The 120,497-nt window shown below is 40.3% G+C and overlaps 3 protein-coding genes across 5 annotated transcripts; 1 reads left to right on the top strand and 2 right to left on the bottom strand.

Annotated features, from left to right (window-relative positions):
- Positions 1-8,041: 8,041 nt before the first annotated feature.
- Positions 8,042-88,612, bottom strand: LOC139323262 (G protein-coupled receptor kinase 5-like). The gene is made up of 16 exons (XM_070952550.1): positions 87,834-88,612; positions 43,878-43,973; positions 40,889-41,001; positions 32,677-32,754; positions 31,610-31,710; positions 30,176-30,268; positions 29,974-30,037; positions 24,008-24,148; positions 23,166-23,356; positions 19,780-19,817; positions 19,413-19,502; positions 17,758-17,966; positions 16,780-16,917; positions 15,473-15,610; positions 15,058-15,189; positions 8,042-14,217 (listed from the first exon to the last, which is right to left on the bottom strand). Exons 1-16 carry the CDS (start codon positions 87,883-87,885, stop codon positions 14,128-14,130), a joined length of 1,764 nt encoding a protein of 587 aa, XP_070808651.1. The 5' UTR covers positions 87,886-88,612; the 3' UTR covers positions 8,042-14,127.
- Positions 88,613-92,746: 4,134 nt separating this feature from the next.
- On the bottom strand, positions 92,747-100,475 carry LSM1 (LSM1 homolog, mRNA degradation associated). Its single transcript, XM_070952419.1, has 4 exons — positions 100,274-100,475; positions 98,364-98,432; positions 94,028-94,143; positions 92,747-93,290 (listed from the first exon to the last, which is right to left on the bottom strand). Exons 1-4 carry the CDS (start codon positions 100,473-100,475, stop codon positions 93,120-93,122), a joined length of 558 nt encoding a protein of 185 aa, XP_070808520.1. The 3' UTR covers positions 92,747-93,119.
- Positions 100,476-102,495: 2,020 nt separating this feature from the next.
- On the top strand, positions 102,496-115,312 carry BAG4 (BAG cochaperone 4). Of its 3 annotated transcripts, none has more exons than XM_070952560.1 (5): positions 102,496-102,645; positions 108,833-108,934; positions 109,794-110,048; positions 110,686-110,928; positions 112,340-115,312. In XM_070952560.1, exons 1-5 carry the CDS (start codon positions 102,496-102,498, stop codon positions 112,826-112,828), a joined length of 1,239 nt encoding a protein of 412 aa, XP_070808661.1. In that variant the 3' UTR covers positions 112,829-115,312. The 3 variants fall into 3 exon arrangements, with proteins under 3 accessions (XP_070808661.1, XP_070808662.1, XP_070808663.1); XM_070952561.1 differs by having other exon boundaries at positions 102,515-102,645; positions 109,794-110,012; XM_070952562.1 differs by lacking the exon at positions 102,496-102,645 and adding an exon at positions 102,806-102,975.
- The last annotated feature ends 5,185 nt before the right edge of the window (positions 115,313-120,497 follow it).

Raw genomic sequence — 120,497 nt, 5'->3', positions numbered from 1 at the left:
TAATATCTGTATGTACTAAAACAAAATGATAACAAAGGAAAATGGAGTATTCTGTTGTGTGCAACAAGGAACTTTAAAGCCATAGCTATACATTTTGATTAGATTCACACATCGCATGAAAATATGGTTATTTAATCATGGTTTATTGAAACCATGGCAGGGTTCCCACTTGTTGCTAAGCCATTATGGGATTTGGAGGAGGTTCATTCAATATATTTCATGAATCTAATTTTAGAGCCCAAGAAGCAACAGAATGTTTAACTCACTCATTTTTACCAAGTGTGGTTCTAAACGAGTTCCAAAATAAAGCAACAATAATTACCAAAAACTAAAATGATGGAAGATGGCAACACATACTTAGTAAGCAATTTTAAAATTCAGAGGGAAATAGAATAAATACTAACTTGGACCAGAACATTCATAATCCTAATGGCAGAAATAGTTCTAAAGTTGCCTTCTTCCATCTTAGAGTCCTTGAGATGTTTTGGATTTCAACTCTCATAATTCCCAGATAGCATGCTTACAACAGACTATGGGCTTTGAAGCCCAAAATGTCTGGATAGCACCAGAACGAACAAGATTAATTTACTCTTTGTTATTTCATAATAACATATAAAGGAAGAACCTCCCTTGTTGAATGGAAGACGGACCATGGAAAGGATGAAGTATTGGAGAAGAGTCTTCCTCCATGCATTAAACACTGAACATTCCAAAATTTCCTTTCTTGCTTTTCCTTGGCTGAAAAGATGTTGCTTTATGTGTGCTATAATTCTTATAGAACTTCCTCTCTGGTTCCCCAGGAGCCCTCTAGGTTTATGCCACTAGGCAAGAAGCCATAAAACTGTGGTCTTTTGAAACTAAACATCGTATCTGAAAGATGAGAAATTTTGATTTGGCCTACAGGAAGCTGATCAGACTTCCAAGAAAGCAGCATTTGATGGCTTCCCTCTCTTGTTTTATAGTGTCTGTGGATTTCTCTTGAACAGTTGGAGAAAGGAGGGAAGGACAGAACTTGAGGAGTCTTCTGTTTGTTCAAGAATATGGGGCTGCTTGGAGAGTAGAAGAGAAAGAAGGGAACAGAACGGATCAGATTGGGATAACATAAATTGTTGAAATGAGTTTAGAAGAATTACAGCTTGTAATTGTAAGGCAAGTTGACAGGACAAGCTCTTTTCCTTCCCAACAATCTGCTGGAATCCAGCTCAAATTGATGGCAGCTAAATAACTCTTGGCAAATGAGTTGAGGCCAACTACTGTATATCCCATTTAAAATCTTATTTTTTTTTCTGATTTCACCTAGATCAAGAGAAAGTAGTACTTTATTAGAATCATTGATCAGTGAAAGAAAACTATGAGACAGCAAATAAAAATTAAAACCCCAAAATTATAAAACTGGTTTGGTGAAAATACGATGTATTTTCCAAAAAGTAAAACCAAACATAGCTACTTTAAGAAGTAGAGAATTGAATTGCTCTGGTTGGATAGTAAATAAGTAAATTTTACTGTAAATAAAATGGATCTGGGTGACCAGGAAATCTGACTAGATGAGAAATGAATAAGTGCAGCTGGGCATCTTTATGAAAAGAGCAACATAACAAATGTGGGTTATTGTCTCAAGAACTCTTTCTCCCCCATTGTTTCTACCTGTCCTGCCTGGTCCAACAGGAGTGTCAACTGGTGAAGCCCAAGAGGAAAACTTTTTCTGCCCTGGTATCAGCCCTGGGGAACAACATTCCACCTTAGATTAAGTTAGCTCCAACATTGCTAGCCTTGCACAATTGCACTGGTTTTCTGCCCAGTGCGATATAACCTATCTCTTGGCTTTGTTGAGTTGGACAGCTATATGAAGGAAATAAATCAATATAAAATCCTTCATGGAAACAAAGTAGGCACCCTCAAAAACAGCTTTTGGGAGGGCAGTTAATCTTGCCAAGGTTAGGCTTCTTCTAAATTTGGGAATTGTTGTTTGGCTTGGCTATCTAGTTATCTTGAAGAAATGTGAGTGATTGGACATGTATTTGTATACCTAGGCCCAGGTGAATATTAAGGTGCCTCTTAATATCATCCTTTCTCCTCTCCCACGAAGAACAGAATTCCAGAGGGTTCCCTTTTCCAGTTTTCTAATGAGGAAGATTTGAAGGAGGAAGGAAGGAAGAGGGAGGGTGTCAGTGGTGACTAAGGATTATGGAAGCTGTGGCTCCTCACTTAGAGAACAGGAGGTTGACAAAAGCTATGCAAGGGCCTCAGCATATTGCTCTTGCTGTACCAATGACCTTCAAAACCATCATAGCAGCACTGAAGGAAAATTTAGCATGTCCCAATGGGCCAGGCAGAGTCATTCACCTTGAATGAGCAGTCCAAGGCTGTGTTACTTTAATAAACCAACAAACAAATAAAACTGTGACCGAGCAACAACAGCCCCTTCTGCTTCACAGCCACACCTACCGTATATCCATAAAGCTTCCTTGTTTACAAAGAAGTAAACTGTATAAGAGTTGAATGGGAAGCAACACAATTCTGGATGTACTTGCTTGGGAAATAGACACATTTCTTCTCTTTTATGATCATAACTCATTAATGATCTATATAGTTTCATATATATCGTTTCAATAAGTAGAGCTAAAGCATAGCTTTATTTTTGTATATCTTATTGCAATGTTTCTATCTGTGGCTAAATTGTCCCTGTAGAAGGAAATATACCCCAATGGAACTAGCATCTGCCATAGAGGATGTTGCATCCTATTAAAGATTTAATCAGTTCAGAATTACTCATAGTTGTTTTCTACCTAGGGTTTGCTAGGTGAGTTGATGAGTTGGCTGTATCTCATAAAAGTGCGGTCTCCAAACTTGGCAACTTTAAGACTTGTGGAATTCACAGAATTCCTCAGCCAGCATAGCATAGGAATTCTGGGAGCTGAAGTTCTCAAGTCTCAAAGTTGCCAAATTTGGACATTCTGTGACATAAAAAAAATGTACAAATATTCTCTGAAATCTGAGTATTTGATGACTGTAATGGATTTTGATGAGTGTTACTGCAACTACCTTTGGGATAGATAGGAAATTGTAGAACTTCTCCATATTAGAAGCTCCATATTAGAAATTCTGCAGAGTAAAATCCAAATTGTCCAAGAAGGTTAGAAAACAAGGACAGTGGGTTTTGTCCCCCTTTATCTCCAATTTACTTCTGACAGAAGAAAATGGAGTTGATTACAAAACTAATCTCTGGCCTGTGACATTTGGCTGAACATAAAGCATTTTCTATTTGAGTGCAAGGGCAATAATGGAACTGACATTAGACCAGTGGTGGGTTGCTCCTGGTTCACAAGAACCGGTAGTAAAAATTTGTAGTAGTTCAGAGAACCAGTAATAACATTGGTTGGCCACGCCCCCGAACCGGTCCCCAGCCTGGTTGCCGTTCGCTTACCCCACCCACCTCATCATTTTTTTTTTACTTTTAAAAGCATTTTTTCTACAACCTCTTCGGCCGAAAAAAATGCTTTTAAAAGTAAAAAAAAAGCCTCTGACAATCAGGCAACTCAGCTGGGATCACCAGAGGCTTTTAAAAGCATTTTTTTTCTGCAACCTCTTAAGGTTGTAGAAAAAATGTTTTTAAAAGTAAAAAAAAAAAAAAGTTGACTACGCCCACCCAGTCACATTACCCCCCACCAAGCCATGCCCACAAAATAAGCCACACCCACAGAACTAGTAGTAAAAATTTTTAGAACCCACCCCTGCATTAGACAGATGGAAATGAATGAGGGAGAAATAAAATCTAGTGCATTGATTGAAAAATTGTCACAAAAATGTAAATGAAGCTCTCCTAACAAAGTTATGAAGATGTTTGTCCTCCAGTAAGATCTACATGTAAGGAATGTAAAAAGTCCAGTTGTCTTTTGGAAAAAACCTTTGGATAAGAATTTTTCATTTCACTTTTTCCATCATATATACCAACACCCTCATTTCTTTGTATGTGTATGTTTTATATTAAAAGTTTTTGTTTTATTGGATCCTATTTTAATAAATCTTCCATTATTTTAAAAGTCTTTTGCAGATGAGGATGATTCAGAAGTCCATGTTTTTTTCATTTGAGCATTGGACAACAGAAACTAATAAATCTTGGCCTACTAGACAATTTGGCCTTGGTGAAGATCAACCTACTATTAAGAAGAAATGCTTGATCAAAACATTGGGAAATCCAAAAGCAAGATAATTCACTTTTAGGTCCTTGAGCAGACAGGGTTGGGTTATGGAAGGCTGGTTTATCAATAAAATCTGAACCTCTCATTCCAAAATATGTTGACTAGCACATCCATGCAAATACAAGCATACATACACACTTATCTATTAATGAAATAAAAAGATAAAATTCAAACAGTCCAGTGAAAATTTTAAAAAGGCCTCCATCTGGCACCAATGAGAATGTTAAGGGGGCATCAGGAAAATCTTCTGAGAATAATATTCTACCAATTGGCTCTGCTGCTCTGTGGGTTCTTTGGTCATTCCTCTCACCTCATGCTATGAATGTAGGGAGAGAATTCAGATAAAGGTCTTTGGATATGTAAAGATATCCAGTCTGGTCCTGGAACCCAAAACATGCAGAGTGTTTCAGTTTTGTGGCAAAGGGAATCCAAGGATAGGATTTCCTCTTCATCCAGGAGAAGACACTGTGGCACACAGGAATCCCTGCTGCAAATAAAATGGGATTGCTGCTGCAGATAAAATGTCCTGAAGAATGAAAAGACACATTGCTTTCAAGACTGCAGAAATGTAGGTTTATTTATTTATTTATTATTTATTTATTATTCAAATTTCTATACCGCCCTTCTCCTTTCGGACTCAGGGCGGTGAACAGCCAAAATAAAAGCATTTATACATAAAGTACGATTAAAAATAGATTTAAAATAATTAAATTTGGCCCATAGTTTAAAATTTATCAATTTAAAATCCATATCAAAATTTAAAACCAACCATAAAATCATAAAATCAAGAGAGACTGGCTAACTGAAAGAGATGAGTTTTTAGGGCCCGACGAAAAGTCCGGAGGTCGGAGATCACTCGTATCTCTGGGGGTAGATTGTTCCAAAGGGTAGGTGCCACCACAGAGAAGGCTCTCCTCCTGGGGGTCGCCAGCCGGCATTGTCTAGCCGATGGCACCCTGAGGAGACCCTCTCTGTGGGAGCGAACTGGCCGGTGGGAGGCTATTGGTGGCAGAAGGCGGTCCCGTTGCATCAGCCACGGTCTTAAAGTTGGTATTTCCAGACTTCCTTTAAACATTTCATGGTTATTTCAGTCTATCTTTACTTAGCTCATTATACTGCGCAGGTCTATGACTGTAGTGAATCTACACATATCTATTCGTGTCTCATTGTGTATTATCTTTCACTTTTGAGTCTCTGAAACTCTAAAGAAATCAACTTCATTAAAAGAGACCATCACCTTTAGACGAGTTTGACTGTCAATGACTTCACATAGACAAATCAACAAATTCTTAATGTGGTTTGCCATGGCCTTCTTCTTGCTGCTGTTGTTCCCAGTACAGTCTACACTACTGATATTCCTTGGAGGTGTCTCATCCCATTATTCATTATTCCTGACCCTGTTTGACTCCAAGCTCAGATAAACTCAGCCAAATGCTGCCATCTGCTGTTCCAGCCTTCATACAGGTCCAGTCAAAGAAGGCATTGAAATAATTAACTATGATAATTTTTATTTTCATTATCTGTTCAACAACCAGATAAAAAACATAAATTTATTTTTCTAAAGTAGCAAAATTTTGCTATGTTATGCAAAAGCTTGGCCCACCAATGGTTGCCAATAGTTATTGTTGTTAGGAGTTAATTTTGCTTTCTCTATTCTGTTGAGTGTACTAATATTGGTCAATGACTATAAAGTTCCTTTTTATCTAAAAAATAAGGTTTTCTTCAGTGTATTAATCTTGGGCTAAAACATCTTCCCTGTCCAATGGGATCAAAATAAAGAGAATGAGTTCCTTCAAAAGGCATTTCCATATTAAGCCATAATAGCTTTCCCATGTGTATCTACACATCATCTTAAAAGGCTGCTCCATGACATCTCTGCTTGAACTGAATCTTATTAAATTCAATGCCATTCATCCCATACATAGAATAATAAACTAGTCACACATGTTTTATGCCTCCTTTCTTTTCTTCTGATCAGTCAATCTCTGGAAACATTTGTTCCCATAGAATTTTTACATAAATGCACTTATGGGTACTCATTCAAATGTCCAACTAACTTCAGTAAACCTATTCCTTAGTTTATTAATCCCAAGTATCTTAAACAGAATTGAACACAGGCAGAAGGAGACTGGGAAGGTAGCTGTGGCAACTTTGCCATAGTTTCTGAAAAAGAACCTTCATTTTTTCTGATCCCTTATTCTAATTTCCTGACCTTACTTTCTAAGTTGTAAGCAACATGAAGCCAAAAACAAAACAAAACAAAACAAAAAAACACCAAAACCCTTTTCATACTTCATGTTGCACATTTTAGAAACTTTATCAAGGATAAGTTCATTCATCTATCTCGACTCTGCTCCTAGCCTTAAAGTAAATAATAAATTCTTGAGGTCGTTTAGGAATGCTCTAAATTGCAGATAATTAGCTAAGATTTATTATTTATCATTTTCACTACTATCAGGCTGACCTTGTCCTTAAATCACAGTGGCAATGGTAATTTTAGGCTGTAGTCTTAAATGTTCTATGGCAAACTCCTTGCGGCTTAATGGTCTTGCACAGATACCCCTTTACTTGTTTCCCTATTTTAAAATGTAGTAGATCCATCATGCTGGGTTTGGAGTTTCTCCTTCTTGATTTGACTACTGGGTTCCTGCCTGAAAGCCCTTCATTGATGGCACCACTATCTCAAGCTATTTCCTCACCCTTCCCTTCTGCAGCTAAACTGAAGAGCACAAGCAGTTAATGTTTACTGCTACAAACAGGACTCTGGTCTGGTCAACCACATTGTGTTATCAAGGCCTGCAGATCCTTGGATGCCCAAGTATTGTTTTACAGGGCAAGGAGATACCATGCATGTTGATTGTCTCTTGAGATCTTGAATCAGGTCACAAAGGAGAAGTCACTACTTGAACTAATAGAATTGGGGAGCATGGAAGATCCTTCTGTTTGGTGTAGAGTCTGCCATAATTCTGAATGTACAGTATTTTTAGAATGGTACATTCAATCCACCTTCCGTTGCTTAAGCTCCCAGACCAGAGGAATATTCAGATGCTAGTGTGGTTCATGTCCTTATGTACATTTTTTTGCACAATGTATATCCTGTGTAGTGCTTTTACTCATATGGACTTTCAGGAGCCATATAGGGATGTTTTTCTCCTGTTTGAGTCTCATCAAACATATAACTTCATACATAAGGACATAATTTAGCAACTATACATCTCTATGGTTTGAAAGCTTAGGAGAGGAAGATGGTCTTATACACCATTCTAAAGACAGATTGTGTATATCCTTTCCTGAAACATTGCTGGGGATAATACTATATCATCCTCTCAGGTTCAGTAGCCTATGAATTCAATCCCTACTAGAAGAATTCAAGTTCATTAAAAGATCTGAGACTATGTACATTTAATAAGTTTTAAGTAGGTTGAAACTAATGATGTACTGCCTCCTAGTGTTCCATATAGGTAAAAACGTGATGCTTCTCTGTAACCAGATACAGAGCTTTCACTGGCTGCTGCATATATCAATGTTTTAAAAAAACAAAACAATGTTTAACCCTTAAAACATTAGTTTAAATATCCTAAGTAATGAATATGGATATCACTCCATTACCATCCCCTTTGTATGTGTGTAAGTCTTTTTTGATTCCTGGTAACTGCTTGGACAATTCAGTTTTCTTGGCAAGATTTGCCATTACCTTCCTGACCCAAAGTTACCTAGCTGGTTTTCAGGTCTAGAGCAGGATTAGAACTCACAGTCTCCTAGTTTTTAGCCTAGTGCCTTAACGAGTAGATCAAATTGGCTTTCTCAGGTAATTCAGAGAACGCAGCTCTTTTTGGTGGAGATTTGGTGTATATGTTTATTCAGTGCAGATTACACACAGCCCTGGGAATAAGTAACAAGAAAAAACAGCAACCGTAGTACATATATACCATATGAAATTTTAAAATCGGGAGGAACGGAAATCCCAGTTGACTCACTGAGATAATTTTCCCCCTCTCCACTCTGGCTTCATTTGACTGGAACAGGGACTTTATAATATAAGAAGTTTAGATTCATTTCTCTCCTCCCACCTCCCTCCATATTCCCAGTTAAAAAAAAAAAACCCAATGCATTAGGGGCATCTTTCCAAACATGGCTTGGCTTGCAGCTTTTTCAAGTTTAAAAATGTACATCCAAACATTCAACATACAAATATTTACAAATGTACAAAATAAAAACCCGAGAAGTCAGCCCAAATGCTCCAGAATCAGAAACGAGTGGTGTAAAAAAAGAGAAAGAAATAAAAAGCCAACAATAGACCAACCCCAACAACACGGATGTACAAAGAAAAGGGAAATACAAAAAAAGTGTAAGGGTCTGAGGTCAAGGGGATCACTAGAGCCACAGAATACTTCCTCCTTTTGTTCTTCTCAGACTGAGAAGGCAACGATTCCTTCATATTCTGCTCATAGTCTGTTCACGTTTCTTCCTATTTGGTTCATTTGGAGGTTCTCACCTAGATGAGGTTCACCCATCACACCAGACCATTGTACAACCACAACTTTTCCAATAAGCTACATCTGCCTGTAAACACACATTACACTAAACTCTAAGCCAGCAAACCATGTTATGGCTTAGCGTGAGGTGCGATCACAATTTCACAATTTTCCTCTCTCCCTCTCCTCCTGATTTTGGCTGAAAGTTGTATTTTTTTTCCACCCATAGCTCTGTAGGTATGTGTACATGAGAAAGAGGTCTGCAATAAAGTATGTGATGGGGATTGAGCCAAGAGAGGTTTAGCAGAGGGCTCACAATATGTGACCATTGGCCAATTACAGCCCAACAACAGCTCACCTATTTTGGACCAAGCCCCACTCAACCTGTAATTGATTTTATAGACTGAATTAACATGAAATGATATAAACACTGTTCATTGGATGACCCATCTATAGAATCAATTCCCTTTCTATCAGTTAAATTTTGGGACGACTACTAGGAATCAATATGTCAAGAGAGGCTACTATTTCAATTAACAGGATCTCCAAAATCTTGCACAATGGGTCAGGTTGGCATTAATGAGGTTGCCACAAAAAAAGAGGGGGTCAAGCTGTTCTCCAAAGCACCTGAAGGCAGGACAAGAAGCAATGAATGGAAACTAATGAAGGAGAGAACCAACCTAGAACTAAAGAAAAATTTCCTGGCAGTGAGAATGATGAATCAGTGGAACAACTTGCCTCCAGAAGTTGTGGATGATCCAACACTGGAGATTTTAAGAAGAAATTGGACAACCATTTGTCTGAAATAGTATAGAGTTTCCTACCTGAGCAGGGGGTTGGACTAAAAGACCTCCAAGGTCCCTTCCAATTCTGTTACTCCTGAGATAGCCTTTCCTTCTAGTGGAAATCCTATAGGTAGTCCTCTACTTATATCCATTTAGCAACTGTTCAAAGTTACAACAGTGCTGAAAAAAGTAACTTACAACTGGCTCTCATACTTAGAATAGTGGCAACATCCCATGGTCACCTGATCAAAATTCAGGCGCTTGGCAACCAGCCTATATTTATGACAGTTGTAGCATCTTTGGGTCACATGATCGCTACTTGGGACCTTCCCAGCCAGCTTCGAATGACTAAATTCAATAGGGGAAGCCAGGTTTGCTTAAGAACTGGGGCACAGAAGGCTATACAATTGGGCAATGACTCATTCAAAAACCACCTTGCTTAGCAAGTTGTGGTTATAAGTTGAGGACTGCTTGTACAAAACCATTTGTGCAATGGAATCTTTTGCGTCTTTAAGAAGGGGAGCAGGCATGGCTAGGTCATCACGTCTGCTCAAAGATGCTGGATTTGAACTGGTCTTCGTTCATGTGGAAATATGGATATCAATTCATACCCAATTTGGCATGAAATCTGCCCATAGCTCTTTATAGCAACATGAATCATTTTCTGCCTGATCTGTTAATATTAGAGCAGGAGGTCCTTTCTAGAACCTCTGTTCTTGAAAGTCAAAGCAATCCAAATCCATTTATTCTTAGAAAAGTAGGGTCAACCTCTTCAGCTTGGAACTTCTTTGGATTGGTTCACACAATCCTCCTAAGAAGCCAATCCAATCTCTTTCAGGAGGCAACTAAGGATCCATCAGCCCACAGCCCACATGAAAAATTGGTCAGGGGAGGAAGGAATCACTTAATTTCTGGAGTTGAATTATATATTAAGAAAAAGAAATCCTGGGATCCCCACTCTACATTTGTGTTCTAATGCTAATGCAGGCAGCTTTGTGGAATAATCCACAGATGGAGAGTCAGCTTTCGCACAGAAATGGAAGGTGGGAAGGAAGCTTGGCTGCCTGTTTGCTGCCATGTGTTTTCCCTATGCAAAGCCACACAGCCAGCTGTGTGGTTTCTTCTCTTTGCAAACATCTCGTTTGAACTTATAGTGAAGTGGCATTACACAGGCTCCTGGAAAAAAAACAGGCAACTTTCAGGGGACACTTATGTTTTTGGAAGGGTCCTAGTGGGCAGAGCAAAGATGCAAAGTGGGTATGTGGACCCTGTACCAGGATTTCATGCCTATTTACTTTTCCCACTAACTTGGATTGTTTTTGTTTTAAAACAAATCTCCATGCTACAGATTTAGGGAGGGGCAACTGAAGTTAGAGAAGGAACTGAGATTCCAAAAAAGCAAAAGTAACGGAGTGGAAAAATGCCAACAGCTCAGGAAGTTCAGTTGTTTACCTTGGGCATTAAGAGAAGTCTCCCTTTCCTTGACCATGATCCAGTTTTTAAACAATCACACCCACAGAGAAAGACTGCAATTTCTTTCTGGTTCTACTAGTGGACCCTTTGCCTACCATACAGTTATTAAAAGTCAGGCATCCATCCAAAATATCAGCATGGTGTCATTTGCACAAGAGGAAGGCCCCAACTTCTCCCCTCTCTCTCTGGCCTCAAAGACAGCCTCTGGTCTTTAGTCATCCTTAAGGAGTTGAGCCTTAAGGAAATCAAATTCTCTAGACGGGGCTTGCTAAAACTTGGGATTTAATGAACAGACGAGCTTCACTGCTTGGGTCAGGCTGCTCATTGGGGTTCAGCTGGTCAAGGGTAAGCCCAAATTTTCACACCTGCCGCTGGAGGATCAGAGGGCATTTCCCATACTGAAGTCTGACTGCTGAGAAACCAGCTTACAGCATTTCTCCGATATTTCACCCAGAAAGTCCTTCCTACACCAAGGATGTCTCTGCCTATTTAAAAAATAAAGCACCAAGCTGAGAGCAAGCCTTTCCCTCAGCAGGTCACACAACAGCCAAGAGATAAGATAGAGAAGGAATTCTGAGTAAAAATAGATCTATCTTCTCCTGACCTTTGCAACGTGTGATGGCATTGGAGGGGAAACCTCAGAATTTGGGAAGCTCCTTATAGTTATCTTAGAACGGATGCATTGTTCCAGTCTCAGCCTGAGCCACAGAAATCAGTGGAAGAGCATCACACACTGGCAGCCTGAAGGGAAAGCAGCAGCTTTGTCCATAGATCTATTATCCTATCCTTTAGAGCAGGGATCTCCAGCCTTGGCAATTTAAGATGGCTGAGGAATCCTGGGAGTTGAAGTCCACAAGTCTTAAAGTTGCCAAGGTTGGAGACCCCTGCTTTAGAGCTTCCTATGATCATAAAAACAAATGGAAGAGAAGTGAAGGTGGGAAACAGAGTCAAACTGGAGCACTAAAGTAGGTATATTAGAAGCTAGAGAAAACCTAGCCCTGTTTAGAAGTAGAAAATCTATAGCCGTCCAGAACTTGTTAAATGACCATTTCCACCAGGGCCACCTAGGAAGGGCTAAGGTAAGAGATGCTGAGAGTTGGGCTCCACCAGCCTCTGGAGAGCTATAAGCATCATAACTTCCACACTGTTCCTCAACACAACTCCAGAGCCCTGTTTCCTGTTTGGGTTTGGAGAAATTTGGGAACAAAGTTTCCTAGGGTGAGTCTTCCCTGCCCTCTCCACACTTGTCTTTTCCCCCTTCTCTTACTTCTTCTCTAAGCCTAGGGAGAAATGCTCTCCCTGTGCATTTCTCTCTGCATCATCATTGCTATCATTTTCAAAGAAAAGAAGCAACAGGGATTTCCACTTATTTAGCAATAGCAGCAACAAAATGATCCTTTTTTCCTGAAATGAAGCACATTAGGGCAGGGGTCCCTCAACCCCCGGTCCATGGACCAACACTGGGCCGTGGTATGCCAGAAACCAGGCCATGCAAACAAGCGAAGCCCCATCCACAGGATGCAGGCAGCACACGAAACCACACTCCCTCTGGTCCACAGAAAAACCTCTCTCCACGGAACCAGTTCCTGGTGCCCAAAAGGTTGAGGGCCACTGCATTAGGGTAATCAAAAGTCAAGACAATACTGTGACCTCAAATTCCATTCTTTTTCTAAAATCACCCTGTTCTTTATTTTGCTAAGCCTTTGGCTCCAATTGGTTGGCTTCATTTACTTTTGTATTAGTCCTGCCCAAGCCTAGGGCAAAAATTAAAATAGACCCAATGCACTTGAGCCTTGTGCTTGGGGTAGGGTGGGTGAGAAGACTCTCTTTGAAAGTAGAAATCCAGAATATTATGGGTTAAAACTTTAACCCAGTCTTATTCTGCTTTTCTACTTACAGAGAGGTTTTTATTTTCCAATGTAGAGAAGGGTTTTAAAAGACAATTGTCCACCTGCAGTCGGTCTTTTCATTATCATCCCATTTGGATGTTGGAGTTTTTGGAATCAATGGGATCAAATTGCCTGGTTCCATCGTACTTGAGCATACGATAACAATCAGGGTAGACCCTGCATCTGCTTTAACACAACAGGAACCAACTAGGCTGGGTGGCATAAAGAGAAAAAGGAAAGGTCAAGTGAGAATGGGGGAAATACAGAGAAAGAAAGGAAAGGAAATAAAATAAATGAATAGCAGGCCTATGGAAACAATTGTAATAAAAATTAAAATATGTACGATTTAAAAAATATATCTTCAACACTGCAGGTTGAGGTTAAAATCAGGGTTTGGGAACACTGAAGCCTTTATGCAGGCTGAGATGTCATCCATCTCACCTCTCTGTCTTTTCCTGTTGAGAGCCTCTAAAGCAGCATTCTGCATCTGGGGATTTCCACATGTCCTGGATTCCAGTTGACCCCGCCCAACAATCTGGTCTAAAGGCTGTATTGCTAAGGGATGAGAGTTGCTGGACAGTCCAGCACAGCTAGAGGATGACCAGCCAAGAAATGATGTCCTAAAAGAAAGACAACCAATTGCTCTTCAACTTTCTTTGTCTTCCACATTCTGGCTTTGCCCCAGGCTGTAGAATTGATAGTGTGGGTGGGAGAGATCCCTGGAAAAACCCTGAATGAACTCCAAGGAGCTAACCGTTCAATACACATCCACGCACAAACCAACACACACTTATCCACCAGTCTCTGGAAATGCCAGTGCAAGAGTGGGGAGTCTTTCTCATCCCCATTGCAATTTTGTCCAAGCTTTTTCTCTCCAGTTTAAGACTCCAGCCCTCATCTCTGCCATCTCCAGGTGTCATTGGTAGTTCTTTCTGTTTTTAAATTCTTCCTTCTCAGGTACATCTCCCCACTTGATCTCCCATGAAAGTTGGGTCAGGAGGTGATGAGACAAAGGAAATGGGGGAGAGCCATGGATGCTCCCTATGCAGTCAAAGTACAGAAAGTTGAAGGAAGACCCTGTCAATAAGCAGCAGCCAAGGTTCTGGACAAGAAGAGTCTTCATGCCCCCAATCCACATCAGCACCAGGAGGTGGCAAAGGTCTTCTGGACCATTGCTGCCCTGCCGATTGGAAGGCTGTGTTCCTTCAGCTCCCAGCAGTAACAGAGCCTGGCCCAAGACAGGGACTTCCGTATATCAGCCTAAGGCAACCCTGAGAAGGCAAAGGATGAGTGCTAGTTCCAGAGGTCAGGAGGGAGCCTGTGCCATGGGCCAAGCTGGTGAAGGGGCTGCTGACAGGTTGGAATGTACGTTGGTGCTGATGGTGAAGTCACTTGGCTATAGGGAAAAATGAAGAGAGGGAAAAAGGTGAGTGCAGGAGGGAAAAAAAATCTGCTCTAGCATGACTAACAGGCAAGATCTGTCATTGTTCTGTTCTTGGAGATGCCAGCAATAAACCCAAGAACTTATTTGGGTCATGCAGTTGCTCAACCACTGAACTGCTGTTCTTTAAACAGAAGAATCCAAAGACTTAGGAACCTAAGAAACTGCCTTATTCAGATTTGGACCACTGTTCCAGAATTCCCCCACCACAGCAACTTCTGGAATGTATGGACTTCAACTCCAGGAATTCCCCATTCGGCATGCACTTGCTGAAGACTGATGGAGTTACTGCATACATCTGGAAGTGATCTAGACTAATATTGCCCATTCTGACTAGCGGAAGCCTTCCAAAGTTTCAGGAAGGATGTAACAGGTGCCCAGAGGTTTATCTTGGGAACTCCTGCAGTGCTTTATCATTGAGCCACATAACATTCCTCCAATTTGCAATCTCTGGCAGAGATCCTATAAACCAGGCTTCTCCAACCTGGGTGACTTCCAGATGTGGGACTTCATTTCCCAGAATTCTTCAGCCAGCATAGCCATTGCTGAAAGTTCCAGGAACTGAGATCCCCACATGTGCTGTTTAGCCAGTTTGGAGAAGACCCATATGCATGTTTACCTGGAAGTATGTTCAAAAATATACTTCTTATATACAAAGTACCTAAAGTATACCTTGAAGCTGAAGGCACAATTACTGCTAATTGCTTAATCAGGCTAAGTAGTATTGAAGATTGTAAGTGTGGGATTGGCAGCTGTAAAGATACATAGCAAGAAAGGAACAAGATTGGATCTTACGTTACGCCGGAAGAGCCTCTGCAAGAGGCTACGCTTGGGTGGGTCAGGGAGCTGCTTCCAGTCCAGATCCGGGGATCGGGTGCCATTTGGTCCAAAGATGTTGAGATCCTTAAAGCATTCTGTCTCGATCATCTAGATAGAAGGAAGAAGAAGATGCAATTGGTAAGAATGGTGGGTAAACAGGGTGCTATTAATAAAATCCTTAAAACAGCTGGACAGAATGAACATTTGGGAGAACCTTCTCTATGGGCCTCCTTAGATCAAGAGGCTTTGCCAATGATCTTCTCTTAGCTTAGAGGTAGCATACAACTACAATACACCAGTCTCTTCCCTGATTTGCAGAGAGTCCCTCTGTGAGGGAGATGGGCAGTTTCTAAATTTGATAAATAAATATTGGTAAATGTCCCTTCCTTACCTCGTTCTGCCAGGGGATTGAGACACAGCCTGTGGCAAATTTGGCATAGAAGTCATTGTCGGTTTGGTCTAAGTTGACACCCTTCACAGTGGAGAATTGTTCAATGTCCAGTACGTCCTTACAGTACACAGCCCGAGGCTAAGGGAAAGAGAAGGATTCCAGTAAGTTTGTCATCTCCAGGACTTACATATCCAGATGTGCAAGTCATGTGCAAGAAGAGATGGATTTGTTCCGTTCGAAAGCCAAAGTAAGGACTGGACTAAGAAGTTGAAATTAAAAGACAGAAGTTTCAGAATGAACATCAGGGAGAGTTTCCTAAAGATAACAATAATTAAGCAGTGCCACCATCTAGCCAGAATAGTGGAGGAGAACTTCTCCTTTGAAGGGAGAGAGGGAGGCTGGATGGTTGGGGATGGTTTTGTAAATTCATGTGAGTTGAACTAGATTGAAGTTCAACTCACAGTTGAACTTCACAGTTCAACTTCATAGTTGAACTTCCTAGTTCAACTGTGAGTTGAACTAGGAAGATCTGTATGGTCCTTTCTAGCTCAGTTTATGATATTAAATCCAACTAAAAAGGCAAAAAGTGGATACTGGGGAACCCCATAAGATAATTTCTAGTTCTTTTATTTAGCTTCTTTGGGACAGATTTGGAATTGGAGGGAGGGAAAAAACTGGTGAGGATGATGGATAGAATGTGAGGATGATGGATAGAATATGTGCCTACACCATTTCTGATAAATGGCAGTCCAATCCTTTCTTGAAAGTCTCAAGTGATGAAGCTCCCACAACTTCTGAAGGCAACTTCTGTTCCACTGGTTGATTGTTCCCACTGTCAGAAAGTTCCTCCTCATTTCCAGGTTGAATCTTTCCTTGTTCAATTTCCATCCATTATTCCTTGTCTGGCCTTCAGGTGCCTTGGAAAACAGCTTGACCCCCTCCTCTCTGTGGCAGCCCCTCAAATATTGGAAGACTGCTATCATGTCTCCCCTGGTCCTTCTCTTCACTAGACTAGCCATGCCCAGTTCCTGTAACCATTCTTCATATGTTTTAGCCTCCAGTCCCCTAATCATCCTGGTTGCTCTTCTCTGCAGTTTTTCTAATCTCAACATGTTTTTTATAGTGTGGTGACAAAGAATATCCCAATACAAAATGATGATGATGATGAAGCCAACAACAACTGGAGAAAGAGGGGAAGTTTGGCACTGGCTTAACACTGGCTCACCCCTCCAGATAAAACATTGGCCCATCTATTTGTCTTCTTATTGCTGTTCTTGAGTTCCTCACTCTTACTTGTAAGAACTTACATCTGGCACAAATGAGGGCTTCATAATCCCAGCTTCCAGTCGCTTGAAATTGATTGTCCTGAAGAATGGATGCTGCTTCACCTGGACGGCCCCCTCACTTTTGTTTCCGAGCCGCTGCTTAGGGTCTTTAGTTAGGAGCTGAGGGGAAAAAAGAGAACAACTTGTAAGTAAAGCCTTCAAGACAACATTGAACTCAGAACTTTTTTAAAGTAGACTTTGTAAACCAAAGTCAAGTTGGCTTTTTCTACCATGGAACTAAACCAAGTTGGTTCTCAAACCCACCTGAGTCCAGAATAGTTCACCAATGTTTGTCCTGTAAATACAGCTTCTTATAATGGGAAAGAAAGTGTCCATGCATAAGAGAAAGGACTCGTCCCCCTCATCAGAGGCGTTTTTAAAAAAAACATATGATTGATATCAACCAATTTTAAAAATTAAACCAATGGAAATGAAATAATGGGGAGTCCATTAAGGGATCAACATGCATTACAACAGTAGCATGACATGGCTATGATCAGAAACACCCCTTTCTGCTTCTCTTAATGTAAAAGAAATATTTATATTATTGCTTTTGAAAGCTCCTGCAAAGTGGAAATCTTGTAAGCTTTATACCATGTGGGGCTGCTTGACTAAATACACTCTATCCAAACCAGCCCACACATATAAAGGTGTATACACACACATGGGCACAATTTATCTATGCCCGGCTAAGCAGATTGACCTGGCTGATCTTGGCTGATCACAAAACTCTTAGTTGATCCTTACTTGACAAACCAAAGGGAAGTTCAGTTGAGAAGCTGAAACAAAATCCCAACAGAAGACAATGGTGAACTACTTCTTGATAGTGGCAAAAGGTTCATGTAGTTGACCCCAAGTTGACCTCAACTCAGGGGATGTAGGAGTTGTCATCTGATACTACAGACTTATGGCAAAGATTCCTCCTTATCTTCTGGCTTTCTTCTCTTTCCCATCACTCACCAACTTGCAGATGGCTTGGGCATCTTCAGAGAACTTGTCTGAATACTGTTCATGGTCCTCCTGAACCCGCTTTTCTACCTCTTCCCTCTTCACCCGTTCCTTGCGGGCCCGGAATGGTGATTGGCCTTCGATCATCTCATAGATGAGGCAGCCAAGCCCCCACCAGTCTGGGCTGAAGGAGTAGCGTTCATTATTAATTACTTCAGGAGCTGGGAAGAGGAGAAGAAAGGTGGAGAGAGCACAGTTAGAGACAACAGTTTCATGTAAAGCACTCGATTGGGTGGCAAATTATGAGAAAGAATCTTCTCTTGTTTTGCATCCTGGAGAGCCATTACCCATCACAGGTGATAATGCAAAATCCAATGGGCAAGGACTTCTCCCCCTTATAAAGGGAAGGAATTAAATGTGTTGCTTTTTAACAAGTAGCAGCACTTCACTGAGTGACTGGTTGAAAAAGTCATAAAGGGTTGGACCTGATTAGTTCCTGGATGAGAGAATGTCTAGGTTTGTATTCTACTTTGGAAAACTAAAAAAATAGAAGGCAGTAACAAACCATTTCTGGATTGATAATTTTTTTGTTGGACTCTTTATTTTACTTATAAATTACTTACTTATAAAGAGCCTTGGTACTACAGTGGTTTAAAGCACCCTGTTATTAACACAGCTGCCTGCAATTTACTGCTGGTTCGAATCTCTCCAAGGCTCAAGGTGGACTCAGCCTTCCATCCTTTCTAAGGTAGGTGAAATGAGGACCCAGTTTGTGGGGGCAATAAGCTGACTTTGTATAAATATACAAAAGTATGAAGGCTATTGCTTAACGCACTGTAAGCCGCCCTGAGTCTCCGGAGAAGGGCGGCATATAAATCAAATTTAAAAAAAAAAAAAAATGGGCTATACATACATAACAACAGAACCAGCAATGACAATACAGGCAGTCCTTGACTTACAACTATTCATTTAGCAACCACTCAAATAGCAGTAGCACTTAGACTTATATACTGCTTCACAGTGCTTTCCAGCCCCTCTCTGAGCTGTTTACAGAATCAGCATATTGCCTCCAACAATCTGGGTCCTCATTTTACTGACCTTGGAAGGCTGAGTCAACCTTGAGCCGGTGAAAATCGAACTGCTGGCAGTCAGCAGAATTAGCCTGCAATACTGCATTCTAACCATTGCACCATCACGGCTGAAAGTTAGAACAGCACTGAAAAAACAACTGGTCCTCACATTTATAATTGTTGTAGCATCCCCACAGTCACATGATCAAAATTTGGTAACCTTTCCAGCCAGCTTCCAACAAGCAAAGTTAATCGGGGAAGCTGGATTTGCTTAACAACCACAAGATTCACTTAACAGCTGCAGAGATTCGCTTAACAACCATGGCAAAAAAGTTTACAAAATGGGGCATGACTACCTTAATAACTGCCTTATTTAGCAACAGAAATTCTGGTCCCACTTGTGGCTGCATGTCAAGGACTAACTGTAATGGTAGAAATTTGATTTTCAGTCTAAAATAGCTTCTCTGCCCTGTTTAAAGTACCATGCCCTCTCAGCCTGTGTGGTCAGATGGATCCAAAAAGAAGGTCCATGGATGGAGCCAGCTTTCTCTTGAGTCAGCAATCTAACAAGACCTGGAGCAGTTCTCCAACACATACCCATATAGCCCACAGTTCCTACACGGCCACGGATGGTGTCACCTTCGGGGATCTTAATGGCCAGCCCCAGATCTGAGATCCGTATATGCCCTAGACAGAAGAAGGGAGACGGTGATTATAGAGGATATGAAATTACAATGGGGATCCCGTGATCTTTCATGATGATGAACATAACTCTTGAGTTAAGACAGAAGTGGCCGAAGTTCTAATCTGCACAAAAATGTGCTTGTGTTGTTGAGCGGTGGAAGATGATTTGAATGAAGGAAGGAAGAGCTGGCTGTGATCTCTGACATTTGTAGGTAAAAAAAGTGATTCTGAAAGTCTATAACAGGAAGAACAATTCAAGCATGTGGCACGTGGCACTCACCATCATCATCCAGGAGAATGTTCTCCGGCTTTAAGTCCCTGCAGGGGAGATAGAGACACAACCCAGAATAAGAACCAGGTAACCAGTATGAGAGTCAGTTTGGTCTAGCAGTTAAGGCACCAGCTAGAAACGGTGAGACTGTCAGTTCAAGTCCGGCCTTAGTCATGAAAACAAGCTGGGTAACTTTGGGCCAATCACTAGACGAGGAGATCATGAGTTTTAGTCCCACCTGAGGCAGGAAAGCCAGCTGGATGACTTTGGACCAGTCACCCTCTCTCAGCACAACTCACATCAAAGAGTTGTTATGGGAAAAATAGGAGGAAGAAGAATCATTAAATATGTTCACTGCCTTGAGCTGTTTATAAAATAATAAAGGCGGGATACAAATAAAGAGATAAACCAAGGGGGCTTCCAGAACCCTTGAAACTTAACATACGTAACAAATGATTTGATTTTTGTCTAGGCACAGTAAAATTACTTCCGAATATCCCTCTCTCTCATCTTAAACCCAGAGGACCACCTTTTAATTGGGGCCATCTTTTCCTTTTTCAGTTGTTTTAATAGCCTTCCATGCCAGATTTTCTGGTGGTTTGCTCACTTTGTTGTTACGCTTATCTTGAACAGAGCTTTCCCCAGACTAGTGTTCTTGAGAGGTGTTTGATTACAGCTCCTTCAACTCTCCTGCAAACACGTTCATGTTGATTCAGACTTCACCTAAGCCACAGCGCGGTTAGTTTGATGACGTATTGTTGAATAAACATGGTTAAGAAACCATGGTTAAGAAGCCAAATCTATATATATTTTTAAATGTGTTTTAATATTTGTATCTGATGTTTTTATCTGGCTGTTCACCGCCCTGAGTCGTCAGGGAGAAGGGCGGTATACAAATTCAAAAATAAAATAAATAAATAAAATATGGCATAATACAATGGCTAAATCCATGAAGGAATACTTGCACATGTGCAGACAAGTAGCTGAAGACTCACCCACACACACCCTTTTCCCTTCTCTCTCTTTTACATGAGTAGGAAAAAACCCAGAATTTACAACTTCACTTGTCTAGTTGACAACTATGTGCAAATCTGAAATAATTCTTTAAAACAGATTCCTGTCAATTATTAGATAGGTCAATCACGTATACTGACTGATTTTGCTGGTTTGTTTAACAAGACAGAATGTATTTTAAGTTAGAATGACCTTGTCTAATAATACTCAGGAATTCCCCTAACTCTTTGCCAGGCATTACATGTAATTGAGGCTCCTTAGTTTCCAGTTTGCATTAATTTATATTTAGTTTTGCATTTGTACTATAATGCAACATACATTACTGTATGCATTGCACTGTAATACTTTTCTAATTTTATTGTTTTATTGCAGGATTTTTAAGGAAATGAATCTGTTTTAATAAGGGAATATAAATAATGCTATGCAATTTTTCCCATTTGCTAAATACTTTTTGGTTATTTTCATCCCACTTGGGACCAGCTGTGTTATGTACATTATTGAAGATAATTTTTAGGCAAAAATAGCATTACTTTATTATAGTGCTATTTGCCTTCTCTAAAATAAAGCAATTTATGATGTTAAAAATGGGGGAGGGTGTTCTAACGCACTACGTTTTTTATTGAATGTACATATTATGTTGCCAATGACAATCACTATGTGGGTGCTTCATGATTGGAGGTCTTTAAGAAGAGACTGGACAGCCACCTGTCTGAAATGGTATAGGGTCTCAGGCTTGAGCAGGAGGTTGGACTAGAAGACTGCCAAGGTCCCTTCCAGCTCTATTCTGATTGATTGACTAGGAGACTGCGAGTTCTAGTCCCACCTTAGAGGGACTCACAAGAGAGGCTCTTGCTGTAGATCAAATGTAGAGCAATACATAATAATACAGCATTTCTAGATAGTATGTTTGTACTTCCACTTTACAAGGAAGATGAAAAGTGGTCTTCCGGATGCGCTTCAAGGTGTTGGTTATCACCTTTAAAGCGCTCCATGGCATAGGGCCTAGCTATCTGCGAGACTGCCTGCTGCTACCGACGGCCTCCCATCGACCTGTGCGCTCCCACAGAGAGGGCCTCCTCGGGGTGCCATCAGTCAAACAATGTAGGCTGGTGACCCCCAGGGGGAGGGCCTTCTCTGTGGGGGCACCTACCCTCTGGAACCAGCTGCCCCCAGAGATAAGAAGAATCCAAGACCTCGATGCCTTCCGCCGTGCCCTTAAAACTTTCTTTTTTCAGCAAGCCAGGCTGGCCTAACACTTTTTAAAAATGTTTTTAATTGTTTTGTCATTGCTTTTACTTATGGGGCCAAATATACATATATCTTTTTAATTGTATTTTAATGTTTGTAGTTTATGTTTTTACTTTGGCTGTACACCGCCCTGAGTCCTCAGGGAGAAGGGCGGTATATAAATTTGATAATAAAATAAAATAAAATAAAATAAAATAAAATAAAATAAAATAAAATAAAATAAAATAAAATAAAATAAAATAAATAAAGGCTAGGGAATACTCCCAGTGCAGATTTTAACTGTGCAGGCATGGCTCCTGTGACTTGGCACCGTTGACACACAAGAGGGAGCTAGTAGTAAACTTGGGAGAATCCCAATCTATGTAGAAATAGAAAATATACTTAGAGAGAAAGGTTAATAGAGTGTGTTTCTCCCAAACAGACCAATTAGAATGCAGAACACTCATGGGTGTGGAATGCTGGCTGCTTGCGAAGGGGGGGGGGTGTTATGAAGAAGAGAAAAGGGGAGTAGAAATAGAATGATTTTGGGGGGAAGAGGATTTCGCTCTACTAAGCTCGGTAATCAGGACTACCACACTCTATAGCAGTCTGTTGCAGTTTTCACTGATGAATGTTATTCAGCACTAAGTCTGAGTGCTACAAAGCGATTTGGAAAAGCTTTGAATCTCAGAGAGAGATGACCAACACTAGAAAGGTGTTTTCAAAGGTCTACAGTTGATTTCAAGCTTAGGTTTATGATGATTCATTTGGTCAATGACATCGAATGACAGGCGGGTGACTGTTATTCAGTGAGTGCTACTTTAAATCTCAGAGGGATAAAGGACCATGCTGGGGTTTGACATTCAAAAGGGCTGTTCAGACAACTGGATCCTTTTGTCTAATCCATTGTGGTTTAGTACATCTCTCCCTCTGAAATCGTTGGTCACAACTCCTAAAGAATCCACATGAAGTGTGCCAGGTAGAGCGATGTTGGCTTAGCAGTTGATTCCCTCTGCCATTCAGATAACTCAACACTTAATCAGATGAAGGGTGATGATCACTTCTCCATCGTGCCAACTATGTAACAAGGGAGACTTTGCCTTAGCCCTTTCTCTACCTTCTTGGAGCCAGGAAACAACTCCATCCCCTCTCACCTGTAAACAATGCCCTCCCGGTGCAAATGTTCAAGGCCACAGCAAATCTCTGCAGCGTAGAAGGTGACCCGCTCATTGTCAAAACCCGGGTTGCCCATGTTGTAGATGTGAAACTTCAGGTCACCTCCATTCATGATTGTGAGGACCAGGCACAGAGCATCCTTGGTTTCATACGCATAAGCCAAACTGACCTGTTGGCACAGATGAAAAGAAGGAGGAGTTGACTCCAAGTATATTCCAGAATTCTGCTTCTACAGTGTCCAAGTATCCAGAAACACGTAAATAACAATCATCTTCCTTCTGTTTATCCCCTTTCACAAACATGTGACATTCAATAGTGCAGGAATACAGGGAGCTGCCTCATTTTCTTATTTGATAGAGCTGTGCACACTTTGAAAATGAATCTGTGGAAGTCTTCCAGAATGCAAGTCTAGCTACTCTGCTATTAATTAAAACAGCCACATTTTTTTTCAGATGAGTGAAACCTGAAAAATGACAGGGCTACTTTAAAAGTCACATGGGTCAAGTAATTTCTGGGAATTGGAAGCGTATTTTGGTACAACATTATTTGTCCAGTTATATCTGGAGAAGACAGATGTTAAAACAGGGCTGTGCTGCCCCCAAAAGACACTTGACCATCACTTTTGAATGTAAGAAGCTTCATTTAATTATCAAGGGCAGTAACTACAGCTAAATCAACCAGGCTGAATCTGATACTGTGAAATTCCCCTCAGAATGCAGAGCCAAATAGCATTAGCAAATGGAAGTCTTTGGATATGTCAGTCTTCTAAAGGCCAATCCCAAATGCAGTCATCAACAGCACAGTCAGGACTGTTGCTCACCACAAATCGGCTATTGACCTTCTCCAAGATCTGTTTCTCGTTCAGAGCCATCGCTTCCCCTTTCCGCTTCTTGATGCGCTTCTTCTCCAGCTTTTTGCAAGCGTACATCTTCCCTGTAGCACGTACTTGGCATGCACAAACCTAAAGGCAAGACAAGGTGGGACTGTCAGGGGCACATTTAATGATTGCTAGTGACGTTGCAGTAGTGTTACTGACGGAAGCCCTATTAAAGCAAAGATCCAGCATTTAAGGTAGCCCCATTTTATTCTTGCATTTTGACACTTCTTCTTTACCCAAAGTTATGGAATATAGAATAAAGCTATTCCTCATTGCTAAGTGAAAATTCCAAGTCTTCCTTAGAGGCATAACAATGACTTCTGACTTCTGAACCTCGTATACTCCAGAGGTTCTCTAAGCATCAGATCAGAATCACCAGAGATCTCACTTTCCCCTATTAAAAGTCCCGTTGAGCCAAACTACTTATTACACATAAACATGTTGGTTATTTGCCTTATGTAAAAACCCAAGAAACATGTATCTTTATGAAAACAGGTCTGGCAAAGCAAAAAGGCAGAACATGAAAAGTCATCTCTCTTTGATGTAGATAACTCCTCAAGTGATTTTGAAGGCATCTTTTGACAAGTGGGCAACATCTGAGGGGTGAAGACTGCAACTTAGCTTCCCAAACCTCTGAATAGCAGCCACATAACACTGTATTTATTTCAGGGATATCACTGGAAGGGGTAGGGGAATAAAATTGTTCATCTTGGTTTTTTTTCTCTTTTACTGGAAGGATATGCAGAAGACAGGTAAGAATGGGAGAGCTCCTAAAGCCAAACAGTGCTTTTTCCCACTCTAAACCCTAAATGGTCTAAGATTGTCCTGCTAAATTATTTAAATACCCAACTTCAGCAGTGCAAATACAGGAAGTTGTGGGTTGCTGGGTATAAATTGCTTAACAGTTGCATCACTTAGCGAGCAAAGTTCTGGTTCAAATTGTAGTTGTAAGTCAAGGACTACCACTACCTATTTTTTTAAAACAGCCAGAATTATATTGCCATCAAATTACACTGATTTGTAGTCATTTTGTCCCCAAACTTCAGCAGTGCAGTTTGGAGGAGACTGGAGGGAGGGAGGCTCTTTCTAAAGAAGGACATGAGAATGTTTTCTTTCCAGTGATTTTTCTTCCTGGGTGTCCATTCTTGAATCCTCCAACCCCAAACCAAAAATTGGACAAACTGAATTGTCCCAGCCTCAGCATATGCAGTCATCACCTTTATTTTTCAGTCTGACTGTTGGCTATGAAATGAAGCCTCAGCTCCCTCACGCTCAACTAATAACAAGGATTTAGGTGGAATAACCAGGAAATGAGTCATGTCTATTTTTTAATATAATCTAAATGCAGCTTCTGTGTCGAGATACTAACTTGGGGCTGCATACTTTCAGAACAAACCTCTTCTGGCTCTCAGCAAACAGCTTCATGGAGCCAGATTATAGTAAACTCTTCTCCCTTCCCCTGCTTGACCTGTGTTGACAAAAACTGTAGAAACTGTGTGTAAACATTTTTAATGGAATATGTTGCAATTCTCCATGGAACTGGAACTGAGCTTGTTGGGCGCAGGGTTTCAGCCCTCATGGGAAGTTGTGGTCAAATTCAGATGAACACAATGACAACCTTCCTGCAGACCTTCTGTTGTGGTCCGCTGGTGGCCTTCGGAGCTGGCAGCACAGGTGGACAGTGAAGAGGTTAGAGAGAAACATGGGCTAGTCCTGGAGTCTGGTGAAGGCTCGGATGAGGGCTCTGCATTGGAGACAGAGAGGGGGCCAGGGCCATCTGGGAGTTATGTGCTGCCTCCGGAGCCTCCAGAGTCAGACATCAGCAAGGCAAAAGAACAAGAGGAGCCTGTTCCCAGTGCACGCATGCGTAGAGCTGCCAAGAAGGCAAGAACAGTTAAGACAAAAGGAGCGACTCAGGAGTAGGGCTTGGAGATGATTGGCCCCTCCCATAAGACATAAAAGAAGAGCAAAGGCACATGAGCCTTTGCAGGAAGCAACTTGGTTCATTCTGGTCAGTTTAAACTCTGAAGCTCTGTTTTGACTCTGTGCTCCGTGTGGCCTTGCAAAGCTAATTGCCAAGTAGGTCTTTGGTAGCATGTCAAGGGAGATAAAGGTGGGTGCTTATCAGCCTTATCCCAAAGGACTGTGGCAGACTTCTGTTGGACTCTTTACAAACTATTTGTGACTCATTACGGGCTGTGAATGAACATAATTCACAGCCGTTGAAATAAAGAGAAGGTTTTTGAGACCAATGTATGCTTTTTACTGTCTCAGGAAGCCTAAGTCAGAACACCTTCCCCATCAAAACAGTAATGTCAGAGAAGAAGAAAGTAATGCTGGAACATTAGTACCCATCCTTCTTCATACCTCCTTTCTTAGAGGGTTCTAGATTTATTTCAATTTCATTTCAGGGCTTCCAATAGCCCAGAAGAGGACAGGATGAGTGGACCTTTCCTGATTTCTTGGATATTTTGGTTGCCTCTGATGCTTCTTGGATAGGAATGCTTTGTAAGCACTATCCACTCCTGCTAAAAATTCTGTTTTGAAGAAATGTCATTGGGAAACTTTTCTCCCACATATCCCAAAGGTGCTTTTTCAAGAGGCAACTGGACTTTTTAGTTTTTCTTTGAAGACATTTTGCTTCTCATCCAAGAAGCTTCTTCAGTCCTTTCAGAGATGAAGAAGCTTCTTGGATGAGAAGCGAAATGTCTTCAAAGAAAAACAAGAAAATTGAAAAAGCACCTTTGGGACAACCATGACCTGCATGACTGAGAATCTCCATAGATATCTTTCTTCCACATGATTCACAACTACCTTTTTGGGGTGGAGGACTTGGGGGTGAGATGCTGTGTTTCTCCATTATGTTGCATTAGGTAAAGTAGCTTAACTGCTGCATTAATCCTGGATTCTCCTACACTTTAATATTGTGTGTTAGCTCTTAAGTGGGTTGCAAACTACAAGCCAGAGAGATAGGTATGAATTCAATCAATTGTGGGTTCTAGCTTGGTCGTCTAGACTAGGGGTCTCCCACCATGGCAACTTTAAGACTTGTGGACTTCAATGCTCAGAATTACCCGGCCAGCATGGCTGGCTGAGGAATTCTGGGAGTTGAAATTCACAAGTCTTAAAGTTGGCAAGGGTTTTTTTTTTAATAAAGTTTTTATTTTTATTTTTTCATAAACACATTTACATGTACAGTCATTTCCATCATTTTTCATTCATCTTTTCTTTTAACTTTCATTTTTCATTTTTACTTTTTCGGGGCTGCTCTTTTACCCTTTATCTTTACTCCAACCTTTCTTCTTCTCTTCCCCTTCTCTTCCTTCCAGTTTCTCCTCCTACTTCCTTTGTTCTTCCTCTCCTTCTCTTTCCTACTTCCCCTTCTCTTCCCCCACTCCTCTCTTCTTCCCCCCTTCTAACCTTCTCCTCTACTCCTCTTTCCCCTCCCTCTTCTTCCTCTCCTTTTCCCTTTCTTCTTTCTCCTCTTCTCTTCTCTTCTCTTCTCTCCTCTTTTCCTTTCCTCTCTCTCTACTCCTTCCCCTCTCTCCTGTTGTTTCCCTTTTCAGTTCAATCTAAAGTGGCATTCGAGCACCCCCGATTTCCTAATTATCTTTATTCTCATTTCAATTTCTTATTCAATTATTATTTATTTTTATTTCATCATTTGCGTACATTTTTATAATATCTCACTTTTTTCCCTTTTAACCCCCCTCCCCTTTCTCCTTTTACTTGACATCATCTGGATATCTATTTTTCTAATTGTTTTCTCCCATCTATTCTCTACTTATTTTATCTCTATGTCCTTATTCATGTTTCTTTTCTAACCAATCATAAAATTTATCCCATGTCTTGAAATACATTGACTCCTCTTTATCTTTTATTCTCAATGTTAATCTATCCATTTCTGCACATTCTAAAATTTTCTTTATAATTTCTCCTTCCAATGGAATTTTATCTGCTTTCCAGTTTTGTGCAAATACAATTCTAAGCTGCTGTTATTATTTGAATAATCAAATATGTATCTTCTTTGCTATAATTCTCTGGTAAAATTCCCAATAAGAATATCTCTGGTTTTAATTCTATATGTTGCTGCAACATTCCCTCTAACCATGTTTGTATTTTCACCCAATATTGTTTTGCTTCTTTACACAACCACCACATATGATAGTATGATCCTGGCAACTGATGACATTTCCAACACTTAGATGATTTATCTTTAAACATCTTAGCTAATCTTTCTGGTGGCATATGCCATCTATAAAACATCTTATACAGGTTTTCTTTATAGGCTGTTGCCATTGTTAATTTATAATTTCTTTCCCAAAGTTGTTGCCACTTATCCAATTCTATGGTGTATCCAAAATTCTTTGCCAATGCTATCATTGTTTCTTTTACTTCTTCATCTTCTAGTCTAATACGCAATAAATAATTATATAATTTCTTAATTATTTTCTCATCTGTTCCTGTCAATATTTCATCCAGTTCTGATTTCCCCAAGTTAAAGCCATATTGTCTACGATCTGTTTCACATCTTGATTGTATTTGCAGTCTTGTATACCAATCTATCTCAATCCCTTGACTCTCTAGTTCTTGTTTTTGTTTCTGTTCTCCCCGATCTGTCAAAATGTCTTTATATCTAACAATATTCCCCATATTCACAATATTTGGGTATGTCACTGCTTCTGTTGTAGAAAGCCACACTGGAATATTCAAATAATGTTTTTCTTTCACTCTCTCCCTCGCTGATAACAACCATTTCTTACATAATGTCTTTGGAAGTATCCATGTATCCTTTGTTTCCCATACCATAAAAAAGCATGCCAACCCAGTTGTAAATCATGACCCTCCAATGTCAATAGTCTTAATAAAATCCATTCTTTAATCCATGTTAACACTGCTGCTTGATAATACAATTCCCAGTTCGGAAGGCCAAACCCACCTCTAATTCTTGCATCTTGTAGCATTTTTATGTTAACCCTTCCTCTCTTTCCTTGCCATACATATTTCCACGTTATTTTCTTCAACTGTTCAAAATATTTTTTCTCCAGTTTTATTGGTATAGTTTGAAATAAAAATAATATTTTTGGTAATACATTGTAATACAATGCCAAGGTTGATGACTTCTGATCTAGACCATGACTGACTAGACTAGATTAGATTTGGTCATACCATCTAACATCTAGAGTCTGGAATGACCACTGAAGTTCTGAAGATACAGCTATTTTACTAGGATACTCTTTTGCTCACCCAGCTCTGGATGGAATAATATTACCTCTCTAAAGCTTAGGATCGCAATTTGGAAGTGCTTATGGATTGCACCAGAGAGGCTAAACCAATTTCATTGTATATATGATGTACAATGACAGTAAAGGCTATACTATATTATGTCCATAGGTTGGTCAATTACATCTATTCTGGTCTGAAACATCTTCTGCATGCAACAGTGAGCCTCTCACTCTCACTGCCCAGGAATTGCTATGACGATTCACCATTTGACAGGCAATAATAGAAGTGTTAAAAGTATGCACAGCAACAAAATTAATTTGATTCATTTAGATGAAAACTTTGCACTTCATAAACCCAAACTGAACCCATTTAAAATGACATTTCTACTTTTCAGAATGTCTTGATCTGTTCATAATTCAAACAATGCAAAATTCAAAAAAATCAGACATATTTGGAAAAGTGCTAATTATGTTTGAGGAAGTTTGTGGACAGATGCAGAAGAAAGCTAAACTGGGGTTGGTTGGTTTTTTTGAAAACTGAGCAAATCTGACTTTGGCAAATTCACCCATCCCTAGTTAGAACTGAGGCCAAAGAGACAGTTATGATGAATGTGAGATTACAGGAATCCAAAACTACTCCTGATCTTTAATGGGGAACAAGTTCAAGCTGTCACCATTTCTTACCTCTCCGAAGCCTCCCTTGCCTAGGATCCGGTATTGCCTGAAGGTGTCTTTGGTCACGGATTGCCTGAAGATATTAAGAAGATCAAACTGCATCATTGAACACCCATTCTTTCTTTCTTTCTTTTAAATAATTCTTATCAGCATCAGCTCAGTAAATGAGTGGGGCTTCTTGCATTCCAGCCACTCAGGATTATTGTCTTACCTCTCCAGGTATTTCCACTGGAGGAATCTGTCAAAATACATGCTGTCCTGGTAATTTGTGAAAGGGGCACCACTCAGGTATTCATGCAGCCGCCTAGGAGATAAGAGGAATTGAAAGAGGAATAGGAGTTTTTTTCCTATAAATTAGGAAGGCAGGTTCTTTGTGGCTCCCAAAGTGGTTAATATTGGATACTCTCCACAGCAGTGCTTCTCAAGCTTGGCAACTTTAATATGTGTGGACTTCAACTCCCAGAATTCTCCAGCCAGCATGTCAGCTGAGAAATTCTGGGCGTTGAAGTCCACCCATTTTAAAGTTATCAAGTTTGAGAAGCACTGCTATATAGTGATATAAACCCAGTGCTTTTTCTTGGCTTTAAAGCTACTTCTGCCCATGATGGTCCACTTTGGAATTCATAGGCAAGAAATACAGTTCAGCTTTGATTGGTCGTGATTTTCTTATAAAATGCAAGGTGCATCACTTAGTTGGGTTCATTCAACCCTAAGCAAAAATAAGGTTTATTTGAGACTGATAGCAGTATTATGGACTCAACTGTCATGGTTTATAAATCATGATTTATTCCTTAATGTGACATGGATTCAATAAGCTATGGTTTATGCATGGCTAAATAGACTTTAATTTAATGTAATATGTAATGAAATGCCATTTAGAAAATTATTGGATTAATTAGCTACAAATTGGTTAACACACAAAAAAATCAGCTTTCTTCAGTCTCATGCCTTCATGTCTCTGAAGAATAGGTAATTAGCAAAAAGTACACTAAGTAATTTTCATTGAGTTCATTGTAAAAGGAATGAATTCAGCCACCCATTCAGCTCATGCACAGCTTTCTTGCACTGGGGGCACATAAAAAAAAGACTTTAGGAGTTATTGGCTGTTTTATATGACACACTAAGCCCCAAATCATTTCAATATAGCATTTGTGCAAACTCAGCATTTGTGTGGTTATGAATTATTGTAGTGTATGAACCCAGAAAACTGGACAGAGTTCAGTATGGTTAACTATGAGTAAGTGTGTCGCATGAGTGTATTAGCCACATCTAGCCACATTATTCGAACCCAACAAATTGTGGTTATTTTAATTACCCTTTGAGTTTAAAACAAGCCAACGTCAACCATGATTTATGCAGCTATCTTCTTTATAGCAAATTATGGATAAGGTACCCATGTTTTATCCCAATGTTCTACAACAGGGCACCCTCCACCCATACATTTAAACTCCCATAATTCTTAGCAATGGTCACTTGGGTTGAGGAACTCTGTGGTTGGTCTACACATCTGGAAGGGTTCCTAGATTGGAAAAGGTAGGTTTATTATACCAAAAATATAATGCATATACACAAGCTTGTCCTGACAAGAAACCAAATCCACCCCCTTACCCTTCTGGCTTCCAGATCTATAGGATGTAGTACTCACTGTACACAGCTGCCAAAGAGGTCCTTGCAAGGGCTTCTCTGTAGGTCTTCTATGCACTGGTTCATAAGTAGTTCACAAATTTCTGCCATATAGCCCAGGGACTAAACTCATACACATAAAAAGAAGGAAACCAGCCATAAACAAATGCTTAATAATTCTTAAAGCCAGTGAACCATCTTGCACACTAGATTTCAATTCTGTGGGGTCCTTGGTGGTGCACTGATGATGTTACCTAATTTAGTAATTAGTACTTGTGTCAGAAGCACTGAGGCACTTCCGGGAAAGGATTAGCCAGTGACATCACCATTTGCCCAAGGGACGCACAGTTGGTGGCTTCTTTCATGTCCTCAGCAGGAGCTGGAGTGAAGGATGAGAGCTCACCCCCCCCCCACCCCATGGCAGCACTCAGGTCTTCAATGCAGGCTTGCTAACCTAGAAACCATGTGAGCCATCGTGCTCCTTACTTTAGTAATGAAATGTCTGCAAGAAAACCACCAAGCTCAGAGAGCAGGAAGGACTCTACAGTTGAGTTACAAATATTCTCCTCTATTGGTAGACTTCAATTCTTGTTCTTCTCGGCCTTCACTCCCTACTTTGACTCCTCACTGTAAAATAAAAATGTCCTATATGCTTCTGTAGTCTCTGCCCTCTGTTCATACAGCAGCCTTCCCTAGTTAGTGATCTTCTGCTTGCTAGAATAAGGTTCTCATAACCAATCATTCATGCTGTCCAGGAGAAGGGCAGCTAGAGTCTAGCTTCTCTGGAAAGCCAAAGAATTGGGGAAGGTTCTTCCCCAATTATTTGGGGAAGTGTTTGGACTCTAAAATCAGGAATATTCTAAAAGCCAGCATCCAAGATCACATCCTTTGAAATGATCCTGGCACTTTTACCCAAACTAAAACATCTCACACAATGGCTGGAAGAAGAAAAATGGGGCAATCCCAGAGAAAGGAAACATAAGTGATTCTAACGATTCTTAATTATACTTTTGGACTTCTGTATTGAACCATCTTTTTACAAGGATCCTATCAATCTCCACCTTTATCTTCTAAAGGTGCAATACTGACCTCCTTGTTGAAAAACTGCTGAATGACTTCTTCTCCCATTTCCTTGCGTTTCTCATCTGGAGAAAGCTCAAATTCTGCCTGGGGAAAAAGAAAAGAGGGTCATCAGAACAGAAGCTCTACCTGAAAAGGACATTATCCTGGAGGCCAAAGAGGACATCTATCCCACACGTATAGAGGGACATTTCTTGATTCATTAAGAGTTTTTTCCCCATGACTTTATATTTCTCCTCATTCTCTTCTGACTCACAAACTTTTTGGAAATGGCAGGGAAAAATAGCTAACATATAAAGAACAGTTGCTGGAACTGGGTATGTCTAGTCTGATGAAAAGAAGGACTAGGGCAGTGTTCCAATATCTCAGAGGCTGCTACAAAGAAGAGGGAGTCAAGCTATTCTCCAAAGCACCTGAGGTTAGGACAAGAAACAATGGGTGGAAACTAATCAAGGAGAGAAGAAACCTAGAACTAAGGAGAAATTTCCTGACAGTTAGAACAAATAATCTGTGGAACGACTTGCCTCTAGAAGTTGTGAATGCTCTAACACTGGAAGTTTTTAAGAAGAGATTGGATAACCATTTGTCTGAACTGGTGTAGGGTTTCCTGCCTAAGCAGGGGGTTGGACTAGAAGACCTCCAAGGTCCCTTCCAACTCTGTTATTCTATTCTAGCTCAAAACTAGATCATCCTATTTGTTGCCCAAACCCCAGATTCGGTCCTTGAGATCTTTCAGTTTTTTCCTTTCATTCTTAAAAGCTCAAGTGCTCTTCATGAAGAAGAACCTGGAGTGACCTCTGTCCTGATATAAAGTTGTGAGTTACGGATGTAACATTGATGGCTGCTCTGCCTTTCCTTTTTGCTTGTTTCTAGAATTGCCACTTTTCCTGAATTGCAATAGTGATATTTCAGGTGCAGTTCTGGAGAAATGTTATTTCTGCTTTGTATTTAATAACCAGCTTGTTGGCCAGTAGCAGTCATAAAAAAATTCCACACCCACAGATGTATATTATTGCATCAGCTACGTGAAAGGGTTCTCTGTTTCTTCCCCTTGTCCTCTTGTTGCAATGCTCTTGCAGACAAAGGAAATGGACTGCTTCTTGGTTAACTGGAGAAGAAGCCAGAATCTCTCTTTTTCTCTGAGATCAAAAAGAAGTCATCAAGTACTAACTGCTTAGAGAACTAGTAAAGAACAAAACGTGACTCAAGTTACTGTTGTGAATTTAAGGCTGCTTTATACTGACTGTGTTCACACTGTGCCATTTGAGACATTGCTTATTCAAGGTTAACTGAAGTGCTTAGCATGTTGTGAGAATCAACATTTCTCAGACCTCTGGTGGTCCATCGTCTACCATACCCTTAACAGTGATTTTTAGAGCCAGATGGACAATTTACCAATATTCTCATTTTACCAAATGCAAGAATGGATTAGTATATTTATATATGGAACAAGAAAGAAATGCATGCATAATTTTCTGCATCTTTACAAACATTGTTTTGTATACTGTCTGGAATGTGTCAAACTGTAAACATTTTTTTTTCTAGGTATCAGCCAAAAATAGTTCTAGGTATCAGCCAAAAAAGCTAATACAATCCTTGGTTGTATAAACTGAGGCATAGAATCAAAATCATGTGAAGTATTAGTACTGCTTTATAAATCCTTAGAAAGACACATCTGGAATACTGCATCCAGTTTTGGTCACCACATTACAAAAAAAGATGTTGAGACTTTGGAAAAAGTGCAAAGAAGAGCAACTAAGGTGATCAAAGGCCTGGAGACTAAAACACATGAAGAATGGTTACAGGAACTGGGAATGGCCAGCCTAGAGAAAAGAAGGACTAAGGGTGACATGATAGCAGTGTCCCAGTATTTTTTTTTTTAATTTGATTTATATGCCGCCCTTCTCCGAAGACTCAGGGCGGCTTACAATGCATTACGCAATAGCCTTCATACTTTTGTATATTTATACAAAGTCAGCTTATTGCCAAACTGGGTCCTCATTTAACCTACCTTAGAAAGGATGGAAGGCTGAGTCAACCTTGAGCCTGGTGAGATTCGAACTTACAGTAATTGCAGGCAGCTGGTGTTAATCACAATGCTTTTAGTTTGCTGAGCCACCAGGCCCCTTGAGAGGCTTCCACAAAGAAGAGGGGCTCAACTTATTTTCCAAAGCACCAGAAGGCAGGACAAGAAACAAAAGATGGAAAATAATCAAGGAGAGAAGCAACCTGGAAACTTCCTACCAGTGAGGACAATTAATCAGTGGAACAGTTTGCCTTCAGAAGTTGTAGGTGCTTCATCACTGGACATTTTTTAAAGAAAATACTGGACCTATCTGAAATAGTATAGGGTCTCCTGCTTAAGAAGGGTGTTGGACTGGAAAACCTCCAAGGTCCCTTCCAACTCTATTCTGATTAGTTGAGATTTGTTTCTCTCTAGTATCGCATTGTTTCAGTATCTTTTTCCTTAATACATTCATCTAAGTGCATATACATGGGGATAATACCAAAAGCCCTACTAAGCAGGTATATACAAAAGTATGAAGGCTATTGCTTAACGCATTGTAAGCCGCCCTGAGTCTCCGGAAAAGGAGACTCAGGGAACCAATAAATAAATAAATAAATAATACAATGGACTGAAAACAGCTCTCTTTTGGCATGTGTGTGCTTCAGGTCATCCTATATCAAGGATATAAGTAAACTTGTGGATGTTACGCACCAGATGTCAGATGAGATTTTCACAGCTCCGCTTGAGTTCAGGGTATGAGCAAATAACAGATGGGAAAACATAAATACTAGAGATTTTTCCTGGGGGAAAGGGGATGTTTATAGCTCACTAAGCAGCATGATGCCTGGGACTATGGATGAAACACATTTTGTCAACTGGTTCACAATGACAACTGTGATGAAACACATGCGGATGTTGCTAAATTGGTTTACTTGTATAAATACAAGTAAATATAAATTGGTGACTTGAATGTCACCAATTTTCCGTACTTATTTCTGCTAGACTCTCAGGGGAGGATGCAGCCTGGTCTAAAATAAACAAAAAAGACAAAAATATAAAGCAGCTGGATCAAGCTTCTTCTAGGACAGAGGTCTTCAAATTGGCAGCTTTAAGACTTGTGGACTTCAACTCCCAGAATTCTCCAGCCAGCATAGCTGAGAGTTGAAGTTCACAAGTCTTAAAGCTGCCAAGTTGGAAGACTTCTGTTCTAGGATGTTCTACTGACTAAGACTAGCCTATGGCCTTAGGACTTCTTGATCTCTTCCATCCAAATGCTAACCAGATCTCATCTTGCTTGCTTTTTCAAGCTCAGGAAAGATGGGCTAGGTCCTTAAGCTTTCTAGGCATCTGAAGATGCTAAGGAATGAACAACCAATGCCCTCCAAGACCAAGCATGGCCTCAAGAACTAACTTTACCATTTCCTGAGTCTGAAAGAGTCAATGCCTGGGAATTGCAAGTTACACTTCCTCATCTAGCTCAAAGCTGATCCAGGACAAGATTGAAGAGTGACCAGGACCTGTGGACATCCTAGCAGGTTCACATCCCACTCAAAACAGCAGGCTCTGTGAGGCTGGATTGTGGGAAAAATAAGCAACTTGAGCTTCTCATATTAGAATGATAAAGTATTATAATCTGTGCACTGATGCTACTGTATGAATGAAGAAATGTTTTGTACTCAGCCCTACTAAGAACTAAGCAAGGATTTTTGCATCTCCCAGTGTGGACTCCTAAAGGGAACTCCTGGAACTGAAACCTGAAGACAAAAGTGTGGTCCTGCATTTAACTCTGCTTCTGGATTCAAGCTTAAAGTCCCTGTCTGTTATTCCCTTTACCCCCTCCTTCCTTCCCCCCCTCCCCAACATTCTTTTTGTCTCTCTAGTGTGCCTCCCTTCCTTTCCTGGCTTACTTCCACAAGACCACAAGCTGTTTGCCTGACAGTGGAGAAGAGCACATTGTTGCTATTAAAAAATCTGACCCACAGATTCCCTCCCCATTGTTTTGGAACAGGGCTTGCTGCTAAGCAACCAAAGAGAAACAAGACATGGACTCCTCATCTCATTGCAATAGTGGTGGTGGTAGGTGGGTGGGGGAAGAAGCAGGTAAATTGGCCAAGCATGCAGCAGATGGAACCCATTTCAGCAGACCATGGCAATAACGCCAAGTATGAAAGTGCTTTGCGCTATATGTCAACTGCAGGAGAAAGGCGGTGAACTTCAAGTGGCCAATCAAAGCAGATGGATACAGGTGGATTTTTGCCCCCTCTGCCTTTAATAAATTGCCTTAAGGTCCCTCCAACGTTCTTAAAAACAGGAAGATCCAAATTAGAAGGTCCATGTCACTGGGATGACTTGCAGGTCATCGCTATTCTCAAGGCTCAAGTGACATCTGTGTTTTTGTTGCTGGAAAGACTGCTGGGTCACGGTCATGAGAAACGAATGGGAAAGCATGTACAGCAATTCCCCAGGGAAGTAAGATGGATGATCACCAGCTACAGGGGTGCTTGATGAACGCTCCTCCATATTGCTCCTGTGCAAGACTGTCAGCTGCTGAAGAAGCAGGAGAATAAACCTGGGTCTGGGAAGACTTTCAAGAAGGGAGAAAAATGGGAAAAGCCACAGACTGGGTGGTTAAACACCCTGCACTGCCAAGTAACAAATTACCGTAATCATGGGACAATGATTTGCTAGAAGATCCCCAAATCTGCCACAGGATTGGGAACCTTATGCATATACAAGGTATCTTGATGATGGATGAAGCCTGGCTACAGAATGAACACACACACACACACACACACACACACACACACAAACCAGCACCTAGAAGCTTCTTGGATGAGAAGTGAAACTTCTTCCTCAGAAAACAGTCCCTTTGGAAAAAGAACCTTTGAGACAACTATAACCTGGATGACTGAGAATCTCCATAGACCAGGTGTCAGCAAGCTGTGGCTCCAGAGCCGCATGTGGCTCTTTGGGCCCTCTGCTGTGGCTCCCTGTGGGTTATCCCACCACTGGCTGGGCCCGCCCCTTGCCCTCCCCTCCCAGTCACTCCTCACCTGGCCTGAAAAGATAAGGGCGATAGCAGGTGATAGAGAAGCGGCTGGGGCAGAGACAGAGAGATACAGAGAGAGGGGGAGAGAGAGAGACATAGAGAGATATAGAGAGGGAGTCATGTGACTGGTGGAAGTGAGTGACATCAAGTTGGCCACGCCCACCCAGGTTTTGTGGCTCCCGGTGTTTTCTTTTCTGTGGGAAATGGGTCCAAATGGCTCTTTGAGTGTTTAAGGTTGCAGACCACTGCCATTGACATTTAGCCTTGCACTAATACATAGCAGATGATTCCCTGTATGTTTGTTGAAAAAAACTCAACAAAGCAAATTGAACAATCCTATTTTGTACTTCTAGTTAGTGAAAATGCTGGTAGGAAATGGTAAAGCTGATTGCAGAATGCCATGCTGAAAAAAATTTCTTAGACCATAAATTTAGTCCTGGTTAGACCACTGAAAAGGTTACTTTGGTGTAATGGTTAAGGCACCAGGCTAGAAACCAAGAAACTGTGAGTCCTACTCTTAGGCATGAAGCCAGCTGAGTGAGCTTGGGCCGGTCACTCACTTTCAACTCAAGGAAGGAGACAATGGCAAACCCCTTCTGAAATCTTGCCAAGAAAACTACAGGGACATGTCCAGGTAGTCCAGATTCCACCAGGAATCAACTCTGACTCAAAGGTATCAAAAGAAAAAGGCCACTGAGAATCTAAGGGGCAAAGAAAAACTTCCATCTGCTGTAAAGAATATTAAGACTGCTGGTCTTGTGATAAAACAACCGGATTGTGGAGTTTGGAGACAACGGTGTCATTTGGAATCTCTAAAAGCAGCCCAATTCCATTATAGTAACCATGGCATTTTAACATTTGGTACCTGGCTGTTCTTATTTTCCCCTGCCTTTTTTGTCTATTTTTCCAGCTCTGTGTGGAGGGTTTTTTAGACCGCAATTCTGAGAGCGTTCCAACTTTTGTTATTATATAAGCTATTCTGGGAGCTTTTCATGCTACAAAGGTTGATTAAAAAAACACAAAATCAGGGACAGATTTCTTGGGATTGTAGCTGTATTCATTTCTATTAACTTGGAAACAAGAATGGGAAAACAGGGTGCTGAACTCTGAAAAATGAAAAGCATAAATCCTTCCGGATCCTTCAACACCCCTCTTAAAGTATTTGATGCTCACCAGTTTTAATTTCCTTGAGAAAAGATCCCCTGGCCCAGTCAAGTTCCTGAACCAAATTTAAATAAACAATGACTTTTTATCACTCAGCCTTTTGCTGGCTGAAAGAGCCCAAACCTTACGGAGGATTGGTTTCCAAGCATGTGTTTCCCATTTTGCAGCCAGCTGACCAGATCGGCATTCCTGTCACTCATATCCAACAAGCTTATGAAAATAAGAAAAAGGCCCAAGGTTCAACAAACTCCCTCCCATTGAGAGGAAAAGAGAGAGAACAACGTTGAATTGCATAAACAGTTTGGTAATGAGAAACACAGAGTGTTTTACAGAGGTTGATGTAAGGCCTCCTGGCCATCTGAAAAGGCCTCCTGGCCCAGGAGCAAAAACAGATCAATTTTCTGATTGTAAATTTGCCTTAGTTCAGGAGATGCGGAAGAAGGAACTTGGAGAGGAAAATGAGTTGAAGAAATCCTAAGCTATGATTTGTTCTGCTTGAGGTTAAGATGCTTTCAGGCTTAGCAAAATTTTCAAAAGAAAGACATGAGTGTGGGGGTTGCAACCCACAAAAACACTAGGATAGTATTTCAGATGAAGCGCTGACTTTTAAATTACACGTCATCCCAATGGAATTTTTGCACCGTTGACTTTAGAGTGGGTTGAAAAACACACCCGTCTTTCTGATCTTCTCCCAGAGGTCACTCTGCAAGAATTTGGGGTTTCCAACACCCCCCACTCCCACCGTTCCCCTCTTTTATTTTTTTAAAGTTGTCCTCCCTCTACCAGAAAATCAAAAAGACAGTACTGACAGGAAGAAGGTTTGTAAAAGACAGAGAAAATAAAAATGTTGCCGTCGGAATTTTGGTGAGCAAAAGATCTCAAAAGAGTGACTGATTTTGTACTTTCTCTGCAAATTCCAAAACTAGATACTTGGAACTAAAATGTTACTAGGAAGGGATTTTCCATTGCACAGTGATTAAAGCAGCTGTGTGAATAAAGTTATGAAAGTTTCTAACTTGCATCCAATATTTACTAGCCAGTTGGGAGAAGATGGATGGGAAATTCTAAGCCCCCCATAAGAGACCTCCTCCTGTCTATGATGGGCAGAGATGAAAGGTATTTTTTTCTTTGAGGTTCCTCAAATATAAGACCATACATTTCAGATATAAGATAAACTTGGGATAGTAAGTTAAAGATTTAAGAATAAACAAGGTTGGGGAATATTTTTGTATGTATATCAGGGTGTGCATTGTGTGGTTTACCTTGATATGTGTGTGTGCTGGTGGAAGGGTGGTGTAGATCTGCATGTTTTCTGAGTGTCACTACCATGGCTTCTGGGAAACAGATATTCTGAAGTCTTGTGGGAGTGCCAATACATGTTTTGGCACCTCAGTTCCATCCCAGCCTTCTTACTAAGCTATTTTTTTTTTAATTTCATCATTTTGCCTGGTGATAAACAACCACACTGGCTTATGCAGGCCTGGACATGAACAGCTTCTTAGGTGACAGCCATTTTATGATGAGAAACACCCATGATGGATTTTCCAAATTCCAACCGGTTACAAAGGATGAAGGATCAAGCTGAAGCACCTCTCAAGTGGACCTTTCTCCTCACACATGCCACTACATCCCACTTGTTTCAGTGGGAGATCCCTGGGACCAAACCTATGACCAATTGCATGTAAGGCAGGTATTTTGCACCCAGATAAACCATTCCTGATTGGAGGAGGAAAGCAAATGAACATATTATTTATTTAATTAGATAACAGGTCCACCTAGCTCAATATGGCATATGCTGTAAAAGGTTTTTTCCTGTAACTCTTCTAGACTTGAAGTACCAAGGATTCCATCAACTTTGCTGCTGACTTATGGACACTTCATCATCAATCTAGTGCCAACCAAAGTTTTGGGATACTTTAAATAGAAGTTGTCAAAGGGAATCTAGTTGTCCCTTAAGGACTGGCTGAGCAGAGCCAGTGTATCTGTTTGCCTTGCCTTACCACAGCATCCAGGAAGTGGATACACCGTAGAAGTTCCAGCCGAGTCTCACAAAACTGTCGAAATAGCAGTCGGCCGATGGGTTGTTTGTCACACAAACTGTTGTAATCTCGTTCTACAAAGACAGATATGGAGAAGGAATTATTGCCACTTGTAAGTAGACAGTTCTGGACCATGGGGCTTTCAAGGGTGACCTTCTTAGTAGAAGAGCTTCAAATGCAACAAGTTGGAATGCCATTTTTTAAAGTTGGGGTGTCCAACCTTGGCAACTTTAAGACTTGTGGACTTCATCTCCCAGAATTTCCCAGCAAGCATGGCTGTAAATATTTATAGCTAAAGATGCACACAATTCCCCAAAGAAGAGGGCTATGTTTAGATTTCAGATCAGATCATAGTTCATGAGATCTGGATTTGAATTTGCTTTGCTCTGTAGCCAGAATTATCTGAATGGTGCACAAAAAATGAAACCAAGTCTTGTTATGAGTTTGAAGCCCATGGTGTATGCTAATTCAAACGTTGTTTTAAGCCGCAATTTAAACTTAACATTGATTATTAAAATAAGCAATAATTCTAACCCATTTATTATGATTTCAAAATGACAATGGCTGGACTCATTATATAAGCGCATAACAAACAAGCCACATTAATGTTTAGTGTAATGTATGAATAAGGATGATGCTGGGGATTATCATTACACATCTGAATTTTGAGCATATGAAAGTAGAAAAATTCTAAATCATAATTCATCTGTTTAGCTACAAAACTGTTCAGCTTTGGGATGATGTTTTAGCTAACCCCGAAACACAAATTCTTCATGTGATCGCATCAAACAAAAATGACCTTTGGGTACAGATTCAAAGTCCTGGGGGGAAAAAACCTGGATTCTCACAACTTGCTTTTCAGGTACTGAGAAGGCCAGCTCTTTTTTGTGCCTAGGTGCTCATGGCGCCTTCCATATCTGCAACTTCTGGTTGTCACAATCATGTCCTGCTGAGTCCGCTCAGGAGCCCCTCTGCCTTTGCCCAACTCCTTTGCTTTCCCCATTTCACAAACCTTCCCTTAGACTCTTTGGTAAACATACTTTCAAGCAGTAGGAACATGTTCTCATTTGCATCTCAGCATGTTCCTTCTGGGAACAAACTGAAGTATGAGAAGATGGGGGCAGACGCAAGAATTCCTAATAGTTTACAAGGACCTGGAGAACAGTAAGCTTACTTAAAGCCAGAGACCAGGCCGCACAACCACCAAGGATATTAATTTACTCTTTGTGTTGATTCATTTGAAAAACAAGGCTCACAAAAGTTGTTCGAAAGAGATGACTTGAGGATGATTCGATACATAAAAATCACACAGTAGGCATGATAGAAGTCACTTCCAACTTCCCTCTGATAATCAATATAATACAGTAGTTATGTGTTGCATTAGGAGTGGGAAGACCTCTCCGCCTTCAGTCACTAAGTCACAATGACGTTAGGCCAATAGTTCTCTGTCATCCCACCTTATTTTTCAAGTTTGCTGTTGTGGGGAATAAAAATACAATGTGGCCCTCACAACTCAAAGACATACAGTAGTTGCCATGCATACATCAAAGGTGGGTAATTTCTTTAGAGGAGGAGCTGTAGGAGAAGGATAGGCAGAGTCAGGGGTGGAGTCAAGAGAGTTATAAGTCTAGAGTCCTTATGTTCCCACAAATGGTCTAAGTTTATCCCTCTTGAATTCCATTGATTCTTATCTAACACCAATTTAGCGCTGACCATTAGTTGACTACATTCTTCTGCATAGACTACTATCTTCTGTATAGGCATGAGCACTAAATCAGCTTAACTGGAGTTTAACGTGAGGTCCTGATTCTCCATACCTGACATAAGCCTACTGTTCTGTTTCCCTCAAATTTTAAGGATTCCCTCAGACCTTTTTTCCCTCCATCTCTACCCCTACCCTAATACTTGTAAGGATTTTAGGAAGTAAAATGGATCTACTAAGCCTTGTAAAGGCCCTTTAAAGAAATCTGAGGAATCACAGAGACATGTTTTAACAGTTGTCATCAAATTTCAGCAGTGTAATTCTGGAAAATCTGGGAATCACTCCTGGAAGTGGGTAATGGACAAGGGTGTACAGGGCCCATGATGATAAAAATGGGATGGATGAAATTATGGCAAATCTTTATCTAGCAGTTTATTTCTTTCAGTGGCCAACCAGATGTGTACAAAATGCTCACAAGAGAGATGGAGACACTTCTCTCCCATCATAATTTTCCTACAGCTGGCATTTGGAAATGTGCAAACTGTATGGAAGTTCAAGACTAATCACCTTCAACAGATCAGTCCTCTCTAATTGATTCAATTCATTTATTAAGTAAATTAGTTGCCATTATCACATCAACTCATGATGAATTTGAGAGATAATTATTATTTCTCCTCCAATAAATGCACAGCCTAAAATTCAACAGAGTAGTAAGAAAAAAATCTAAAAACAAAAGCCAAGTTGAACTATTGATTATTCATACTTAGTTTTGTTCTCACTTTCCTCACTTCTCTGTTAAATTTTAGGCTGTGTGTTCATTGGAGAAGAAATATCATCTCTAATATCTTTTCCACTCATACATGGTCTTGCAATATATATTAACATATGCCCTCAGCTTACATCTGCTCATGATGTGATCTACAGTTTGACATAGGACCCCACAGTCACACTGAAGGGAGGTTACTATGCTCCATTTATACATTGAGTCCTGGCAGACACTATGTCAGGTGGTTGTTCGAAGCCTGGCATCTTTTGCGTGGGGTCATTTATATGTCAACCTATGTCTGGATGTTCAGCAACCCATTTGGCTTTCCATTGGGAATTGATTATATATGAAATCCTACTTTGATGAGGCAAGAGTAGCTCTCCTCATCACAAGGAAGGAAGCTGGCATCTTTTTGTGGTGCTTTTGGCTAGCAGCTCCTGCATTTCCTTGAGTAGAGGGGATCTGTCTCATGTTGCACTTACCCAACCCTTTCCGGAGCTCATCGCATTGGCTGATGTGCGGGAATTTGAGGATCTCTCTCCATTTCTTGCTCCTTCCTTTCCGTTTCCCTCCACCTCCTACAAATCAGAGAGAGGAGAGCAAAGAGGAGAAGGATGAACATGAATAATACAATGACTTGTAATGGGTTTATTTTTTGACTCTGTTTTATCTTCCTTCTAGGACGGCCAGGATGGTGTTGGTTCCCTTTGATTCATACAGTGCAGCACAATACCAACCATAGCAGTCAATCCTATCCATCATAATTGAGAAGAACATCCTGGTGCAATTTTTACTAGGTAGAGTGTTTGTAGTTAACCTAGTTATAATCTGATCAAAGATTATTTCTTACCATTGTGCTTTGGATTGTGAAATAATCTCTTTTAGAATTTGCAACCTCCCTTAGATCCCATGTATCAATTAAACCCAAAAGAAAATTGTTGTACAAAAATAACTTAAGGGTGAAATAAAAAAAACAAACAAAAAAAACATTTTCTTCTCAATGGAAGAAAAATTTCAGAAGACTGAAACTTGATGATTAAATGCAAAGCAAAGACTGACGAGGGTCAAGCAGCGACCCAGAGAATTCAAAGAAGCAATTACATTATCTGACACATTTCAACAAATCTTTTTGTCAGGTGCAATAACCACACGCTCTTTTAAAGTATTTTTACTGACACATACAAGGCGGTCTGGACAGACTAAACAGGACTTGGCATCCGCCAGGTTTTTTAAAAAAAACCTGGCATGAGACTGGTTTGTAGAAACACCCAGCTCTCTGCAATTTACAGCTCTTTGTAGGTCGTCTTTCAAGCAAGGGGCAGTCAGTCTGTATCCTCTTCCCAGATTTTATCTAGTTAAATAGGCTAATACAGTGTTTCTCAACCTTGGCAGCTTTAAGATGGGTCGATTTCAATTCACAGAATTCCCCAGCCAGTGAACCCAATTCTGAAAGTTGAAGTTCACCCATCTTAAAGCTGCCAAGGTTGAGAAACACTGGGCTAATAGCAATAGCATAAATATGCCCTTAGCTAAAATAAGGTCACACTTGACCACTAGCCCTGGAAGTCTGCATGACTGCAAATTTCGTGGAAAGACCTGAAGGGGAAGATTTCCCCTTCAGGTCTTTCGACAAAGGGCGCTGGAATCGGAGAACTGGTAATTTCAAGTAGAGGTGACATGCTGATTCCTACCACTTTTCAATATATTATTTCTCCTTGGTTTAAAATAATGCACAAATCAGGCTTATGATTTGGCATCATCTCAAAAATGATGAACTATAGTTGAGCTATTATTCTACTTCCAGAGGCTGCTTCACCATGGAGACAGGAGTGCACTTATGATCTGAGTGCTTGAATGAGAACATAAGTGCTTTGCTGGATGAGATCAAGGTCTTCATGGTCCAGCATTCTTGGTCAGAATCCCAGGAATCAGAAAATATTAGACCAGCCTTCCCCAATTGGAACCCTCCTTGTGGAAAGTTCCAACATACTTAGAAGGCACCAAATAGTCCTTAGATGATTTATAAGAAGAAAGTCCCGATCTTTAACCTATTGCTTGCTAATACAACCTACTCTTCATCTCTTGCTTGTTTAAACCACTGCTTGTCAACATTCCTCTCCACCTCTGTAACAAGTTAAAGCTATTATATTTTCGTCCTTCCATTATCAGCAGACTTCCAGCCTATTGTGGATAGCTAAGAAACACTCTGCACAATACAGAAATAGAAGATTGTATCTCGCTCTATAGGTGGTCCTGACAGATTCTACATGAGATGACATTTCCCATCACACAGACATGGTTCCATGTGGAAGAGACGTCGAAACGAGCATGGTCCTTGAGATAATCCTTCAAGGAGTGTCTTAATCAAGTAAACCCCAAATAATGAACACAAGGAGGAGGAGTTTAGATATTCCAAGCATTTCATACATGTTATCTTGATCTACTTATAATAACTAAGGCTATGCAAGGCATTTGAAAAGGGTGCTTTGCAGTGAGTGTTGGCATGAGTGAAACAATCTACCCCAAAATATTCAAGTAGCCATATTTTTAGGAAGGCTCAACAAGGCTTCCCTGATAAGCGCAGATGGCTTCTTTTTGGACTGCTAGCAAAACCAAAGCAACAATTCCTGTAAAGATAGACAACCAATGAAATCCTTTGACACTTCTATATTGTTTGTAAAGGATGCAGCTATTTTAATAAATTGAGAAAGGGTACTTTTATTTTCCCTAGTACAGTTAGGAAAATACCCTCATATTTTACAAGGCAGATTCCTCCTTGTGGTGATAGCTGAAGCTGTGGCTTATAGGTTGCCAAACCGAGTACGTTTGACCCCCCAAATACGAGGTGAATCAAGAATCTTCATCAGCTTCCTGCTGAGTGGGGAGTTGGACTAGCAAACCTCCAAGGTCCCTTCCAACTCTGTTATTGTGTTATACTAATATAAATCTAACAAAACAAATATGGATTGCAAAGCTCATTACTCTGCACTCACTGCATTCTATGGTGGGATCTTCTTTGTTTCTGCTTCTTATATTTTAAAACAACTTCAGGGACCAAAATGCTTTTTTGGCTCAGCTCATCATCTAAGCATCTAATATGCTGTTAGCCTTCAATAAGATCAGATAAAAATTGGGAGAGAAATATTGGTAGACTTTCCTTGCCTAAATATGCCTTTGTTCGAGGCTAGAAGATCATGGCTAAATCCTCACATATTCCTAAATGATGGTCTGTTGAGTAAATGAATGAATCCACAGATCACACTATACCATAAACCATTCTTTTCAGACTACAGTGGCTGCCTTTCCCCAACACAATCAACACACTCATCATCTGTGTCCTTGTAGGTGATGACCACAATTCCCAACAGCCTTATTTATTTTATTTATTTTATTTTATTTTATTTTTATACCTCCCTTCTCCAGCAGGACTCAGGGCAGTGAACAGCCAAGGTAAAAACATAGCATGCAAAATTTAAAACAATTTAAAAAGATATTAAATAGTTTCGGCCCACAATTTAAAAACACCCCAATAAAATCAATTATGAATTAAAACTGAAAGATGGGATCAAGCCAGCCCGGCTAGATGAAATAAGTGAGTTTTAAGGGCCCGACGAAAAGTCCGGAGATCCGGGATCATACGTATCTCTGGCGGTAGGTCGTTCCAAAGGGCGGGTGCCGCCACAGAGAAGGCTCTCCCCCTGGGGGTCGCCAGCCGACATTGTCTGGCCGACGGCACCCTGAGGAGGCCCTCTCTGTGGGAGCGTATTGGCCAATGGGAGGCTATTGGCGGCAGAAGGCGGTCTCGTAAATACCCCGGCCCTAAGCCATGGAGCGCTTTAAAGGTAGTCACCAACACCTTGAAGCACACCCGGAAGACCACCGGAAGCCAGTGCAGCTCGCGCAGGAGGGGTGTCACTTGGGAGAGCCCCGTCGCTCCCATAATCCCCCGTGCGGCCGCATTCTGGACCAGTTGGAGCCTCCGGGTGCACCCCAAGGGAAGCCCCATGTAGAGAGCATTGCAGTAGTCCAAGTAGCCTTAGAAGGAAGAATCGGAGTACTTCAATGACATCTGGAGGGCCACTGGTTGTCAACGGTCTGCTAAAGCCACACCAAACAGCTCATATCATGACTTAGCACAATGGGTATAAGAGGTCGATATATGGCATGGTTAAAAACAAAATAGCCCTGTTCTTAATGAACCTTACAAGGTGCACTAGGACTAACCCTTATCTCTCAGCATCACCTATACAGGTAGTCCTCAACTTACAACAGTTCATTTAGTGACCATTCACAGTTAAAGTGTTACTGAAAAAGTGACTTTTGACAGTTTTCACCCTTATGACCATTGCAGCATCGCCATTGTCACATTATCAAAATTCATATACTAGGCAACTTACTCATATTTGTGATGGTTGCAGTGTCCTGGAGGGGTCATGTGATCGCCTTTTGCAACCTTCTGACAAGCAGTCAATGGGGAAGCCAGATTCATTTAACAACCATGTTAGTAACAACCATGTTACTAACTTAACAACTGCAATCATTCATTTAACAATTGTATCAAGAAAGATCCTAAAATGGGACAAAATTCACTTAGCAACTGTCTCGCTTAGCAATAGAAATTTTGGTCTCAATTTGGGTCATAATTTGAGGACTATCTGTATTCTGTTACAGTTGTGATGGGGAAAAGGCAGGGGTGAAATGCTCCCGGTTCGGACCGGATCGGCCGATCCAGTAGCGATGGAGGCGGGTGGTTCGGAGAACCGGTAGCAAAAATCCCTGCCCCCCGCCATGCCTAGCTGAACCACACAATCATCAGAGGCTTTTTTTTTTACTTTTAAAAGCATTTTTTCTACAACCTCTTCGGCTGAAAAAATGCTTTTAAAAGTAAAAAAAAAAAAGCCTCTGATGATCGCGCAGCTCAGCTGGGATCATCAAAGGCTTTTAAAAGAAAAAAACCCTTTTTTTCTTTTAAATGCCTGACAATCCAAGCTGAGTTGCCTGATTGACAGAGCCTTTTTTTCTTTTAAATGCCTCTGATGATCAGGCAACTCAGCTTGGATCGTCAGAGGCATTTAAAAGAAAAAAAGTCTCTGCTGATCAGGCAACTCAGCTGGGATCGTCAGAGCCTTTTGAAAGCATTTTTTTACAACCTCTTTGCCGAACAGGTTGTAGAAAAAATGGTTTTAAAAGTTAAAAAAAATGGCCACGCCCACCCAATCACATTACACACCCCCACCCCCACCAAGCCATGCCCACAGAACCGGTAGTAACAAATTTTAGATTTCACCACTGGAAAAGGGAATAGGAAACCACATATACTACCATGAGACTCATAGACAAAAGGAAAGACACAAATGAAATAAATAAGAGGAAGGAAACAGAAAGCACTTAAGTGCTTGTTCTTCTAACTACAGCTGCTTCAGGAACTACCTTCTAAACTTTTCTCAGGGTTTTCTAGGCTCCAGGAGGGGCTGCTCCATTCCTCCTCTTGTAATTAATCTTTTCCCTTTCACAAAGGTTGTCCTTTCAGTAACCTTGTTGAACCAATTCCAAGAGTTGAGGAACTTCACTTTCAGAGCCGATTCTTGGAGCTGAAGACCAAAGGTGGTTCCCACTTCCGCCATGGACAATGCGTCCATCCTCTGGTCTCACCCGTTAATGGCCAACTAGCTTCCTTATCTCAGTGGCTGCCATCAGGAGACTCCGTCTTGTCCAAGACAATGCCCTTGCATGCACAATGCAGACGCCTTAAGTTTAGGAAACTCCCTGGAATGATAATCCACCCATAGCATGAAGCTATCGCTTGCTCTTTCTCAGACAGATTCACTTACTTTACATCCTACAGATAGTCCTCAATGTACGACCACAAATTTCTATGCTAAGCGAGGCAGGTGTTAAGTGACTTGTGTCTCATATTATGACTTTTGCAACAGTTGTTAAGTGAATCGCAACAGTTGTTAAGTGAATCACTTCAGTTGTTAAGTGAATCCTGCGGTCATTAAGCAAACCTGGCTTCCCCCATTGATTTTGCTTTTTTGGAAGCCGGCTGAGAAGGTTACAAATAGTGATCACATGACCCTGTGACAGTGAAATGTCATAAATATATGCCAGGTGCCAAGCGCCCGAATTTCAAATATAAAATTAATTAAATGCAAATAATATGATCGTCCCTTGTGTATTTAGTAATGTTGCCTTCTGTCACGATAAACATTGCACTAAGCTAGCACATTTTGGAATAGTTTCACATCCAACATTTTTGGCAACTGCATGTGGAACCTTTCCTTTATGGATTAGAGTTGATTATACATCTGATCTGTCAATGTGTGTGAAAGTTCAGCCAACAGCTTGCTATTTACTCTCACTATTGTCGTGACTTATGAATCTAATTGTTGTTGTTCCTCGATTTGCAAAAGAAATTGGCTTGACTTTACGTAATTTTATCCAGTGGAATTCAAGCACCCCTAAATTTCAACACTCTTGTTTGCTCGGCTGCAATACAAGAATACAATAGAAAAAAAAATCCCCAAAGTTTTTCTAGGTAGTGAAAATAATGTTGTTATTGTTAGCCTTCTGCTCTTGTGAAAATTAGAGAGTTCTTTATAAAATATATCATAGATACAAAACTACAAATCAATCTAGCAGGTGCCCCTTTAGACCAGTAAACATGGAGACCAAACCTTTTGTATATCCAGTCATTTTAAAACCTTGGCTCTGCCTCAACATTGGACAGCATGTTTTAAGTCCTGTAACAATGTCCTTCCATCTGCTATGCTAGATGGCAAATTCAGTAATAGACCATGCTTTGGTAGTCAAGTAATCATTGAAACTATTAGACGTGTCCTTTTATTTGTTTGGAACATATTTCATCACTATTATTGCATCTTCTTGGGAACAGACGCTTGTCAGATTTCTTTGTTTAGCAGAAAAACAACTTAAAACTTTGTGCTTATAAAATCCATTGTGATATTTTTGTTGTAAACAGGGTAATATATTTTATATTACTTAAAAATAAGAACATGAGACTGAAGAGAGATGACAAAATCAAATCAAAATAATATTCACTTTTGTTTTGGGAATAGAAAAGGTTTTAAACAATGTTAGGGAAACTGAGGACCTCCAGATGTTGCTAAACAACAGATATTCATATCCGTCCAAGGAGGGATAAATTCCCCATGCTATGGCAAACATCTGGGAGTGACAGATTCCTTGCTCCTTTTAGTCATCTGAAATATTTTGCATCAATGCTATACCTTTAACTATGGATTGGCCAGCCATGACTGTTATCTTTGAGGAATTACACTCAACATATTTTAAAAGCCTACTGCCAGGGGTTTAATATCACCTGCTCTTGCAGCAACCCTTAGAATTAAATTCCATTTTCAGATTAAAAAAGAGAGAGAAGAGGGCAAGAAAAGTAGCCATCTAATCCATATGGTGAGACTTCCTAGAAAATCATTCATATCTGTTCCCATGAGAGAATCAACTGCAGGCTGACAAGATCTTCCCCACTTCTTCCTTCTGCTTTTATTATGACTCCAACACACATCAGCCCCAAGCAGGCAGAAAAAAACTGTTACTTGGGTTGCCAGATGTGGAAGACCAGATATCAGTTTCCTTATGTTTGGGGGCTATTTATTAGAGTACCAGAATGGAACGGACACATAGCAATCTGCTTGCACTGAAAAATTGCTAATTGCCTCTTCCAAAGCAACATTGGGAGTTATGAGTCTGGAATCTCTGCCAGAATCACCTGGTTTATTTTGCCAAGAAGGGATATTCTATGCAGAGGATTCAGTAGCCCTGCTGAAGGACACCTCAAACTGGAAATGCCTGAAATACTGGAATTTTTTTTGTACCAGCCGTTTGGCAATTTCTATGCTTAGGAGCAGGGTTATATGTTGTGGGGTGTGGTTGTGTGTGTGTGTTAATCATTGTATGACATCCAGAAACACCTCTGGGAGAAAAAAGGGAAAAGGAATCCCTGCAGATTTTACTCCACTTGTCAAGGTTCCGACTGACGAATCCAACCAAAGCAAGCGTGATCGAGAGAGTCCCATCTCTTTATGCAAAACTTTATTGAGTACATCATTTTGGCACATTGGAAGGCAAAACCAGATCTAGAGCTTTCCCGTGCTAAACCCTATAGATAAAGTTCAAATTCCACCACCACCCCATTAGCTCAGAGTACATTGTCCAATACGGTCTCTGGATATTGTTGTGGGAAAGTCTTTTTTGGCTTCTGTAAACACCTGCCAAAATGTCCTTGGTTCTCACACTGACATCTTGATGTCTGGGCCATTTTCTATCTCCCTCTCCCTCCCCTCATAGTTTGTTGGCAAGCTGAGATATGATAATAGTTGCAATAGCAAAAGTCTTTTGAAGCTTGATACTGCTAGTCATTGCTGACTATAGGGGGTGCTGCTCATCTCCGTTTCAAGGCCCCTGAGCCGGCGCTGTCCAAAGACATTTCTGTGGTCATGTGGCCAGCATAACATCACGAAGCTCTGTTATCTTCCCACCGAAGTGGTACCTATTTATCTACTTGCATTTGCCTGCTTTCAAACTGCTAGGCTGGCAGGAGCTGGGGTGAGGACGAGAGCTTACCCTGTCATGTGGTGCTTAGGTCTCAAACTTGGGCTGTTGGCTTCCCAACCGACAAGCCCATCATCTAACCACTGAGCCACCATGCCACCCACCTATGTGAGAGGTGACCAATTTATGTGGGTGGCTAAACAAACAGATAAATAAATAAAACTGTGACAGTTAAGGAATTTTGGAACCCAGACTTGCATCAGTTTAGCAACAGTGTGATGGCCAACAATCAGGACTCAAAGAAAGTCATTACACTTGATATCCTGTTCAGAGTCATCCACCTTGCTGCTTCATTTTTCTCCTCCTCCTCCTCCTCCATCATCATTTTCATCTTCTTCTACTTTGCCCATATGGCTTCTAGCTTAGCATTTTGATATAGACAGATTTATATGTATTTAAACCGCCAAGGCTAGATAAGGAAGCACCTATATTTATTCCTCTCTTCCCACAAAGAGGCTTAGATTAGCAACCTTGGAATCTTCTATTAGTTAAATCATACAAGTCTCTGGTCCATAGGCTGAAAATATGCAGGGAGGCAGCTAACCATTCAACAGGGACACTGAACTGTTTTAGGGCATCCGAATGGGAATATAAACTCCAGAATTTCTTGATTTTTTTCTTGCCTTAACAAAGAGGAGAATAATCTATGGTTTGGCCTTTGGGAAAAGGGAAGCAACAGACCTCAAAACAGCATCTTTTGGATTTTCAGAATGTTGCAAAAAACAAATCAACCAACCCCTCAAGTATAATAATCAGGACTGGGTGGGAGAGAAGCGAAGGAAATCCCTGGATCTTTTAAACTTAAAATAATTCAAAAGACTCAAAGGCTCTAGTTACCACTTATGCCTGAAACAGCTCTATACAAGTGCCCCCCCCCCACTTTTTTTTGGGAAAAAAGGAAACTGCTGGGGAGTGTGTGTAAGAGTGTGTGTGTGTGTGTGTGTGTGTAGATGGGAGATGTATGGATTTGATTTTCTTCCCTTGCTCCCCCTCCTGCTCCCCTCCCTTCACAGCCTAAATGCTTCACTTATGAAGTAATCCCTGCGGAGATATGACATCAGCACTCCTCTGGACAGCTCAGAGCTGGTGGCTGGCCAGGCAGAACTTCTTCCGTTGAACGTTTCCCATCCAAGAAAAAGCGCCTTATGATGTCAAGGTAAGCCAAGCCGGAAATGCCGACCCCATGAAATACACATGGCTCCATCACCCCACCAACAGGGTCTGAGAGTGCCACAGCCCTTCACAAAACTTGTGGAGAGTCCTTGTAATTCAGAGCCCTCCAGGGAATAGGCTGGGCAAAAGCTTCCTGTTGGAATCGATTCACTTCCTCTTCTATGAATAGGCTGAGCGTCAAGAGCTGGAACAGGCTCCTGTCAGTAAATAACAGGACAGCCCTACGCACTTTGTTTCTTCCACTAGTTTCAGCGCCTCTGCCTCTTCTGTCTTGCTAAAGGCTACTGCATCACACATCAATGCAGAGTATCTGCTGGAATGCTGGATTCAGAAGGAATGCATTGGTCTTGGGCAGGGGTCTCCAAATTTGTCAATTTTGTGAACCCACTCTACTTAGTACAGGGGTCCCTAACCCCTGGTCCATGGACTAGCACTGGGCCACGGCATGCCTGAAACTGGGCCACACACACGAGTGAAGCCCCATCCACGGCAGTGGTGGGTTGCTACTGGTTCGCCCCAGATCGTGTGAACCGGTAGCACCGGCGGCAGGAGGCTCCGCCCACCGACCCAGATGTCTCTGTGCATGCGCAAAAGTGTCATGTGCGTGCGCGCCCACAAGCAAACAAGTAGCGGCTGAAATTGAAACCCACTACTGATCCACGGGATGCAGGCATTACATGAAACCATGCACCCTCCAGTCCAGGGGTGAAATCTACTTACCTTCCTTACCGGTTCGGAAGTGCATGCACTGCACGCACGCACTTGCTTTGCTCGCACGCATCACATGCATGTGCAGACCTGTGCATGCGCAGAGGGTAAAAACATTACTTCCTGGTTAAAACCAGGAAGTAATGACACCCAGGTGGGTGGGCGGAGCCTTGCACCGCCATCGCTACTAGTTCTCCGAACCACCTGCCACAATCACTACCGGATCGCCTGATCCGGTCCGAACTGGGAGCATTTCACCCCTGCTCCAGTCTATGGAAATACCTCTCTCTATGGAACCGGTCCCTGGTGCCTAAAAGGTTGGGGGCTGCTACTTTAGCATACTCCCCAAAGCCAGCTAATTAGGGCTTGCAAATCATGATTTATTTCTCAGCCTGCTGCGTGTACCCAGATACCATGCATTCCTTACTGGATTGCCTGGATTGGGTAAAAGGAGCTATCGTTTTGCTTTTTTGGAAGCAAAACATGTCCAGGAACCTCATTCTCTTTTGATTCTGGTCCTCTCGAAAGAAAGCTGATTAGTCATCAGTGTAAATGGGGTAAAGATTTTCAGCTGCAGTTTGGGTTAAAGCAAGCATCCTTTGCCAGATGAAATTGAAAACAACCAAGTACGTCAGCTTTGCAGTGATGAAAAAACAGAAAAAAAGGCGAAGTCCAGCCAAAAGCATCTGGAAGCCTCCCATCACTGTCTTTTCCAACCTGTAAAGAAGGAACACGAGCTAAAAAGATTTGGCTGGAAAATCCCAGTCTTTGGCTCTCTTAGCTCTACTTACGCACAGTAAGGTTGTTAAATGGACGTTTGGACTTCCTCTTCCTAGCTCGCAACAATAGCTGGGCTCAGCCTTGCCAACTTTTAAAGAGCTCTTCTCCTCCCCAAAGTCTTGCCACCACCACCCATCTTCTCAAGGTCCCTTCCGCCCCTCCGTTTTAATAGAAGCCTGATAACAATCTTATTAAAGGGCTATTCTTACCTCATGTCTGCCGTCAGCAAGAATTCTTGATAAGAACATAAATGTCTGGACATTCTTTTTACATGTTTCAAATTGAGTTGTTGTTTTTTTTTTTTTTAAGTGGGGAAAAGGTGGGCAGGGTGATCTCTGCCAGGTCCACTTCTTCTTTCTGTTCCTTCTATTGATTTTTTTTGGAGGGGACACAATTTTGGAGTAACACAGGGCTAACACAGAGGAGGACACAGAACCATAAATTGGTTCATCAACAGGTACTAGGGGTAGGGATCAATATGTTCGTTGCGTTGACAATTGTGTAAGCTGAAATAAACAGACCTCAGTATGGGGTTAAGCAGACTATACGGACTGAGCTATTACTGCTTCTGATTGAGCACGCTGGGTGAATCTATAGTGCTTTTTCAACCAATCGCAGCTAAGCAAATTGCAGAGAAAACATTTCTATATATCATCAAATGTTTTTTTAGTTTATCAGGATATAAAATACAAAGGAAAGTGTAAATGATGGGAAACTAGGGGAGGAAAAAAGGAAGAGGAGAAAGTGTAGGGGAAAAGAGGGGAAAAAGAGAAAAGCATTGACATCCGACTCTATTTAGCATAGTAGATTTTTTTTTTTTTAATTTGATTTATATGCCGCCCTTCTCCGAAGACTCAGGGCGGCTTACAATGTGCTCAGCAATAGCCTTCATCCTTTTGTATATTTATACAAAGTCAGCTTATTGCCCCCACAAACTGGGTCCTCATTTCACCTACCTTAGAAAGGATGGAAGGCTGAGTCAACCTTGAGCCTTGGCGAGATTCGAACCCTGCAGTAATTGCAGGCAGCTGGTCTTAATAAGCTTAATAACAGGGTGCCTTAAACCCCTGTACTACCAAGGCTCCAATAACTACCAATAACTGTACTACCAATAACATTACAGCCTCAACTTTTTACTTTTACACAGTAATATACACTTGCCATTTCTATAAGAACAAAATTTTTTTCTATGCAAGTAGTCCTTGACTTACGACCACAATTGAGCCCAAAATTTCTGTCACTAAGTGAGGCATTTGTTAAGTGAATTTTGCTCCATTTTACAATCTTTCTTGCCACAGTTGTTAAGTGAATCAGTGCAGTTGTTAAGTTGCTAACATGGCTGTTAACTGAATCTGGCTTCCCCATTGTCTTTGCTTGTCAGAAGGTCAGAAAAGGAAATTATATGATCCTGGAATACAGCAAACGATTAAATATGCGTCAGCTGTCAAGCATCTGAATTTTGTTCATGTGATCATGGGGATACTGTAGCAATCATAAGTGTGAAAAACAGTAATAAATCACTGTTTTTCAGTGCTGTTATAACTTTGATTGGTGACGTAAGTGAACTGTACCAAGTCAAAATATCTGTACATCCACTCAGTCCTGCCTACTGCAAATTGAATGTTTTCTAATATCTCTAGTAGGAAGAACTCTTTCTGTCACTATGATTTGATGATAATACAGTTTTTCACCTATAGTGTGTTTGTTTGTTTGTTTGTTTGTTTGTTTGTTTATTTATTTATTATATTTCTATACCGCCTTTCTACTGTAGGACTAAAGGCGGCGTACAGTCAAGAAAAATATAGATACACAAACATCATAAAATTGCTAATTAAAATTATTATTATAATATAGTTTGGCCCAATTAAATAGAACCTAAAATTAGATAACATTTTAAAAACATTCACATGTTCATATGTTTAGCCACGCTTGTTGGAACATCAGGGTTTTGAGGGCACGGCGGAAAGCACGGAGATCAGGGATATTTCGTATCTCAGGGGGGCAGTTCATTCCAAAGGGTTGGAGCCCTCACAGAGAAGGCCCTCCCCCTGGGAGTCGCCAGTTGGCATAATTTGACTGACGGTACCCTGAGTAGTCCCTACCTGTGAGAACGAACTGGTCGGTGGGAGGCTATTGGTGGCAAAAGACGGTCTCGTAGGTACCCAGGTCCTAAGCCATGGAGCGCTTTAAAGGTGATAACTAACACCTTGAATCGCACCCGGAAGACCACCTGTTTCATTTTTTCCCAATTTTACACCTTCCTGATGTGTAGTTGTACTTTCAATGTCCTTGGCTACAGAATTATAAGAAAGGTAGCAGGGAAATCTGTTGCTTTGCTTTAAGCATCCAGAAAATATTATTAAGCTGCCTGGTATATCATTCGACTTTTTCCAACTTGGCTAACAGGATTGGGAAACAACTGATGAAAAAGACTTTCTTGGTTGAGAGGCTGGAAACTGAGATCAACCAGAGGGCCTCCTATGGGCAGTCCTTGACTTATGACCACAATTGAGTACAAAATAACTGTTGCTAAGTGAATTTTGTTAAGTGAATTTTGCCCTATTTTATGACCTTTCTTGCCACAGTTGTTAAGTGAGACACTGCAGTTGTTAAATTAGTAACATGATTGTTACGTGAATCTGGATTGACTTTGCTTTTCAGAAGGTCACAAAAAGGTAATTGCGTGACCCGGGATACTCAACTGTAAATATGAATCAGTTGCCAAGCATATGAATTTTGATCATGGGGATGCCGAAACAGTTATAAAAGTGAAAAAGGGTCATATGTCACTTTGTTCAGTGCTGTTGTAATTTAAAACGATCATTAAATGAACTATTGAAAATGGAAGATTACCTGTAACGGATTGAAAATTCAAATATAGTAGATTAATCTGGGTTTTAACCCATTAAAGTTGGGAAATCACTGTTGACAGAAAGTGGCCCTTAGGTTTCGCATTGTTGTCTATAACTAATACTACAGATTAACTTTCATATCTCTACTCAGTTTGTCAAAAGCAGCTAATAGAAGCAAAGGCCTCTATTAGTTATGATTAATGTAACAATTAAACCCAATTGATGAAGGGGCTCTCATGTGGACCACTGCAGATAATTTTAACCCCCCGTTTCTTCTTCTACATCAATTCTTCATTTACTACTATATTATTTCCTGCAACCTTGAAGTTCCTGCTTGACCAACTGCAGAAACACACACAACAGCAATGCCAGGGTACACCAACCATAGATGTCCTACAGTGTCCAAAACCATTGAGAATCTCCATAGACATCAATCTCCTATGATGTTACGTAGGTTGGAGTAATAACAACAGAACACTTGGTAAAGAGCTACAAACTTCAAGCTGTTCAACAGCCAACTTTACAGCACTGTTGTTGTTTCTGACAAGGAAGTTAAAAATGGAATGATAACAAGCAAAAGGGATCCGTGTATGACTCTTTACGTCTCTCCCCATGCCTTGGAGCAAAGCAGGTTAATGGTCTGTGTCTATGGCCTGCTGGGGACGTCAACGCTAACACCCACATTCACTTTTTGGCACAAGAAAAGTTGAGGAAGTTCCTTGGCTCCCTTACCAGTGATAAAGCAGCATTATCAGTGATCAATGCTGCAGTTAATTTGGCAAACTCAAGGAAGGAAGGAAGGAGGGAGGGAGGGAGGGAGGGAGGGAGGGAGGGAGGGAAGGAAGGAAGGAAGGAAGGAAGGAAGGAAGGATTTCCTCTCACCTTTTGAGCTAAGGCTGCCCAAACAAATGGAAAAGCAGAACTACTATATAGAAATTTCCTCCTAATATTTCATTAAGTTGGAAGGAATAAAAGGCTGGTCTGCTGCCAGCCTTTTGGACTTCCTTGAAGACATGGCTATGTTAACTAGCCCAATGGTGATGTGGCACATTGGAGGTGACTAATGGAATAGCAAAAACCCCACTTCCTCCCTGTGTGCGCTTTACTCCCTCTAGCTACATCCTGCTTAGTTTTTTATTTTAATTCTTAAATTTAAGATCTTTATCTCCCAACCTTGTTGATGTGAACGCTTTCAGATTGGGAAGAACAGGGATTGTACATTCCTACTTCCAAGTGCCGCCAATATCTCCTGCCTACGAGGAGGCTAAAGTCAAAACCCAGAGAGAACGAACCACAAAGGCTACATTACTCATTTCCCTCCCACTCAGGTCCCCTTGCTATTACTCTCCCTCTCTGGGATGCCAAGAAGGTCAGGAGTGGGCTCCACAGATGGCAGCTCCGAAGTGAACAGCAGCAAAAGAACAAGGCCTGTGCTTGCTTCGCATATCTCTCAAAGCTGCCCTGACAAACTCCTTTGAGGGTGAGTCAGCTCTCCAACCAACCAAGTGTGTAATCCATTTCTCTCTCTCTGTGGCTTTTTTTTCTTTTTCGTAGTTCCATGTGAACGCATTCAGGAAGGAAGAGCGGGAGCTGTTTTCTAGCACGATCACAAGCCATGAGCTTTCCCTTTCAGGACAAAAGCGGTCACAGGAAAAAAAAAATGAAGGCAGAAGGGAGGATGACTCTACGGACCTCAATTCTGAAAATAAGATTTGGGATGGGAAGGGCAAGGGGTCATCAGCCTGAAAAGTGCAGTGGCTGAGAAGGTGTTCCCAGCAGGCCTTCTGCTTGGATTCATCCCAAAGGTATGCATGCAAATCTGTTTGGGTCCAGAGCAACAATACATGAGGGTGGAAATTGTGGAATCAACATTTCATTGCGTGTCAGGTTTTAAAGCTTCCTTCTGTTTTAAAAGTGCAAACTTACCAAAGGAAACTTTGGGATCAAAGGCCCTGATGATGTGATACGATTGTATTAATATATATCTATATCAGTTAAACAGAGCTCTCCTTCACTCTCCACCATTCTGTGCAAGCTAATTCATTGTCAAGATCACAAACAGATCACTATAGAGGTACATTTTACAAATCAAACACTTGTTTTCTAAGCTGTTGCCCTCAAGATATGCTTGGCCCAAGCTGCTTGAAATATCTGGAAATAGTATCATATTATATCTGAAGGAAACTAGATTTGGATTAGATTAGATTAATCTAGTTTGATTAGAAATGGCTTTCTAGACTGTTGAAGAAACAATTTTGCCCATCCAGTGTTCCTATTCCACTTAACATGAGGTGACAGAGAAAGTCTTATATCAGCAGTCATCAACTGGTGGTCCGTGAAAAAATTTTGGTGGTCCGCAGAAAAATTATTTCCATTTTTTAATATTGCACTAAATCAGGGGTCCTCAAACTAAGGCCCCTGGGCCGGATTCGTGCAATGAATGCTTGTGTTACTGTGTCTCTTCCCCTTCAGGAACTTTTTGTATGGGTCGGAAGGGGGCAGAAATTCCAACTTGGGGTTTGCTTCAGCCTCCTGGTGCAGGGCGAAGGCTGGAGGGAAGCACCGCTGGTGACGAAGAGCCGGAGGGCCTCATTCCAGTGGGACTGCATCATGACCTGGAACTGGCTGACCATCTCAGCTCACTGAGCCTCCAGGCACCGGGACCTGGCCTTGCATTCCCGCAGGTCTTCCTTCTGCTTGGAAAGCCTATCCTCATAGTCCTCAATGAAGTGCTTCTGCTGAGCCTCCTTCTCGATCAGATCCAATTTGAACTGTTTTGCCAACTCTTTCTTGTGGTGACTGCTTAGCTCCTGTTGGGACCCTAAGGAGCCCGGACGGGCAGGTGAGGAGGGGCTGGAAGGGGAGGGGCGAGTAGAGGCTCGGGAGGCACTCCTCCACGTGAGTGACATCAAGTTGGCCACGCCCACCAATCACATGACCATCTAGCCACAACCACCCAGCCGGTCATTAGGCAGATCATATTAGTGGTCCACAGGATTTAAAATTATGAATTTAGTGGTCCCTGAAATCCGAAAGGTTGGTGACCCCTGTCTTATATGCAAAATGTGTGCTATTTTTAAGCTTTCATGCTTCTATTTCTGAAACCAGTTCAGCATCAAACCCAACACTTTTCTTGAAAATGTCTATGGAGATTCTTTTTTTTTTTTAAATTTGATTTATATGCCGCCCTTCTCCGGAGACTCAGGGCAGCTTACAATGTGTTAAGCAATAGCCTTCATCCTTTTGTATATTTATACAAAGTCAGCTTATTGCCCCCACAACTGGGTCCTCAATTTACCTACCGGATGGAAGGCTGAGTCAACCTTGAGCCTGGCGAGATTCGAACCTGCAGTAATTGCAGGCAGCTGGTCTTAATAACAGGGTGCTTTAGACCACTGTACTATCAAGGCTCTTGATTCTCAGTTATTCAGTCATGGTTGTCTCAAAGATGCTTCCCCCCCCAAAAGGCAACTCTGAAGAAACTGAAGAAGCTTCTTGGATGGGCAGAAAAATGTCTTCAAGGAAAAACAAAGAACATCCAGTTGCTTTTGAAAAAAAAAAAAACTTTGGGTTTTCCTTGAAAAGTCTCCATTACAAGATATAGTCATATTTTCATACCTGCAAAGGATGCTACATAGAGTTTAAGTTTAAACCAATGTTGCACAACCTGGTCAACTTTAAGAGGTATGGACTTCAACTCCCAGAATTCCCCAGCCAGTCATGCTTGCCAAAGTTGCCCCGATTGAGTTTAATCCATTTAAATCCATTCTGTAGTCAGTATTGTCCTAGTCCAGAATATTCATTTGTCAATGTATTCAGCATATCATGTTTATTATGCTGTATTGAATGTAAACTCAGCCACGAGACTTGTTCAATAAACCACATCTACCTTTATGGGTTTATAAGCTCATTTGGAATTTTAAAAGACTGTTTTTGGCACTCTCATAAAAGTGATTGCCATGGAGGATGTGGCTAACTAAAAAAGATTCATATGATAGTGAACAAAGCAATGGGCTTCATCACCACCATTTTATTTTCAAATAATGCCCGTTTGGCTAGTTGAACTGTCTCAGGATACCATTTGTCATGCTAACTCCCTATTCATTTTTCTAAACTGAACGAGACTAAATAAAAATATTAGGCAAAGATTTTGGAAGATGCCAAGAATTGTGTCAAAGGGCAAACTGTCACCCTGGGGTACCATGCTGAGGATAAAGAGTTAAATATAAGAGAGAGAGAGAGAGAGAGAGAGAGAGAGGGAGGGAGGGAGGGAGGGAGGGAGGGAGGGAGAGAGAGAGGGAGGGAGGGAGGGAGGGAGGGAGGGAAGATCTGAAGAAAAGAACCTATTGGGTAAACCAAGAAATAATTCAAATTTCAATAATCTCTCTGACCATTTATTCATGGCTGTGTTCCCACAATGCATTCAAGACTGCTTGGCATACCTTTGCTGAACTATTATCTCAGTACTGTTATCCTCCTGTGCTATAAAACAGTACTTACGAATCATGGTGGTTCAACCCCACATTACATCTTTCTGCAATGCATCTATCCAGAGCTCAAACAGGCGCACACTGAATTAAATATTTGTAACATAGCGGGACACTCAAACAGAAAGGTTAATGGATGTATCTTTATCACCGGTCATTAATTAAAGGGAAAGAACGCAAGTTATAAACTACTGAAAGGGAAGAAAGGTTAAATATGTTTGTCCTGTACAGCCTGCCTCTCTGTGACAAAGTTTCACATGATTAATTCCATGCTGTTAGGAGTACAACCCCATCATCTCAAAGCACAGGAGAAACCATCCTCACCTTCAAGAACTCAGCTTGAATTTTCTATGATTCAACAGTGATCAATGGGTCTCTTCTAGAGAAGTACCTGCTGTATGTTCCATTTCTGCCCTTTGGTTTAAGGATTAATTTTTAAACCATTCCTGAATAGACATTTCAATAGCAGCTTCATAGATTTTTTTTACCACAAGTGTATTATTTGCACAATTAGAACAAATAAAATAAATCCATCGCATTAATAGTAATGAGCCTCAGCATTAGTAGTAATGAGCTGTAAGCCTATAGAACATGTTTAAAAAAATCACCTAGTGCTACTATTTAACCAGGTCTCCAGTTTACAATTCTCTGTTTTTCCTATGCTGAATTTGAGTTGTTACTAGAAGAAAAAACAACAAGAAAAAAAGTGCACCTATCTCTGTTTCTCACTGTAGCTCTGGCTTCACCACATCTTTTAAAGTGCTCAAATAATATTTGAAAATGAATAGGAAACCTATTTCAACCTTAAGAACTCTATATTGTGCAAACCCAGCATAGTCTATAGAATAACAAGGTTGGAAGGACCTTGGAGTACTTCTAATTCAACCCTCCCCCCATTTGAACAGAACACCTGTACCATTTTGGACAAATAGTTGTCCAAACTCTTCTTGAAAACTTCTAGTTGACAGAACATCCACAACTTCTGCCATTTGCCATTCCACAAATTAATTGTTCTCACCGATAGGAAATTTCTTCTTAGTTCTAGGTTGGCTCTCTCTTTAATGATCTTCCACCTGCTACTTCTTGTCCTGTCCTCAGGTGCTTTGGAGAATAGGTTGACCCTCTCTTCTTTGTGACTGTCCCTCAAATATTGGAAGACTGCTATCATGATACACCTAAGGCATTAGGTTTTATTTCACAAAACATGCTTGAATTCACCATGTTTTCGCAAAAGGTATGAGCACAACTACAATTTGTGGTTGAAAAACCAGCCAGGCGGATTTAATTTTTTTAAAAAAATACACCCAATGGAATGGAGTATGTTAAACATCTAGGATTTGAATGAGCATTGCATCTCAGCATTCAAGTGAACTCGAACCTGTTGGGCTGGCCTTGTAGAAAGAGCTGCATTGTTAGATATATGGAACACCCAAGGAAATGACCCTAGGCTATTTCCTGTCTCTGCCAAATAATCACACTTCTCCAATGAATACTCATTTTGACTTTCTACCAGGAAAGACCCATCTGCTTGTCCGTTTTTTGCTTCATTTGAGCCAGGGGTGACAAACCCGATTTCATTGAGGACCGCATCAGGGTTGTGTTTGACCTCATGGGGCCAGGGTGGGCGTGGCTAGGGTTTGTGTGACTAGCTCGACGTCACTCGTGTCGGGGGCGCCTGTGGTGGCCCAAGTGCTCTGCCAGAGAAAATGGGCTCCCAAGCTCTGTTTTTGGCTGCAACGGCCTCCTGCAACCTTCTGCCAGTGAAAATGCCCACGGCCCTCCTGAGCTCCATTTTCACTGGCAGAGGCACTACTGGCCAGTCCTTCGCTACTTCCAGGGCAGCCCTGCAGGCCAGATCTAAGCATCCCACGGGCCGGATCCGGACCCCAGGCCTTGAGTTTGACATCCCTGATTTGATCCTTAGAGTGATAGGAAACTTGCCTAATATAACACACACAGAGAGAGGGGGGGGAGGGGGCTATCTTGCATTCTAAACTGCCAATCAGCTATTGATCTTTCAGAGATCAATTTCACTACCTCACACAGGGTGGTAGAAGGACAACAGACAGAAACCTCATTGATCCAAAAGTCTTCTGAGGCAGGTACCACAGAATGATGCCCCCTAGGAGTATTTCTCTGGAGGAACATCCTTCTAGGCACTTGGTTATTTATTCATGTATTCTCTCAGACGGCCTATGAAATTGATATTCTTTAATCACTTAGTCAAGGAAAATCCTTCCCCACCTCCCCTTTATAATTCCCTCTGGATTGTGTAAAAGGAAAATATTGTCCTATACAGGTTGTTGACATACCTTCCTGTAAGTGTGAACAGCCACAAGCTCTTGATTCTGTCTATGTTGGCTGTGGCTGATGGTAGTTGGAGCTCAAAATACCAAGAGGTTGTTGCCTTTCCTGCCTGTGGAACTTCTAAATCTAGGTCCATGTATCACCCTAACTAATGTTTTGTTGCATTGCTCTTTCTTAGATAAATATAATTTGTTGGACTGATGCAACATACTGAGCGATTAAACATGCTTTAAAAATTTCACTGGCTGAATTCACATAAACACTAAAATCAAAACAAGCTGAATCCATTATATTTTATTATATGGAGCCCAGCCAATATTCAGCTTACCGAGCAAATGGTCTGACCTGTTGATATTTTTTATGTTCCTGGTCCATGGCAAAGGAATTCAGGCCCTGCATTTTTGGGGTACAAAAATCTGGATGATCGTTAGAAGGGAGCAAAATGATATGGAAAATCTAACTTTGTGGTTGAACATGTTCTCCTAGTCATGGTCCCTTCCCAAGTTATGTGATAAGTCCTACCAATTTAACCTTACAGTCCCATCCATGGGATCCTCCCTTCTAAATGCTGAATGTGTCCCTTGTCTACCATTGTAGTAGATGGACCAAATAGGTTAACAGGAATAAAATCATCTGGCTACTTGTTAGTAGCATATACTATTGTTATTGGAAATTCTTTAGTCATTCTTGATAAAATATAGGGGGGGGGGGAATGGTAGGATGCTGTTCTAGAGTGAAGATCGGAAGCCTTGCCAGCTGGAGACCACGATAAGGCAGTGCAGCTGGCACCTATGCCAGGCTTCCAAGCTGCCACAACTGATAAGATTCAGACTATCCTGCCAGGCAGTGGGCATTTAAAATGAACCGTCTTAAAAATGGATGGTCTGCACAGTCAGGAATGACTGAATGGTATTTGTGATATTTGCTCCTTTTCTCATTCTGCTCTCACACCTGAAACTTCCCAGCCATGGGCAGAATTTACCACTCATTTATTATATATTCGTTATTTTATTAAATAATGAATTTTATTAAATAACGAATCTATATAAAATAAATATGATATAGATATGACTGTCCATCTAACCAGTGTTGACTAGGGCCATTCATTGCTCCTCTTGTTCTATTTCCCAACATCCTCAATATATGACATCAGAATAGCATGTCAAATAGGTAGGTTGAATTGAATGATAGCTATAAATAAATCTGGAATAACTAGACTTGCTTCCATGCTCTGATGGATTCTGTGCACATGCAGACACACTTTTTGTTGAATGGATTCGTAAGTCCAAATTGATTGGATTTTTAAAAAATCCATATCAAACTGATGATCCAAACTGATTCAAAAGTCCAAATTAATCTATCTTTTGAATTGGTTTAAAAATCTAGCTCCCACTGACTATCAGTGGGAATTTGTGGTGAACTAGATCTTTCCAAAAGAGTTGAGATGGCATTGTGATGTGATCAGCAGCCACACAGTGAATTCTGGGCAATGAAACCTCTCTAGAAAAAGGAGAGATTGTGAGATTGCCCATTTGTATTCCGGAGAGCTGCTTCTCATGAATAAACTACAGGAGCTGAGGTGTTTGTGGTCAACTTGAGTCGAGCGGCTGGGAATTGAGGGATACCAACCAAGCTCACAGCTGCAATGTAGTTTTTACATTGGGCATAAGGTTAATCAAACCTCACTTATAATCTTTTTCAGAAATCTTTTTTAACTCTTAGAAAACTTCACAATGGCAAGTTTTAGAATACCGGGTAAGGTTCCTTCAATCCTTAGTGAAAGAAGCTTTACATGCAAGTTTATCTAAGGGGCCTGATGGATTTGAAAGACCTGGGGCCGTTGATCTCGCTCTTGCGATCCGGCGAGATCCAGCCATGAATGGTGTGAATGAGTTTTAATGTTTTTAATTTTTAAATGTTTTTTATAATGATTTTAAATGCATTGTGAGCTGCCCTGAGTCTTCAGAGAGGGGCGGCATACAAATTGAATTAATAAAATAAATAAAATAAATAAGATTTTTTAAAAAATTATAAGAATCTTTCTCATAGGAAAATGCTTTTGTTTTGAATTTTTAAAGAAAATGATAGGATTTTGAAGGTTGGATACTAGAGGGAACCATAAGGCACTAAATATTACAATTAAAAGAGAACATTTACATTTGACTAACTAATATAGAATTGAGCAAAATACTTTAACATTGGTTGTATTGAAGGATATTTGTGAACAATGGATCCAGCAGTTAATTTTAAGAGTGTCTTCTATTAAAGATAGACTGGGCTTAAAAGATGGTATGGAACAAAAGAGCCTTGGTACTACAGTGGTTTAAAGCACCCTGTTATTAACACAGCTGCCTGCAATTTACTGCTGGTTTGAATCTCTCCAAGGCTCAAGGTTGACTCAGCCTTCCATCCTTTCTAAGGTAGGTGAAATGAGGACCCAGTTTGTGGGGGCAATAAGCTGACTTTGTATAAAATATACAAAAGTATGAAGGCTATTGCTGAGCACATTGTAAGCCGCCCTGAGTCTCCGGAGAAGGGCGGCATATAAATCAAATTAAAAAAAAAAAAAAAAAAAAACAGGTTTAACAAGACAAGACTGGAACTGACTCGAAAGTGGTTTTTAAAAATGATAGGCTACAAGAATGATAGGGAAAAAGATGCTACACTGGATATACTGTACAAAGAACGCTGGCTGATGTCACAATAATTAAAAGGGCAGCTGCAAATAACTCTCATTAAATACAAAATATCTGTTTCATTGAGGATTAAGGATTGAAGAAATATTGAAGTTTAAATCTGGGGCAAATATATATAAAGTCACACAATGTGATAAAACTATGAACGGTTAGTGAGGCTATTGTCCAGTTGCTAACTGAACAACACTGTCAAACATGTTCTTTGCCTTACCTTTGACCTCAGCATAAAGACAAAGCTGTTGTGAAGGATTATGGGTTAAGTTATCCATCCTTCATATAACATAAATCACATGATAATACATCTTTTTATCTTTTCTATAACTTTAAGCCATCCTCACCAGGTACAAACATCTCCCAGGGCTGTGATTGCCAGCCTCTTGTCAAAACATACAATTGACAACTCAAGAGGAAGAGAGGATTCAACTAGCCAATCCTGTCTTCAATTCCCACAAGCCAACTGGTTGCTCCAATAATTAAAATAAATTAAAGAGGAATGTCAGGCAGGCAGTTGGCCATGTTTGCATCAAAGGAGCAGATGGAAACCAACTTCATCTGTCACTTTGCTTGAACAGTGTTCTTTTAGACCAGTCACTCAGTTGCTCTAATTTCTAAAAGGTATGACTAATATACAGTCAAAACTCTAGTCCTTCAGTTTCCAGAAAGGGATTTTAACCTGTGAAAGATGTCTGTTTGTCAACCTCATTCTCAGGGTGCTTTCAAATTACTTCAGACTTGTTCAGCTTTCCTTATTGTTAAAGGGTGGAGGACACCAGTATTACTGTTATTTCCTGTTACACATCTCTCTAAATATCTACAGCCTCCCTGGCTGATCATACTTCCTGATTCAAAAAAAGCCCATTGAAAGAATTCCCCTACAAGGTTTCGCTTTGGGATATACCTTTTCCCTCCTGAGGTTTTTCTTTGGGATTTAACTGAAGCATGGAAAGCCGGCATTGTTACAGAGAATGGTACAGTGGGAGGCAGGACACCCCTGAGAATCTTATCATATGAAATAGAAGTCAGAGTGATGTAGTGGATAAAGTGCTGTAGACTAGGACCAGCAGAACCAGGTTCAGGTTCATCTGTGCCCTACAACCCATTGGGTGTTCTGAGATCAGTCGCTTGTTCTCAATCCAACCCATCTCACAATGTTGTTATCGTGACGGTACTAAATTGGTTGGCACATCTCCAAGAGGAAAGCCAAGATATAAAGCCAATGAATAAACATTGTGGGGAGTTAACATCGTTATGGAAGAGTAAGGTTAAGAGTAAGCAAAAAAAAAAAGATTAAAGGCACGATATAGTAAGAAGAAAAGGAAACCTAGCTAAAACTACTTCTCAACAACAGCACTGTTCACTATGCACTTTTCCTTCCTTGTTAACCATCCTTGTATCCATCAGACCCCGCTCCACTCTTTGCCTTTGTTCTTCAAGAACGAAGAATTTTCTTCAAGAATGTTGTTAATTAACAACATTTAGTTTCAACCAATTAAGATATTCCTGGAGAAAAAAAAATAGAGAGGAAGGTTTTGGGGCAGGGACAATTATCATGTTAATGACATAGACAAGGAAAGGCTACAAAGGGCTTGGATGCACCTTCTGCGCCATCATAAGAAGGGAGCAGGAGCTGTTCAGTCATGACCCGCCTTCTGTGTGCCAACTCATTGCTCAAGTCTCTGCATCATTTAAACAGCTTTCTTGAAAGGAGGAGGAGGAGGAATGCATTACATCCCTTTCTTTCCACCACAGGTGACTCATGAAAGCAGACAGGCTGCTGAATGCAGAATAAAACTCTTCCCTCCAGGAAGGTAGAGCAAGACCAACCTAACTCCATTGTACCAAATGGCAAGACCTAAACCTTCTTTTATTTGTTTCAACTTCAAAACGTCTACCAGCAGAAAGAGAACTATCTGTTTGTGCAAAGCACAGCACATCTGTACATTCAGGACTGGCTTGGGTGAAAATGTCCAGAAGGCAGGAAATGCTACAGGAAGACAAACCCTTCCTGCATTGCCATCTTCCCGTTCTCACACCCAAGCCCCAAACGTTTCAATCCCTATGGTGTAACTCTTGGAAGATACGTTAAATGTTTAGAGTACAACAGGCGTGGCCAACAGGCAGCCCTTCTCCCAAAAATAGGTAGAAGCCATTTTGGCTAGAGGAATTGGATTCATGGGGGGTTGGCTGGAAAGAGAAAGGGACATCCATAGTCTCTCTTGGCCCTGGTTGTGATCCATGCTGCTATATGCTTCCTTTTTTTCATTTTCATTTTCATTTTATTAAATTTGTATACCGCCCTACTCCCGAAGGACTCAGGGCGGTGAACAGCCATAAAATAAAACATATAAGTACAAAATTTAAAATAGAGATAAAACAAATTAAATAAATTTGGCTGAACCATATTTAAAACCCCAATAATTTAAAACCAAATTTAAAATTCCCATTTAAAAGAGGAGAAATTTAGGCCAGGCCGGCTTGCTGGAATAGGAACGTCTTAAGCGTGCGACAGACGTTTAAAGATTAGAACCTTCTAATTGGGAAAAACAAACCCTAGTTAAATAAATTGAGAATTCTTCCCTGTTTAGTCCCCCTGAGAACGGCAGTCTGTAATATCTGAACATTGCCCATTACTGAGTGATGGTTTTCATGCTGTTTGAAGAGAAGCTGTCCTATGTCTCGAGAATGAGCATCAGTCTTTGGCAAGGGCAATCAAGCAGAGATGCCTACAAGGAGGATGCTTGACCCTAAAAGCTGCATTGTTTAATGTCAGGGTAGGCCATAAGAAACCTAGGGGTTGTATGCAGCCAATGAACCCTGTTTTTCAAACCCATGAATCTCCCTTGACCATTCTTGGCCAAATACAAGGGGAAGATCTCCTACCATTTGCATGCATGAAACATAAAAAATGGCTAGTATAATTCTAAAGAATATAAACAGAACAGAATAACAAAGTTGGAAGGAACCTTGGAGGTCTTCTAGTCCAACCTCCTACACAAACAGGAGACCCTATTCCATTCCAGACAAGAGGCTGTCCAGTCTCTTTTAAAAAATCTTCCAGTGTTGGAGCACCCACAACTTCTGAAGACAAGCCCTTCCTTAATTGTTCTATTTCTCCTTAGATGTAGGTTGTTTAGTTTCCATCCATTGTTTCTTATTCCTGCCTTCTGGTGCTTTGGAAAATAGGTTGAGCTCATCTTCTTTGTAGCAGACCCTCAAATATTGGAACACTGCTATCGTGTCACCCCTAGTCGTTCTTTTCTCTAGACTAGGCAAACCCAATTCCTGCAACCGTTCTTCATATGTGTTTTAGCCTCCAGCCCCCTTATCATCTTTGTTGCTCTTTTCTTCACTCTTTTCAGAGTCTATACATCTTTTTTATAATATGGTGATAATAAGCAGCAAAATGTTTCAACAAGAAAAGAAGTCTGGTTGCCATGACTAAACTTCCAGACAATTCTACCTGGATGACTGAGAATCTTCACTGACTTCATTGACAGGGGAAGAAACTTTGGAGTTGGTGCGGGAATGGGAAAAGACAGCAAGTCTAATATAAGATACAAGTTTAATATAAGAAACATTTCATAATAATCTGGAAACATCCCTCACTTAAATTTAGTGCAACCTTATCCTGCCCTTTTTTGTTTCAAAATCGTAAAAAGTTAACGGTGAGGCATAAAATCAAACACCTTGCTAAAATCAATAAGCCATATTCAAATAAACAGGATTTATCATTTGGAGCAGATCCTGGTCTCATGAATGAGCTCCCTTTCCTAAAATCCCTTCAAAGCAGCTTCTGTTTTCCTTTCTTCTATTTACATTTTAAAAAATAAATAAGTTGATTAAAATGGCTTGGAAGCAGATCAGCGAAAAGAGGAATGAGAAGTAGTAAAAATATTTTTTTAAAAAAATCCTGCTGCTTTCAACCTTCCTGGATGTTTTTGTACAACTCTGATAAATGAACAGTTTGCATTGTCCTTTTTTTTAAAAAACAAAAAAACAAAACCTAAATCTTCAAGCAAGAATTGACAGAAAACTCAGGTTAAAAACCCAATGAGGCCATTCCAGATTGCACATCATCACTTAAACAACCACAGAACAGGGTTTCTAAGACTGTTCCCAGGTAAGTAAACTTTAGTTTTCAAAAGAAAAAGAAAGGAGGATTTCTGTCTATGTGCTAAAGGATGTTACTTCCTCTTGGGGAAGTACATAATCCAAATGCAGATGAGAAAGGAGACAGAACTGGACTTTGAACTGAGAGACAGGGAGTGGGGGGGGGAGAGGGAGAGGGGAGAGAGGGAGAGAGGGGGAGAGAGAGAGAGAGAGAGAAAGAGAGAGAGAGGAAGGGAGGGAGGGAGAGAGAGAGATGGAGAGAACACTATACTGGCAGTGCCAGTCTGTGTCTAGGTTCAATCTTTGATTGACGGAAAATCAGAATTAAGATAGATTGATATCTCCCAGTTTTTCTTTCTTTCTTTTTAACATAAAGGAATATTTTTTAAGTAATACATCATTGTTTGGCCTAGTAAAACTATCTATTTCACCATCTCAAAAGTCTACCATCTCGTTCTATTATGTATGTAATCCAAGGGCTAAGATCCAAGCAAGTTAAAATGACCTTCCATGGCTATGTTGCCCAGCACCTTGAAACACAAAGTTGTCGCCCATATTTTACATACAGTATTGAGTTCTTCTGACCTAGTCTGCATTATAGTTTATAGTTCAGCATCTTGTGTAACCCCAAACAATTGGGTCACATTAACATGGATAATAGTTTTGTGTGATATACTTGTCCTTCTCTTAAGGTGGGGTAATACAATGACTAGAAAGTCAAACTAGAGCCATTCACTCATTAGGGATTTATGAACAGTACGTGGCTGGCTGAGGTATCAGGCAGGCTTATATTGACACAAGAATAACCGAGAGACACTATAGCATACAGAATATACAATAGCAGAGTTGGAAGGGACTTTGGAGGTCTTTTAGTCCAACTCTCTGCTCAAGGAAGTGACCCTCTGCCATTCTGGACAAATGGCTCTCCAGTCTCTTCAATAATTTCCAGCGATGGAGCACCACCAACTTCTGGAAATAAATCTTATTCAAATAAATCACTAATGACGAAGAGACATAAAATTTGGTAACCTAATTCCAACATACCCCTCAGTGACTGGGAGCTAATTTTTTAAGCAGCTCTTCAGATTAGTTATGAGTGTAAAATAAGCATATGAAAGAAGGAGGAACACTGAATTGCTGTACAATCCTACATGCTTGGCAAGCCCAGGTCGGAGAAATCTACAGAAAACCACCATGTAAAACATTATTATTCTCAATGGCCTGTGTGATGCACTATCGAGCTAAAATGGAGTTGGCAGCATTGTGATTCAACATATTGTAGGACTGAGACTGATAACAAAACTTCTAAATAAAATTCACTGATTCTGTTCGTTTGGTTGATTTATATAACATGCAATCGCATATAATCATAGTTAGGGTTGTCAATGTTTGGTCATTTGTTACTTGGTTGACTCAGGTTTAAGGTTTGGCATGTTTGTTTGAACCCAGCCATAGCCTAGGCACCCACATAGAGATAGTGAAAAGATGGTAAGGGCTGCATTTCTAAAGTGGACTCCTAAATTTGTGGCCCAGGTGAGGTCCAGGCCAGAAGTGATTTGGATTCTGTATTTTGGGGTCTTTCTTGTTTCGTCCTGGCTTTACAATCCATTTTCACAATATTGTCTTTTCATCTCATATCACATTGACTTCCCCTCTTCTACCCCATTCCACCCAATATCACCCCTATGATTGCTAGCAAATGCAGAAGCACTGCTAACCTGTATCAGATTCTATCATGCACAATTACTTTTAAACATGATTGTTCTATAGTGTTTAGCTGTCACAAATGTTGAACACAACACTGTTGTTCTACATTCCCAATCAGACACCCAGCTATAGGTGGTAGGTCACATGAGAACAGTCTATGTACAGAAATACTCAATAAATACTCAATGAAATATAGTTCTTACAATCTGTTGACACACAATCTCCTGATCAATTCTTTCCAAATGTTCTGATCTCACATAATTTTGGGTGGCATTGTGCCAGGACAGTGTTCCTTCTCCGTTCATTGAAAACAGACACACACGCTCAATTGAGCTACATGCATCACACAGATTTTCACAGGCCGTCACAAGAAAGCAGCCAAAGATACTCCTGCAGGCAGAATAGGTTTATGAAGACAAATAAGATGACAGTGCTAATTAACTAACAAAATTAAATCTGGAACATCAGAAAGTATCCTTTCCCTTTAATTACACTGGGATGAACTTTCAAAGAATACAAATTCTTCATGCTGACTTGAGTAGCATCTCACTATTGATGACAGGTGGGGGAATGGAGAAGGCAGGATATATATGAGGACCCAGTTTGTGGGGGCAATAAGCTGATTTTGTATAAAATATACAAAAGTATGAAGGCTATTGCTTAACACATTGTAAGCCGCCCTGAGTCTCCGGAGAAGGGCGGCACATAAATCAAATTAAATAAATAAATAAATAAATAAATAAATATATGGAATAAAAATCAGGGATGGATCCTCATGCAGAAAATCTATGAGTTGTTAGTAGGAATCCAAAACAACTTGACAGCACATAATCACTCAAGAAGATGTAGTAAGAAGACATTAGGCACAGAGGACACTTCCAATTATCTCTGCAGATTAATTTTACGGGTTAGATTCCTTGTTGTAGGTCTGTTTATTTGCTTATGTGAATCAGTCAAACAGAAGCAGCTTTCTAGAAGCTCAGGCAAAGTTCTGTCTAACAGCTACTGTAGGATGCATCTATAGGAAGATGTTACTGAGCTACAACTCCAAGTATCCCCAACCAGTGCTCAGCATTCAGAGTGCTTGAATAACAAGGTAAAAAGCCTAAGAGCTGCAATGGCGCAGTGGTTAGAATGCAGTAGTGCAGGCTATGACTGCTGGCTGCCTGAAGTTTGGCAGTTCGAGTCTCACTGGCTCAAGGTTGACTCAGCCTTCCATCCTTCTGAGGTTGGTAAAATGAGGACCCAGATTGTTGGGGGCAAGATGCTGCAAGAGGGCTGTAAAAGCATTGTGAAGCAGTATATAAGTAAGTGCTATTGCTATTGCTTAATTCTTCCCATTCATAGAAGTGAGTGGGAAACAATTGACATCCTAACGGAACTGCAAGCTTTGACTTCCAAAGCATAGGTTTCATGTCTGAGCCATAGTTTCCTCTTATCTGTTGCATTCTCTGGATGTTCTAGGAATGAACCCCATTTCCCAGGAAACACGGTAGTACTTGTGGGCTTTCTCAGCTGTTCCTCCCTACTCCAGAACTCATCTCATTTTCCTGTGTCAACCTGTACTAAGCACCACATTCCTGTTCTGCTCTGGCACTCTGCCATCCTCATTACCTCTATGCTCTGCCCTGCAGCTAAAGCAGCAGGTTTGACTAGATGGAGAAAGGAGGAGGACTAGCAAAGCTTCAGGAAATGAGAACATACAGGATGAAAGCATTCTGATTAAACTGTAAGGAGCACCAGGTTCCTAACATGTGGGGACTTTCCCACTGAAAGCAGCCCCCCACCCTCACCCCCAGAAGCTAGAATGAGAGAAGGGGCTCCATCAGCTACTCTGGAAGTCAGGACTTAAAAATATAAGACCGTACCCAAGAAATAATACAAAGCTTGAGTGATATAATTATTTTCATGATTATACAGAAAGTGTTCTCCAAGCCATGATTACACTATTGCTTCTACCATGTTCTTTTATAGCTTACAAATAGGCCAAAACATTCCCTCCATCCACCTCAATTTTTGGACTCAGTTTGATTAATTTAATCTATTTGATTGCAGGGGAGCAGCCTCAGCTCAAGGTAACTTAGTTGTGGGGAAGGAAAACCATTTTTTTAAAAAAGGAAATAGGTGTGACCTTTCCAGGACTGGCAAAGTGGTTTCAGACAGCATCTGCATTGGGAACAGAGGAAACATGGATTTTCTGAGCTCAACCAACTAAAATAAGCCAGGTAACTTCTCAAGAGTGGAAATGTTATGTTTAAAATGGGGATACGATTTTTATCAGAGCTGGGGGCAACTAGTTTAAGTGGCTTAGAGATTCTAGCAATTGTTGACTGAATAGATTTAAACGGTCCTGTTTCATTGTTTCAATGGTTTGTGATTAGTACAGGGAGTCCTCGATTTACAACAGTTCATTTAGTGACCGTTCAAATTTACAACGGCACTGAAAAAAGTGACTTATGACCATTTTTCACACTTATGACCATTGCAGCATTGTGATTTACATTCGGATGCTTGACAGCTGGTTGATATTTATGACGGTTGCGATGTTCTGGGGGTTTTTGCGACCTTCTGACAAGCAATGAGGAAACCAGATTCATTTAACAACAGTGTTACTAATTTAACTGCTCTGATTGTCTTAACAAATGTGGCAAGAAATGTCATAAAATGGGGCACAACTCACTTAACAAATTTTTCATTTAGCAACATAAATTTTGGGTTCAATTGTGGTTGTAAATCAAGGACTACCTGTGCAGTTTGCTATGCAAACCTAGTCCCTGTAGTTTGTAGAGAGTATTTTAGTTCAGCATGGAGTAGACAGGCAACCTGTACTTCTCCAGATGTTGCTGAATTGCAACTTCCAGCTTCCAAGAAATCAGGGTTACTAATGAGAGCCTGGAAATTGTTGTTCAGCAACATCTGAGCACTACAGGTTGCATGGCTTTACCAGGCTTGCTGAAAAGAGCTTGGCAGAATTTCCTAAATACCCAGCATAACTTTCTGATTTAAGGCTGTCTGCATATTGCACATAGCTAGGTAACACACTTATTTTTTTCTTCAAACAATTGACAGCCTTCTGTCAACATGAAGGAACAATTCCTTGTTTGTATTTGCTGTATTATAAATTGACTTTTTCCTCCCGCCCTTCCAGGGTTTAATGGACTCTTTGCCCTGGACTTTCTCAGCCTCAAAGCTGTTCAATGGTTGTTTGTTGACACAACTTACCTGACTGTCCTGAGAAAGTTTGGTTCTCAAGGTAACTCCTCTACACTGGCTGTGCATATAACTCATACTCAATCAATTCTGGCTTAATCAACAAGCCATGGCTTCATGCAGAGTGTGAACTAGATTATAAAACTGTTCAATGGCCATGAGATCCTACTCTTCCACCAAGTTGCAGCCTATGTTGTCAACTTCAGTTAACCACTGTTTGCATTCTGACAGAAACCGCATTGTAAGCCGCCCTGAGTCTCCGGAGAAGGGCGGCATATAAATTAAAGCAAAAAACAAACAAACAAACCCAAATTTCTCAGTTTCGTTCTTGCAACCAAATGACAGGAGGGAGGAAGAAGAATATTAACCTGCCCAGATTAGTTTTTTTACAACACTAGATCATACATTGCAGTCATTCCTCCATATGTTTCAGATCACAAGTCCCACTGATTCACTCAGATAGACAGTAACTGGGAATGCTAGTCAATGGAGTTGCCCCAAATATCTGAGAGATGCTAGATTCTTACTTCTGGTTTCGCATCATGTCCAAATAAGGTCTACTTTTTAAACCAGAATGAGCAGTAGTTTGCAGACAATGGCATGCTTAAAAAATATAAAGCCTGTATTATTGATGATATCATGTAATCACTCATATCCAAATAACTGATAGGAATTGGAAGGACTAGGAGTGGGCTAAAGGGCTAATATTAAACTTTAAACCTCCAAATCAGGAAGAAAATGTGAGCAATGATCATTTTATATTTACACATGCACTCCGGATGTAGCTTAAGTAGCCTTGTCTTAAACCAGGGGTGTCAAACTCACGGCCCACGGGCCGGATGGGTCACTCGCTGGCCACGGCCACCGTTTTAGCAAAGGTGGGGAAAGTCACGATACGTCACGTGATGACAATGTGACACCGCGAGTTTGACACCCCTGTCTTAAACTCTGCTTGTTTGTAATGTATCATTATTATTCGAACCAACCTAGAACTAAAGAGAAATTTCCTGACAGTTAGAACAATTAATCAATGGGACAACTTGCCTCCAGAAGTTGTGGGTGCACCAACGCTGGAGGTTTTTAAGAAGATATTGGAGAACCATTTGTCTGAAATGTTACAGGGATTTCTGCTTGAGCAGGGGGTTGGATTAGAAGACCTCTGAGATCACTTCCAACTCTGTTAGTCTGTTATTATTTTAAAAATTTCTGCCTTGAAGAGCTCAGGCTACATTACACAGGCAGATTCAGTTTAATTCTCTCCCATGTGACATTCACACCAACAGAAGCTTCCTTCTTGTGGGGGGAAAAGCATCTTTGCGGACATGATTTGGTTTTTTTAATCAGCTTCACAGCAGGAAACACAAATCTTCTTTTTCACACAATGCTGATAATCCCAGAGTGCATAGACATATTTTTAAGAGAACATGTAGTCCAGTCCATAACTGATAGGAAGATTCACAAAAGGAAATTGTGTCCGTTAGACAGACTAATCCATCCTCTCATTTTAACATCATTAAATTTAGGGCCTTTAAAAAAAAAGGAAATGCACAAGAGATTTTTCAGCCAAATATAAAAAAACTTTATTTTCTCAAAGTCATGAAGCTTGACTTACAAAACATCAGAGTTGTGAAAGACCCAAGCAGGAAGTTGATACACAATCTCTCTCACTTAACAAACTGTATAATTACAGTAAATCATTTGGACTAGAAAACTTTGATGTGCAGAAAAGATGAATGGAAAGGAAATTGGTTTGAAGTGTTTTATCGTTTTAGAACTGTAAGCTGCCCAGAGTCATTTGACTGAGATGGGTGGCCATAGAAATTAAATACATAAATAAAATCCCAAGGCTCTGAGGAGTCTTTGTTTAGACCCATACCCAGAGATGTCCGCATGTACAATTGAGATCCTTGACATACTATATATACCAACTTTTGCAATCTAGGTGTCGCTACTTCTATTGACTTCAATTCCCAGAATTCTTTGCAATGTCTGGACTGGCTGCAAAATCTAGAACTTGACACCTGCACACCTGAAGGGAAGGCTGATATATAGATCTTTATGTTTGAACCCTATTCTGGGAGTCACCATAATTCCATATGGCTAAAATGAACCAACTATATAAACTATGTTTTGTAGAAGACTTGTTTCAACCAACTACTGCAGAAAAACCTTTGAATGTTGCCTTAACTCTCTGCAGAAACTATTCTGAACTGAGGCTAGATTTATATCTAGGCTAAATGCACACCGAGGAGTAGAAAGACCCATTCAAACTTTAGGATTCACTTATGCTGATCATTCATTTTAGCTTCACTGATTCCACGAACATGAAATTAAGGGAAGAAAAATCAGGGATGGCAGGCAAAAGAAAAGGAAGGAAGGAAGGAAGGAAGGAAGGAAGGAAGGAAGGAAGGAAGGAAGGAAGGAAAACAATTCTATTATTTCACCGAAGAGCAAGGAGTCTGTGAACTGAGGAAGCGTATGTGCTGTTATCTCTGTTCAGTTTTCCTGACATCAGTTAAATTCCATAGAAGACACATGATGAACTTTTCCTGTGGGACTTTTTAAACCCTAATCTGGCAACAAATGTATTTATATTAATTTTACTGAAGAAGTTATTCTGAGAAACCAAGTCGTCCCCTTTCTGCCTATCAAAAATATACTTTGCAGTATATTTTTCCCTCGGCATTAAGAATAAAATAGCACCCTTTTTTCCTTTTGTCATTGGTCAATCTAGAAAGAACGAAAAGCAAGCATACATGGGGAATCTCTCTGATACCAGTTCACAATTTGAAATTAAATAGGGTTTTGCGGTCAGAAAAAGCTGAAGATGACCTGATTACAGATGGACAGATGCTAAATCAGCATCTTCTGGGAAGGAGCCAGAATATTCTAAGGCAGATGGATAAGAGTTTCTGACGTTCCGTGGTTGGAGAACAATTTTTTTTTTTTAATTTGATTTATATGCCGCCCTTCTCTGGAGACTCAGGGCGGCTTACAATGCGCTAAGCAATAGCCTTCATTCTTTTGTATATTTATACAAAGTCAGCTTATTGCCCCCACAACTGGGTCCTCAATTTCCCAAAAAACACATTTTTGTTTCTTTTAAGAAAGCTTGCGAGAAAAAAAAAGGGAAGCAAAATCTTGAGCATACAAGGGCAGAATTACTGGTCAGTAATTTTAAATCTGCCTACTTGAGCTACTATAGATAGTCTTTTGTTTGCAATCACAATTAGAGCCAGAATTTCCATTGCTAAGCAAAGCCAGTTGTTAAGTGAGTGACATCTTCATTTACCACCTTTTTGCCATTGTTGTTAAATGAATCACTCCAGTTGTTAAGTGAACCATGTGATCATTAAGGAAATCCCCATTGACTTTGCTTGTAAAGTAGCCAGCTGGGAAGGTTGAAAATGGTGATCACATGACCCTGGGACACAGCAACCATCATAAACACACACCAGTGGCCAAGCATCTAAGTTCAGGATGTTGCGAGAGTTGGAAGGGCCAAGACCAGTTGTAAGTCACCTTTTTCAGTGCCATTATAATTCTGAATGGTCACTCAACAAATGGTTGTAAGTCAAGGACTACCTGAAATTTGTTGCCAGGTCTAAGTGGTGGACTTCCTGGTTTTAGTGAAAAACACAATTTCTCTACCGTAGTGTCATTATGGCTCTGTAAGTGGATTTCTAAATCATTCATTTCCGAAGTGAACAAACTTTAGTTTACTGATCTATAATTTGTTTTTTAGACAGATCTTTTGATGTTTCTGTTGTTTTAGCAGCAACTAGCCCTTCTTGGCTGATCTTGATCTTCTAAGCAGGATTAGTTCAGTCAGGGTTGGATAATACTCAGATAAACTGAGAATTTTAGGGATGTTAGCTAGGTGAAGAGATTGAAAAAAACTATCTTGAAAAAGGGTATGGCAAATCACTTCCACAACTCAGACAGATGCAGTTACCAAGAGTTAACCAAGAACTGACGACATATTTACCTTCATGTTACATTGCAAAATTATCCCCTTTTTATTAATCTGGATATTTAGCATCCTGCACAGTTTCCCCCAAATAAGGAAAGAGAGAGATTGGAGTTTTAAAATGGGCATCCCAGCTGCACATTTTACATTTCATTATAAGAAATCACTTGTTAAAATCAGCTCGAGTCAGGAAAATTATATTCATTTTATTACTGTTTTTTAAAACTTCTGCATAAAGGCCTTTGATCAATTAACTGACCAATTAATTGATTAATGGAGGATTGCAAGACGATAATCCAGGCTACATTGGTGCAACAAGCAAATGGCAAATCTGAAAAACTGCCTTAGAAAAAAGGATCAAACTGACAAAGAGCTTGAAAGAAAATTTGGAACTTAGTTACTATATATGTTGACAGCAGTCAGATTCTTAAATACACAAAGATGGAAAGACACATTCTTTCCCACAATGGAAGCCTGGATGATAAAAATGATGGAATTAGCAGAGATCAATTAAAGAATTTATCTAGTTTTGTTTCTACCTGGAAACGTCTGGACTTTTTGCTTGAAACTGAAAAAAATGAAACCGTTTTTAGATTTTGATGATTCAAATGATTCTGTTATAGAAGTGATTAAAATGCTATGAAACATAAAGCAAAAGGTTGAGGTTGCAATTTTTTTTTTTTTGTATTTTACTGCACTGAAAAAAAACAGAGATCCTTGCCCCCCCCCCTTTTCTTTACACTTTTCTCATTCTTTCTCTCAATTTTCTAACTTTTGTTTCTTTTTTCTTATAATCTAACTAAATAAATGCACTATGTACTGTTTTGAATCAAGCAAACAAAATGCAATTTCTTTTAGGATACAGCCAACAAGCTCTAAAACACCCCAGATTGTAGGGCTGCTTTGGATTTTAGTTGCTCAAAAGAGCTTTGGCATGCATAAGAGACAAAAGGGAAGCAACAGAGGGAAATGCAAAGAGGCTGGAAAGAATCACAGAGAAGACACATTTTAGGAGATTCTAAAGCAACTTCAGACTGAGGTAGAAAAACCGATGCTTTTTTTTGTGAGAGAAGAAAACTTGCTGGCAATTGAAAAGATTAAGAAAAAAAATGCCTTTTGTGCTTAGAATTGTAATAGAAATGTCAACCTAAAATAATTCACTAAATTCCCCAATAGTTTTAAAACCCATCCAGAAAAAGCTTTCAAAGAATTCCATGTTCAGTTCCAGCAGTGCATGGTTCTCATTAGGAACGCTTATACCTTCTAGATTTTTTTGTAAAAAAGTTAGTTTCCATTTGCTTAGGCAATTTTCACTGTGTCAAGAAATGCTGTCTTAAAGTTTTCATATTTCCCTCCACCATTTAAGTGATTAGGAATTTATACAAGGTCTGGTATATCCGCCCTCCTCAATTATCCTTGCAAGATGCCTCTGAAGCAAGATAACTTGAGAGATAGCTTAGTGTCACCCAGATATAGTCATTATTCAGTGGTAATCTGATGAATGAAGGCAAATATATGTGCCCTAGGATAACGTTGCAGCATCCAATCTGGGTAGGTTACTGGGACCAGAGGTTTATTTGTCTTCCGAGATTTTGGATTCGTGTTGGAGCCCATCCTCAGGGAATTTTCTGTGTCACAGAGAGAAGTTCCCTGAGGATGGGCTCCAGCACGAATCTGAAAGCTTGTCAGACAAAAAAACCCTCTGGTCCTGGTGACCGACCCAGATTGGATCCTGCACTGGTAATCTGAATTTGATTTTTCCTGGACAAAATCCAACATTATCCACTACACTACAACAGCTTTCTTAAATTACACACATCTGAATTTAGGCTAAGACCAAACAAGATGGAACCACCATCCCTGAGGCAACATAACTCTTAAGCTTGGCTTAAGATCATGGCATTAGGAAAAGTCTACATACAGCAAAAATCGTTTCTCTCCCCTCTCTCTGATGACCTGGGTTATAACTTTTATTGCTAATGATCATGTTGTCTGGAGCTAGTGGAAATCCTAATCTGAAAATCTAGAAGACATCACTGGAGAACTTTGGTCTAGACCAACGTGGACGTCTTCCAGATATCTTGACTTCAACTTGTAGAATTCCCTAGTCAACAATGGCTATCAGAAATAACAGCTTAGACTCCCCAATTTATTCTAACTTTTCTTGCCTCTTTGAGGAGGCTAGTTTCAGCCAGACAAAGCTAATCATGTCCTTCATGCACATAACACTAAACTAGGATTTGTTTCATCTAATTAGGGTTCACTGAAACTTTTAGGCCACAAGCCACAATTTAAACCTATGGATTGAAGATCATGGCTTGATTTAGCCTGGCCTGTTTATACAGCTGTATTAGAAATGATGGTTTACAATTTGCTTCTGTCTTCTGCCCAAGCCCCTGCAAATTTATAGAAGTGCAAAACAGCGTCTAAAAATAGATGGAAAACCAATCCACAACAATCCCAAAACATTGCTAATTTAGCTTGTTCAACAAATGAAAAAATTCTGACTTTCTCCCCATGTCTATCTAATATGCATAATAGAGATTCTTCCTTTCTAGCCTGTCTAAAAATTGCTGGGGAAAATTGAGGATGATTGTAACCAGCTAGGATTTTAAGTTATGGAATTGCACATTTTGTAATCTTTGTTCTCTTCATCCATTTTATTCTGAGACATTTTAAAGTGTACACAGTGTGCTAATGTATATTCAGACAAACAGCTTCATTGTTTTAAATGCTAACAGACATGCTGGAAAGAGCATGCATCCTGCAGACATGTAATGCAAATGCTGTTTTAAGCACAGAGATTTCTGCTGTAAAAAAAAACCACTAAGCCTTGAAACATCCACAAAGCAATAGAATCCACTTGTCTGATTAGGGAACATGGATTAAGATTCTGGAACACACACTAGTGCCACAAAATGAAGCACGTTCACAAAAAGGAGCACTTACATCACTTCTATGAAGAAAATTTCAGATTTAAATTCTAAATGGAGGGCAATTTCCACCTGAAAATCTGCCAGGGCTGAAGAAGCAACCTGAAACCGAAGATCAAATATGCCTCCAGGGATTCTTCTATTTGGAGGCAAATATTCCTAAAAGAAGCTTAACATGTTTAAGAGGAACAGCCACAAAGTCCAAGGGGGATGGGAGTTAAACAAACAATCAAATCTGCACAGCATCACTTCTCTGTCCCAAATGTTGCTCATGACGCTGGTTATCAAAGTTGTTCATCACTGAACTAAAACAGAGGAAATGTGCTTTTCTAACAAGACCTTGCTTTTTTCTGGTAAAATTGCTTTGATGTAGTTTCACTTTTCAGTCATCTTTTGGAAATAGAATTACAGGTAGTCCTCGACTCGGCACCATTTGTTTAGGGACCTTTTGATGCTAACAAAAGTTGTGAAAAAAGTGAGGTATACCCGATCCCTCCACTTACAATCGTCGTGGCATGCCCACATTCAAATCATCAAAATTTGGCTGATTGGCAAAGGCAGCATATTTATGACAATTGCAGCATCCTGGGTTCATACGATCGCCATTTGTAGACTACTCAGCCTTGTGACAAACTAAGTCAACGGGGGAAGCCAGATTCATTTCACAATGGCAATGATTCACTTAATAACTATTGAAAAAAAAAGTTGTAAAGTCAGGTGTGACTCACTGAAAAATTGCCTTGCTTAAAGGTAAAGGTTCCCTTTGCACATATGTGCTAGTCGTTCCCGACTCTAGGGGGCAGTGCTCATCTCCATTTCAAAGCCGAAGAGACAGTGCTGTCCGAAGACGTCTCCATGATCATGTGGGCGGAATAGAAATATGACTAATAAATAAATAAATGACTAAATGCCAAAGGCGCACGGAACGCTGTTACCTTCCCACCAAAGGTGGTCCCTATTTTTCTACTTGCATTTTTTACGTGCTTTCAAACTGCTAGGTTGGTAGAAGCTGGGACAAGTAACGGGAGCTCCTCCCATTATGTGGCACTAGGGATTCGAACCGCTGAACTGCCGACCTTTCGATCGACAAGCTCAGCATCTTAGCCACTGAGTTACCGCCTCCCTGTTGCCTTGCTTAGCAACAGGAATTCTGGTTTCAACTGTAGCCATAGGACTACCTGTATACAGCCTAGTTACAAGAGGGTTAAAAAAATCAAAGTTTTCCCCTATGGAGCCTTAAATTCTGGGGTCGGCTAGAACTGTTACTTTTTTCTATCTTTCTAAACAGAGGTATAGAATCAGAATCACATGAAGTATTAGTGCCACTTTATAAAGCCTTAGTAAGACCACACCTGGAATCCTGCATCCAGTTTTGGTCACCACATTACAAAAAAGATGTTGAGACTTTGGAAAAAGTGCAAAGAAGAGCAATTAAGATGATCAAAGGCCTGAGACTACAACTGTTTGAAAAACAATTGCAGGATTTGGGTTTGGCTAGTCTAGAGAAAAGAAGGACTAGGGGGGACATGATACCAGTCTTCCAGTATTTGAGAGGCTGCCACAAAGAAGAGTGGGTCAATTTATTTTCCAAAGCACCAAAGGGCAGGACAAGAAACAATAGATGGAAACTAATCAAGGAGAGAAGCAACCTGGAATTGAGGAGAGACTTCCTAACAGTGAGGACAATTAACCAGTGGAACAGCTGGCCTTCAGACATTGTGGGTGCTTCATCACAAGAGGGTTTTTTTAGAAGAGACTGGACAGTCACTTGTCTGAAATGGTATAGGATCTCCTGCTTGAGAAGGGGGCTGGACTAGAAGACCTCCAAGATCCCTTCCAGCTATATTCTGATTCTGATCAACATATGGATGACATTATGGCTTTCTAATGAAAGGAGTGGGAAAAACAGCTCTAGTTCTGAAGGGCTGCAACCACTCAACAAAACTCATCATTCCCAGGCTGACTTACAACATTTATACAATTACAAAGGGCTTAGGAATTCAGCAACTGTGTATGTGCATTTTTTTTTTAACAAAAGAAAAGGGCATGTGAGGACAACAGCTTTTCATCACTGAATTGTGTCTTCCTGTGCTGTTCATTCAAACCTCTCAAGAAATATTTTCTTACCCTCTTGTAGGACCAGAAATTGAGCTAAGGAGTTCCTTATTTCTCTTGAGAAAGTCTAACTGCCCCATCCACTTATCCAGTAAGGTAACGTTTACAGCAAATTATAGCAAAGCAGCTCCCAATATTGGTAGTCCTCAACTTACAACCATTCATTTACTGACTGTTCAAATGGCACTGAAAAAAGTGACTTATGACTGTTTTTCACACTCACAACCATTGTTAGCATCCTCATGGTTACATGATCAAAATTCAGATGCTCAGCAACTGGTTCATATTTATGACGGTGGCGGTGTCCCGGGGTCATGTGATCACCTTTTGCGACCTTCTGACAAGCAAGGTCAATGGGGGAGACAGATTCACTTAACACCACGTTACTAACTTAACTGCAGTGATTCATTTAACAACTATGACCAGAAAGATTGTAAAATGGGGCAAAACTCATTTAACTGTCTCACCTAGCAAAATAAGTTTTGGGCTCAATTGTGATCATAAGTTGAGGACTACCTGTATATCTGCCTTTGTAGCATCTTGCCAGAGTACCTCTGAATTACAGCTTGATAATGATAAATGATAAGCCCTATTTGGCAACTTTAAGACCTGCGGACTTCGACTCCCAGAATTCCTCAGCCAGCATGGCTGGCAGGGGAATTCTGGGAGTCGAAGTCCGCAGGTCTTAAAGTTGCCAAAATTGGACACCCCTGCCCTATACCACATATTTTTCTGTGGTTTCTCTGCTTTTTCTGCCCCCACCAATAAAGGCCTGCCCTCCTTGCCCTAAAGTTTCATGACCTTGCTGAAAAACAACTGCAGGAGCCTTGAAGATACAGGCCTGGGCTTTCCCTTCTAAAGGCCACCCTGTGCTTTACTCATTCACATAAACGGCAATGCAGTCTTGACATGTAATGGCATCTGAGATTCCCACCCCTAACAACCACCGTTGAAGATACACACAGAGTATTCTTGTCTATACTGAACTGAAGCGTGCCGCTGTTTATTTGGCATTTTCAGACTCGCTGAGAAAGAGTTGAACATGACTCTACCGATCTGCGTAAAGCAGAGATATCTCAACACACCATGGAAATGTAGCACATGTGACATCTCAATCTTGGCCACACACAGGAACTGAATTCAGCTCTGGACAAGATACTGTAGGCTTCTTTATTCTTATCTACTTAACTGAGACAACAGCATAAAATTGATATTTATAGTGAAAAATACATTTTAGAACACTAACTATTTTGTGGTGCTCTCCGAGCCTGCTGGTTTGCTTGCAGATGCTTCATTATCTAGATAGGTAACATCAGTGCACTGATGATGTTAGCAAGTCATGTAATGAAATGTCTGCAAGAAAATAGCTATAACTCAGAGAATACCAATGATTCCACAGGTCAATCCTGTGGAACCCATATATTCTCTCCTATTGGAACAATTAATTTTCTAGCCTTTAATTTGCTGATTTTTGACACTATTCCAAAAAGGCAATTCACCTTCCCATTGGTAAAATAAAAGCTAAGCATTTTGTGCATAAATGAATGAACTGGGATTTAGACCCAGAGGCATTTGATCCAACATTCTTAATTTAAAACAGTTTTAAAAAAATAACGAAGGAAGGACCATAGAAGTCTTGCTGTTTGATTTTATGGCTCATAAAAAGGCTACAGCATCATCACTGCTATCATTAAAGTCACACTCTTACATATTTAATTTAATTTAATTTAATATTTTATTTTATTTTATTTTATTTTATTTTATTTTATTATTTTATTTTATTTTATTTTATTTTATTTTATTTTATTTTATTTTATTTTATTTTATTTTATTATTTTATTTTATTTTGCCCATCTCGCCACACAGCGACTTTTTTGTAGCATTTTGCCAGGGCATTTCTGACAAGTAAGCCTGCAGATCTAAAGAGGATGTGCGTATGTTTAAGAATCTGTTAGTCAGTTAAAATCTCACTTACAGAACACCTACAGAACATAGCAACTACCTTTAAGTTTCTTTAACATACTGTACTTCCATTTGGAATTTTCAAAAAGATGCCCTGCATATATCCCCTTGGATTTAACTCTCAAAGTAACTTTATAAGATATTCATGATTATGATTAAGAGGAAGTCGATCAGAACTCATCAAAGTCAAACGATTCCTCTCTACCACCAGTTCTAGACCTACAGTACCCCACCACCAGCCCACATCTCTGGATCTATTCCTTTGGCTGCCCTTTTATGATTGCAGAGAAATAGGGCGAGAATCATGGTTGAAATGTGTATGCAAGTCATCAGTCTTACTGGGTGACGATGGACCAGTCTCTACCCCTAAGAGGAGCCAACCCTGCAGGAGCGTTGTGAAAATAAAACTCGGGAGGAGATGACTGAAGTATTGTGAAAAATTCCCGGGCAGCCAACACAAGGCTTTCTTTCTTTCTTTCTTTCTTTCTTTCTTTCTTTCTTTCTTTCTTTCTTTCTTTCTGTCTGTCTGTCTGTCTGTCGTCTGTCTGTCTGTCTGTCTGTCTGTCTGTCTGTCTGTCTTTCTTTCTTTCTTTCTTTCTTTCTTTCTTTCTTTTCTTTCTTTAAATGCAAATATTCCATAAATTATTCATCTCCCTTAACACAGTTGCAGGACGCAGCTCCATTCAGAGACTCTGCCGGCCAGAAGTCGGTGCGCTGGCTCAAACTTTTTCCCCTACTCAAATTTGCGCGATGCTCTTCGGAAACCACCGCCGGCTCCCTCCCTCCCTCCCTCCCTTCCTCCCCACCGCCTCGCCTCGGCTGCCCGGCTCTCTTACCTTCTCTGGCTTTCAGTAAAACTGTATTAGCTACAATGTTCTCCAGCTCCATGGCGCTCCAGCTTGGAAGATGCTGCGGTGCGGCACAATCCCGAAGGAAAAGAGAGAGGGGCGAGGAGGGAAGGGGGGCAAACCGGACACGAAAAGCAAGGTCCTTCCTCGCCGTCGTCTTCGCGAGGCTGCTGTTCTCTCCGGCTTTTTAAAAAGAGGCCGCCAGCATCCTAGACCTCAAGGTATCACATCCCTCCAGCCCAGCGCCGGCTCTCGGTTGCTCGCAAGAGGATCGAACTGAGATCCGGCAGGGCGTTGAGGGGGGGAAGCAGGATCCTCTCCCCCACCTTTGGAACAACCGCCGCAATGCAATCCAGACCAGAGAGAAATCCTCTTACCGGCGCGCCTTCGTGTCCCCCCCCTCCCCACGCCCCCCTCCGCCAGCGGAACCACGGCTTTCCGGCGCCGGTGAAAGCTCCTCGCCTGGGGCGGGCGGAGGGGGTCAGCAGCGCGGAAGAAAGGAAAGCCCCCTTACCCTCCTGCCCAGCAAAGCATGCCCGGGGAAAGGGGGGGGGCAGGAGGGAAAGACTCTGAAGCTCAGCCCCGGGTGATGGGCAGGCGGGATTGAGGGGCGCGATCCTTCTTCTCAACCCCCCCCCGCCCAAGAAATGCCGATCAGGGGGTCCTTCCAAAAGGGGGAAGCGAGTTAAGAGGAAATTCTCCCCGCCAGCGCAGAGTAAGCGAGAGCGAGGCGGAGGGGGAAGCGAAGGCGAGACCTCTGGAATCTTTCAGTCCCAGCAGGAAATAGCAGGGATACTAGAAAGAGCCCGTAGCGATCAAACTGGCTACAAAACGTTCCAAGAGGGCGGGGCTCCGAGTTGGTGACGTCGCCACCCGCGGGGGGGGGGAGGAGGGCTCCGATGTGTCAACGTTCGAAAGAGTTATGCAATCGCCTCGGTCCCGCCTTCTTTTTTTATAAATGATTCTCCAGTGCATGCTGGGAAATGTAGTTTGGCAGGGAAGCCCTGGAAAGTTTGGCCAAGCAAAAGGTTTGGCTCTCTAATGCAGCGACCGGCGCCCAGCCTTTTTTTTTATTATTTTTTTTTTTTATTTTTTAATTTGATTTATATGCCGCCCTTCTCCGGAGACTCAGGGCGGCTTACAGTGCGTTAAGCAATAGCCTTCATACTTTTGTATATTTATACAAAGTCAGCTTATTGCCCCCACAAACTGGGTCCTCATTTAACCTACCTTAGAAAGGATGGAAGGCTGAGTCAACCTTGAGCCTTGGAGAGATTCGAACCAGCAGTAAATTGCAGGCAGCTGTGTTAATAACAGGGTGCTTTAAACCACTGTAGTACCAAGGCTCTTTTGGGCATCAGGGACCAGTTCTGTGGAGTTTTTTTTTCCCGTGGTTTCGCAGGCTGCCTACAGATGGGGCTTCGCTTGTTTGCGCAGCCCGGTTGCCAGTCCATGGGCTGGGAGTTGGGGACCCCTGCTCTAATGGTTACACAAAGGCACGCGCTCAAGTTTACAACGGACTGTAAACTAGTGTCAGGAAGCTCCATAACTCTGACTTTTGATAGCGCATGGAAGGGTCTTCCCATTTATGCTTTCTCTGCTCAAGTGTGAGGATCTTTCACCCTTGCATTGAAATTGTATCTGTTATTAAGTCAATAGAAAATAATAACAGCATTAAAGTCCCTGTTGGAGACCCCTATCCTGTCTCCAGTCTTGGTCGGTCTCAATTCCGCTCCAAATTAATGAATGGCAAAGCCTAAAATTTGTCATAGACTTTTAGGCTGCTAGCAGACATCAGAATAAAGAGGAAAATGCTACTTTGGCACTAGTGTGGCTACAGATGAATGATATCCTGCATCAGCCCCAAGCCAGAGACACAATGAAAGCAACCTCATAGGTTTAATCCTGTACAGGTAGTCCTCAATTTACAACCACAATTGAACCCCAACAAAGTGAGACATTTGTTAAAAGTGAGTATTGCCCCATTTTACGAACCTTTCTTGCCATGGTTGTTAAGTGAATCATTGCACTTGATAAAATAGATTGTTAAGTGAATCTGGCTTCCCCGTTGACTTTGCTTCTCGGGTTGCAAAAGGTGATCACATGACCTTGGGATACAGCAACAGTCATAAATATGAAACACTTGCCAAGCAGCTGAATTTTGATCCATGATCATGGGGAGGCTGCAAAGGTCTTAACTGTGAAAAACGATGTCACTTTTTTCAATGCCTTTGTAACTTTGAACATTCACTAAATAAACTGTTGTAAGTCAAGGACTACCAGTATGAAGTCTAGTCAGGAATGAGCATTCCCCGTTCCTTAGAAAATCTGATGAAACAACTCCAGAGGCTGGATAGCTGAAGTGGAGATAGTGTTATGAGGCCACTGCCATATATTCCTGTAGACGTTCTGTATATAGTTACATGGATTGTGTGTCTAGGTTTACTTCTCTTTGTGATGTTCTCATCATATGCTAAAGAACAAGTCTAGCCAATCTATGCAGCTGAGGAAGTGAGCTGCAACTCATGAAGGCAGGTGCTTGTTAACAAAATTTTATACATCAGAAAAAGTACTACCAGGCTCTTCCTGATTTTTCACCACCATGGATCAGTGTTTCTCAATCTTGGCAACTTCAAGCTGTGTGGACTTCAATTCCCAGAATTCCACTGCCAGCTTTCCATAACACACCTCTCCTACAATGCTGTCAAGGTATTATAGTTAGATACCAGTGAGCTCTTGAACAGTAAGCCAATTTGTAAGGAATGAGTTGAGGCTAACTTACTAGATATGGGATCGATCAAGATTCTATTATGAACTTGCTGGTTCACAAGCACAAGTAGATGGTTACAGATTCAATGAGCAAACCATGGTTAATGAGTTAGCAGCTTTTTCAGTCTGAACTAGGATCTTTTTAAGTTGAATCCCTTAAATACAATGATAGTAATACAAATGGAACACCCCTCTTTTTTTCTACTAATTTGAAATGACAAGGGGGCAGGAGGGAAAATTAATGCATTACACTTCTGAGAAGCAGAGAAGTAAATGAAGCTAATGAAGAAATGCACAATTTGCAAGACAAAAACCAGGATTTGGGGAAATGGATACATTCCGTCCCATGGCAGGCAGAATTGTTGTTTTAGCTTATCTGACTTTTGGTTGGGCACAGAAACAAACAAACCTATAGCTATCATATAAGCTAAAATAGCAGCCTGAGGTCTGTGGCTACAGGGAACCGCTTCAATATATACCAAGTCAGAATGAGAGATTCCCAGGCTGCTTGACTTCCCCCTGTGGACTTTCTTTTTTTTAACTTGTGGATGTATGTTTGTAACTATCACAGGCAAAAGTAGGCAGGACTCCACACTGGCAGCTTATATATTATTCATTTATCTTTTCCTGTTCCATTCAGAGGGCATTCAAGGCTATTAGACATCAGCTAAATTAAACTAAATTGAGAAACAGAACACCACAAGCCCACTGCTTGGCTGTAAAAACCTGTAAAAAGAAATTTCCCTCTTATCACAACCCCAAAAGGTCCTTTGCCATCAATATTGCCCTGTGGGTCAATCTTGGGCTTAAGGAAAACAATGCATTTTGCTTCCTAAAGACTTTATTCTCAGGCTACTTCTGCAGATTAATTATGACTTGTCTTCAGAAACTAAAAACCACAACTTTCAAGTAGACACTCATTGCTTGCTGCACCAAGTAACAGACTGCAAGGGGAAGTGTAAAATTTTTCTCACGTAAAATCAATTTTTGGCTCTTGCTGAAGTCTCTGCCCCACCTGCCTTTTATTTTTTACTGTTTAAAACATTTTTTAAAGCAAGTGAGAAACTGACCTGTGACATGCCAATTCTAGTATTTACTTTTGTTTTGTTTTTTAGTGCTCCTAGGTCTTCTCAGGATACAGCAAGGGAAGCACCAGAAATCTGCCTTTGAAAGTGAGTTCAATTGCCAAGAAAATAAGACTAAATTGAATGAATGGGGGAATCATTCTTGGGGGCTAGAAGAAATGGCAAGAACAATCTTACTTCTTGCTTTCTGGTAAATGGCTGTTTGCATGATTGCATTTAGTTTTGGTCACCACAATACAAAAGAGATGTTGAAACTCTAGAAAGAGTGCAGAGAAGAGCAACATAGATGATTAGGGGTCTGGAAGCTAAACCTTATGGTTGCAGGAATTGGGTACATACAGCCTAATGAAGGATAGGGGTGACGTGATAGCAGTCTTCCGATATTTGAGGGGCTGTCACAGAGAAGAGGGGATGACCTATTCTCCAAAGCACCTGAGGGCAGGACAAGAAGTAACAGATAGAAGTTTATCAAGAAGAGATCCAACTGAGAACTAAGGAGAAATTTCCTGACAGTGAGAACAATTAATCAGTGGAATGGTTTGCTTCCGGAAGTTGTGGATAATCCATCACTGGAAACTTTTAAGATGACACTGGACAATCATTTGACTGAAATAGGATAGGGCTTCCTGCCTGAGCAGAGATTGGACTAGAAGATCCAAGGTCCCTTCCAATTCTGTTATTCTGCAATTTTACAGACAAAGAGCAACAGAAGAGAATACAGTATCTGTAGCTCAGGGTTTAACTGTGGAATTTTTGGTGCTACCTAAACTTGGTTGTTTGCTTGCAGATGTTACATCTTCATCGATGATGTTACCTGGTTCAGTACTGAAACATCTGCAAGCAAACAACCAAGCTAAGAGGCCATCAAGAACTTTTCACAAACAAGAACAACTCAGATGTTCCTGTCAAATCTTTTCCCTCCTATTTGAGGATTTTAAGGTTTCCATCAGCCCAATTCAGAAGACAAAAAAGTGTTTTTCTGTCATTTCTCTGTCCCCCTAGAAAAATGCCCTGGAGCCTAAAAAAGACAAAAGACAAGTTCTCAGTAGTGCTTCCACCTTAGCTTACAGCAGTGTTTAGAATCACCTTTTATTTACAGGTTAGAGAGGGTTACTTCCCCACTTCTTCCAGAAGTCATCCCTGTATTAAAAAATAATAATAAACAAAATGTCTTAAACCAGCCTTCTCTTTTACAATTGCTTCATCATGCTGGATTATATTTAATCTTCAAAAATAATGATTTTTTGTGAAATGGGAAGAACTACAGTTTACGTCATGATGATCCAACTGTTTTCTGCATGGGGGCAGGGAAGGGAGGAGAAGGAATCTGAAATAATAATAATAAAAAAATAGTTGTCCATCACTTGGGCACTTCAGTACACAGTCTCCTCAATCTTTGGGAGACAGTTCAGGTAAATACTTAGTATTCGTCTAACGTATCAGCCCTTGGAATGGAGAGGCCCCGCTCCTTCAGCGCTTGCATTTTTAACTTGTCTGATTCTTGCTTCGTTTGCTGCTCTACCCGTTGAATTTCCAAGATTTCCTCTATCGAGACTTGCTGCAAAGGGGTATCACTTTCCTTTTCCAGGTCCTGCAGTAGAAAAAGAGTCAATACTTCAGGGTTTGAAATTGGGAAGAAACAGCAATTTCTTCCCTCTGAAACACAAAACACAGATGCTGTGAATTTGTACATGTATGTTTAGTGCCTCTGTTCTATTCCACATTATCAATTCTCAATTTTAAAAAGCACCAAAAGATACCATTTATTATACAATAAGGAATAAGAATAAAGCAAAATGGAGGAGGAGATGACTCAGCTGTTAAAGATGCTGAGCTTGTCAGCTGGAGAGCTGACAGCCCGAGTTTGAGACCCAAGCTCCTTTCAACAGGGTGAACTCCTGTCCACCAGAAGTTTGAAAGCATACAAATTCAAGTAGACAGATACCACTTCAGTATTTGGCATTTAGCCATGCTGGCCACAGGAACACTGAAAATGTCTTCGGACAACGCTGGCTCCCTCAGCTAAGAAACAGAGATGAGCACCATGCCTTAGATTCGGACACAACTGGATAGGGAAACCTTTACCTTTTTAAAGAATAAAAAACTCCTACAAAAATCCAAATCCTTCCCCAACCTTGTGGTCTCCAGACAGATCAACCTACAAGTGCCTGTAATCCCAATTTAGGTCAGCTAATATCAATTAAGAATTAAGTTGTAGCAGTGTTTCTCAACCATCGCAACTTTAAGCTGTAAGAATTTCAAGTCCCAGAATTCTGCTCCAAGAGGCCTGCAATTCTTTGAAAAAAGAAAAACCAGTTGCTGACTTACAATTTCTCCCAGGAGTACAACATTCTCGCCTCTGACTACGAAGATGCCACGAGGGATGTCACCATACTTTTTGCCCACATGAATGCGCTCCACTGTTTGGTGCAAAACCAGATTTGCTGAAAGTTCAGGGAGAAGGAAGGAAACAAAGATGGAATGAGTGATGAAATGTGTGGCTGCTTGTAAAGGAATAGGCTGCAACCTTCCAACTTTGCGTTTCTGTGCAACTGCGTTCTAAAGAGGTAAGCAAATAGTGCTAATTAGCAAATATTTCCTCTTTGTTGTCTGGCATTGGAAACATTATTTCTATTTAGCACTTATGAGACTTCTGTTTTTCTTCCAACATGTAAAAAGTGAATCTTTGTCTTATTTTATTCATCCAACAGCTTAATGAGAGCTGTTTACACTGCTTAGATGTCCTTCATCTTTTTGCAAACATAATGGTATTTCATTTTTCTTTTGGTATATCCCTAAAAAACACACCATTGTCATATATGTAACTTATATTGCCAACAAAGGAGAATATTTGTAGCTCAGGGTTGAAATTAGGGGGCCACTTTGCTCTCTGAGCTTGGTTGTTTTCTCGTAAACATTTCATTATCCCAACTAGGCAACATCTAAAGACCTCTCAACTTATATTGCATTACTCAAGAGTTTTCAACGATCCAAACTCAAGAACAGGCATTGCAGGCAGAAAGGACCATCTCAAGCTTTCGCCTCTCCAGTAACAAGGCTAAAAATGACCCCTAACTTTGGGGTAAACAGTTGTAGACAGGAAAGATTGTACTTACATTCTAGGGTACTGAAAACAAAGAAATGAAAGTAAACAGCTCAGGAAAGACTAGCTAGTGTCCGTGTTTGCACATTGCTTGAAATCAGTTTCCTTAACTACCGTTTGTTAAATAATCCACAGTTCATACAATACTCGTAAGTCATGAACAAAATAGCTGGAGTCTATTCAAACGAACAAAATAGCTGGAGTGTTCTATTCGAAGTCATAGAACAAAATAGCTGAAGTGACAATTCATGTTAAGTCAGAATTAAATATTCTTGTGAATCCAAAAGTACACACTTCCAGCATTCAATTTTGGTGATCTGAGTACAATCCATCAAAAGCTTCTCAGTTTGGTAATCAGGAGATTATAGGATCACAAAAGTAAATGTGGCCATTTACAAATAAGGTCTTAGCGAAGAATGATTCATTTGGAGAGGTATGCTATCAGGAAGCATATACCATAGGTAGTCCTTGCTTAGTTACTGCCTCATTTAGCAACTGGTTATGTTTAAGATGCAAAAGTAACTTTACCACCAGTCTCTGCATTAATGACCTTTTTGGGTCTGTAAAGGAAAGGACAGCTGAAGGAAAATCAGCAGTTGCCTTAACTGTGATTGTTAACTTAGTGATTGTTTCACAGAATTTTGCAGATCCCAACTGTATATTTCTCTATGCTTTCTCACTGAGTAGCTGTCTTTCTTCAGAATTTCATATACATATAGCAAAACCAAAACCACAGTTGACATCCCTCATTTTTCCAACAGGAAGTCTACTCTGGACAGAGGTATGCAAATCCAAACTCAGTCTGGCATCTAACACAAATTTACCCTCTAACTCATCTGCTAGCCAAAGATGTGCAGGATTTCCAACATGCTGATGACAGAACAATGTTTCCCATTCTTTCAGCCCAAAATGGACTAACCTACAAACAAATCAGCATTATCAGCTTCCAGGTTGGATGTAGGGCAGCGGGCTTGCTGTCCTATATGGCCAGCATGAAATTTCAGAATGCTAGGCATTGTTCAGGAAAAAAAAGTTATATCGTACATATTGGATCTGAAGCCAAAAAGATTTTGCAAAGTGGAATGGAGATGCATCCCACATCTGTTAGCAGTTAAGCAGTTGTATCTTTCTCTGGGCTCGTACAATATAATGCCATGAAAAAATGCATTTGAGCTATGAAGACTGTAAAATAATGAACAAGGTACTTAAAGTATACATGTCAGTGTTCCTTAACTGGTGTGATTTTCCTGGGTTTGCACAACTACTGTGTAAGCCCATGAAAACAAAACCCACAGCTTCTATAAGGAGATTCCAACAGATGTACCATGTGTGCTTATCCCAAAACATTTTTTCAGCGTTAAATCCAAACCATAGCATGTCAGTACAGGCTCGCTTGCAATTATCTGTAGGTTTACTTGTAAGGATGTGGTCAAATGCAACAATAATGGTATGCCTACCCAACCACTAGTGGGATTTGATTATTTGCAGACAAGCATTATTTAATAATTCCACATCTGGAGAGAAATGAATCTTTCAGACTTCTGCTACCAAATATTAACATCAGGCCACAGAAATATACAAACACCACTGCTTATTCTCATTCCAGAAAATGGGCACAATATACTATTTCAGTTCTGTTCCTCTAGTCAATCCCACCAAGCTTGGTTTCTGAAATTCTTTTCCAAGCCTTTTGCTGATAATGTCCACATTATCATAGGAGGTATCCACATTTTCTTCTGTAAATGTAAACATACATATGTTGCATCTCCATGTGAGTTTTTGCTTTCCATCCATGTTGCATTTGTGTGCATGCTTGAATAAACATAGGAAGAGCCTTAAGTCCTATGCCCACAGCAGCTGAAAATGGTCCAGTAGAAAACATTTCAACCATTGACCAATATCAGAGAGATACACAGGAAGTCTTTTTCTTCTGCAGCCCCCTTCATTCTAATCCATTTTCAAACTCAGTATTTCTTTTAGCAGTTTCTCATCCTGCACCCAATTTTGTCCCATTTTATTCAGTTGTTAGACAATTATACTGCTTCCAGACATTCAAATAGAGTCCCATGCCTCTTTATATAAACTTCTTTCCAACTTTCTCCAGCACAGAAAAGAAAAATGAAAAATAGAGAAAAAGGACAAGGACCTATTGGGCCTCTGCCAAAGAATACAGACTTCTGAATTAAATCTGAGAGTTGGGTCAATCCTGACTCGTTATTTTTGTTCAATTCTTAGTATACCGGAACTAGCCTAAGCTCTAAAATAGTTGTATACAATACTGGGGATTATATGTCGCTCAGAGTTGAATCGTTGAGTTCTTGGTATTTTGAGCCCGTTTTCTTTTTACAGATGTTTCCCATCTGCATGAAGGAAAACAAGCTTGATAAACAGCCCCATAGCAATGCACTTCTAATCTAAGAACAGAAACTACTTTTATGATTCTTATAATCAGATTGTCCAAGTTCAAGTGGAGTTCTCTAAACACAATTAGAGGCATGCCTAGGTCTTGATCTTCTGTAGCATTTGCTACCCTCTAGCGGTACAGCAGAGTTCAGCAGCAAACTGGACTTTTATGTATTCATGTACAGTACTTAAAGCCTGAATTAACAGCTAACAGCTGAAAATCAAATTCCATGGCAAAGCAGCTCAATTTCAATAGCAGAAAGTCAGGCCCGGTACAGATTTTAAAGGGGAGAAGACTGTCTCTCAAAAGTCACTCTTGCTTTTGAAAATAAATTTGTTGCTGCGTTCCTGTGATATGACTTTTGGGGATGTTCACACCATTGGTTAAAAAAGGGCATTGGAATGCAGTTCTCTTCACCCATTTCACACTAATCCAGTGCTGTATTAATCAGTGTTGGATACTCAGATTTCTGACTGATCTTTCTGGTCACCTGGTGATTTAGAACAATACATACTGCATGAAAACTAAGCTTGGGAGAGCCTGGGATGACTTTTGAACCCTAGCTTTTCTCCACAGGCCATGAAGCAAAATTCTACAGGGTTATTGTGGAGGGAAAAAAAATATGTAGAACGAATTCCATGCACACTGCTTTGAACTCCTGCAGCAAAGGCAGAATAAAAATTTATTTGCTGTCAAACTCGTTTTGAAGGTACCCTAAGAAATCAATAATTTATTTTTATTTTAATCCAGGGAAGTCCTTGACATTTTCTCCTTTGAATCAGTTTTGACACCTGGTGTCTGCATTGACAAATCCTTGCAGTTTTCTTAGCAATTTTTTTGCAAATGGTTTGCCAGTGCCTCCTTCCTAGGGCTAAGAGAAACCCTAACTGGTTTTGCGTCTAAGGCAGGACTAAAACTCACAGTCTCCTGATGTCTTCACCATTACACCAAACTGATTCTATATACTCTGTCAGCAATAAGTGTTAAGTACATTCAAAATAAAATGTCACTTTTTTCTTTTTTTTTCTTTTTTTTCTTCTTTTCCCTGTTCTTTCCTCAATCCTTTTTTTCCTTTGAACTCCTGGCTTTGGCAAAATATTAGCTGCATGAAGAATCATCAAAAGATACATAAGTGAAAAGATAATGGTTTGGCATACCAAATTGATCAATGCTGCGTAAATATCCAATCAATGTTCTGCCATCTCTAAGGAGGACCAAGTGTTTCTCTGGAAAGGGAGGGAAAAAAAGAGGAAAATCTCATTAATTTGCAAAAATCAAGCTTTTTAGAGAGTTGAATCAGCTTTTCTACAGTTTTCTGAAAGTCTATAAGCCTTGGAGTTTTCCAAAATATATTACTATCTATCTTTGTGTGTTTTCTACCAAAATGCTTTTTGCTTAGTCTTGCTATTTGGAATTATAAAGAATGATCAGATTCACTGTACAAGCAGAGAGGTGTAGGGATCCAATTAGCCTTATTATTTGGATTTGATTTTCATTGCTTGAATTTGATTTTTCTTCCTCAATCGCTCTAAGCCAGTGATGGCTAACCTTTTCTGGACTGAGTGCCCAAAGAGCGGGCGCACGGGCGCCAATCCGCCTGCACCCCCAAAATGCAAGGTGCGTGCCCCTTGCATGCGCCCAGCCCCCAGCGCATGTGCGGCAGAGACCCCGCGGGTGCATGCACAGTGGAGCTGAACTGGGGCGACGGCTCTTGTGCCCACAGAGAGGGTGCTGTGTGCCACCTCTGGCACCATCACTGCTCTAAGCTAACTGAAAACTCTCCAGTTCACCCCATTTTAAAATGTTGGGTTTTACAGTGTTAAAAGTCTGCCACGTTTTATGCTTATAATACACCATAAACTATAGTTTACTCAGCTGTGTTCATAGGTTCTTTTGCACAGTGCAGCATAAACTTACCATATGGACTGCACATATACAACATGCTAGTCTAAAAATATAGCCAGCTATTTTGTGGTTCAGGTGATATATAGATATATAGATATTCTTATAGATATATAAGAATATATCTAAATGGGGTTAGCCCTGGAAGGATGTTTGCCTTTAAAAGCCATTAAAAATGTATCACTGAAGGAAACTATCATGTAAAACATCAGAGTAGTGTAAAACAGGATTGACTGATAGATGTTTCAATGTCTCCTGTAGGTACTAGGAAGGAAGGAAGGAAGGAAGGAAAAAAGGAAGGAAATTTAGGCTTCAACCCTTCCACTTTTGTAAAAATTCACCAGTGGCTTTGAAACTATGGGTTACAGCTTAGGGCATTGTGCAAAACTCCCCAAAGGTAGCTTATCCCATTAACAATGATTTCAAGAGCCTTGATAGTACAGTGGTTATGCACCCTGTTATTAACACAGCTGCCTGCAATTTACTGCAGGGTTCGAATCTCTCCAAGGCTCAAGGTTGACTCAGCCTTCCATCCTTTCTAAGGTAGGTAAATTGAGGACCCAGTTTGTGGGGGCAATAAGCTGACTTTGTATAAAATATACAAAAGGATGAAGGCTATTGCTTAACGCATTGTAAGCCGCCCTGAGTCTCCGGAGAAGGGCGGCATATAAATCAAATTTTTTTTTAAAAAAAATTAACTTGCTCAAAGCCACGTTAAAGCCTTCACGAGCCACTTCCAAGGCAGAAAACAAAAGAAGAAAAGCCAGGACGATAGCGCCAAGGGATCCGCCACGCACCCTCCAAAACAGAGAGAGGACTCCTACTAGTATACCGAGCGCTCGGCAGCCGCAAATCCTTCAAACCGAAATCGGCCCCAACGCCTCTCTTTTTGGGAAGGGTGGTGGTGGCGGCGGCGTCTCCCCTTTTTTCACGCCCTTCGCATTCGTGGCCGGACCCCAGCCTGCTGCTGCCATGTAGAGCAGCGGCGCTTACATTAGTGCAATGCCATTTCCTAAAGCAAAGGCGTTTATCGAGAGGAGAGCCGTGGAAAAAGAAAGACGGTTCAAAACCCGAGAAGAGGAGAGAAAGCAAACCGGCTCGCTTGCAAGGAGCCAGGCGCAAAGGAACCCCCGCGCTGAAGCGGGGCGCCCCGCGCGCAACTCACTATCGATATCTTGGATGAGGCTGGCCGTGCCCGGCATGTAATTCATTTTTCCCCCGGACGCAGCGGAAGCTCCGCCGCCCGCATCGGCCCTGGGAGAAGCGGAACCTGCTCTTGGCCTCTCCCCGCCCGGTCCGGAAGCACAAGCTCCGGCGGGGCGGGGAGACAAAAGGGGACCCGAGCCCGGCGGCGAGTTGGTGCGCATGGGAGTTCCCAGGAGAGAGTCTGGCGCCGCCGGCCTGGACCCTTAAATAGGCGGCCAGGGAAGGGCGGAGGGGTCGGGAGCGGCCGCGCCCGGCTGGCTGGAGCGCAATCAAAGACGGGATCGGAAAGACATCTCGGTTGCGCCCGCCGGTCATGGGGAACTTGAACCATCCGTTTTGGATGCAGGGAAGGATGCGCGGGATGGGCTCCGCAGCATCAGACCCATGTTCGCTTAGGGTACCTGGTTCTTGACCTCCTAACCCCCCCGGGATTTGGGCTGCAGCGGGACCAGCAAACCACGTGCAAACCTGGTTTGCTGTGGGAAGCCTGCTATATTCTGGTCTGTAGTACGTGGGAGTCCAACTAATGTGTTTTATTCAATAAACCATCATTGAGGGTGCTATGATCCCAGTTCCAAAATTATGCTCTTTATGTAAGCTTGCAGGGTCCTAACTCAGCTTGAAGATCACTGGGTGACATTGGGTTATTATTGCACATTAATTTTATCCTTCTGCTCTTATATTATTCTACTCCAAGTGGCTGCCTGGACTAGTCACTACAGTTTTCTTGGCGTGTTTTTTCACAAGGAGTTTGCCATTGTCTCCTTCCTAGGGCTGAAAGAAAGGGACTGGCCCAAGGTCATCTAGCTGGCTTTGGGTGGGACCTGAATTTACAATCTCCCTGGTGCTTTTAACACTACACAAAACTGGGTCTATTCTGTTTTATATTCTTACTTTTTCAACAGTATTATGAATGCTAAGAGTTCTGATTTAAAATAGGGTTTTATATTACATTCTTACAATCCTAAATTTCAGGTATTATTTGTATCTTATATATTTTATTATTATTGCTAAATGCTTGTAATTTTTATTTACACTGGTCTATTATTTTTTATTATTATTATTATTTATTCAATTTATATACCGCCCTTCTCCTATTGGACTCAGGGCGGTGCACAGCCAAGGATAAAAAACATACCAATACAAAATTTAAAATCAATTAAAAGAAATTATACAGCTTTTGGCCCACAATTTAAAACAATCCAATTAAAACCCAATTCACACTTAAAAGCTAAAAAGATCTTAAAAAAAGGGGGGGGGGTTCACGCCAGCCCTGCTTGATGGAAAAGTTTTTAGGGCACGGTGAAAGGCCGTGTCTATCTTTACATATCTTTACATACCTTTGATGTAAAGATATGCACATTATCTATGCTACTCATTTTAAGGATAAAATAGAAAAAGATATTTAAATATTTGTATGTCATTTGTCCTATTGTGTTAAGACTAAGAAAATCTTGACTAAATGCAACTTTCCTAACCTGCTACCCTCCAGACTATCAAAATGGCTTCAAATACTACTGCAAACTCAGTTAACTGAATGTGTGCTGAATTTCCTTAACATGCAGAGACATGTACAGGAGAGACAATCTATATTTTAAACCTGTTAAAAGAAAGTAATATAAAAAATATTCCTTTCAAAGTTCTCTTTCAAGTACCTGGGCAGTTACGCAATCTGTACAATATTATTTAATTTCTGTTTTGTCCCCAATCTTCTTTTGATAGGGACTCTCCATTAGCCGTCCAAATTTATTATTAAATTTGTGGAATAAACTATTGCTCCACCCATGACAATATTCCAGTTTGAAGGCAAATTCTGCTATGTAAAATAAATAAGTGACAAGAGGGTGGAAAAAAGGCAAATTTCTCATCTGAGCCCTAAAGAAAATCCGAATTCCTCTTTTTTTCTGGCGCTTTAAGAGTTAATTGAAAGTTTCTTCTAAAATCAGACTTGCTGATTGGATATCATTCCCGGTGACGTTGGAGAGCGGTCCCCGCTTATTGACGTCAGCAGCAGCGTTTATTTCTTTAGCAAAACCCTACCGCTCTCCCCACATCCCGGAACATCGTAAACAGCCAATCGAATCTGAAGAGGTGTGTTGATCGTTGTGATTGGTCGCTTGGTGAGCAGGCGCACTGGTTTACAAGGGGGGGGGGAAATAAATACTAAATTGAGAGCCCGTAATGGCGGCGGCGCTGAGGAGGTTACGCGGAACAGAAGTGGAACGAGTTCGGCCTGAACCGGAGCCTCCCCCACCGCTGTGGGGCATGGCACCATTTAGGTGTGCCCAGCACCGCGACGGCGGGCAAAGAGCGGTTCAGGGCGGCTCCCAGGTAACGGCCCAGTCCCTACTCCTAATTTGTCTCTCCCAGTTATTAACGCTATGTTACGTAATTGACCCCCTCAGGCCACCGTCTGCGCTTCCCCTCCCCTGAAGTGCTACCACGTGCTCTAGTCTGTTGCGTCTACTCTGAGAAGGAAGCCAGTTCTGTTTTGTCTCCTCGTTATTCCTCATTTGTTTTAATGGTTGCTTAGCTAACTCTGGCTGATGCATTCCTCCAAGTGCACGCATGCCGGAGCTGAGCCGTAACAAAACCTTCCCTTGGTTAGGCTAAGAAAAAAAAAGGGGGAAAACCTTGGATTGGTTAGAAGTTAAGAAAATGGTAAGTCCTGTATGAAATGTCATCTTCTTTGTTCCTATCTAGAGTTTTTCATCCTTGTCTGTCCCCAGAAAAAATCGTACAGACTTTAATTCTTAAAAAATGGAGCCCAGAGACTTATTTATTTATTTATTTAGCGTATGGTTGGTCACACTCAGTATTCCTTAGCCCAGAGACTAAGGAAATGTTCTTGGTGGGTGGTGTTTCCTATGTTGGAAAAAGACTTGCTGGCTAACATTCTCCGTTTAGAAGAGGAAGGCGCTGCTGTGTAAATCTGAGGAAAACAAAAAGCAAGTCTGTTTTGTTTAGTCTTTTCTTTTAGGGCTGTGTACAGTAAAATGCTCCATGCTGTCTCTAACAATTCTGGGTCACGAAGGTAGGTTCTGAGAAATTGTTAAAATGCCTTAAAATGTTTTGTCTTCCTAGAAGATTCTTTCGTTCATGATTATGTTACATGGCAAATAAAGCTTATTTTCAAAGCTTGGGTGGGATTCTTAGCTGCTTTTTAAGGTATTTGTTTTCTGTTTTTGAACTTGAGTCATAGTCTTCAAAATATGGAAGCAGATTCAAATAGTTTAAAAAAAAAAAAAGTAGTTCCTAGTGGAACTTTGGTAGTATTGAGTAAAAGATGCTGTTTTGAAGCAGCTATTTTTAGTTTATTATACCCTGGCTTTTTCCCAGCTTAAAAATTGGGATTGTAACAATAAAGGATATACAAAAGAGTGATAAAGATTCTGAATGAACAACAAAGAAATCCTAAATCTAAACTCTGAACACTTGTCTAATATAGTTTAACACCTAGAAAATTCTTAATGAGCAGGGAATATGTTCTGAATTTCTATTTCTTGGGGGATTAATTTTAGTATAAATAACTCACATTGCAGAGAGGAGGCATGTCCTACAAAATTTAGACTATTAGAGATGAATAGCCTTAAGCATCAGTTAGTGAAACTAGTGAATGTAACTAGAGCAATACAATGTTATTACTATAATTCTTGACACCTTATTTTAATATTGGAATAAAAATAACTTTAATGTGTTTTAAAACTCACATATTTTATTAGCTTCCTGTTGTGGGAAAATATTTTAGTCTCTGGAATATGTATGCCTCCAGTTAAATCACATCGAGGACAGATGACAAACTATTTATACTTGCATTCTATAAATTCTTGGACAGTTTAATCAACTGTGAATAAGAGTGTCAGGCAAAATTTTTAATTAGTTTGATTGCTGAAGAGAGATTTAAGATAAAGCCTGCTTTTTGTTAGTCACTCCTGGCAATCGTTCAGTAAATGGTAAGTCTGTAAGTGTAAAAGGAAAGGTGTTGCCCAGGTGATTATTAAATTAAACATACTTAGGCTTACCAATGTTATTTTTAGTGCATCACAAATACCAGCAGATATTAAAAATGTAAAAACAATTATTTGAAATTGTGTTTTGATACCACTTAAATTAATACTCAATCAGTGAAATAGGTCCTGAAAGACACAGATATTTTACTATGATGGTTAAAGATTACCAGTGCAAAATATCTAAGTTTAAACTATTCATTAAAGAGTCTCATAAAATATAAGGTGGGAATTGTATTGATTTAAGAAAAATGGATAGTAGCTGAGACTGTTTTTCTTGAGGAAAGGAGGATGGTATTTTTATAATTTTTCTGTATCTACTTGATATTGATATTTGATATTGATATCTACTTGATATTCTTGATATTTCGGGCAGCATATTAACTCTTCCATTGCTAAAAAATACAGCTCAATCTCAACATCTGCAAATGGAGATCAATAAGAGTTTATGCAGTGGTAATTTGGTTGGCCTTTCAGATGCCATTAGGATTTTTTTTAAAGGATATAGTCAGAGCTGTGGAGTCGGGAGATAAATGTTCCGACTCCGACTCCGACTCCTCAGTTTTTTGTACTTCCGACTCCGACTCCGACTCCCCGACTCCGACTCCTCTGTATTAATATGCGAATGTATTTTATACATTCCTTGAAGGAAAGAAAGGCAACATACATGTCATTACCACAGGACTACTGGCTGGGAAGCCAACAGTCTACTGTATTGAACAGTTTAAGCAAAAGACAAACACAATGAAAACAACAAAGTTTTATTAATTTTTTTTTATTAATTTAATTAATCAAGTTGCTGGATAGTAGCAGCAGGCATAAACATCAGGAACAGGAACTTTACCAGTTCAAAAATACAAACCACATTATTTGGTTGTTTTAGAACAAAAACAAAGCTTATCTATATGAACCAAAAACAAAATCTGTAAAACCTAGAAATGGTTTATATTAATCTTGAAATGTAGTTATAGGCTTAGCAAATGCAAATCAATTCAATGTAGAGTTCTAAGGAAGAGAATTGCCTCTGCCAGATCCTCTTTCATAGAGGCTCTTAAGTCAGACTTTATTATTTTTAGGGCTGAAAATAATCTTTCGACACTGACTTGGGTGGGTGGCATTGCAGTAACTATTCTGGCCACATCACTAACGATCTCTGGATAAACAAGGATGGCTTCTTCAACAGTAAGTTTTGATGAGCGATCATACTTTTCAACTTCTTTTAGTGCTTTATAAAACTCCTGTTGGAATTTTTTTATTTGGACATTTACTGGTTCTGTAACGCTTATGCGACGTCGCTTTCCTTTAGCAACTTCCATTTTGTCTAAGAAGGAATCAAAGTCTAATTCTTCGTTTGAAGAAGATGATTCTGAGTTACCACTATTGCTTAAAAGAACTCCATCCTCCTGTGGAGGTATTTCAGGTCGTAATCCCTTCATGCGAACTGCTACATCATAGAGGGCCTTTTTCCCAGTAGCAATCTGTTTACTGTTCAATAAAAGTCGGCTCATTGGGTCGACATAAATAGCCGCTAACAAGATTTCATTTTCCAGCAAAAGATTCTCTCTTTTCATCATTGAAGATGCAATGCCCTCAGCTATTAACCCTCCATTTTTGTTCAGGCGATATAACAGGCTCTTCCATTCCAAGAGGAATTTACCCGGGGTTAGATCATCACATTGCAACCTCTTGGTGACAGTGAAGGGGTGAGAAAGAAGGTTCTCCAGCTCTTTTGTTTGTGTCCACTGGCTTGCAGTTAATGCAAGATTTTCATTGTCCATTTCTTCTATGAAGTCTTTAAGTTCAAGCAAACGCTTCACCATTAAATAAGTGCTTCCCCAGCGAGTTGTTTGATCCAAAATGGCTCCTTTTCCTGCACGTCTTTTCAAAATTGCATCTGTTTTTGGGGCCCTGGCTGCAACAGTTACTTGCCGTAATTTGCCAATTAATGTAGCTGCATGGCGATCTTTTAATCCATCTCTTATGGCAAGTTGCAGTGTATGAACAGCACATCGCATATGATGAATAGTAGCAAGCTTCAATGCTTCTTCAACAAAGTTGTCTAAAAAAATGTCAGCATTCTCTTCAGTTTCTAAACTTTCTCTAATACTTGCAGAGCTGTCTTCCTCTAAGTCTAATATCTGTTTGATACCTTCTTCATCTGCCTTCATCTTCTCAATTGTGCTCAACATGTTAGAAGCGTTATCTGTCACAACACATAAAATCTGTTCCTTTTTAATTTCAAAATCTTCTAGAACACCCTCCACTAACTTCTGAAGGTAATCACTGGTGTGATGTGCCTGAGTGTCCTTTACTCCGAGGGTCCGTGTTATTGTTTTGTTATTTTCATCCACAAATCTAACATTAATAGCGAAATAATTGACTCTGTGACGTGTGCATGCATCCATTTTAAGGAAGACAAAACGTCCTTTCATAACTTTATGTTAGCAGTCTTTTTGCCATTGTTTAGGATGCCTCCGGAGTCGGAGTCGGTGCATTGTTTGCCGACTCCGACTCCGACTCCAGGTACCCAAAATTTCCTCCGACTCCGACTCCTCGACTCCGACTCCGACTCCGACTCCACAGCACTGGATATAGTGTTACTATCTGATTGTTATATAATTGAGATAAAATCAAAGATATAAGTGAGTTGTTTGAATCTTAAATAAATTTTAGATTATTGTACTTTGGGGTATAACTAAACATTTTAAGCTTGTGTTTAGGTATTGTTGGGATACATTTGGTTATTCTGATGTGTTCCTTATTTATACCTCTTATCATTTGAAGATTATACATTTTCTAGTCATCGCTTGGAAGAAACCATTGCTATATAGCCACTATTTCCAGATCATTCCTATCAGATTATTATAATGTCCCTCCATGAATGTAGTACATAGCCATTTACCTAACACCACAAGAGTTTCCAACAAATGAGCTAAGCTTTAAGGCATAAAGCATTTCAGAAATGTAATACTGGAAGTACTAGAGGAAAATACTTCATTCACCTGCTCTCTCCTCCATCCCCCTCCCAGGATTTGATTTTTGCAGGTAAAATTTAGATTTGTTACTTATCATAGCTGTGTGTTCATATAAATGTAAATGATGTTGCATTATGAAAAAGGAAGGTCCTGCTCTTTCCATTTCCTGATATGACCTTGAAAAGACTGGAAGTCTTCTACAATGCACTCATCCTATTTTTGCAAGTGGTTATAAGTATGTATCATCAGTAAAACAAAACTTCCTTGCCTGTCTGCCAGTCACCACTTGAAACACACACACACTGTGTTTCCCCGAAAATACTACCTACCCTAAAAACACCAGGGTGTGGCCATGACCAGCACCAGAGCGAGGGCACAGGGGCCGATGGTGACTAGCAGCAGTTGCAGGCCACACAGCATAGGTGAGTTGATTACCTGTCCAAGCAGCAGGTGTGGGGGGGGGGAGTCATGCAATCTGGACGCGCTGTGCGGGCTGCCTTGAAAACCGAGAGTCGGTGGGACAAAGTGGGCAGTCGCCCACAGGTGGCTTGTTTTTGCATCTCTCAGTTTGTCTGCAGCCCGCGCAGCACATCAGGATCGCCTGCGTTCCCTCCATGCCTCCACCTATTGCTGGTGCCACCGTGCGAAGAAGAGCCCCCTGTGACTGCTCTGGCCCACAGATTCTCAGCTTTCCCGCAGCAGCGCAGTGACTCCCCCCACATCTCTGCCTCTGCTGCTTGGACAGATAATCAACTCACCTGCACTACGCAGGCTGTCCAGCCCCAGAGTGCGCCAACCAAGGAGTCGGGCTGCAGCTGCTGCCAGGCATCATTGGCACCCGCGTGCTTGCCACCTCTTGTGAGCACCAGGGGGGTGGGGCGCCCAGCGGGCTGATCACCCTGATACTGTGTTTCCCAAAATAAGCCCTAATGCATTTTAAAGACCGGGTCTTATTTTTGGAAAACACAGTGTGTGTGTGTGTGTGTGTGTGTGTGTGTGTGTCTATTTTTGTAAACTGTTCCATGTTTATTAAAATTAAGTCATACTCAAGTTATGCATTTATTAGCATTGCTAAAGCACATAGCAACTAATGAATTTTGTTGGAGTTCAGTTTTATGCCTCATTCAATTTGGCTGGAATTCTGGAATACAAGGGTTGAAAACTATGCTATGAAGTTGAAAAACATCTTGGATGAAACTAGAGGCAAACCATTTCTATACTGTAGCCAAGAAAGCTGTATCAGTACTCCCACACAGTCACCAAGAGTTAATGAAGTCAAGCCATTATTTTTTAGAGGCTCCTCTGCTACAAGGATCTTCTTACAACAGCAATCACATGTTACTACAAGCAGACTGCTCAATTTAGCTTGGTAGTCATGGATTAACAAGAAGATTTTCCAGGAACATTCTGTTGAATTTTCTACTGATGATATGACATTCAGCTTGAATGCAAAAATTAGCTATATACTATTCTAGAAATATTCTAGGTGTGAGCCTAATCATTTGTAAAAATTAAATGTATCGGTTCTTCCTGTAGGAACAGCCTCCTTATCCCAGGTATGCCCCCAATTACTGGAATTCATCTCCAAGAGCTTCCTATTCAAATCCATATCCTGTTGGATCAGAGCTTCAAGGCCAGGTAGAGTAATAGGAATAATGTACTGCATTTTGTCTGGACATGGCTTCTTGTAGAATAATTAAGCTTCTGGTTTGAGAGTCGATAGTATATAGCAAGATTGTAAAAAGATCAAGTTAAATAATGCAGCATATACATTTTCAGAGAGTTTCTGCTGTGTAACGTCATTTTGTGTAAAAATTTAGGTGTCACCTGGGTGTAAAACGTAAGATCTGAAGTTTTGCCCTAAATGATGGTTTGTAAAATCTGCTGTTCACAAGATTTCTTGTTCTATGCAAATAGTTTCTTTTATATAGAAGTAACAGTGATTTTAATATCTTCCCAACTGGGTCAGTTTGTTTTATTGTTAGCACAAACAAGCAAACAATAATAACAGTAATAAATAGAACAGCTTCTTTTGCTACGGAATCCTTGGTGCTTTCTGAGCTTGGTTGCTTCCTTCCAAACATCATTACCCAAATAGTAACATTAGTACAAGTGAGTGTGGGATTTGCTCTCTGTTTATGTATAGTAACTTCTCTTCTGGCAAAGTGGGGATGTGGTTTTCTTCTTGATAATTTCTTGATTAGGGTATTGCTTTCTGCTTGATTGTTTGTCTGGTGTTAATCTCTGCTTGGTGGTCTTTTTGTTGGCTGCTTGGTGGTCTTTTTGTTTCTTTAGCTTTTTTACATGCAATATTCTATATTGTCCGTAACTAAAAGTTGCAAGATCCAAAAAATCTTAATAGATGTCATTTTGTTTACTGACGCTGCTTAAGGAAATAATTCTGGAACTGTCTTTGAATAAGGCATTGATACCCTAATTAATTCTTGTCTTTAAGCTAGGCAAGCTATTTTAAATAGCTTCTCTTTTTGTCCTCCAGGGAATTGATTCTTCCTATACAAATGGCGTCTATGGACCTTCATACTCAGCTCCTGGGGCAGGGCCGCCATATCCCAGTCTCCCACAGTCAAACACACACTATTCTTCAGAGCACCCTCCTGCCACTTACTCCACAGAGTCTTCTAGTATATATAGAACTCCATCATCGGCATCAAACTGGAATTATCCCCCTCCAGACTATCCAACTGAAGGTTCCATGGTGAGGAGGCAGGTAGCAGGTTACTCCCCTCCACAAGTAAATATCCGATATGAATCATCATTTTGTGTGTGTGTGTATATTTGGTCATCTTAAGACGGCAAACATACCTAATCTTCCTGCCTCCTAGTCTCTCCCTAGCAACAAACCTATAAGGTGGGTTGGGCTGTAAAGAGCAACTGGCACAACGTCACCCATCTGGCTTTCATGCCTAAGGGAGGCCTGGTACTTGCCGCCTGGTCTCTAGGCCGTATTATTTTGTCTGTTTCAATTGCTGCCCTTTCTTCTTTTTAAGTGGCAGATGTAGAGACAATAAATGAAAAGGAGCATTTGGATACTGAAAGAAGGGGAGAGCACACAGGGTATTGTGAAGCATCTACTGCAAAGTGCCGGCATGTGTCCTGATCATGAGAATAAGGAAATGGGGGAGGGCAAACCATTGCTTACTCAGCTGTATTACACCCCGCATGGATGGACCATAACCTGATGTGCCCATCAGAAAAGAGCCCAGCCTTTTGAAGCATGAACAGAAAACTGGAATGTTGTTTGTCTATTAAAGTATTAATTAGTGCTATGGAAACACTGCTACTAGAAATGTCTTTTAATGTTTTATTAAGTGATGAGTTTTCCTGGGGCAATTAAAGAAATGTGTCTCTGTATCCCCCTTTTCCTGCAGGGCCCAGCTTTTCCGCTCCCACCCTATCCGTACGGAGATTGCAATCCTAATATTCCACAGCAGAGACCACCCCCTCAATCAGGACTTCAGGATGCCACTTGGCAAACACCTGGCGTTTATGGAATGCAGCCTCCCTATGGTTGGCCCCCTCCCCCAACAGGGCAAGGAGGGAATCAGTATGTTGCACAATCTTGGCCTAGCAGTGATGTGTCTACTCTACATCCCCCAAATAACAATCCAAAGGTATGTCTTTGAAATACACAAGGAGTTTACTTGTCCTCTAATGCAAAATATTAAAAGAATATGCTGAAAATTTAGGGTTGTGTCTTTGAAATACCATAGTTTCTATTTTAAATTGTGTTGTGTTGTGCCTATAATTGTGTTATGCTTCTAGTTTTGCTAATGCTAATTTGTAAAGAGCTAAACAAATGAGAATATACAATTTGCAGTACTATGTAGGATAGTGAACAACACACACTTTCTCTCCCTCCCCATCCCTCCCTCCTTTGGGTTTTTTAAAAGGAAAGTCTGATAGAATTGAAACTGGTTGAAAACACTAACAATCAGCCAAAATAATTATTTAGTAATTTAATTTAAAATAAACATGTCAAAGTGTCACTAACTTTGCAATGAAAAAACCCAGTTGAGCAAAATTGAGACAGTTTTGCACAACAGATACAAGAATGATATAAATCTTTTCAAATACATACTGTGAGTCTTTCTATACTAACAAACTCACTAACAAACTCTAGGAAATTAATATAAAAAGAATGAAAGTGTTTGGAGTGTAAAGGAAAGAGTTAAGGCAAAACTTATTAAAAATAAAAATCTATGCCGATTTATTTTCAGCTCTCCATCAGAGAAACAAAGTATGGATTTATATTACGTGTACTATGTGAAATCTGATTTAATAAGACAAGTGCAGACCCAGGCTTTAAATGTTAAAAAAATGGAGTAGTCAGTATTATAGTACATCTAGAGGAGATTTGTATAGATGCAGAATTGCAGAGGCAAATAACTATTTAAAAAAGCAAGGTGATTAATATTCAACAAGTATTGATATAGAAACATTTTGCCAAGACCATTTGGGTAGAATACTGGAGAAATCTTGTTCGATCGTAGTTGAAATGCTTTGATATTGCAGAAATTGGTAACAATAAAATAATAAAGTTTTAAAAAGAAACCTAATAGGAAAAGTAATTGGCGACACTCATCTTTGAAAGATTTAAAGTCTTCAGTGTAGTAGCTATTGAGTTTATATGTTCACCTACAGTTTCATTGCTGTTTCCAGTTGACAGTTTTGTATGTATGTGAGGAAGGAAGCACTTAAACTAGTGAGCTCTTATATTGTTTTTTGGGAAACTGCTTACTGTGCTATAGGACCCATGAGAAGGTCACCTAGGTTTTAGGCTATTGGATCATGGCACATTGTGATGTCATTCTGACAGGTTCAAAGTTGAGGTCCTATCCATGGTGGCTTTCAGTACTAGAGCCTTTTTGCACTGACATCTTGAAAATGCAGATCTTACAAATATGCAGAGAGGCAGGCTAGCAATATTTGCCACCTAGGGATATGCTTTTGTAGCATTTTTGAGACAGGATGGGGGGAAATGGAACTGATAGAGTTGTTGAAATTGCTTTTTTTCTGCTTTAGGACTCTTTTAGCCAAATGGATCAAGGGATTAACCAATATGGTTATCTTCCTGAAGCCAGTAGTTTGCCTTCTGGGACCACGAATGACTACAATCCAGCACAGCATGATGTTAAGCCATCTGCTTCCAACCCCAAAGTGCAGTATAGTGCACAGCCCCAGCTGTATGATAATGTACATAAGAAACCATCTGTGATTAACAGTGGATCGGCTTGTAAAATAAACGTACAGCCTCCAACTAATGTGCAGCCTGGAATACAGAAGATCACACAAGTTATGGAGGGAATTGAACTGTTGGAAGAAGAAGTGGATGAATTTGTAGGTAAAAAGACAGACAAGGACTACTGGTTGCTGGAAGAAATGCTGACCAAGAAGTTGTTGGAACTGGACTCTGTAGAGACAGGTGGTCAGGACAATGTGCGCCAGGCAAGGAAAGAGGCAGTTCATAGAATCCAAGCTGTATTGGAAGAACTGGAAAGGAAGGGTCTTTAATGTGAATGACAGTTTAAAAATCCAGTCCTGAAATTATTACAGGTCTCTGGCTTTTCTCTTGACCTCCAAAGCAATAAGTGGGGATGTGCATTTTGACTTTAGAAAAACAAAAATGGTAAGTTTAATCTGATTTAACAAATGGGTCAGATCTAGAATTTAGTATGGTGGTTATCCCATTCAATGAATTAAGAAGGGATGAAATGCTGGCCCTTGTTGTTTTAAGGGTTTCGTTGCATAGTTTTACCAGCTACAGGAGAGAAATCATTTGGCAAAAAGAGATTGGGATTTACATCTCAGAAAATCTCCGGGACCATCAAGGATTTCAGCAAGTTACTTGTCATATTTGAAAAGTAGAAAAAGAAAGTTGCAATGCAGCACCAGTAAAGCCATGACTTCAGGCTCTTTAGCTACTTTTTCTGTGCATTATTTATAGATTCTTTCTGTTTGTCATATAAATTGTGTAATATCTTTTGGGATATAATATGTTCAAGTGCAACCATGCTGATAAGCCATTTATCACTAGGGCAACCAAAACCCAGGCATTTTTCATGTTATTTCTCCCTCATCCCTTATTATGCAAATATAATCCACATTTTTTTAAAAAAACACAACGATGGGATAAGAAGAAGGAACCTAGACGACGCTTGAATTGCTGACACTTTCAACTAATGAACTGATTATGAGGATTTGGGGCAGGAGAATTTGGTGATAAATGCTTAGCTGTGACATAGACTTTATATGTTACAGTTTTTGTTTTTGTTTTTTTAAATTTGATTTATATGCCGCCCTTCTCCGGAGACTCAGGGCGGCTTACAATTTAAGCTCAGTTGCTTATATGCCGGTTTAATCTGTTATAGCTGATTAGAAATAATCAGTTCCCATACCTGCGGAAATCAATTAAAGCTACTGCCTTGTATCATCAGCTCTTCACAGTGTGTCCCTGGTTCAAAACGGCAAGAAATATATCTTTTAATTTTTAAAAACAGGTATTTATTGTAAGAGTTTTTAAAGAAGAACACTGTCAAATAGCTAAAATAATAAAATAAATATTAGAAGTGTTTTAGTGAGAACTTCATTCAATATATAAAAGACTTGCATACCATTTTGGAAGTCTTTCTGGTTGAAAAGCAGGGTGTAGCTGTTTTAAATAATGGACGTTTGTACATAATGATACAGAAAACACATCTTAAACATGGTATTGTAGTTCCTGGTTTCTTGTGCCCCCGTGCTCTAAATATCAGCAGCAAGAAAAATATATGATTTGACTGTAACATTAGCTATTGACTTTCCTTCCTTAAATTTTAAAGGCCTAGTTGATATTGTTTGTTGCCATATGTGTCCAATGAACTCAAACTCCCAAATGCTACATTAGCTGGTAGTTTGTTTTTTTAAATATTGCATGGCCTTGTTCTGCTGTAAATCTGAAGTCTTTATATATAAACTTTACAAAACCAGGATAGGAATACACTATAAAGATAATATAATTCAGCAACTAATAAAAGAACAGATCAGCCAAATTAAATAGATCTGTGCAACAATTCTATTGTTAAAATATTGGATAAGAAAGTCACATGTTCTCAGTGTCTTAAGAACACAGCATAGTTTTCTCCATGGTAGGAAAGAAACGTTCACGGAAAAATCATGTTCAATTTTCACATTTTTACTTGTTTTAAAGAGTTAGTACTATTTATGTGGAAAACCTTTCTATTGCATAAGGAGAACAAAAAGCATACCTCACTTAATTCGTGTGATGGTTGTAGTTAGGTTTGTTCTTGTTCTCAACTTATCAAAGAAATTCCAGTTAAATTTTGTTCTGTAATTATTTGCATCAGTTCTAGAGTAAAGCACAGTCTGAGGCTTTCATGTGAAACTAAAAGACAAGTGGGAAAACAATATAAAATAAGAGATGGAAGAACTGTGATTGATTTAAGTTTGCAATGTTACTTTGTATATTTTACTAAAGAAATCCCACAATGTGGGACCAGGAAGAACAATAATCTCACCAAGGAGTTTGGAACCTGGCATTTTCTTTAGCCTGAACCTGCCTAATGGCATTGTTGGGATAAATTAGGGAAGTGTGGTTGAATGTAGTCTGGAGTCTCCGGGGAGGGGGGCTGCTTCGCAGAGAGCAAAAAGACAGAATGTCTGGTAGTCAGGAAAAAAGCAAGCACAGACCCTATCAAACAGTTCACAGGGTATAGCTATAGTTATGCAGATAGTAGTATTAGTCTGGCAAGATTGATGTCAGGCCGCACAAAATAAGAATGACATGGATTTATTTCTGAGCAGCTTCTTTATTATTGTTTGCCTACAGACAGAATCTTGTCAGACTAAAATGACTATCTGCATAACTATAGATATACTCTATGAACTTCAAGGGAGGGTCGTCTTCCTCCTACCAGATATTCTAAGCTCCACTGCCTCCTTGCCCACTGAGATAGCCCTTCCCTCCTGGACTCCAGACTATGTTCAATCATAGAAACAGTAGAGATGGTAGATAAGATATGTACTGTATGTTTCATATCTTACATCACTTTGCAGTTGAATATTGTCTGAAGGAAATTGAACTTTTATCTTTCTATTGCAAAATAATGAATGAACTGTCTTGAATAAACTTGTAAACTCTAGTTTTTCTGCATCTTAATGTTTAAAACAGTTTAATCACATTTGGTTTTTAAACAATGTCAAATGCTCAGAAATGAAACTAAAGAAGGTCAAGATATACTTCCTGATTTCTTTCCCTACTTTGTGTTTTCTAGAGTTAAGTGGAACACATACCTCATACCTTCCATTTTTAAGTCAACGTATTCTCAATTACTGCCATTCTTAATCCCTATCAAAGAGTGCATGTAATGATAGCTAATTATGGCTTATTTGTACAGTGTTTCAGCTAGCAAAATGCAATGTCTATCATGGAATTTGCTCAATGAAGTGATTACCTTGATTACAAACCTCTTGTTCTTTTATTGTTTTCTGTGATCTCCCCCTGGCACAAGGATCAATCCATACAAACTCCCTCTGCCAGTTGGCAGATTAATCAATATAATTTCTAAGAGTGGCTTGTTGTGTTTGATGAGTTAACGGAGGCATCTAAGAATTTATAGTGCAATCTATTTGGAGGAAAGTATCATCTGATATGTATGTCCAACATTAATTGGGCTGTACAGTCTAGTTTTCTGGCAAAATGGGTCTGGAGGCTACATGAAGCACCCCAATGTCTCATCCCTTATATAAAATTGTGGCCTGAGGGCTATGGATTTAAAAGGCTGAGAAAGCTTTACATTTAAAATCTTATTCATATTAGCACTGCAGGAGATCTACAGTATATGGATTTCATGATCAGAGTACTTTAAAAACATGCAGCTCCTGTCATGTTTTCAGATAAAGTATATTCACCAAAGTGAAGGATACTGTATAATTTGACAATATATAGGCTTTTTGAAAAACTTCGCATAAAAGACATATGTTCTGGGTGGAGAGTTGCTCTAAAGTTGCAGCAATGACGCATTTAAGTCCCTATGTCCCAAACATTTAATTTATTTCACTGCTTTCTGAGCTCAGTTAAAATATTTTCTTTCTTTTCTTACGTGTTTTATTTTATACATTGCATAGTTTTGGGTTTTTAAATTCTGAAAAATCCTTTTCTTTTTTGTGTTCATAATTTAAACAACTTCAGGATGTTTCAATAGTTTCCCAGGTAATGATTGCATACAACTATTACACAAGTATTGAGAAATGTAATTTAAAAATGTGACTAAATTGTCTTATGAAAGGACCATCTTATGGTTCTCTGATTAGCTAGTTCTTCACCTCACTAACAAGACAATGCAAAAACCTGGTTTGTAATTGATGTGCTTCAGCATATTTAATACAGATAGCTCTCAATTTACAATTATTCATTTAACAACTGTTCAAAGTTACGATGGTGCTGCAGTGACAAAAAGTGACTTTGCACTTTAGACCATTTCAGTGTTGCAAAGTCACATAATCAAAATTCGGAGGCTTGGCAACGGGCAGGTATTTGACAGTTGCAATGTCTTAGGGTCACGTGATCGGCATTGCAACCTTCTTAGGACACTTCTGACAAGCAGAGTCAGTGGAGAAATCTGAATTTGCTTAATGACTGTGGGATCAACCACAACAAAAAATTGGGCCCAGCTCACTTAACATATATATTACTTCATGATGGATGTTCCTGTTCCATTATGGTACAGTAGTAAACTAAGACTATCTGTACCTGTAAGGGAATGACTGCAATTTGGATTACGTTAAAAGATTAGCATTTATTAGTTATGTTGTAGTGGAAGTACTGGCCCAAGGCTAGGCTGCTTAATTGGAATGGAAATTGCCACAGAATACCAATATAGCAGGGTAATTTGGGATGTCAAATCATTTCCATACTGCTTCCTGTATTAATGTATTACTGGTATCATCTGAAACAGAGTTTTGTTTTAGGAGTCATAACTTTGTATACAGATGGTCCTCGACTTATAACAGTTCATCTAGTTCAAAGTTATAGCGGCACTGAAAAAAGTTACTTATGACCATTTTTCACACTTATGACCGCTGCAACATCCCCATGGTCACGTGATCAAAATTTGAATGCTTTGCAACCGATTCATATTTATGACCTTTGCTGTGTCCTAAGGTCACATGATCACCTTTTGCGACCTTTTAAGCAAAATCAATGGGGGAACCAGATTCACTAACTTAAAACAACTGCAGTGATTCGCCGTGGCAAGAAAGGTTGTAAAATGGGGCAAATTCACTTAAGAAATGATTCACTTAGCAACAGAAATGTTGGGCTCAATTATGGTCATAAATCGAGGACTAACCATATATAACGTCTTAAAACAGTAATGCAATGTTGCGGTGTAGTGAAAATGCCATCCATTCATTCATTGGTTGCTGATCTTTAGCTTTATAAATAAAGCCTGAAGGGCACTTACTGCAGCAAATCTAAGCCCATGGATTTACACCTATTTTATGAAGGTGTGGCTATATATCTCCAGGCTGCAGCAAGTGGAAGCTGCTGTTTCTACTTCATATACCATGTCTTAACTGGAGGTGTGAGGTGAATTGACACAAGGTGTTTTCCCTAATACCATTACTTACTGTCCTTCCTAATCTGCGTAATTAATCTGCATAAGAAGTGAACATACTCTTGGTTAAAAGCCATACTGTGAATCCTTTGGACACTAATGCTGGTGAATAACAAAATGTGGCATTGCACGCAAAGCCTAGCACCCTGGGGATGTTTCCATAAAATTGTGGTCCAGAAATATATATTTGTATAACCTGAATGGGGAACCTGACCTAAATGCTGTAGAACTGCAGTTCCTGGCAGGCATTGGCATTGCATAATTCTGAACAGCGCTGGGGCAATGATGCTCGTGCCTTTGAAGGACATTTGAAGGACACCAGAAAAAAGAAGGCTGCCTTCAATTATAATTCCTCTTTAAAGATCGGTAAACATGATTTAGTAATTATGGTACTGGACAAGAAGGGTTCAGCTCCACCCCTAAACGCAGAAACTCACTAGTTAATCTAGTTGATACTTTCAGTCTCATTCAGATCTATCTCACAAGGTTGTGTCGTCTGAAAAATATAGAGCAACATAAAGTATACATTGGATTAAGAATAAAACCAACCACTGTTGTCCTGACCAAATAACTCCACCTGGAATTGGCGCTGAAGATGATGACTACTTTGCTTTGAAAACGGGATAGGGATTAAAATTTCCAAAACGTGGCTGGAATATTAGTTCTTCACTTTTGATATTTGTTTGCAGTCTCTGTTGGCAATTCTTTTCTTCAATGCAGCCTGTATCTTCATCTCAGGGAGCTAGCTATGTAGGCCCAGCGGAGAAGACCACGGAAGAACTTTTAGGCTTTGGATGTAAATGGTTTTATGCCTGTCTCTTCAGATAGTACTGTGTATTCACAGGCACTAAAAATGATAACCCAACCCTGGGGCGTGTGGCTTAGATTTCAGTCTCAAAGTCCTGCCCTGATGTCAGAAGTGTTAGTCAGAAAAATTACTGAGGGGTAAGTTAAACTGCTGAAGGCTATCAAAATAGCTGGCATTCTTGGGTTTTTCATCCTTTATAACCCTTACATGGAAGTTATGGATGGTGGAGAAAGATGAGCCCAGTAATCTGCCATTACAACTAATTCTGCTTTCTGATCTAAGGGACTCACTCACTTCTCTATGTTGCCAAATTCTGTTATGCTGCCAGTAAGACAGGATTCAAGTTGCCTAATCTCATCCCTCAATATTACTGTAGAGTTACTGATGTACAGTATTACTAACTTAATATTGAATAAGGATGGGTAGATATCGGTTTATTTTATTTCAATCTATCTTAGAATTTAGAATTCTGTCTTAATTTCTAGATAGTTTTCTGGATTGTTTTAGTTCTATGCATAGCTTTCAGTGATATGAATATAGTAATATTCTGTGTTATTCTGCTAGTTTATGTTTTGTTGGTCTTCCTTCTTACTTTTAAACAGTTTGTTAATTGTTTTATTCTATACTTGTCTTTGACTGAAATAAACTTTGACTTACTGGCAAAGGTTTATCTTGGAGGACTGTCTTCCATACTTTGTTTATACCTACAAGGGGATCCTCTCAATATTTCAGCATATTAGACATGTTGCATGTTATAAATATGATCAACGTCTACATTTTTAATGTTATTTACTGCTTTTAACTTTAAAGTGTATAAATGCCAAAGATGCACATCAGCTACAACCATCTGCCTGCAGTAATAAGCTGCTTACAAGTGTCTGTCAAGCTCTCATCTAGAAATTCATTCTTCTGTCATCTAGACTTCATTCGCCATTATCCCCAACCAACATGGGCAAAATAAGCATTGTAATCCAAGAGCACCAAGCTACATTCTCCTGCTCTAGGCAACCCATAATTCAGATTAGCCCTTAGTTATCTGCTTAAACAAGATCCAGCACAACCAGTGTTTTTGGATCCTGGGTTGGGAGAAACAATTCCTATTTTTAGAAGTGTTGCTCTTGCAGCCAATTATGTACTGTACAATTGTCTCATGCTTAGCCATGTGGTGGGTGACTGCATCAGTCACAAAACATTTTTTTCTAAAATGGGCTGTAGACATTAGGGGGAAAAGCAACCCATTGTGCAAAGCTCTTACTCAACAGTTTTATGGTATGTGAAGGGTCAGCAGGCTTCTGAATACAACCGTTTCTTAAACGGACAGGCCTATTCTTAGAATCTTTACTCTTACAGCCAAACTGCGGGGAGTTCCCCATGCTATGAACTGTAGAATTATCCCCATGGTGCTCGGGCTTGGCAATTTTCTCAGGAGTGGTCACTGGCTTTCTCTGGAACTCTCATTGCAATCCATGTCAGTGAAATTCCTATTTCTGCTCTCTTCCACCACTCCCTTTTAAAACCACTCTTATTTCAGACTTTTCCCTGACATTTTTTATTAAAAAAGAAAGAAGCACAAAGGAAAGGTGAATGTCTATGGAGATTCTCAGTCATCCATGTCATGGTTGTCCCGAAGGTGCTTTTTCAAAAGGCAACTGGACTTTCTTGGTTTTTGGGGTTGTTGTTTTTTTTATAACTTTTTGCTTCTCATCCAACACATTTCTTCAGTTCTGACTTCAGAACTTCTTGGATGAGAAGCCAAGCT

Source organism: Pituophis catenifer, unplaced genomic scaffold, assembly GCF_029215685.1.
Source record: "Pituophis catenifer annectens isolate HBS135680 unplaced genomic scaffold, rPitCat1.0.hap2 SCAF_12, whole genome shotgun sequence".
NCBI lineage: Eukaryota > Metazoa > Chordata > Lepidosauria > Squamata > Colubridae > Pituophis > Pituophis catenifer.
The sequence above is the reverse complement of the archived record's forward strand: the minus strand, read 5'-3'. Positions and strand labels throughout refer to the sequence as shown.

What these genes read in the sequence shown, in the direction of transcription:
- LOC139323262 (XM_070952550.1), bottom strand. Translation starts at nt 87,885, where the DNA reads ATGGAGCTGGAGAACATTGTAGCTAATACAGTTTTACTGAAAGCCAGA. An exon ending in AGCAGTTTTTCAACAAGGAG is followed by an intron (nt 31,711 to 32,676) that starts GTCAGTATTGCA and finishes GTATGAGTTTAG; the next exon opens with TCCCTGGGCTATATGGCAGA. An exon ending in CATTCTCCTGGATGATGATG is followed by an intron (nt 19,503 to 19,779) that starts GTGAGTGCCACG and finishes TCTTCTGTCTAG; the next exon opens with GGCATATACGGATCTCAGAT.
- BAG4 (XM_070952560.1), top strand. Translation starts at nt 102,496, where the DNA reads ATGGCGGCGGCGCTGAGGAGGTTACGCGGAACAGAAGTGGAACGAGTT. An exon ending in GATCAGAGCTTCAAGGCCAG is followed by an intron (nt 108,935 to 109,793) that starts GTAGAGTAATAG and finishes TTTGTCCTCCAG; the next exon opens with GGAATTGATTCTTCCTATAC. An exon ending in CAGGTTACTCCCCTCCACAA is followed by an intron (nt 110,049 to 110,685) that starts GTAAATATCCGA and finishes CTTTTCCTGCAG; the next exon opens with GGCCCAGCTTTTCCGCTCCC.
- LSM1 (XM_070952419.1), bottom strand. Translation starts at nt 100,475, where the DNA reads ATGCGCACCAACTCGCCGCCGGGCTCGGGTCCCCTTTTGTCTCCCCGC. An exon ending in ACGCAGCATTGATCAATTTG is followed by an intron (nt 94,144 to 98,363) that starts GTATGCCAAACC and finishes CTGAACTTTCAG; the next exon opens with CAAATCTGGTTTTGCACCAA. An exon ending in TTGTACTCCTGGGAGAAATT is followed by an intron (nt 93,291 to 94,027) that starts GTAAGTCAGCAA and finishes TTTCTACTGCAG; the next exon opens with GACCTGGAAAAGGAAAGTGA.